The sequence below is a fragment of the Pleurodeles waltl genome, chromosome 2_2 (assembly GCF_031143425.1).
Source record: "Pleurodeles waltl isolate 20211129_DDA chromosome 2_2, aPleWal1.hap1.20221129, whole genome shotgun sequence".
NCBI lineage: Eukaryota > Metazoa > Chordata > Amphibia > Caudata > Salamandridae > Pleurodeles > Pleurodeles waltl.
The window spans coordinates 1,165,358,722-1,165,502,900 of NC_090439.1; the positions used below are offsets into that span (position 1 = coordinate 1,165,358,722).

Consider the following 144,179-nt stretch of genomic DNA (forward strand, 5'->3'; position numbering starts at 1 on the left):
CTTCAGGTCCAATTTGCGACCTCCTGGTCGCTACTGGGCCCCAGCAGCGTCCAAAAACGCCAAACGCACGATTTGCGCCTAGCAAGGCTTGTTGGCGTCCTTCCGGCGGGAAAACACTTCTGCACGACTCTCCAAGGCGAGAGGGATCCGTCCACCAAAGGGGAAGTCTCTAGCCCTTTTCGTTCCTGCAGAAACCTCAGCTTCTTCTGTCCAGTCGAAGCTTCTTTGCACCCGCAGCTGGCATTTCATGGGCATCTGCCCATCTCCGACTTGCTTGTGACTTTTGGACTTGGTCCCCTTGTTCCACAGGTACCCTAGATTGGAAATCCACAGTTGTTGCATTGCTGGTTTGTGTCTTTCCTGCATTATTCCTCTAACACGACTCTTTTGTCCTTAGGGGAACTTTAGTGCACTTTGCACTCACTTTTCAGGGTCTTGGGGAGGGTTATTTTTCTAACTCTCACTATTTTCTAATAGTCCCAGCGACCCTCTACAAGGTCACATAGGTTTGGGGTCCATTCGTGGTTCGCATTCCACTTTTGGAGTATATGGTTTGTGTTGCCCCTATCCCTATGTTTCCCCATTGCATCCTATTGTAACTATACATTGTTTGCACTGTTTTCTAAGACTATACTGCATATTTTTGCTATTGTGTATATATATCTTGTGTATATTTCCTATCCTCTCACTGAGGGTACACTCTAAGATACTTTGGCATATTGTCATAAAAATAAAGTACCTTTATTTTTAGTGTACCTTTATTTTTAGTATAACTGTGTATTGTGTTTTCTTATGATATTGTGCATATGACACTAAGTGGTACTGTAGTAGCTTCACACGTCTCCTAGTTCAGCCTAAGCTGCTCTGCTAAGCTACCATTATCTATCAGCCTAAGCTGCTAGACACCCTATACACTAATAAGGGATAACTGGGCCTGGTGCAAGGTGCAAGTACCCCTTGGTACTCACTACAAGCCAGTCCAGCCTCCTACATCCAGGGACCCATGGGGGTCCGCGAAGCCTCCTCAGGGGGTCGGCGACTGCTTAGAAAATTAAATAATATTACCAGATTAGGTCCCCAGCTTTCAGTAATGACTCTGTGGGGGGTCCCTCAGTTCCAGTAATGATAAAGTGGGGTCCACAGAAGTAAGAGGTTGGGAACCACTGCATTAGATGTTGGGAGAGCTGGTGGTATGAAATATACTAATCGACCAGGGGATGGCAGTATCACACCTGAAAACTGTTGCAATTAATTGTCGACTATTTCTAAACATTGCCAAAGTAAAGATGTCTAGTGTTTGCTGTCGACATTTTGCTTTGCTGCTGTTTGTAAATGTATTTTGTATTCTGTGGTGGGTGGATCCAAAATTTGAATGACCCACTAACAGACCAATGGATGTACAGAGTGGGCTGACCACCCTATACATATATTACATATAACATTACTTAGAACATATGAATGTTGGGAGCTCCATTAAAAACAATGCAGTGCTCTGGGCTGCTAATGGCTAGTAGAAGCCCGGAGCCCCAACACTCCAATGTTTTTGTTCACAGCTATTGCTGTGAACAAAAGCCTCACAAGCCAGAGGGGATTTGAATCACTTCAGGCTCCGTGAGGCCTTTGTTTTAATTATTAGAACATTTTGCCCTCTGGTGGCAAAATGTTCTAATAGTCTTATAGCCCTTCGTAGCTGGGCTATATCGGCATTAAAGTCCCGCTCCCTTGTTAATGGCCCTAGCCTTTGGCTCAGGCCTTTAACGCTGGAGCTGGCCTTTAATGGCCGGTATAGCCCACTACAGCGGTATAGTGTTGACATTTGTTTGTGTTAACACACTGTAATTAATTTAATGTATATCGTAGTTTTGCACTTAATTGGTTTTACCCATGCTTTTTGTTGTAGAGTTTTGTGAGTTCTTATTTGGAACTACGACCCCACTGAACACTGCATGGTCCTGGGACCCCAGGCAGAGATCTGTTGCCTGCTGTCTCCCGAGTCTGCTGGTACTGGTGTGGTCCTTTTCCATCAATAAATCTACTAGTCTAAGAAGAAGATAAACGCGCGTCCCAGAAGTTATTTTATTTGAAGCTACATCTTGTGTTCTGCATGAGTTGCCGTGCTGCATATTATGGTACCAGGAGTGAGGTTGCTGCTATGCCGGGCTCTGCCAAGGTCCCCTCGAACCCACTGCCAGTTCTCCAGCACGTATGTGAATTGGATCTCCTATTCTTGCTGTTGGTTCATGCTATTTTTATTTATATTGTGTTGGCCGTTGGATCTGCTGAAGCGGTAACTTAGAAATGTAAGAGTGTAAACGCCTGTTACCAGTTGATTTGCTCTCAATGTTCCACTTGTCACGCGATCCCGGTTGCTGCAGCTGTGCTGGATCCTCACAGCGACGTCTTCCTGTGAAGATCGTGATTTCCTGGCTTGTGCTCTCTGTTCTACGTCAGCACGCCACGTCAAGTCATGCAGCGGTGGCTATATTGTGAATGGCATCGTCCTTCCATCTGGATTTCTAGTTTGATATGATCGCATTGCAATGTCAGTCAGATGGCTAGAGTTTATTATTTAATGTTTTGCTGCACTAAAATGCCTGTTGTACGTCTGGAGGAAATATTTTACTTTTAGTAAGTACTTTTTAAGTTATGATTTTTCAAAGTTTAGAAAATGTCTTGCTTTTGTGCGTAATTACGCACCATATAAATCAATGGAAGACAACCTTAAAACTTAAAAAAGCATACAAAATCAGGCAATGCGTTTACCAGTGTCTCCTTTTGTTTTTAGGTCGAGGTTGTCAAGAGGTCCTGTTGACCAGCTGGAGAAGTTAGGGCGGTTCCTGGTTTTGGCAGGAGCAGCTGCTGAAAGTCTTGAGCTGGTGCAGGACCACTGCGGGGGACCACTGGGAAAAGCAATGCACAGGTGAAATGAAGGGTGAATCTGTTGGGTCCCCTAAGAGTGTAGAGGTCACAAGGGGTAGGGGACCCTTAGCGCACAGCTGGTTCTCTGGTGCAGGGCACAGGGAGGCCAGGTGCAGAGCAGATAGATGAGCCAAGAGCTATGCCAAAGGTGCCCTTCGAAGCAAGTGGTAGGTAACTTTGAGGGTGGTTTGCAGGTCAGCAGGGCAACTCTGGGGGGGTGATTCTTATGTGTCCTGAATTCCCTTGATTGGGGCTTGCTTTTGGTCCTCTGGGAGTCTGAACTGGACTTTTCTTCTTGGTGTCAGAATTGGAGGTTTGGTGCCACTGGCTATTGCACGGTTCAGCCAATGGAAGCTGCAGTGACACCAAACTTGGCACACTTGGAGGGTTTGTCCCCCTAGTCCGTGGGGTAGAAGTTGGTCCAGCTGCTGTGTCTGGTTCCTTGGTCAGCAGCCAATCAGGGAATTGGACTTCACTGGTCTTTGCTTCCTTGTTGTAGGGAGTGATGTCTTAACTCTGGAAGGAGATACTTGGTGATTTTCAGAAGGGTGGAAGTCCTCTGGGTTTTTTTTAGAGTCTGTCCAGGGGGTCGAGTTTCAAGGGTGGAAAGCCCTTTGAAGCTCACAGGCAGAGCTGTGCACCCTCCTGGGTCAGGAGGTATAACACCTCTGCCCAGGAAGGGCTTTGTTTTCTGAACCCAGAGAGCAAAGGCTCTCACCCCAGGGTTCCAGAATCTTGTATGGTGGAGGCGGGCTGGTTGTGACTTCTATGGTGGTCCCTGGGTATATTTTGCAATAAATCAATACTGGTACCAGTTTGGATTTATTGTTCTGAGTTGTTTGCTACCAAAGAACCCAGGTTTCAGAGTGGCCACTATGTAGTTGAAAAACTTGTGTTCACCAGTGTCCAGCACATACATTAAAATGGCTGCTCTCTTCACTCACTATGTCCCAGGTTTGGCAAGGACACAGCAGGTACATATTGCTCATGCATCTATGCCCTCACATATAGGCCCTCATCATGAACCTGGCGGTAATGACTGCCCCGCCGGCGGTGGCGGTAACTACCGCCAACAATCCAGCAGTGCAAACCGCCAAAGAATGAAGCACAGGAGAAACAGTCAGTGGCCCCTCCACTAACCGCCAGTCTGGAACCTCCTCCTCCGACAGTAGAGACCACCAACAGGCGGGCAGAAAGGCCCAACTCAATCAGGAGATAATGAACACAGCACCGCCATAATTTCCGGGGCGGGAACTACCGCCACGTAAAGCCTGGCGGAAACCAACCAACTAAAAGGACACCCTCCCCGGAGGCATCCAGAACACGCCGACACCAACATGGAGCAGGAGTTGGAAATCATGCCAGTGCTCCTCCTTGCCATATTCCTCCAGGACCGTGACCGACGACGAAGACGACGACGGTAAGTACCCAGCCTAGCACACAAGGGAGGAAAGGGCACAATTATACAGCCACCCACTCCACCCACACCGCGACACACACCCAACCCCTCCCTCCACCCCAAGCCATACATACCCTAGCAAAATGTACTTACCTCACACAACCCAACAAATGCCTGAACCAATGCACATACCAGTGCACCCCACACCTCCACAGTGAAACGCGGCACAATGGCTCAATTTGGCACCAGCAGGTCTGCTGGGCAGTAAAATTTAATAATAAATAAATCAACAATATACAATAGGCCATAGGCCAGTCCATTGTCCATGAAGGGCAAACATAGCCCAAACTTGACTCCTACGATGGAAATGGAACTCCACTCAGAAGGGGCATCAATGGGGCAGACAGGCACTTCATGGGGCAGGGGCACGGGGTGGTGAGGGAGGGAACCTATGCTTGGAAGGGGGGGCTTGGGCTTAGGTTTGGGAGGTGGAGGGGGTTTGGGCATGCCCTTGGATGGAGGGGGAGTGGGCTTGGACGGGGGTGGCAGAGGGACCAGGGGCAACACGGGGCTTCTTCTTCTCCGGGGAAGGGGCACGGGAACGAGAAGGGGTGACTGGAGCGGACTTGGAGGTGGAAGGAATGGACTGGGCAAGGATATAGGCACGTTTAGGGACAAGATGGGGGGCCAGTGGGTTCAAACAGGTCAACACGGGAGAGGAAAAGCTTTCTAGTTGCAGTAGGAGCGGTACTGGAGACAGGTGTGGGAGTGGAGGTTGAGGGAGTGGTAGAAGGAGATGGAGGTGTGCTGGATGTGGATGCAGGTGCCTGTACAGTATGCTGAGGTGTGGTGGATGTGTGTGGAGTGGATGAGTGTGAGCGTTTGTATATTTTGGGAGGAGGGGGGTGGACACAGTTGGAGAAGACAGGCTGCCAGTGTATATGGATGTTGTGTGGGTGTTTGCAGGTCTGGTGAGTAGAATATGCGACTGAACCACTACTGCCTAAACAACGACTGCCTAAACCACTACTGCCCAACACCGAGAACGCCTAAACAATGAATTTTTTTACAACGAAGTCTAAACAACGAAAAAAACGATTAAATAGAAATATGCCTAAACAACGACCTCCTATATAACGAATATGGGACCCACTACAGTACTATGCTGAAAAACCAGCGAAAACAAAAACAACAATATTTTGCCTACAGAAAACAATGAAAACATCACCACAAATTGAAAACATATAAACACAGTTTTAATGTGAAATAAATTGTTTTAAAACAAAAAGGGTAGAACAGTAACGAAAATAACACTATAGTAAACGTTAGTCCTACAACAGTTTCTACATCACCCAGGAAGTATTTCTTCTCCTCAAGAAACGACAACTAAAAGGGAAAAGAAATGCAAACTACGCTATAACTATACTTGTAAATTAAATATAAGTTCTGTCAGAAACGAGTACAGAATTAAAAAAAACGTCCAAAACATATTTTATTTACAATTATAGCATTACTCATAAAAATACATATATACAGACGACCTCCATTTTGTGTTCAGTATTACACCGAACAGCTTACAGAGAGGACATGTAAAACACTACGGAGAGAAAGTTATCTATATTTCATCCAACAGCGCCATCTACTGACATTGCATGGTAACATATACTTAAAATAGATATAAATGTATATACAAAGCTATAAAATAGCTGAAAAAAATGAATAAATAAGGTAATTTTACACTTTTGTATTACAGACGTATATTTCAGGAAAGTGACCAAAAAAATAACAGGACATCTGTGTTATAAAAGGTAAACAATTTCCATTTCTCAGAAACAGTTTGATTAAAGCGTTACAAATTGTGTTAAAATAATATGTTAAAAAATGAGTATGATAAGATTACTAAAAAAAATTATGATACAAATAAAATGTATCTATAAAACAATTCATGTGCGAAATAGTAAAAAAAAAATGATTTCACCTAGTAAATTTAATTCAAAGGCAAGATATTACTCACCTCAAAATTGAAGGCTAGAAAAAAAAGTACTTTCTAAATTAAGCTAAGTACATACCTGAATGAAGTAGAACAAATGAACTTCCAAAATATTAGTAGTGTCATTTGAAAATCTACTTACCTCACAGAATATGATAAATAAGAACCAGTACAAGTAAATTATTAATAAAACTCTACTGACTACTTACCTTACTACAAGTCCAAAATGGCAACTAAACGTAGCATAAATCTTTCCAGAAAGATAAGAATTAACCTCATAGAAAATAAATACTTACATGGGGACCTGTTCTCCCCACTGAGAAAACATGAAATGTACTATTCCAAGTCTACAAGGAACTTACCTCTGGGCAGCTAATACACAGTGACTAAAATCTAACTATACTACTGCAACGCCACTGCATACTTACATGACAGCATGTGGTAGACAATGATTATAGAGACAACTTACTATTCCAAGTCCACAATGTACTTACCAGACAGCAGCACCTGGTCACAAAGTAGGGGCAAATTTACTAGTAGAACTCCACCAACTACTTACATTTGACAAGTGGTAGAGTCTAAATAAAACAAAATTTACTGTTGCAAATCCACAAACTACTTACCTCAGAACAGATGATGAACAGTAAATAAATGCCAAATTAGCTAATCCAAGTCCACCAACTACTTACGTCACGGCAAGTAATAAACAATCAGTAAATGACAAATTTACTATTCAAACTCCACCAGATACTTAGATAAGGGACGTGCTGCACATATATTATAAAATAAATACTATTAAAACTCCAACAAGTACTTACCTAAGGGCAGGCGCTAAACACTAAATAACACCAAATTTACTATTCTAACTCAACCAACTACTTACCTTAAAACAAATACTGGACAGTGAGTACGCTCAAATTAACTTTTCCCAATCCACAAAGTACTTACCTGAGGGTATCTTAAAAACAACCAGTAAAGGCCAATTAACTATTCAAACACCACCTAATACTTACTTGAGAGCAGATGGAATACAATAACAATAAGCCCAAAAATATTAGTATAACTGCACTCAGTACTTACAGAATCACAAGTATTCAAAGTAAAAACATTAATAATACAAAATAAAAAACTAAATAATACACTCTTTATTATTTCTTTTAGACTCCAAGGAACAAAAAAAACACCAGAAGATGTGAAAAAATTGAAAAAAATTCAACTACGTGTGGACTCTACATAAAAGGTAAGATGTACTATTAAACCTCCATCCAAGTAGTCACCTTAAAGCAGATACTGCACAATACATACACTCAACTTTACTAATACAACTGCAGCGGATACTTATGTAAGGACAGCTGCTGGACAGTGAGTATACAATAAATTAACTGTTACAACTCCAGAAACTACTTACGTCAGGACAGATGGTGCACTCTAAATAGAACCAAAGTTACTATTGAAATCCACCAAATACTTACCTCAGAGCAAATGAAAGAGTAAATAAATACAAAAATTACTATTCCAACTTCTCCACATACTTACATAGGGGTAGGTGCTGGACAGTGAGTATAAGAGAAAAGTACTATTACAATTCCACCAAGTACTTACCTCAGAGCAAGTGCTGGACACTAAATAGAACTAGAATTAGTATTCCAACTCCACCAAGTACTTACCTCAGGGCAGATGATAGACATTCAGTAAAATCCAAATTTACCATTCCAAATTCCCCACATACTTGCATGAGGGTAGGTGCTGGACAGTGACTTAAAAACAAACAAATTTACTATTACAGCTCCACCAAGCACTTATCCCAGGGCAGCTAAAAGACAGTTAATAAAGGCCAAATTTAGTACTCCACCTCCACTGCATATTCACATCAGCTCAGGAAATGGGCAGTGAACATACATGAAATTTACTATCACAACTCCAAAAAGTACTTACCTCAGAACAGATACTGGTCACAGACTAGACCCACATTTACAATTCTAAATCCACAAATGACTTACCTCAGCACTGGTGATACACAATCAACAAATGTAAAATGTAATATTCCAGCTACACTGAACACTTAGAAAGAGCATGCACTATATGTTAACTAACTTACTATTTTATAAAGTAATTCCACCACATAATTAAAATTAAAAACTAAAAAGTTCTTATAATATATTTTTTTGTATTATTTACAGATATTTTATGAATGGCATCACAAGGTGAAGCAAGTTACATGACCTCACGAACAGGACACCAGCTACTAAAGTATGAAGGGTATCTTTATTGAAGAGATGAGGTTGTCAACCTCAGGAGTCATTGGAGGTGTGTACAATTCTACTCTTCACATTGCAGAGGCAGAGCTGTTACTCTGGAAGACACCGTTGTTAGGACAACAGAGCACAACCACTCTGCCTCTGCAATGGAAATAGATTAGAGAAAATGTACAAAAAATAAAACATATTGCACACACCTCCAATGACTCCTGCGGACAGGTTCTAAGGGAGGTAGTACAAAGTATTCCCGTACAGATTGCAGGTAGCATACCTTCTATACCAAACCTTAGGCGAATGTTTCAACGAGAAAAACTGGCAAGTAACCCCCAACATGTAACACAGCGATCCTATGAAGACATTAACATCCCCCGGAACTAAAAATTGCCTTTTCCAAAGAAACTTTTCTCATGCATGACAACGAAAACCCTCAAAAAATTAATTTTAATATTTAGCACAACCTGCAACTTACTAATCCTAGAAAATAGTGAATTTTGGATGATGGATGGAACATTTAAATCTACACCCCATCCGTTCACTCAAATTTACACTATACATGCAACAAAAAATAACACTACAGTCCCCCTAGTGTATGCATTATTGCCTGACAAACATTCCTCTACTTATACTGAATTGTTATCAGCAATCAGAAACAAAACACTGAATAAAAGACCTAGAAAAGTGATACTGGATTTCAAATTATCAGTGATAAACACAATACTGAAAATATATCCAGAAACCCAAATTCAAGGATGCTTTTTCTACTTTTCACAGGCATATTGGCGTAGAATTAAAAAATCATCCTTAAGTAGAGAATATTTCTCAGACTGCATACTGCAATTTGAATTAAGGAAACTAACAGCATTATGCTTTGTACCACCTGAAAAAGTAGATGAGTATTACACAACAATAACAGATTCTAACTATTATACGGTAAATGAAGACAAATTGGCACCCTTACTAAATTATTTCGAAGAAACCTGGATTGGACACCTAAGCAGATCTGGTCGCAGAAGAAAGCCAAGATTTCCAATAGAATGGTGGAACTGCTACCAGACCTGTTTAGAAGGTGGTGCAAAGACTAATAATGCCATAGAGGGATGGCACAACTCCTTTAACGGAGCAATAGGAAAACCCCACCCAAACCTGTATCATTTCATGGAAATTTTGAAGAAGGAGCAAGGTTTCCAAGAAATGAGACTTGCTCAGTCACTCTCAGGTAGCCTGAACCCACGCCAAAGTCAAAAAAGCAAAGAAATGGCATAAAGAATTTTGGCAAAAATACAAGAATTTCATACAATGACGGCTTCAGACTATCTTGACAGTCTAGCATATATTCTACATTACTAACAACCACTAGGCTACTCAGAAATGACTTGCCAGTTTTAAAAAAAGACCATTAATTAAATTGCCATTTTTTAAATTATTTTTACACTAAATTAATCCAACCAAAACAGATCCTACCTTTGAAGTTTTCATGTCTTTATGCAAATACGTGTTGCTGAAGAAATCCTCTTCATTAATATAGAAGAAGCATTTTATACTGCAGAATTAAAAAAAAAAAATAATCATCCTGAAAAAAATGTAATTGGTGATACCAAATGGATGATGAAAAAAACAACTCTGTATACAATAAAAAGTTGAAGAAAAAAAAAATATATAACATTTTACCAAACCACAAATTTGAAAAAAAAACAATATTAAAAGCACCCCAAGAACATTTTATACCCAAGAAAATAAAAAATGTGAATCAGATACTTACCAAAGCAACAGCATTAAAGAACAAAATAATAATCAACAAAAATACATGAAAACGAAATAAAGGACACTACTAATACAAAAAAATAAATAATTACGAAGGCTGTTACAATTAACAAAATATTCTTTTTAAAAACCGGACAATTGCCTTGTTTATCGAGCCCTAAAATAAAATAATCACAGGCAAAAAAACAATTGTTCGTATTTATTAGAAAAGCAGTACAATTATTTTAAAGGTAAAACACTGCTACACATTTTTATTTTTTTATCGATACCACTATCATATGCAAACCTGTACGGGAAGAAAAAAGTAAACATTCCAAACATCGAAAATCTACTCCCTACCTTAGAATTACCTCCGACAACTATATCTGCAGTAAAAATACCCTAAAACATACTGTAAAAAGAATTATAATTCCACTTACCCGAACGAGGTCTCTGCTTCCGTCCTGTCTTGACCAGGAGGAGCACTAAAATTAGAAAACTGACTATTTCACTCATAGGGTATAATAGGAAAAAGAAGGAAATACCAGAAAAAAAAGGTTAAATAAATGTAAATAAATTTGTAAAAAATTTACAAAAATCTGTAAATATTAAATAATAAATAAAAAAATATTTAGCATTTTTAAAACTATATTATTTTCAAAATAAAAATAAACATTTTTAAAAATAAAATATGTTTTTATTATTTAAAAATTATGTTTGCATATAAAAAAAAAAATTGTGGATGAAAAAAACCCTAAAACCAAAAATAATAAAAAAATAATATTTATATATTTTCTGGGATTTTTTAATTAAATAATAAAACTAAAAAAAAGTAATAATAATTCAATTTAATATATATTTATTATTATACTTCCAAAAATATAATTTTAAATAAATTCATATTAATTTTATATTACCAGAAAAAAATCTAACATTTTCCAAATAAAATAAAAAATGTTTTAACAATTTTTAAAAATGAAAAAAACAAAGTACAATTAATAATTAAAAAAAATATTCACAAACAATATTCTACTCTACAAAATATTATTATAATACATATTTAAATATAAAATTAATACATATCTATTTTGAATTTAAACAAATAAACATCTTTAACACTGAAAAGCAAAAAAAAAAAAAAAAAAAAAAAAAATGAATTCACCATTATTAAAAATAAAATGTCAGTATCAATACACTCCCAACTCATTATCCCTCAATAAACACTATCACTTCCCTAAAAGAAGAATTACACCAATATAAAAAATACCCAAGGATATAAATAAATACCTGAGTATTAATACACTTCCCCACCCATAACCCCTGCATCCCCCATATCCCGCCCCTAATTCAACTCATGTTTAAAAAAAAATAATAATAAAAAGTACCCAAGTGTATAAAATAATACCTGAGTATTAATATACTTCCCACCCATAATCCATACATCCCATCCGTTATCCTGCAGCTTGTTTTTAAAAAACAAATAAAAAATTACCCAAGTGTACAAATTAATACCCAAGTACTAATACACTTCCCCACCCATAACCCCTGCATCCCATATATCCCACCCCTTATCCTGCAACATAAAAAAAAAATGAATACAAAATTACTCAACTGTATAAATTAATACTTCAGTATTAATACACTTCCCCACCCATAACCCCTGTATCCCACATAACCAGCCCCTAACTACACAGCATGTATTAAAATTTTTTTTAAAAAATCCCAATTGAATGAATTAATACCTCAGTATTAATAAACTTCCCTACCGATAACTCCTGCAACCGGAATATCCCATCCCTTACCACATAGCATATTTTTTAAAAAGGAATAAAAATGTACCAAAGTATATAAAATAATACCTGAGTATTAATACACTTCCCCACCCATAACCCCTCCATCCCATCTATCCCGTCCCTTATCCCACAGTTTGTTTTTAAAAAAGAAATACAAAATTACCCAACTGTATAAATTAATACCTAACTACTAATACACTTCCCCACCCATAAAAAGCTGCATCCCATATATCCCACCCCTTACCCGCATCGATTTTTAAAATTGGAATAAAAAAATTACCCCAGCGTATAAATTAACACCTGGGTATTAATACACTTCCCCACTCATAACCCCTGCATTTCATATATCCCGCCCCTAAATCCACAGCATAAATTCCAAAACTTTAAAAAAAACAGTGTATAAATTAATACCTAACTATTAATACACTTCCCCACCCATAACGTCTACATCCCATACACCCCATTCCTTAATCCACAGCATATCCTTAATTTTTTTTAAAAAAATACTCAAAGTCCTTATGAAATACCCAAGTATTAATGCACTCCCCACCCATATTTCACAATTACTAATACACTTCCCCACCCATAACCCCTACATCCCACATATACCGCCCCTTAACCCACATCATGCCACCCCATAAAAAAAAACCTCAAAGACATAATTTAATACCCGAGTAATAATAGCATCCCTACTCATAACCCCTGCATCCCATATATCCTACCCCTAAATCCACAGAATGATTAAAAAAAAAAAATACCCAAGTATATACATTAATACCTAATACCTAAAAAAAAAAAAAAAAAAAAAAAAAACTCAACCATTCAAATTACTAGCACAATATTAAGACACTTTCCCACCCATAAAACCAAAATCCCATAAAAACCGCACATAATTGCGCTACATCTCTCCAAAAAACGACACAAAAACAATGCAGTTTAAAATCCATACTTCAGTATCAATACCCATACCAAAACATAACCCCTGCATACCAAATATGTAAAATATATATATTTATTTATATATCTATATATATATATATATATATAAAATACATATATATATAAATAAATATATATAGAAAAAATATATATATTATAAAATATGTATAAAATATATATATACATAATAATACAATAATTATACATATGTACATTAATATATACAAACAAAAACATTAATAAATACAACATATCCAATAATATAAATATTAAAAATACATGCATATATATATAAACAAATAATAATTCAAATTTAAACAAATAAAAAACAAAAAACAAAACTTACCTTAAATTTGTTGTTAAAAAACAAAACTTACCTTAAAATTTGTTGTTCTGGTATTCGTTGTTAAGGCAAAATCGTTGGTAAGGCAGTAGTTGTTCTGAACTTCGTTGTAAAGACCTAGTAGGTGTTCAGGATTCGTTGTTCAGGCAAGTAGTTGTTCCAACGTAGTTGTTCAGGTTGTTTCCCCCACTGGAACAGAGCATCTCTGGCAGGTGAGGTGTGCCACTGGGAATATTCTGTTAAGGGGGGAGGGGTTGAGGTACCCACTATGGAGAAGCACTTATTGGTTATTCTTTAAGCATGCTTTATGTGTTATCATCTTATGTGATTCCAGGGCGCTGGCCCATTCAGAATCATGCCTAAGTTGCATCAGGGATGTGTCGACGTGTTCCAATGGCTTTACAAAGCCAAGTGATAAGATCTCACCTGTGTCCCCTTTGATATATTGTACGTACAACTTTGTGTCTAGTTTTTTCTGTAAGGGTTTACCATAGGAAGTTCATTGAGGCAGTAGGCATCAGTATGTGATGAATTGTCCTGGGAGATGGCATAGTCCTCGTCAAAAGTTAAAAGCTGGCCATCCCGGAAGAGGTCTTCCACTGTGTCAAATGAGTGTGCCTGCCAGTCTGGTAGCTGCTCTCTTGTCAATGAGACCTACACGCTGGTGAGGCCCTGTATTGCAATGTTAGGGGCATATGGAGCAATCTGGTTTGTTTGTTAGGCGAAAGTTTCTGGTTAGAGATTTCCATGGCAACCATCCAGGAAGGGAGCAGGGCATCATCAGTGGAGATCTTGAATGTGTTTTTGCCCGCCAGCCATCGAGCCACCCACTCAAGCTGTGCCACAGGTAGTAAGACTCGAAACAGGGGGCCCCTCAAACCTCCCTGAACCACTGGCAACCCATCATCTTCCATCATTCCAGAATGTATCCCCCACCACGTGATCTAGATCACAGAAGAAGTGGCATGGTGGAAAGCCTGGTACGTTGACAAAATAATACTGCAATTGGGGAAGGATTATCATCTTTGACAATGCAATCATGCCGGTGAGGGCTCTGGGGAGCTGCTGCCAGAGTTGCCCTCAAATTAGTCTTCCTGCAAGTGGTGAAGTGGAACCCCAGGTAACGGGAGGCTGTGGACTTCCAAGCTTAGGGTGTAGGGGCAATGCTGGTGGTGTGGGGTTTCACCTCGGAACAAGAAAGTATAGAATTTTCCCCAGTTAACTTGGAGCCCAGTCACCGCTTCGAAGTCCTGAAAGGCAGATGTCAAACAGGAGGTGTCGATTTGTGTGTCTCGGATGTAAAGTAGAACATAATCTGTGTAAAGGGACACTATATGCGTGTCTCCGTGCAGCTGTATCCCCCCAAACGGGGCTTTTCCAACTGAGGCAGTGCGCCATTGGCTACATGGATATGGAGAACAGGATTGGGGAGATGGGACAACCCTGTCGTGCGCCACGATCAACAGGAAAGGGGAGCAATATTAGGCAGCCCACTTGGACCCTTGAAGAGGGGTTTATGTTTAGTAGTTTGGTGTAGGTTAGGAGGCATGGACCTAGAACGAAGGATGATAGGGTCCCAAACAGGTACTCCAGGAGAGGCAATCAATACAGACTATTAGGCTGATCTAGTATATAGTGGGGAGGCCTGGTTTATTACGTTGAATAGTCGACAGATATTATAGGGGTGGCCAGTTAGCTGTGTAGGTCAGAGTGATACATACTGAAGAATGGCAGATTGCAAATGTAATGTCCGGCCTGTAGGCAGGGTGATTTCTGTTATTGTAGGGGACCGCCACACCAGCAGTTAGCCAGGTTTGTCCCCTTATGAGTGGATTCGAGCTGTGTATTTGCTAGAGTTGGGCTGGCAATCTGAGAGATACTGCAGTATGGTGCCTCAGGAAGCCCTAGTTAATAGCGTGGAGCAGACTGATTAAAAAGCCGCCTACAGTGTTGAAGAAAGGAGTGGATGGGCCCCAGACCCGTGGTCTTTGGTTTTTACAGGTAGTCTGCCAATGGCAGGGTCATAACCTGGTCAGGAGTTCCATTGGCATGCTTCACTTGGCTTTAGCCTGGCATGACTCAGCACGTACCTAACTAGTGCACTTTGTCCAGAAGGTCTTGGGTGGTCTGTTTTTGGATCTTCAGCTGTGGTGCCATCTCTGTGATATTACGTTCCGTGTTGGTGAACCGGGAAGCCAGTTTTCGCAGGTCCTTCCGAAGGAGACCAAATTCCACACATATCTCCTTTATGTGCGCTTCTACTGATGAGCAAGAGGATTTATTGGTAAGTAGGTAAATAGGATGGTGGCCAGTTTTTCACCTAAGTCCTGTGGAGAACTGGAGGTCTTTGCCCCATGTCAAGGCTCCTCCCCATGATGGAGTGTGGGATAGGGTAGACAGGGGTGAGGTTTTGGTGATTTCGGTTTACCCATGGTGTGTTCCCAATCTACCACACCAATACGTTACTGGATCACTGTATGCAGGATGACTCCAACCATGGTCCATGGGTAAAAGTCTGCGAGTGTCAGCTGTGGTCTTTGTAGCCAGCCCCCCTACACCCTCCCCCCACCTGTGCCGGGTATGCCCCGGTGTGGTATGCAGGGTTGGGTCTGGCCAGTCGACAACCAGATGCAGCACTGTCTTAGTCCGGGGGGGAGGGTTTGCACACCCTGGGGTGAGCATGGACGGAAGTTGATAGCCCTTGATTCGGGTCCCCACAGTCTGTTTAGGAGCAGAGGGTGTCGTGCTGCAATCGTGCACTGGATGATCCTGATTCCTATGCACTCCCTCTGCCCCTAGCCCTCTCCTGAAGACTGCCTTTTGGGGGGCCGGTGAGATGAGTGCGTTTACTCGTTGGGGAAGCTTGGATGTCACCTGACTCATCACCTCTAAGTCCACAGTGCCATCAAGCAGGGCCACCCGGTCCCACAGCTGCATCATCAAGGAAGGTGAGGTGATGTTGAAGAGCAGGCACGACTCCCTCCATGAGTCTCTCCCAGTGCCGGCATCCTCTGGAGTTGCTCCACAGAGGGGGTACCTCAGGGTTGGCCCGCCGTCAATAGTCGTGTTCCATTACTTCCTTTCACTAGTCTAAACTCCAGGGCAAGTCCACCGTCCGGGTATGGAATCAGGCCTCCCTAGGACCCCAGGCCTGCATGTCAGGGTTGCACTGAAGCAGTGGGGTACCTCACCTCTGTCTGGGGATGACATGGGTCCTTCTGTAAATTCTTGTTGTATTCAGTCCCACTGGGGCCTGTCATTTTTGTGTGACCCCCCACACTGGGGTCGGGTGCTGAGCGGGGAAGTGGCCGACAAGTTGTAGGAAAGTACCATCTTGCCTGGCATGTTACCCCCATTTTTCACTGTATATATGTTGTTTTAGTTGTATGTGTCACTGGGACCCTGGTAACCCAGGGCCCCAGTGCTCATAAGTGTGCCTGAATGTGTTACCTGTGTAGTGACTAACTGTCTCACTGAGGCTCTGCTAATCAGAACCTCAGTGGTTATGCTCTCTCATTTCTTTCCAAATTGTCACTGACAGGCTAGTGACCATTTTTACCAATTTACATTGGCTTACTGGAACACCCTTATAATTCCCTAGTATATGGTACTGAGGTACCCAGGGTATTGGGGTTCCAGGAGATCCCTATGGGCTGCAGCATTTCTTTTGCCACCCATAGGGAGCTCTGACAATTCTTACACAGGCCTGCCACTGCAGCCTGAGTGAAATAACGTCCACGTTATTTCACAGCCATTTTACACTGCACTTAAGTAACTTATAAGTCACCTATATGTCTAACCTTTACCTGGTAAAGGTGGGTGCAAAGTTACTTAGTGTGAGGGCACCCTGGCACTAGCCAAGGTGCCCCCACATTGTTCAGAGCCAATTCACTGAACTTTGTGAGTGCGGGGACACCATTACACGCGTGCACTACATATAGGTCACTACCTATATGTAGCTTCACCATGGTAACTCCGAATATGGCCATGTAACATGTCTATGATCATGGAATTGCCCCCTCTATGCCATCCTGGCATTGTTGGTACAATTCCATGATCCCAGTGGTCTGTAGCACAGACCCTGGTACTGCCAGACTGCCCTTCCTGGGGTTTCACTGCAGCTGCTGCTGCTGCCAACCCCTCAGACAGGCAGCTGCCCTCCTGGGGTCCAGCCAGGCCTGGCCCAGGATGGCAGAACAAAGAACTTCCTCTGAGAGAGGGTGTGACACCCTCTCCCTTTGGAAAATGGTGTGAAGGCAGGGGAGGAGTAGCCTCCCCCAGCCTCTGGAAATGCTTTGTTGGGCACAGATGTGCCCAATTCTGCATAAGCCAGTCTACACCGGTTCAGGGACCCCTTAGCCCCTGCTCTGGCGCGAAACTGGACAAAGGAAAGGGGAGTGACCACTCCCCTGACCTGCACCTCCCCTGGGAGGTGTCCAGAGCTCCTCCAGTGTGCTCCAGACCTCTGCCATCTTGGAAACAGAGGTGCTGCTGGCACACTGGACTGCTCTGAGTGGCCAGTGCCACCAGGTGACGTCAGAGACTCCTGCTGATAGGCTCCTTCAGGTGTTAGTAGCCTTTCCTCTCTCCTAGGTAGCCAAACCCTCTTTTCTGGCTATTTAGGGTCTCTGTCTCTGGGGAAACTTTAGATAACGAATGCATGAGCTCAGCCGAGTTCCTCTGCATCTCTCTCTTCACCTTCTGATAAGGAATCGACTGCTGACCGCGCTGGAAGCCTGCAAACCTGCAACATAGTAGCAAAGACGACTACTGCAACTCTGTAACGCTGATCCTGCCGCCTTCTCGACTGTTTTCCTGCTTGTGCATGCTGTGGGGGTAGCCTGCCTCCTCTCTGCACCAGAAGCTCCGAAGAAATCTCCCGTGGGTCGACGGAATCTTCCCCCTGCAACCGCAGGCACCAAAAAGCTGCATCACCGGTCCCTTGGGTCTCCTCTCAGCACGACGAGCGAGGTCCCTCGAATCCAGCGACGCTGTCCAAGTGACCCCCATAGTCCAGTGACTCTTCAGCCCAAGTTTGGTGGAGGTAAGTCCTTGCCTCACCTCGCTGGGCTGCATTGCTGGGAACCGCGACTTTGCAGCTACTCCGGCCCCTGTGCACTTCCGGCGGAAATCCTTTGTGCACAGCCAAGCCTGGGTCCACGGCACTCTAACCTGCATTGCACGACTTTCTAAGTTGGTCTCCGGCGACGTGGGACTCCTTTGTGCAACTTCGGCGAGCACCGTTTCACGCATCCTCGTAGTGCTGTTTCTGGCACTTCTCCGGGTGCTACCTGCTTCAGTGAGGGCTCTTTGTCTTGCTCGACGTCCCCTCTCTCTGCAGGTCCAATTTGCGACCTCCTGGTCCCTCCTGGGCCCCAGCAGCGTCCAAAAACGCCAAACGCACGATTTCCGTGTAGCAAGGCTTGTTGGCGTTCTTCCGGCGGGAAAACACTTCTGCACGACTCTCCAAGGCGAGAGGGATCCGTCCACCAAAGGGGAAGTCTCTAGCCCTTTTCGTTCCTGCAGAAACCTCAGCTTCTTCTGTCCAGTCGAAGCTTCTTTGCAACCGCAGCTGGCATTTCCTGGGCATCTGCCCATCTCCGACTTGCTTGTGACCTTTGGACTTGGTCCCCTTGTTCCACAGGTACCCTAGATTGGAAATCCACAGTTGTTGCATTGTTGATTTGTGTCTTTCCTGCATTATTCCTCTAACACGACTTCTTTGTCCTTAGGGGAACTTTAGTGCACTTTGCACTCACTTTTCAGGGTCTTGGGGAGGGTTATTTTGCTAACTCTCACTATTTTCTAATAGTCCCAGCGACCCTCTACAAGGTCACATAGATTTGGGGTCCATTCGTGGTTCGCATTCCACTTTTGGAGTATATGGTTTGTGTTGCCCCTATCCCTATGTTTCCCCATTGCATCCTATTGTAACTATACATTGTTTGCACTGTTTTCTAAGACTATACTGCATATTTTTGCTATTGTGTATATATATCTTGTGTATATTTCCTATCCTCTCACTGAGGGTACACTCTAAGATACTTTGGCATATTGTCATAAAAATAAAGTACCTTTATTTTTAGTATAACTGTGTATTGTGTTTTCTTATGATATTGTGCATATGACACTAGGTGGTACTGTAGTAGCTTCACACGTCTCCTAGTTCAGCCTAAGCTGCTCTGCTAAGCTACCATTATCTATCAGCCTAAGCTGCTAGACACCCTATACACTAATAAGGGATAACTGGGCCTGGTGCAAGGTGCAAGTACCCCTTGGTACTCACTACAAGCCAGTCCAGCCTCCTACACAAGTGTGAGGCTGTCTTCATACACAGTGCAACAGTGCCAGTCTCTCTCACCTCCACTGTCCAGCAAAGCCCCGCAGTCAGCCCAGTTGATGACCACTCTCCGTGGATCACTGCAATGAGGCGTCCCCTCTCAATGGGCAGGTGCGGAGAGGGGACGTGCGATAGGCCAGCTCATGTTGTTGCAGGCTGGATAGCCATAATCAGTTGGTGGGAGGGTCACCTCCCCAGCCCCGCAGCTCCTTTATATGCAGATGTTTTGGGGAAAGAGGTGAGGGAGCCTCCTGGGCACCTGATTATGGCAGGATTAATGTTGACTGCGGCATTCAGGTCCTGGAGCAAAGTTACTCCACGGCTGCCATCTTTGGCTCCATGGCAACCCCATAAGCACCCTCTCATACACACACTGTATATAATGGGTTGAGGTTGTAGACTTGTCATCTGGTTTGTTTGTGCACTAGCATACACCACACACAGCCTGTTAAATGTAGCCCTTAGGGAGTGGGGCTTGGGTGGCGAGTTGACTAGGAAAGACTGGAAAAAATACGTACATACCACAGGATGATGCGGAATACCAAGTTCAGTACATCCAGCATAATATATTGCATATAGCTTACCTCACTCCCGCAACTCTGTCCCAAATGTTTGGGTCCTCCTCTGGTTGTCCGAGATGCCAACATGCAGGTGCTGACACGATGCACATGTTCTGGAGCTGCTCAGAGTCTGTAACCTTATGGGCGGCAGTGTCCAACTTGCTGAGAGGTGACTGGATGTGTTTCCAATGGAAGTTGCATTGTTGGGATTGTTGAGGTGCTCAAAAACAGATAAAGCTGCTAACCGGTTTATAAACCAAGCATTGCTGATAGCACGCAGACTAATTGCCATGCATTGGAAAGCCCAGGTATTGCTAGATATAGTCCACTGGTGTGCGGCAATACTGAAGTGGGGACAGGGAGAGGAGCTCAGGAGGCAAGAAACATGAGGACTATGCAAATACCCCAGAACTGTGGAATGGGAAGCACTATTACTTGACTTGCACACATACAAACAAGATTTGGTGGCCAGTCACTTAAACCTACCCTGGCGGGGACATAACCTCCCCCCAAGTCCCCTTTCATCCCCATTCCCACTCCTCCGTCATAACCCCTTCCAGCCTGTCCATGGGTGAGTGACAACACCCTTCTGTTACACCCTTTGATGTCCCCAAATAGCTTCCCAGTGGACATTATAGCTCCATGGATGTCACTGTTGATTTTCAATGTTGGCAGTACTTGCTTGAGATGGGAAGATTGAATAGCACTTATGGTAATGGCAGAATGTGAGTTAACATTAACACATGACTTGTTTTTTCCAATGTTGCTGTCTTTAAGGACTGAACCAAGGACTCCTGCTGATACTGATGTGATACTATTTTATTAATGACGATGTAGCTGGATTGCTGATTTTACTAATGATAATGTAACTCACTGATATTAAAAATGTAATTAAAATTGGTTAAAAAAAGTTATTGGAGATGCAGTTGGGTAGTTAGCTTTCACTACAAAATACTAAAGGTAGGTCAACACCAATGAGGGACACATTAGCAAAGCACATTTACTTTCGATAATTATTGAAATTATGAACTATGATTCAATCTCAGGCCCTAGCCATGGATTATGCATTTCCTTTGTCCACTTTATTAATCAGCAGCCTTTACAATCAGAAAAAGCTTTATTTCACAGAAATCTTAGGGAAGGTGTATTCCACATAACCAATCAAACTCTAAATTCATGACATAGTCCATGTTTATGTCCCCTCTCTCTTCATGCGATAAGAATGGTCAGTTCCTTAGTGTTCATGCCTGTTTGGAGCCGTCATTCCCTATAAGAGAAAATACACCTTGTAACTATTCCATGCAGAACCAATATGACGTTCAAGTGGAGGGCAAGCAAATAGCCTTAAATCTCGAATACAGTATTCAAAAGCCTGATAATGGCATAATTGTCATACTACTACCATAGGAAAGTCCCAATTGTATCCTGCCTCAACTTTGTCACGGGACAGCAGAAACCTCTTGCTAAAGCGGGTGTTGATGATCCTTGCCTTCAGGTCCTTAACCCCTTCACAGCCATGGACATAATGCTATATTAATTAGGCCGATCTGCCCCCAGGGAGGGAAGAAGCCATTAGGCACCAGGGATGGTATTTACATTTTTTTTATTTATATTGCTAAGGGAAGCGACCCTTTAGGCAAGGGTCGTTCCCCTGTGAGGGGGGAAAGGGAGGAAACAATTTTTTTTATTAGACCTTTTCTGCCCCTTTTGGCGTGGGGGAGGGGTGCAGGAGCCACTAGAAACCAGGGATTGTCTTTTTTTTGTAACCTTTATATTGATAAGGGGAGCGACCCCTTACGCAAGCTCCCAAATGGCCTAAAGTACAAGTTACTTACCTTCGGTAACAAAATATCTGGTAGAGACATATTCTAGTTGCAGATTCCTTACCTTAGAATTTTCCCCCAGGCGTCAGACTGGATCTGGAGATTTTTCTTCGAGCAGTACCCTTGCGCGTCAGTAGGTGGTGTCGGTCGACTCCGCAGGCGTCGTGGTCGCCGTGATGACGTCGGGAGTAGTACATAGACACCGCCCTTGCGCAGTGATGTCAGTTCTTTTCTTTCTGCACTACGTGCTGATCCGGAGAGAGCTACCCTGGCTATTTTTTGGCCAAATTCAACCGTTTTGTTGACATTTTTGTGTACGACTTTGGTGCGTCAAGATGACCCCGAAGACCGGATTCCAGCCTTGTGAGGACTGCCATCGGACAATGTCGGTGATGGATCCTCATCGCATTTGTCTGTGGTGCCTCGAGCGCGACCACGACCCGAAGTCGTGCTTCAAGTGTCGGGCCATGCACCCGAAAGCCATGAGGGAGCGGTCCCTAAAGCTAATGGCAGCCCGGCACTCGACTCCGCGTAGGTCCTGTTCTCGCTCGAGAGGAAGGTCTTGAGATCGGTCGCGGAGTCATCACCACTCTTCGAAATCCTCAGGTCAATGTAAGAAGAAGAAGTCATCACAGCGTCCACGGCGCCACCTACTGACGCGCAAGGGTATTGGTCGAAGAAAAATCTCTGGATCCAGTTTGACTCCTGAGGGAAAATTCTAAGGTAAGCAATCTTCAACTAGAAGTCTCTATCAGATATTATTTTCGGGCCATTTCTGCCTATTTTGTGAAGGCCCATCTGCCCCCAAGAAGGGGCAGAAAGCCCACCAGGGAAGATTTTTTTCTAAAATAAGAGGGTGGGGGTATGTCCGTACCCCTGCCCCAAATAAATGGGGCCAAAGTTGTTCTGCCCACCAGTGGGCAGATGGGGCAATTACCCTCAATCCACACCCATGGGGGTGGTTTGGTGAGCAGCAAAACTACTAAATGCCAGGGAGTTTAAAAAAAAAACAAGAGTGGTGGTGGCTACCAACCAGTATGGGCACGGTTATGCCCCCACCCCAACTGAAGGGGGTAACAGAATTTCAGCTGTTACCCTTCACACTAAAACATCTTAAGCCACGGCAAGCAAGAGGACATTTGATTATTTGGTGTTTTGGTTTTACATTTGGGCCATGAGAGCTTGGCTAACTCTCAAAATCATCCCACTTGGAAGGGTGAGGGCTGCACTTTAAGGACTGTGGGACGCTGCCACATAGAAAAATCCACAAGACCTAGACACATTTCAAAAGTAAACATCTGGGTGAGTCCAGGGTGGTGTGCTTCACATGCATCCTGCACCATTTTCTTACCCACAATGCCCTTTAAACTGCCAACTTTGCTAGAAATCACACATATTTCCCCATGTTTATGAGGGAACCTTCTGGAATCTGCAGGAATACACAAAATTACCACCCAGCATTGTCTCATCTATGCCGATAAAAATTCTGCCCCACTTGTCAGCCTACATTTTTTTTTTTTTAAACTGCCCTTTTGGACCTGCTTTGGTTTCCCCTTTAACATGTTTTTGGGTGGTAGGAAATTGGCCCTGGTGGGGTGATCCCACACAGAAATGTGGGAAAAATGTGATTTTTGTTTTTTAGCTAAATTTGAGGTTTGCTGAGGACTCTGGGTAAGGAAACACTGGGGGATCCATGCAAGTCACACCTCCCTGGACTCCTTCGGGTGTCTAGTTTTCAGAAAGTTCTGGGTTTGGTAGGTTTCTCAGTATGGCTGCTGAGCCCAGGACCAAAAACGCAGGTGCCCGCCACCACAAAAACAGGCAGTTTTGAATTTGATAATTTTGATGTATCCAGATAGAGTTTTGGGGCATTTCCTTTCGCGTGCACTAGGCCTACCCACACAAGTGAGGTACCATTTTTATCGTGAGACTTGGGGGAGTGCTGGGTGGAAGGAAATTGGTGGCTCCTCTGACATTCCAGAACCTGGTCACCGAAATGTGAGGATAAAGTGTTTTTTGGCCAAATTTTGAGGTTTGCAAAGGATTCGGGGTAACAGAACCTGGTGAGAGTCCTACAAGTTATCCCACTCGGGATACCCCTAAGTTTCTAGTTTTCAAAAATGCACAGGTTTGGTAGGTTTCCCTAGGTGCCGGCTGAGCTAGAGGCCAAAATCCACAGCTTGGCACTTTGCAAAAAACAGCTGTTTTATTTGAGAAAACGTGTTGTGTCCATGTTGTGTTTTGAGGCATTTCCTGTCGCGAGCAATAGGCCTACCCACGCAAGTGAGGTATCATTCTTATTGGGAGCCTTGGGGGAACGCTGGGTCGAATGACATTTGTGGCTCTTCTCAGATTCAGGAACTTTCTGTAACCAAAATGTGAGGAAAAATTGTTTTTTTGGCCAAAGTTTGAGGTTTGCAAAGGATTCGGGGTAACAGAACCTCGGGAGAGCCCCACAAGTCACCCCATCTTGGATTCCCCTAGGTGTCTAGTTTTAAAAAATGCACAGGTTTGGTAGGTTTCCCTAGGTGCCGGCTGAGCTAGAGATCAAAATACACTACTAGGCTCCTTCCAAAAAAAACGTCAGATTTCAATGTAAAAATGTGATGTGTCCATGTTGCATTTACTGTCGTGTATTTTAGGACTACGCACACAAGTGAGGTATTATTTTTATCGGAAGACTTGGGGGAACACAGAATAGGAGAACAAGTGTTATTTCCCCTTGTCTTTCTCTACGTTTTTTACTTCGTAAATGTAAGACAGTGTGTAACAAAGACGTCTATTAGAGAAATGCCCACTAATTCACATGCTAGTATGGGGAACCCAGAATTCATAGGTGTGAAAATAACCACTGCTTCTCAACACCTTATCTTGTGCCCATTTTGGAAATACAAAGGTTTCTTTGATACCTTGTAGGAGGCTGGACTGGCTTGTAGTGAGTACCAAGGGGTACTTGCACCTTGCACCAGGCCCAGTTATCTCTTATTAGTGTATAGGGTGTCTAGCAGCTTAGGCTGATAGATAATGGTAGCTTAGCAGAGCAGCTTAGGCTGAACTAGGAGACGTGTGAAGCTACTACAGTACCACCTAGTGTCATATGCACAATATCATAAGAAAACACAATACACAGTTATACTAAAAATAAAGGTACTTTATTTTTATGACAATATGCCAAAGTATCTTAGAGTGTACCCTCAGTGAGAGGATAGGAAATATACACAAGATATATATACACAATAGCAAAAATATGCAGTATAGTCTTAGAAAACAGTGCAAACAATGTATAGTTACAATAGGATGCAATGGGGAAACATAGGGATAGGGGCAACACAAACCATATACTCCAAAAGTGGAATGCGAACCACGAATGGACCCCAAACCTATGTGACCTTGTAGAGGGTCGCTGGGACTATTAGAAAATAGTGAGAGTTAGAAAAATAACCCTCCCCAAGACCCTGAAAAGTGAGTGCAAAGTGCACTAAAGTTCCCCTAAGGACAAAGTAGTCGTGTTAGAGGAATAATGCAGGAAAGACACAAACCAGCAATGCAACAACTGTGGATTTCCAATCTAGGGTACCTGTGGAACAAGGGGACCAAGTCCAAAAGTCACAAGCAAGTCGGAGATGGGCAGATGCCCAGGAAATGCCAGCTGCGGGTGCAAAGAAGCTTCGACTGGACAGAAGAAGCTGAGGTTTCTGCAGGAACGAAAAGGGCTAGAGACTTCCCCTTTGGTGGACGGATCTCCCTCGCCTTGGAGAGTCGTGCAGAAGTGTTTTCCCGCCGGAAGGACGCCAACAAGCCTTGTTACACGCAAATCGTGCGTTTGGCGTTTTTGGACGCTGCTGGGGCCCAGGAGGGACCAGGAGGTCGCAAATTGGACCTGCAGAGAGAGGGGACATCGAGCAAGACAAACAGCCCTCACTGAAGCAGGTAGCACCCGGAGAAGTGCCAGAAACAGGCACTACGAGGATGCATGAAAACGGTGCTCCCCGAAGTTGCACAAAGGAGTCCCACGTCGCCGGAGACCAACTTAGAAAGTCGTGCAATGCAGGTTAGAGTGCCGTGGACCCAGGCTTGGCTGTGCACGAAGGATTTCCGCCGGAAGTGCACAGGGGCCGGAGTAGCTGCAAAGTCGCGGTTCCCAGCAATGCAGCCCAGCGAGGTGAGGCAAGGACTTACCTCCACCAAACTTGGGCTGAAGAGTCACTGGACTGTGTGGGTCACTTGGACAGCGTCGCTGGATTCGAGGGACCTCGCTCGTCGTGCTGAGAGGAGACCCAAGGGACCGGTAATGCAGCTTTTTGGTGCCTGCGGTTGCAGGGGGAAGATTCCGTCGACCCACGGGAGATTTCTTCGGAGCTTCTGGTGCAGAGAGGAGGCAGGCTACCCCCACAGCATGCACAAGCAGGAAAACAGTCGAGAAGGCGGCAGGATCAGCGTTACAGAGTTGCAGTAGTCATCTTGGCTACTATGTTGCAGGTTTGCAGGCTTCCAGCGCGGTCAGCGGTCGATTCCTTATCAGAAGGTGAAGAGAGAGATGCAGAGGAACTCGGCTGAGCTCATGCATTAGTTATCTAAAGTTTCCCCAGAGACAGAGACCCTAAATAGCCAGAAAAGAGGGTTTGGCTACCTAGGAGAGAGGAAAGGCTACTAACACCTGAAGGAGCCTATCAGCAGGAGTCTCTGACGTCACCTGGTGGCACTGGCCACTCAGAGCAGCCCAGTGTGCCAGCAGCACCTCTGTTTCCAAGATGGCAGAGGTCTGGAGCACACTGGAGGAGCTCTGGACACCTCCCAGGGGAGGTGCAGGTCAGGGGAGTGGTCACTCCCCTTTCCTTTGTCCAGTTTCGCGCCAGAGCAGGGGCTAAGGGGTCCCTGAACCGGTGTAGACTGGCTTATGCAGAATTGGGCACATCTGTGCCCAACAAAGCATTTCCAGAGGCTGGGGGAGGCTACTCCTCCCCTGCCTTCACACCATTTTCCAAAGGGAGAGGGTGTCACACCCTCTCTCAGAGGAAGTTCTTTGTTCTGCCATCCTGGGCCAGGCCTGGCTGGACCCCAGGAGGTCAGCTGCCTGTCTGAGGGGTTGACAGCAGCAGCAGCTGCAGAGAAACCCCAGGAAGGGCAGTCTGGCAGTACCAGGGTCTGTGCTACAGACCACTGGGATCATGGAATTGTACCAACAATGCCAGGATGGCATAGAGGGGGCAATTCCATGATCATAGACATGTTACATGGCCATATTCGGAGTTACCATGGTGAAGCTACATATAGGTAGTGACCTATATGTAGTGCACGCGTGTAATGGTGTCCCCGCACTCACAAAGTTCAGTGAATTGGCTCTGAACAATGTGGGGGCACCTTGGCTAGTGCCAGGGTGCCCTCACACTAAGTAACTTTGCACCTAACCTTTACCAGGTAAAGGTTAGACATATAGGTGACTTATAAGTTACTTAAGTGCAGTGTAAAATGGCTGTGAAATAACGTGGACGTTATTTCACTCAGGCTGCAGTGGCAGGCCTGTGTAAGAATTGTCAGAGCTCCCTATGGGTGGCAAAAGAAATGCTGCAGCCCCTAGGGATCTCCTGGAACCCCAATATCCTGGGTACCTCAGTACCATATACTAGGGAATTATAAGGGTGTTCCAGTAAGCCAATGTAAATTGGTAAAAATGGTCACTAGCCTGTCAGTGACAATTTGGAAAGAAATGAGAGAGCATAACCACTGAGGTTCTGATTAGCAGAGCCTCAGTGAGACAGTTAGTCACTACACAGGTAACACATTCAGGCACACTTATGAGCACTGGGGCCCTGGGTTACCAGGGTCCCAGTGACACATACAACTAAAACAACATATATACAGTGAAAAATGGGGGTAACATGCCAGGTAAGATGGTACTTTCCTACACAACCCCCCCCCAAACGAAGGACAATAAGACTAGCCATTACCTGATGAGTCTTCATTGTCTAAGTGGAAATATCTGGAGAGTCCATCTGCATTGGAGTGGCTACTCCCAGGTCTATGTTCCACTGTATAGTCCATTCCCTGTAGGGATATGGACCACCTCAACAATTTAGGATTTTCACCTTTCATTTGTTTTAGCCAAAGTAGAGGTTTGTGGTCTGTCTGAACAATGAAGTGAGTGCCAAACAGGTATGGCCTCAACTTCTTCAGAGCCCAGACCACAGCAAAGGCCTCCCTCTCAATGGCAGACCAACGCTTTTCTCTAGGGGTCAACCTCCTACTAATAAAAGCAACAGGTTGATCCTGGCCCTCAGAATTAAGTTGTGATAGGACTGCCCCTACTCCTAATTCAGATGCATCAGTCTGGACATAGAATTTTTTAGAGTAACAAGGGCTTTTCAGGACAGGTGCAGAGCACATGGCCTGCTTCAGCTCCTCAAAAGCTTTCTGACAGCTTGCTGTCCACAATACCTTTTTAGGCATTTTCTTGGATGTGAGGTCATTAAGAGGGGCTGCAATGGAGCCATAGTTCTTAATGAACCTCCTGTAATACCCAGTGAGGCCTAGGAAGGCTCTCACCTGAGTCTGAGTGGTAGGGGGAACCCAATCAATAATAGTTTGGATTTTCCCCTGAAGTGGTGCAATCTGTTCCCCACCAACAAGGTGTCCCAGATAAACCACCTTACCCTGCCCTATCTGGCACTTTGAAGCCTTGATAGTGAGGCCTGCCTTTTGCAGAGCCTCCAAAACTTTCCATAGGTGGACCAGGTGATCATCCCAGCTGGAGCTAAAGACAGCTATATCGTCCAAATATGCTGCACTGAAAGCTTCCAGCCCTTGCAGGACTGTGTTCACCAACCTCTGAAAAGTGGCAGGTGCATTTTTCAAACCAAAAGGCATTACAGTAAACTGGTAATGTCCTCCAATGGTAGAAAATGCAGTCTTAGGTTTAGCATCTTCTGACAATTTGATCTGCCAATACCCTGCAGTCAAATCAAAAGTGCTTAGATACTTGGCAGATGCCAGTGTATCTATAAGCTCATCTGCCCTGGGTCTAGGGTGAGCATCAGTTTTGGTTACCAAGTTGAGACCTCTATAGTCTACACAAAACCTCATTTCCTTCTTTCCATCTTTAGAATTGGGTTTTGGTACCAGTACCACAGGAGAAGCCCATGGACTGTCAGAGTGCTCAACCACTCCTAGTTCCAACATTTTCTGAACTTCTTGCTTTATACAGTCCCTGACATGGTCAGGCTGCCTATAGATCTTACTTTTGACAGGTAAACTGTCTCCAGTATCTATAGTGTGCTCACACCAAGAAGTGGTGCCTGGCACAGTAGAGAAGAGTTCTGAAAATTGTCCTAGGAGATTTATGCAATTATCTTTCTGCTCAGCAGTAAGACAATCAGCCAAAACTACACCTTCCACAAGAGCATCTTGTTCTGTGGAAGAGAAGAGATCAGGTAGAGGATCACTGTCTTCTTCCTGTCCCTCATCTGTTGCCATGAGCAGGGTGAGATCAGCCCTGTCATAGTAGGGTTTCAGGCGGTTGACATGGAGCACCCTAAGGGGACTCCTGGCAGTGCCTAAGTCTACCAAGTAGGTGACTTCACCCTTCTTTTCAACAATTGTGTGGGGTCCACTCCATTTATCTTGGAGTGCTCTTGGGGCCACAGGCTCCAAGACCCACACTTTCTGCCCTGGTTGGTACTGAACCAAAACAGCCTTCTGATCATGCCATTGCTTCTGGAGCTCTTGGCTGGCCTGAGGTTTTTACTGGCCTTTTTCATGTACTCAGCCATCCTTGATCTGAGGCCAAGTACATAATCCACAATATCCTGCTTAGGAGCTTTTAAAGGTTGTTCCCAACCCTCCTTTACAAGTGTGAGTGGACCCCTAACAGGGTGTCCAAAAAGAAGTTCAAAGGGGCTGAAGCCCACTCCTTTCTGGGGTACCTCCCTGTAGGCAAAAAGGAGGCATGGTAGAAGGATATCCCATCTCCTGCGGAGTTTTTCAGGGAGACCCATAATCATGCCTTTGAGAGTTTTATTAAATCTCTCCACCAGTCCATTTGTTTGTGGATGATAGGGTGTTGTGAACTTGTAAGTTACACCACACTCCTTCCACATGGCCTTTAAGTATGCAGACATGAAATTGCTTCCTCTGTCTGATACTACTTCCTTTGGGAAGCCCACCCTGGAAAATATTCCCAGGAGGGCCTTTGCCACTGCAGGAGCTGTAGTGGTCCTTAAAGGAATTGCTTCAGGATATCTTGTGGCATGGTCCACTACCACCAAGATAAACCTATTGCCTGAAGCAGTAGGAGGGTCAAGGGGGCCAACTATGTCAACCCCTACCCTTTCAAAGGGAACCCCAACCACAGGCAGTGGGATAAGGGGTGCCTTTGGGGTGCCACCTGTTTTGCCACTGGCTTGACAGGTTTCACAGGACTTGCAAAATTCTTTTGTGTCCTCAGACATCCTAGGCCAATGAAACAGGGGAACAAGCCTGTCCCAAGTTTTCATTTGTCCTAGATGCCCAGCTAAGGGAATGTCATGTGCCAGTGTTAGGAGGAACTTTCTGTACTCCTGAGGAATCACTAATCTCCTGGCAGCTCCAGGTTTAGGATCCCTATGCTCAGTGTACAAGAGTTTGTCCTCCCAGTAAACTCTGTGAGAGTCACTGACATCCCCATTAGCCTGTTTGACAGCTTGCTGTCTGAGACCCTCTAATGTGGGACAGGTTTGCTGTGCCACACTCAGCTCCTCTCTGGCAGGCCCCCCTTCACCCAAAAGCTCAGCAGTGTCTGCTTCCAGCTCCTCTGGTGTAGGTTCTGCACAGGGAGGGAATTCCTCTTCCTCAGAAGTTGAATCCACTGTAGAGGGAGGGATAGTAGGAAGTGGTTTGCTTCTACTAGCCCTAGCTTTAGGGAGCACTTGGTCCATTGTTCCAGGATCCAAGCTTCCCTGTCCTTTTTGCTTTTTGGCCTGAGCCCTTGTCAAAGCAAAAATATGCCCTGGGATGCCCAGCATTGCTGCATGGGCCTCCAACTCCACATCTGACCAAGCTGATGTCTCCAAATCATTCCCTAATAGACAGTCTACAGGTAAATCTGAAGCTACCACAACTTTCTTTGGACCAGTTACCCCCCCCCAGTTGAGATTTACAACAGCCATGGGGTGGCTTTGTGTTATGTTGTGAGCATCGGTTACTTGGTACTGGTGTCCAAGTATGTGTTGTTCAGGGTGCACCAGTTTCTCAATCACCATTGTGACACTGGCACCTGTGTCCCTGTAGGCCTGGACCTCAACACCATTTATTAGGGTTAGTTGCTTGTACTTCTCCAAGTTATGGGGGCAAGCAACCAAAGTGGCTAAATCAATAGCCCCTTCAGAGACTAAAGTAGCCTCTGTGGTCTCCTTAATCAGACCAACCCCAACTAAATTACCAAAAGTGAGCCCAGCTACTCCCTTGGATTGGCTATTAGTAGGTTTGCTCCCACCACCACTGCTATTAGTAGGGACACTAGGTGTAGCAGTAGGGGTTGTAGTGGTAGGAGCTGTGGTGCCTTTCTTTGGACAACTGGGATCTGTTGTCCAATGGCCTTTTATTTTACATAAATAGCACCATGGTTTCTTTTCCTTGTTCTGATTAAAGGAGGATTTGGACCCACCACCCCCACCAGAGTGTTTTTGTGGGCCTGATGAAGACTCATTTTTAGATTTGTCCCCACCCTTGTCAGAAGACTTACCATCCTTCTTTTTGTTGCCATCTTTGTCACCCCCTGTATGAACTTTTCTGTTCACTCTTGTTCTGACCCATTTGTCTGCCTTCTTTCCCAATTCTTGGGGAGAGGTCAGATCAGAGTCCACCAAGTACTGGTGCAACAAATCAGACACACAATTATTAAGAATATGCTCTCTCAGGATCAAGTTATACAGGCTGTCATAATCAGTAACTTTACTGCCATGTAACCACCCCTCCAAGGCCTTCACTGCCTGGTCAATGAAATCAACCCAGTCTTGTGAAGACTCCTTTTTGGTCTCTCTGAACTTTATCCTGTACTGTTCAGTGGTTAAGCCATAACCATCCAGGAGTGCATTCTTAAGAACTTGGAAATTATTAGCATCATTTTCTTTTACAGTAAGGAGCCTATCCCTACCTTTTCCAGTAAATGATAGCCATAGGATAGCAGCCCACTGCTTTTGAGGGACATCCTGTACAGCACAGGCCCTCTCAAGTGCAGCAAACCACTTGTTAATGTCATCCCCCTCCTTATAAGGGGGAACTATCTTGTGCAGATTCCTGGAATCATGCTCTTTTGCAGGATGACTATGGGGAATACTGCTGCTGCCACCATGGGTATCTAAACCCAACTTCTGTCTTTCCCTCTCTATTTCTAAAGACTGTCTATCCAAATCCAGCTGTTTCTTCTTGAGCTTCAGTCTGGTTTGTTCCACTCTCAATCTATTGAGCTCCCTTTCCAACAATCTGTCATCAGGGTGGGTGGGAGGGACATTTCTAGATACAGAGGTATGATGGGAATGAACAGAAGGAGACCTGTCCCTTACAGAGGGCACCCTAACAGCTTGGCTACCAGTATAATGTGAGAGCACACCATTAGTATGGTGTGATTCAACCTCTGTACCAACTATGCTAGACTGTCTAGTAATGGGCAGGCTGAGAAGTTTCTTTCCTGAACCTTTTCCTGGGGGAGTCCCTGGATCAGATTGAGAACCATTAGCTACTTTTTCTACAGATTGGTCACTTATGGCCTTATCCTGTACTCTAAGCATGTTAATTAACAGTTCTAAGGAAGGATTCTTCCCTACACTCAAACCTCTCTCTATGCAGAGACTCCTTGCTCCTTTCCAGCTAAGGTGATCATATGCAAGTTTGGACAGTTGAAATTTTTTTCCTGTGCCAGACATTTTTTAGAGAAAGTTAAAGTGATAGAAAAAGAGAAAAAAAATTTCCAGAACTTTTTGGAAAGACAGAAAAAAAACTTTTTAAACTTTTAAGAACTTTTTGAAAGTTTAGAAGTACTTTTCAGCACTTAGAAAAGAGTGAAAAGAGGAAATGCAAAACTTTTTGGCTATGTGTATATACACTGACCTTGTTTTGTATATTTTTCTCTTATGAAAAGTACAATGACAAGAGTGGTAAGTAGTCTCAAGCACTTATCCCACCACTGCACAACCAATGTAGGAGGTTGGACTGGCTTGTAGTGAGTACCAAGGGGTACTTGCACCTTGCACCAGGCCCAGTTATCCCTTATTAGTGTATAGGATGTCTAGCAGCTTAGGCTGATAGATAATGGTAGCTTAGCAGAGCAGCTTAGGCTGAACTAGGAGACGTGTGAAGCTACTACAGTACCAACTAGTGTCATATGCACAATATCATAAGAAAACACAATACACAGTTATACTAAAAATAAAGGTACTTTATTTTTATGACAATATGCCAAAGTATCTTAGAGTGTACCCTCAGTGAGAGGATAGGAAATATACACAAGATATATATACACAATAGCAAAAATATGCAGTATAGTCTTAGAAAACAGTGCAAACAATGTATAGTTACAATAGGATGCAATGGGGAAACATAGGGATAGGGGCAACACAAACCATATACTCCAAAAGTGGAATGCGAACCACGAATGGACCCCAAACCTATGTGACCTTGTAGAGGGTCGCTGGGACTATTAGAAAATAGTGAGAGTTAGAAAAATAACCCTCCCCAAGACCCTGAAAAGTGAGTGCAAAGTGCACTAAAGTTCCCCTAAGGACAAAGTAGTCGTGTTAGAGGAATAATGCAGGAAAGACACAAACCAGCAATGCAACAACTGTGGATTTCCAATCTAGGGTACCTGTGGAACAAGGGGACCAAGTCCAAAAGTCACAAGCAAGTCGGAGATGGGCAGATGCCCAGGAAATGCCAGCTGCGGGTGCAAAGAAGCTTCGACTGGACAGAAGAAGCTGAGGTTTCTGCAGGAACGAAAAGGGCTAGAGACTTCCCCTTTGGTGGACGGATCCCACTCGCCTTGGAGAGTCGTGCAGAAGTGTTTTCCCGCCGGAAGGACGCCAACAAGCCTTGCTACACGCAAATCGTGCGTTTGGCGTTTTTGGACGCTGCTGGGGCCCAGGAGGGACCAGGAGGTCGCAAGTTGGACCTGCAGAGAGAGGGGACGTCGAGCAAGACAAAGAGCCCTCACTGAAGCAGGTAGCACCCGGAGAAGTGCCAGAAACAGGCACTACGAGGATGCGTGAAAACGGTGCTCGCCGAAGTTGCACAAAGGAGTCCCACGTCGCCGGAGACCAACTTAGAAAGTCGTGCAATGCAGGTTAGAGTGCCGTGGACCCAGGCTTGGCTGTGCATGAAGGATTTCCGCCGGAAGTGCACAGGGGCCGGAGTAGCTGCAAAGTCGCGGTTCCCAGCAATGCAGCCCAGCGAGGTGAGGCAAGGACTTACCTCCACCAAACTTGGGCTGAAGAGTCACTGGACTGTGGGGGTCACTTGGACAGCATCGCTGGAATCGAGGGACCTCGCTCGTCGTGCTGAGAGGAGACCCAAGGGACCGGTAATGCAGCTTTTTGGTGCCTGCGGTTGCAGGGGAAGATTCCGTCGACCCACGGGAGATTTCTTCGGAGCTTCTGGTGCAGAGAGGAGGCAGGCTACCCCCACAGCATGCACAAGCAGGAAAACAGTCGTCGAGAAGGCGGCAGGATCAGCGTTACAGAGTTGCAGTAGTCGTCTTGGCTACTATGTTGCAGGTTTGCAGGCTTCCAGCGCGGTCAGCGGTCGATTCCTTATCAGAAGGTGAAGAGAGAGATGCAGAGGAACTCGGCTGAGCTCATGCATTCGTTATCTAAAGTTTCCCCAGAGACAGAGACCCTAAATAGCCAGAAAAGAGGGTTTGGCTACCTAGGAGAGAGGAAAGGCTACTAACACCTGAAGGAGCCTATCAGCAGGAGTCTCTGACGTCACCTGGTGGCACTGGCCACTCAGAGCAGTCCAGTGTGCCAGCAGCACCTCTGTTTCCAAGATGGCAGAGGTCTGGAGCACACTGGAGGAGCTCTGGACACCTCCCAGGGGAGGTGCAGGTCAGGGGAGTGGTCACTCCCCTTTCCTTTGTCCAGTTTCGCGCCAGAGCAGGGGCTAAGGGGTCCCTGAACCGGTGTAGACTGGCTTATGCAGAATTGGGCACATCTGTGCCCAACAAAGCATTTCCAGAGGCTGGGGGAGGCTACTCCTCCCCTGCCTTCACACCATTTTCCAAAGGGAGAGGGTGTCACACCCTCTCTCAGAGGAAGTTCTTTGTTCTGCCATCCTGGGCCAGGCCTGGCTGGACCCCAGGAGGGCAGCTGCCTGTCTGAGGGGTTGGCAGCAGCAGCAGCTGCAGAGAAACCCCAGGAAGGGCAGTCTGGCAGTACCAGGGTCTGTGCTACAGACCACTGGGATCATGGAATTGTACCAACAATGCCAGGATGGCATAGAGGGGGCAATTCCATGATCATAGACATGTTACATGGCCATATTCGGAGTTACCATGGTGAAACTACATATAGGTAGTGACCTATATGTAGTGCACGCGTGTAATGGTGTCCCCGCAATCACAAAGTTCAGTGAATTGGCTCTGAACAATGTGGGGGCACCTTGGCTAGTGCCAGGGTGCCCTCACACTAAGTAACTTTGCACCTAACCTTTACCAGGTAAAGGTTAGACATATAGGTGACTTATAAGTTACTTAAGTGCAGTGTAAAATGGCTGTGAAATAACGTGGACGTTATTTCACTCAGGCTGCAGTGGCAGGCCTGTGTAAGAATTGTCAGAGCTCCCTATGGGTGGCAAAAGAAATGCTGCAGCCCCTAGGGATCTCCTGGAACCCCAATACCCTGGGTACCTCAGTACCATATACTAGGGAATTATAAGGGTGTTCCAGTAAGCCAATGTAAATTGGTAAAAATGGTCACTAGCCTGTCAGTGACAATTTGGAAAGAAATGAGAGAGCATAACCACTGAGGTTCTGATTAGCAGAGCCTCAGTGAGACAGTTAGTCACTACACAGGTAACACATTCAGGCACACTTATGAGCACTGGGGCCCTGGGTTACCAGGGTCCCAGTGACACATACAACTAAAACAACATATATACAGTGAAAAATGGGGGTAACATGCCAGGCAAGATGGTACTTTCCTACATACCTATTTGTCACTCTTTATATTTTAGCGAATTAATTGCTGTATACTCGGTACAGAATGAAAATTCAGTGCAAGGTGCAGCTCATTTATTGTCTCTGGTTACCTAGGGTTCTTGATGAACCCACAAGCCCTATATATACTCGCAACCAGAAGAGTCCAGCCGAGGTAATGGTATATTGCTTTAAAAAAAAAAATCGGACATGGCATGAAAAAGTACAGAGTAAAACGTGTAGAGAAATGGCTGTTTTTTTCACCTCAATTTCAATATTTTTTATTTTAGCTGTTATTTTCTGTAGGAAATCCTTGTAGGATCTACACAAAAAACCCATTGGTGAATTTGGAATGTTGTCTACTTTTCAGAAATGTTTAGCTTTCCAGGGTCCAGCACTGGTTTCACACCCATTTCTAACTGGAAGGAGGCCAAAGCATGAAAAATAGTAAAAATGGGGAATAAAGCAATAAAATGCCAAACTTGTGTTGAAAAATGTGATTTTCAGATTCAAGTCTGCCTGTTCCTGAAAGCTGGGAAGATGGTGAATTTAGCACTACAAACTCTTTGTTGATGCCATTTTCAGGGAAAAAAACCATAAGCCTTCTTCTGCAGCCCTTTTCCACATTGTTTTGGGAAAAAAAAGGAAATCTTGGCTGTATTTTGGATCATTTCTTGTTCTCCTCCAGGGGAACCCACAAACTATGGGTACCTCTTGAATCCCTATGATGTTGGGAAAAAAAAAGACGCAAATCTGGCATGGGTAGCTTATGTGGACAAAAAGTAATGAAAGCCTAAGCGCGAACTGCCCCGAATAGCCAAAAAAAGGCCTGGCACCTGAGGGGGAAAGGCCTGGCAGCGAAGCGGTTAATAAAATGTTAACTTTCTGTTATTAAAGCTGGGAAATGTTATATTGTGTCAGGACCAGAGGTGAGGATCATGCTAGCCGCAGACACCTAACCTTGGAATCGATACCCAAGCCATGCCATCCCCGGTGGTGTGTTTGCAGACCAATTTCAAAGGAGGAAGTCCTGATGGGCTAAAGGGGCAAAATTCTCATTCTTACGGACCTGGCCTACCAGGCAGTAGAGTCTGATAAACGTGTGCAGGAATCCAGTAACAGAACTCTTCATGCCAATGCAGGGGTCGCTTCTTGAGATCTGTTGACATGAGCTTGCAAACCTTCACATGCATCACAAATTCATAAAAATCTAACCCGGCCTGCAGATCGAGTAAACGGAATAATCTACTTGACCTATCTGTAATATACTTGACCCTCACACTGTTGTTAAGTTATATGATCCGAGGCAATATTTTATTTAGCTGTCATTTTTTCATTATCATATATGAGAGCACCTTCAAAAATGAAAGTTCAGCATTTTTACAAATTTAGCCCACATTAGGCTACACATGACCTCTGACTTGCCTCTTAGTTCACTAATATCATTGTCATCAGGGTGGGGGCAGAAATATTTACTAATTCATGCTAAAGATCTCACTTAAAAAAATATATTGCTAAAAAGTGATGTGGTTGTGCACTGTCATTTTCAAACATATATTCCATTGACATGATAATAAACTTTCTGAATAACGAACAAGTTACTTACCTTCGGTAATAATTTATCTGGTAGAGATTCTAATAGCAAATTCCTTACCTTAGAATTTCTCCCAGGCGTCAGACTGGATCCAGAGACTTTTATCATAGCAGTACCCTTGTGCACAGTCAAGTGGCGGCAGTCGACTCCGCGTCTGTCGTTGGTGTCGTGGTCACCGTGATGACATAGGGGTCGTATATAGGCGCCACCTCGGCGTAGTGATGTCAAGTTTCTTTTCACTACTTTGACGCCAAAGCGCAGAGCCATGAAGAACACCAAGAATGGTGAGCCAAAACTAAGGCCCTGTAATGGTTATCCCTGTCCAATAAAATCAGTTCGCAAGCAGGAAGGATGGGTGGGTTGGTAAGGAATCTGCAACTAGAATGTCTCTACCAGATACATTATTATCGAAGATAAGTAACTAGTTCATCTGATAGAGACTTCTAGTTGCAGATTCTTTTCTTAGAATAGATACCCAAGCAATACCATCCTCTGAGGTGGGCTGAGAACATAAGCTCATACTAGAAAGTCCTGAAGGACCGAATGACCAAAGCAGCTGTCTCTGCGGACCTGACTGTCCAGAGAGTAATACTTTTTAAATGTGTGCAGAGATGCCCACGTTGCTACTTGACAGATATCAATGACAGGAACTCAAGGTGCTAACGCTGTGGTAGCAGCATTAGCTCTTGTAGAGTGAGCGCGCAAACCCTCAGGGGCTTGCTTCTTAGCTAAAGCTTAGCACATTGTGAGATGTTACACTTCTGCACCGCCTTCCCTTTCTTCATACCCACATACACCAAAAAAAGAGTTGATCATCCAAACCAGAAATCTTTGGTACGATTGAGGTAGTATGCCAATGCTCTTTTTGCATCCAGACGGTGGAGTCTCTCCTCTTCGTGAGAAGAATGTGGGAGTGAATGAAAGAAGGAAAAGTGATGGATTGGGCTTCATGAAAGGGCGTGACCACTTTTGGATGGAATGAGGCCCTCGTATGGAGCCCCACCTTGTCAGGGAAAACAGACAACAATGGGGATTTAGAAGAAAGAGCCTGAAGCAACATTAAGGTCTTACTGAGGCAAGATAAAGTGGAGTGGGGGGAAAACAAATAGGTAAGACCCTTACGTAATCTACCCACAAGAGGAGACTTAAAAAGATAATGTTGGTCCGGCAACTTTAGGAAGGCTGAGATAGCCGCCAAGTAACCTTTAACAGGGCCAATGCAGAGCCTACTGGGCGAAAGATATGATGAACAGAAGAACTGCAGGGAAAGAAGCAGGGAGGGGATCAAGAGACTTGTTTGTACACCATGCACAAATTGATGCTGACAAGCGTATACCATTTTGGTGGAGGGACTCCTGGTTGCCAAGATAACCTCACAGACTTCGGGTGGAAGGTCAAAAGCCGTCAACTGCCGCCACTCTATCTCCACGTGGAAGGTGAAGATTGGACAGCTTGAGATGGAGAACCATCCCCTGCTGCTGCGCCAAAAGTGCCTCCCGAATATGCAGTCTGACTGGAAGATCGGTGGCCATGCTCAATAGCTCTGGATACCGTACTCTCCGTGCCCAGTCTGGAGCCACAAGGATTACTTGGGCCCGGTCGTTCTTGATCTTCTTCAGAACTCTGACCAGAAGTGGTATTGGCGGGAAGGCATAAAGGAGGCCTGAGATCCACTCAAGACGAAAAGCTTTGCAGAGCGAGTGCCGTCATGAAAACTCCAACATGCAAAACCGCTGACATTGAGTGTTCTTTACAAAGCCGAACAGATCTAACCAAGGCTCTCCCCATTTGTGAAAGAGACCTTGCACCTTTTCTGGATGTAGACGCCATTCGTGATCGACTGACTCAACGGCTGCGTTTGTCTGCTCTGGTGCTTAGGGATCCCACCAGATGTTGAACCACCAGTGATATGCCCTGATGTGCCAGCCATGTCCAGAATCACAGAGCCTCTTTATGAAGGGTCCAGGACCCTACTCCGCCCCGTTTGTTGCAGTACCACATGGCAGTAGTGTTGTCCGTGAACACCTGCACTACTTTCCCTTTGAGAGAGGGAAGGAATGCTTTCAATGCAAGCCTGATTCCCAAGAGCTCCAGAAGGTTGATGTGGGGCCCAAAATCCGCATGAGACCAGAGGCCTATGATCTTCGCCTCTCCTATATGGCCGCCCCATCCCAGGAGTCTGGCATCTGTCACTACTGAGATATCTAGTTGGGGAAGTGAGAGGGATCTTCCGTTGATCCGATCCAGATTCTAAAGCCACCACAGCAGATTTTTTGCAGTCCCCTTCGACATCTGGACCATGTCGGAGAGATTCCACTGATGCTGTGCCCACTGGAACTTCAAGTCCCACTGAAGAGCCCGCATATGCCATCTAGCATGTGTCACTAGCAGGATGCAGGACGCCATGAGGCCCGGCAGCCTCAGAGTTGTTTTCACCGAAAGCCAGGATAGAGGCTGAAACATCAGAATCATAGCATGAATATCCTTGATTCGCTTTTCGGGAGGATAGGCCCGAAACTGCACTGTGTCCTGAACAGACCCGATGAAACGGAGCATCTGGGAGGAAGTCAGGTGAGGCTTTGGCATGTTTATAGTGAACCTCAATGTGTGCAGGAGGTTCGCCTTAGTCTGAAGGTGGGAGACGACTTTCTGGGGCGTGTCTGCCTTCAACAGCCAGTCGTCGAGATAGGGGAAGACTGAAACCCCTAACCTGCGCAGATGAGCTGCAACCACCGCCATCACTTTACTAGATAGTACCCGTGGGCAGGCAGGACGGGAATATGGAAACAAGCACCCTGCAAGTGTAACGCTACCATCCAGTCTCCTGGGTCTAAGGCAGACAAGACATGAGCCAGTGTGAGCATTTTGAACTTCTCCTTCTTGCGGAAGAGAATGACGGCCCGAAGGTCTAGGATAGGACATAAGTCTTTGCCTTTTTTGGGCAGCAGAAAGTAGCAGGAATAACAACTACAACCTACTTCTGGCACAGGGACCCTCTCTGTGGCCCCTTTGGTGAAGACAGCCGTGACTTCCTAGCAGAGAATTGCCAAATGATCCTCCGGTAAGGGGCCGTAAGATGGAGGCATGGCCGGTGGGGATTACCCCCTTTGAACGATCTGCAAAACCCACCTGTCTGTTGTGATGGTCTCCTAGTGGGGCAGGTGATGGCGAATCCTGCCACCAACTGGTATATGAGGGTGGTTACGGACTAGGAAGGTTTGGAGGCTGCATCAGGGACAGCGGTGGAGTGGGCAAACCTCTGTTTTCCTGTCCCAGGAGCCCGCAGGATTCCACATCCACGGTGGCTGTAAAAGGGACACAATAGGGAGCCTGTTCCATGGCCACGAAAGGGGCAAAAGATAGACTGTTGGGGGTGAGGTGCAACCGAGAGGCCAAGGGATCGAGCCACAGCCTGGCACTCCTTAAACCTCTCATGCGCTGAGTCCGCCTTGTCGCCAAAGAGACAGGTGCCATCAAAGGGCATGTCCATGATTCCTGGAAAAATAGATGTCCTCAGCCAGGCGTGGCTCCTCAAGGCCGCCGTCAACGCAACCGATTTACCTGGAGAATTGGTTGTGTCCATTTCAAAGGGAATGGTGAACTTAGCTGCATCTCTCCCATCAGCAACGGCTTGGGAGATGTTAGCCCGGGCCTTCTCCGGGATCTGCGGCAGAACTTGCACGACCGTATCCCACAAGCAGTGGTTAAAGCAGCACAAAAGGCATGCAGTGCTCACCGACCGCAACACCAGAATGGAGGAAGAAAACATCTTCTTACCAAGTTGGTCTTTGATTCTCTATCCGGGGGAGCGGAAAGTAATGCACCAGATGACAAGGATGCCTGGATGAAAAGGCTCTCAGGTGAGGGGTGTTGGGGCAGGAATTTAGGGTCATTTGGAGCGGGCCGATGGTGGCGAGAGATTCTACTGTTTACAGGAGCCCATGTGCTGGGTCTGGACCAAGTACCCGGAAGGACATCAATGAGGGCTTCATTGAAGGGGAGGAGAGGCTCTAAGGTAGAAGGCCCAGCTTGAGGCACCTCCGTCAGGAGATTCGTCCTGACCGCTACAGTGGACAGCTCCATGCCAAGGACCTCAGCCGCCCTACTGACCACCACAGAATAAGAGGTTCCCTCCGCCGTAGCCACGGTAGGAGGAGAATGCATGCCAGCATCTTTATCTAGACCATTAGCCTCGTCCTATTCCTGTTCCCAGTCCAAATCAGGGTTATCTAGCTGGTATTCTAAAAGGCCCAGTGTCCCCTCCAATCCTTCCTTGTATTTGTACCCATAGTAATAAGGGTCCGACCCCAATCTGGGGTGAGAACCGCATCGAAGTCAGAAGCAGCGTTGGCCGACGCCGTTCTTTCTGCGGGTCATCGTGGGTAAGAATTGGGTCGACGCCGATCGTGTGCACCACCAATGTCGGGAGCACTGATGACCTAGTTGGTGTCGAGGAAGGTCGCGATGGTACGACCAGCGTCAGCACGAATCAGGAGGGACCACTGGGGGCCGAGGCCAAAGACGCTGGTGTGGAAACCTTAAGGACCCTCATCTGAGCCCCCAGGCCCCGAAGGTGTCAAAGAAGGGTCAGAATGCTCAAATATGAGGCGCATGGCCTCATAAAACTCCTTGAGTTGGGCAAGGGTCGCCCTGGCTCACGGAAAATTGGGGAGGTGCAGAGCACAGCAAGGACACTCCTCCCACGTCGCATTGGCTGAGCGATGCGATGTAGTTGGAAAATGCCTGGCCTTCTTCAACTACTTCTTTCTCTTACCTGAATGACACGAAGAATTTGATGACGAGTGGTGGTGACTCCGCAAACAGTCTCAAGACATTCCTCATGAGTGACACCGTGAACGATGCCGAGTCAAGCATCAGGCCATCATGAGCTTTAGGGACCTCTCCCTCAAAGCCTTCGGGTGCATGGTCTGGCACTCAAAGCACAACTTTGGGTTGTGGTCGCACTCCTAACAACACAAACGGACCTGATGCCGATCTGTCCCTGACATCATATGGTGACAGGCCTCGCAAGGCTTGAACCCGTTCTTCAGGGACATAATGATGCGCCAAGGGTCAACACAAAAACCCTACAAAAGGGTCCAATATGCTTAAAAAATTACCAGGGTTTCTCTTCTCCAGATCAGCGTGTGGCACAGAAAATAACGGACGTCACTACGTCGAGGCGGCGCCTGTATACGACCCCGACGCCATCCCAGAGGCCACTAAGCCAATGACAGCTGTGGAGATGACTGACGCCACCTGAAGGCGCACAAGGGTACTGCTGGAAGAAAAAATCTCCAAATCCAGCTTGAGACACAGGGGAAATTCTAAGATAAGGAATCTAATGTAAGGAATATGCAACTAGAAGTCTATCAGATATGCAGTTTTACTGATAAAACCACATAGCGCATACAATTTATTTATTTTCAGAAATTAGGTTTGTGCAAAAAAGTTTAACAGACAATGGGCCAGATGTAGGAAAAATAAAAATAGCGAGTCGCATTTTGCGAGTCAATGCGACTCGCAATTTGGTATGCCAGGAAAGAAACCGGTCCGATTTTGCGACTCGCATCCGGACTCGCAACGCTGTGTGCGAGTCCGCAGATTGCGAGGTCGCTGTTTGCGAGTGTGCAAAAAACGAACTTGCAATTAGCGAGTTGGTGTCGCAAATTGCGAGTTTCCTCAAAATTGCTTGCAGGTGCAGCAGAACACTCCAGAAAGCACACAAAAACACTCTGGAAACACTTCCTGGCACATGATGATGACATCACAGCCAGGAAGTTAACAAATACACCTGGGAGGAGGCTGGACCACACCCTTTTACAACTGCCAGTCTGCACACTGAGCTAGCTGCAGCAGCCATGGAGGGAACCCTCCGAAAAAGGAAAATTAAATTCTCAGAGAGGGAGCTTGAGGTGCTGACCGAAGAATGTTGTCAGCACCATGATGAGCTCTTTGGGAGAGCTGCCCTCACTGTTCCAGAGGCCACCAAAAAGAAAATCTGGCAGGAAATGCAGGAGAAAATCAATGCCCTGGGGGTGAGCCACAGGACAATTGAGGACATAAGGAAGAGGTGGTATGACCTCCGCTCCCGGACCAAGGAGAGGGTGGCAGAAAGGCTCCGGGAGATGAGAGGCACTGGAGGGGGACCATCATCTGTGCCACCACCCACACCCCTTGAAGACAGGATTGAGCAAACCTTTGAGCCAGAGGCAGTGTGTGGATTTGGGGACCTGGACACTTCAGAGCCCAGCACATCAACCGGTGAGTACCATGTGATAAGCCTGTACCCCTATCAATGTCATACACCACCCACCATGTACACAGGTGCATGCACAACCAAATTAGCTCCATTTCAGGGTAGAAAAAGCCAGAATGATGCATTATGGGAAATGTAGTCCAATAGGCAGTGCATAGGCAAATGTTTATTAGGAATTGTGCAAAAGATACTAGACACTGACAGTGTGTTCCCCATGTCCCACAGGTCTCCAGCAAGACACCCCCTACACCCCAAGCACCCAGGCCCAGGAGGACACCCCAGGACCCTCCAGCACCCCCACATGCACAGTCAGCAGCATTCCTGCAGTTGTAACGCCTGCTGCAACAGCAACGCCAGGAGGTGCCCCAGCAACAGCCAGGGAGGATACAGGTGCGAGGACAGGGCAGCCACCACTGCGCAGGCGTCGCAGGGCAAGAGCGTCTGATTTCCGGATTCCTCCTCCAACCAGCAGTGAGGCACATCTGCTGCGGGGTCAGCGCCTGCAGAACACAACATTGGGCAGGATCAGTGGGGTGCTGCACCGCATTGAAAGACAAAACCAGTCAAGCATGCAGCACCTCAACAGGCGGATGGACCTGATGTGCCAGAACACTGGGGACATTGCCTCTGCCATCAGGGAACTGGCGGCCGGACTGCTGGGTCAGGCAGAGGCTGGCCGGCGCAGGGATCGGCAGATTATGTCAAGACTGGACAGGATGGCCACATCAATCGGCAGGCTAGCCATCAACACAACATGCCTGTCGAGGAGGACAGTTGGCCTGCAAATTGAGATGGGCCATTTTGCTGGGGATGTTGCCAGGGGCCTGGGACGTCTCACACATATCATTGAACTAATGGAGACACGTGAGATGTCGAGGGCCACCGGGGAAACACCCCAAGATAGTGAAGAGGGCTCCACAGTGAGCAGTGTATCTGCCACTGACAGTAGGGTGCTAAGGAGTGGGAGGCAGAGCACCATAGATGCGGCTGGGACCAGCAAGGCTGGCAGGAGGGGCAGGAGAAGTTAGCCAACAGCCCGGACAAACAAATGTGGCACATGGCTTTAATGTGCCACATGAGTGGTTGGCAGTTCCCTGCCCATGGACAATTGAATCTTGTATATAGTTATTGCATGACATTATTAAAACAGTTATTTTTCTTCCACTTAACAAAAGGAGTGTTTGGTTAATGGGTGAGTATGGTGGGAGTTTACACGTACCGTCCAAAATATTGCGTAGCAATGTGTTCCCGTCTCAGTCTGCCTTGATTAGCTAGACTCCTATCCCCATGATGGCGGTGTGGTTGTTCTTGCTCTTCCTCATCAGGATCTGGGTCTGCAGGGGTGAGAGGTAGCCCACGTCTGGTGGCTATGTTGTGGAGGATGGCGCATGCGACCACAATTTTGAAGGCGGTAATGGGGGTGTATTGGAGGGCGCCTCCGCTGCGGTGGAGGCATCGGAATCTTGCCTTCAGGAGTCCGAAGGTGCACTCGATGAGGTTCCTGGTCCTCTTATGCGCACTGTTGTATTGCCTCTCTGAATCATTGCTGGGTGTTAAAAATGGAGTCATGATCCATGGCCTTAGAGCATATGCACTGTCACCTGTTGGGCACAAAAGTACACTGTTAGTAAGTCCAGATAGTCGTGCACAGTGACCTGTGTGTATGTCTGCAAGGTGTATGCAGCTCTACCTAGGAGGTATCCATCTCCAAACTCCCCACGTTCCAGGCGTTGATGTATCCCACTATGTCTAAAAATGTATGAGTCATGGGTACTGCCTGGAAACTTAGCTACAATGTCCGTGATGACGTAATGGGCATCACAAACAACCTGTATGTTGAGTGAGTGGGTACACTTTCTGTTGCGGAATATATGTTCCAGATTGGCGGGGGGCATATTTGAATGTGTGTCCCATCTACACATCCAATGACCTGGGGGAAGTGGGCAATGCGGTAAAAGTCCAGCTTGGTGCTGTTAATTTCTGCCTCATTCCTTGGTAAGTATATGAACTGAGACCTGTGCGCTACTAAGGCATCTAGGAATGCCCTGAGGAACCTTGACACTGCACTTTGGGATACCCCACCTGCCACGGCAATGACCCCCTGATAGCTCCCTGATGCCAAGAGGTGCAGTGCGCATAGTACTTGCACATGCGTAGGGATGGCGCAGCCACGCAGAGTCTTGTGTTCTAGCTGTGGTTTTAGTAAATCTATTAATTCTAGAATGGCAGCGCTGCTAAGGCGGTATTTATCATAGATCTCCTCTTCAGTTTGCTGGAAAAGGGTCTGCCTTGTTCTATATATCTTCTCCTGTCTGTGGCCCCTCCTCCTCCTCTGCTGGGCTGCGTAGACTCTCCTCCTCACTGCTATCAGGTATATGTCCGCCATCTTGAGTGACCCAGATGCCTTCTGGGTCTCCTTTTATACTTTGGTAATGGTTACCACCTGCTCTGAGTTAGTGGTAAATGCGACTTGCAAACTGGGTTTTTTGCGACTAGTCGCAATTTGCGAGTTGCAATTGCATATGGGTTGCGACTCGCAAATTGCGACTCGCACATTGCGGGTCGCAAAAGGGGGTCGCAACGGGTGCGACTCGCAAACGGGGCACATCGCTTTTTGCGATTCGGAAATGGGCTTATTGCATCCCATTTCCGATTTTGCACTGTCGCAAATTGCGATTCGGCCCGTTTGCGAGTCGCAAACGTTTGCTACATCTTGCCCAATATTTAGTATTTGCACATCACCAAGCAGTGTTTGGATTTGTTTTAAACCTCTAAAAATATTTTATTCACCACACAAAATTAAAACAATGTGCCTGTCTGAAGACTGAAATATATTCTGAAATCTGTGTAAGGTTCACTTATTTGTTATTTCAATGTTGTGTTAGAAAAAAAGCCTGACATCTTACAAACTTTAATTTCACACGCGTTGCACAGCATGATTTTCACACAGTTCACTTCCTTGAATTTCACTGAGAAAAAGAAAAGTAAATGTTTCAAGACAAACTGACTTTTGACCTCTGTCTCTGAATGCAGAGTAAACGTTGACAAGATGAATACAAGATTTAGAGGCATCTATATTGCTTGCCAGAACGGGTGAGTAGGCTGTAAAAATAATTGTTCATGATGAAATCTCATTTGCCATAGTCAGTGGGCAAGTAGATATCTTGAGGCCTGCTTCAGGGGGTTGCTTCTTGGGAAAGGCATTAAGGGCCATATGTACGAACACTTTTTCCCATAGACACAGAATGGGTAAAAACCTTTGCTACATCTGGCCCTAAAGATCTTAATGCAAAGCCTGGCCCATTTAGAATAGGTCTGCTTCTGCACTGCTCTACATTTCTTCGTACCAAGAAACCCCAGAAAAAATTGGTCGTCCACAAGGAACTCATATGTGCGGTCAAGGTAGAACACAACGCTCTTTTTGGATCCAAGCGGTGGAGTCGCTCCTCTTCTTTAGAGGGATGTGGAGGAGTGTAAAAGGTAAGCAGTGTGATGGATTGGCCTACGTGAAATAGAGTGACCAGTTTTGTGAGAAAGGAGGATCTTGTACGAAGCACCACTTTGTCAGGATAGATCGAGAGGTAAGGCGGCTTCGATGACGAGGCCTGCAGCTCACTCACTCTTCGAGGAGATGGAATTGCCTGAGAAAAGCTATTTTATTTGTAGGGAGACTGAATGGACAGTTGTGGAAAGGCTGGAACGGAGCACACACTAAGAATGTTAAGAGCAGATTGAAGTCCCACTGAGGAATAATGAATTTGGAAGTAGGGAAAAGATGGACAAGAGCTTTTTGGAACATATTTACATTAAGGGACTTGGAAAGGGATGTGGCAGAAAGAGCCAAAAGATATACTTTAATAGTGCCCAGAGCAGAGTCCTGCTGGGAAAGGGAGAGAATGAAGAGGAGGACTGTAGAAAGGGGAGCAGAGAGGGGATCAATGTCTTTTTCTAGACATTATGCCACCAATTTTGTACAACAGCACGCATACACTGTCTTGGAGTGAAGCCTGGCTGCCATGATCACGTAGCAGACTTTGGGAGGAAGGTTGAAATCTCAACTTTAAGCCTCCGTCTCCATGCAAGGAGGCAAAGACTGGCTGCTGCAACAGAGGATACTCCTGAATTGGCAGCATGATCAGACGACCAGTTGCCATGGTCAATATAACAGACACTCTGTGCCCAGCCTGGAGCCACAAGGATGATTTGGGCCAAGTAATTCTTGAGAACTGTGGGCAGGATTGGTATGGGCAGAAATGCATACAGGAGGCCTGTGCTCCACTTGAGAAGATAAGCATCTGAGCCATAGCCATTTTGAAAACTCCAGGGTGCAGATCTGCTGACATTCTGCATTCTCGGCGAATGCTAACTGATGTAATCAAGGCTCTCACCATTGTTGAAATTGAACTTGCGCCCCCTCTAGGTAGAGATGCTGTTCACGATCCTTTAGACCTTGACAGTTGAGTTACTCGGCCCTGGCATTCAGAGAGCCCTCCACCACCTGGATGCACATGGTGTTAAGAAGGCATATTAGGAGGACTTAGAGACTGCAGCTGTCAGGGGGTTGCACACTGAACAGACTGCTGACCGCCAGACCCACGAGGTCTCTGGGTACCTCGCTCTGAGATAGAGAGGCTGGGAAGCACACACAGCGCAGGGGTTGGGAGGGAATTTGCACAGCTGGAACCCACTTCTGTAGCCACGTCAGAGGATTGAGAGCGACTTGAGGCCATAGAATGGCCCAAGGACTTGGGCTTAGCCCGACTGTCCTTAAAGCGCTCATGCTTCAAATCATCTCCCTGACACCAGCACTTCTACTTTTGCTTCGAAAGTGTGAAAACCCAATTACTAACCAAGTTATTGAAAAAGGGCATGGGACACAATATCTTGCATAATGTTTATTTTCACATCTTATAGTAAATATGTGAAACCATCACAATACAAGATAAAGTCCTGTATCCACTTTTCAAAAGTATTGGTTAAGATACAAGTTACTAATTGAGTTTGCATATTATCAAAACAATTAGAAATGTTATTGAATAGGTCCCACATGACATTTGTTTGACTTATTACACAGACTGTGGTTCTTGTGGTCAATCGGGGTTGTCCTTGTTTACTATACATATGTTCTCTAAAAAGAACTTAAAAATCAGTTCAAGTCTTTAAAGTTTTGCCACACAAGGTACTCTGTGACAACATGGCATATGTTCCATCCGCCATTATATGAACTGTGGGCACTATAATCCACTTGTCAATTGGCAAACAGCAGACCTAGCATGTTCTGACATCAGATAAAGGTGTCAAGTAGGCCATAAACAAGTCCATGACTTCCTCAAGTAGTGGAACTAAAATGTTGTGGCTGATTGCATGGCAAAGTAGTGGCCCATGGAAGATAGTTATCCATACACAGACTTTTGAAAGGTTTCCCTAATGGAAGGTAAACCTCAGTCAATTTCGAAGTACTTAACTTTTGTATGATACAAGATACAAGTAGGAAAATACAGGTCTGGCTGAGATGGGAACTGGGGACAGTAAACAGCACTCTACAGCCTTTTCCCCTGCTCAGAGCAGACTTTAGAATGACAACGTGGTTGAGCCTTTCTAGGCGTTTCAGGTATGAAATCGCAAAGTGTCCTTTTCACCCTTGCTACGTTCTCCAGAACATACGAAGTGGAGGCTGCCGCTTCTGTAACAGTAAGACTTTCAATGACAGGCAAATGAAAGTGAAGGAAAAACATGAGACCTCCTGTGGTTGTCTGATGATAAACAACATACGCAATGTATTTTACCCTCTGGATTCGGAGAATAAAGATTTCAAGTACCAAGAAGTTTTATGACTCACAATGTATGGCTGAAAAAACTGGTTCTTCTTATCCAGTCTCCCCATAGGAAATCAGGTGCTTAGAAGATGAGCTGGAATCCAAAGGCACCTAACAGTGAGCTGGAGCCTCGGAGTTCTGAGCAGTATCCACCAACTGATAGGGAGTAATAACCGCAAGTCCTTAGGATTCACAAAACCCTTGAGGTGGGAAGAAGACTTTAGTATGAGTGTGAACCTCTGGGGTCATGTGTAGGAAGTTGGCTCCATATATACTATTTCAAAGTAAGAAATAGTGTGCACAGAGTCCAAGGGTTTCCTCTTAGAGGTAAGATAGTGGCAAAAGTAGATAATTCTAATGCTCTATTTTGCGGTAGTGTGGTCGAGCAGTAGGCTTATCAGAGAGTAGTGTTAAGCATTTGCTGTACACACAAAGGCAATAAATGAGCAATACACACTCAAAGACTTACTCCAGGCAAATAGGTTTTTATATTGAAAAATATATTTTCTTAGTTTATTTTAAGAACCACAGGTTCAAGATTTACAGTTAACACTTTAAATGTAAGGTACTTCACTTAGATACTTTAGGAACTTTGAATAAAAGCAATATCATATAGTCTTTGTAAAAATGGCAGCAAGCTATTTTCAAAGTGGACACAGTGCAAAAATCAACAGTTCCTGGGGGAGGTAAGTAAAGGTTAGATTAGGAGGTAAGTAAAACACGTACAAGTCTCAGTTCTGGGGCATAGGCTGCCCACCGTTGGGGGTTCAAGGCAACCCCAAAGTTACCACACCAGCTGCTCAGGGCCGGTCAGGCGCAGAGGTCAAAGAGGTGCCCAAAGCACATAGGCGCCTATGGAGAACAGGGTTGCTCCGGTTTTAGTCTGCCAGCAGGTAAGTACCTGCGTCCTTGGGGGCAGACCGAGGGGGTGGTTTGTAGAGCACTGGGGGGGGAACACAAGTAGGCATACAAAACACACCCTCAGCGGCACAGGGGAAGCTGGGTGCAGTGTGCAAAGCAGGCGTTGGGTATTCTATTGGTTTCAATGGAGGGACCCAGGGGTCACTCTAGCGGTGCAAGCAGGCACAGAGGGGCTACTCGGGACAGCCAATGGGCAAGGCACAGGGTCGCCTGGGTGTCTCCTCCTGTGCTGAAGTTCGGTTCCTTGAGGTCCTGGGGGCTGCGGATCCAGTGTTGGTTCCAGGCGTCGGGTCCCTTGTTACAGGCAGTCGCGGTCAGGGGGCGCCTCTGGATTCTCTCTGCAGGCGTCGCTGTGGGGCCTCAGGGGGGGTTGTCTCTGGTTACTCACTGGCTCGCAGTCGCCGGGGAGTCCTCCCTGTGGTGTTTGTTCTCTGGATCTCGAGTCGGGGGCGTCGGGTGCAGAGTGTGAAGTCTCACGCTTCCGGCGGGAAAAGCGCAGTCTTTGAAAGTTGCTTCTTTGCTGCAAAGAAGTAGCTGGTTTTGAACAGGGCCGCTGTTCAAAGGAGTTTCTTGGTCCTTTAGTCCAGGGTGGTCCTCTGAGGCTTCAGAGGTCGCTGGTCCCTGTCGGCTGCGCCGCTAGTTACAGGGTTTCGAAGTTGGAGACAGGCCGGTAGGACTGGGGCCAAAGCAGTTGTCGTCGTCCGTCTTCTCTGCAGGCTTGTAGGTCAGCAGTCCTTCTAGTTTCTTCAGGTTGCAGGAATCTGATTTCCTGGGATCTGGGGTGCCTCTAAATACTGAATTAAGGGTGAGTTTAGGTCTGTGAGGGCAGTAGCCAATGGCTACTGTCCTTGAGGGTGGCTACACCCTCTTTGTGCCTCCTCCCTGTGGGGAGGGGGGCTCATCCCTAATCCTATTGTGGGAATCCTCCAAACTCAAGATGGAGGATTTCTCAAGGCAGGGGTCACCTCAGCTCAGGACACCATAGGGGCTGTCCTGAGTGGTAGGTGGCTCCTCCTTGTTTTCCTCATTATCTTCTCCAGCCTCGCCGCCAAAAGTGGGAGCAGTGGCCGGAGGGGTGGGCATCTCCACTAGCTGGGATGCCCTTTGGTGCTGTAACAAAAGGGGTGAGCCTTTGAGGCTCACCGCCAGGTGTTACAGTTCCTGCAGGGGGAGGTGTGAAGCACCTCCACCCAGTACAGGCTTTGTTCCTGGCCACATAGTGACAAAGGCACTCTCCCCATGTGGCCAGCAACTTGTCTGGTTTGCGGCAGGCTGGCAGGGACTGGTCTCACGCTTTTCACAAGTGCACACTGCTGGGATGGGGCGGCCATCCCAGATAGTTGGAGATTAGAGGACTCTGGTGTCTGGCGGAATCCAGACTCCACATCAATTTCCTGGAGCTATAGGCAATCCGGCTAGCATTTAAAGCAGATCTTCCCTCTGTAAAGGGGAAGTTAGTGCAGGTGTTCATGGACAACACAACTGCCATGTGGCACTGCAATAAGCAAGGCGGGTGGGGTCGTGGACCATTTGTCAAAAGGCCCTGCGTCTCTGAACATGGCTGGAACAGCAGGGCATAACCCTGGTGGTTGAACAATTGGCAGACAAACTCCGCCATTGATGCCTAGCGGATTACGAGTGACATCTCCATTCGGAGGTGGCGCAAAAACTCTTTCTGCAATGGGGAGGGCCATGGTTAGAGCTGTTCAACTTCCAACAGAACGTGCAATATCAACAGTATTGCGCATTGGAGTTTGCAAGACCGCAATTGTTCAGCAATGCTTTTTGATGCGAGCGGAGATCAGGCCTTCTGTATGTCTTTGTGCCCATTTCACTTCTGACCAGATGTTTCAAGAAGATCAAGGACGACGAGGCACAAGTAATCCGTGTGGCTCCAGACTGCACAGAGAGTCTGGAATCCCAATTCTGAAAATGAGCATCCATGCTCCGATCAAGCTTCCTCTATGGGAGGATCTTCTGTCTCAGCAGCAGTGGAGGGTTCTTCACCCGAACCGGTCCACTCTGCACCTTTATGTGTGGAGATGGAGTGAGGACAGTTGACAACCTTCCTCTCAAAGTCTGTAATGTTGTTTTAGCAGCCAGGCTTTCTTCCATAAAAGTGGTATATGCCTGCTGTTGGCAAAGCTTTGTAAAATATTGTACAGATAAGTTACTAGATCTTCTTTCTGCTTCCCTTTCTGATGTTCTTTTCATTCTGTCCCTTGCCCAGCAGAGCTCGGGTCTGGGCACTCTTGAGGGCTATCAGTCTGCTTTATCTACTTTTCTGCGGCCGCCTGACCAACTGTAGGCGGGTGTCGTCCACCTCGCCTACCGACGCTCTGACATGGCGCCGATCGCGCACCTCCTCCGTCCCCGTCCAGCGTCACCAAGGAGACGCGTGGGGGCGGAGCACCCTGTCGGCACCGGACTTCCGGGTTGCCGCACCAGAAGAACGCGAGGACGCCAGAATAAAGGGAGACGCCGAATGCGGTATAACGAACGCCGGTGAAGAGGAAGACGTGGAGGAAACAACAGAACAGGGAGAGAAGACGACCGGAACGAGTGACGAGGAGCAGAAACCCAGCCCAAGCAGTGGAGCAGAGGAAAAGCCTTGAGGAGGAGAGGATCCCTGCCACGACCCAGGAGGGTCGTGGCTGAACAAGGTACGGGCTATATTCAAGGGAAACCGACAGAAGGGGGATAAGGGGGGTGGAAGGAAGAAAGAAGACCAGGGAGGGCATAAAGGGAACGGGACAACTGGCGGAGGGTAAACGCCACCTCCAACTAGTGTGGGAGGCACAACAAAGGGAGGCCAGAGAAGACCGAGAGGCCCTCCAAGCCACCCTGAAAAGTCAGGCCACTATAATGGCCAATAATCAACTAGTTCATGAGACCGCCCTTCAAAAATTGACCGATACCATTGCTGCCAGCAAGGTACATCCGAATGTGCCTAGCTCGGTACTACAAAAATATCAAGAGGGTGAGGATCCCGACTCCTTTTTTACGAACTTTGAAAGAGTGGCCTCATCAGCTCAATGGCCTGAAAACCGATGGGGCCAATACATCGCTCCCCTCTTAACAGGCACCCTCCAGTCCGCCTATCAGGCTGCAAATCCCGGTGGCACCACCCCTTATTTCGACATTGAGAAGAGTATTCTTGAGAGAGTGGGGCATGATACTGAATATTATCGGATGAAGTTCCGCAAAGTTAAATGGGGTCAGAATGAAGATCCACGTACATTTTACTACCGGGTGAAGGACCTAGGACTGAAGTGGTTGGGACCCTTGGGGACTAACCGCGAAGACGTCATTAAGGCCATCATTTTAGAGCAATATCTGGATTCCCTTCCTAGAAGCACCCGGAATTGGATAAGACAGCACCCTAAAATCGACACCGAACTAGCCATCGATTTGGCTTGTGCCTATCACCAGTCGGTGGACGTTAAAAGCCAAACTTCCAGACCCCTGAACAAAATACCCATCACTCCTCCTCAATATACAACTAGACGAACCCTTGAGGAGCCCGGATCCTCCCGGAGTACAGATCGAAACCCCATGCAACAACCCCAGTGTTTCAGTTTTGGGGAGTGGGGCCACATAGCCCGAGGGTGTCCAAAGAAGCATGAGGGAGTGGAACCAATGGAGATAGGGGTTACTCGAGGGAGAGTGTTGTGCATAGGGAAGGGAGATAAGTCATTCAAACACGCCCTGCGAATAAATGGACAATTGGTCACAGCCTTGATTGACTCCGGGTGTAGTCAATCAGTTATATGCCGAGATGTAGTCAAATCTGTAAAGCCCGCCACCGACCAGTGGGTGACTATATGTTGTATCCATGGGGACCGAGCTAAGTATCCCCTTGAGTTGGTAGAAGTGGAGTGGGACACCTATCATGACTTCCTCCCCAGGGGACTCATGGATAATTTGAAAGAAGACTGCGTCATTGGGACTGATTATCTGTGATTTCATGACCTCTTAGATCAAATACGGAAATCCAACCCTATCGATGGTTGGTGGGTAGACGCTCCATTTAGTAATACTCCAATTTATGGCCCCCCAGAACGAAAAAAACTAACCCGAAAAGAAAAAAAGGCAGAAAAACGAAAATATGCATTTAATCAAAGACAGGAGAATATAGAGAAAACAGTGGCCAATATAACCAGCGCCCCAGTGTCGTTTAGAGTAAGCCAACGCGAGGATCCCACCCTCGAGCACGCCTGGAGAAGTGTCAAAAGTGACTCTACCAGAGAGGTAGGTCCACACTTTATAGTCCATAAGGACCTTCTATATAGAGTTTCCACGACAGTAAATGGCGAGAAGAAACAACTAGTAGTTTGTGAGCCTTACCGGACTCAGGTTTTGTTCCTAGCTCATAACCAGCCAGGAGGAGGCCATTATGTCCGAGAGAAAACAGAGGAATACCTATTGAGACGTTTTTACTGGCCGGGAGTCTATGCCCATATCCGAAAATACTGTACCCAATGCCCAAAGTGTCAACTAGTCGAACCAGGAGCAACTAGGAGAGCCCCGTTACATCCCCTACCAATTATCGATACTCCTTTCAGAAGAGTAGGCATGGACTTGGTCGGACCTCTTTTACCATCTACTAAGGGCCACACCCATATCCTCGTTCTGGTTGATTATGCCAGCAGATATCCTGAGGCTATCCCTCTTACTACTACCACTACCAAAGCTGTTGCACAAGCCATGATAACATTTTTTTCACGGGTTGGTTTCCCAGAAGAAATTCTTACCGATCAAGGGACACCATTCATATCTGGGCTCATGAAACAGATATGTAAAACTCTAGGAATTACCCAAATAAAAACAGCGGTATATCATCCACAAACAGATGGTTTAGTGGAGCGGTATAACCTCACCATTAAAACTCTCTTGCGGAAGATAGTAAGCGACTCGGGAAAAGACTGAGATCAGAAACTACCCCTAGTGCTCTATGCAATACGGACACATGAGCAGTCCTCTACTGGGCACAGTCCGTTTGAACTAGTATTCGGGAGACAGCCCCGTAATTTACTATACATGGCGGCAGAGTTGTGGGAGGAAGAGAACAATGAAGAGAGACCCCTCCTAGATTATATCCACAATTTAAAGACACAACTCCAGACGGTCTGGGAGGATGTAAGACACCATTTGGAAAAAGCCCAAGAAACTCAAAAAAACTATTATGATCAGGGCACCAGACTGCGGGTTCTTCAACCCAACGATCAGGTATTGATCATGCGACCTACCTCTGAACATAAGTTACTGGCAAAATGGCAAGGGCCGTATCGAGTAATAAAAGCAGTCACCCCTGTTACTTACTTGATTGAACTAAACGATCACCCCAAACGGACTCAAATCTATCACATTAATTTATTTAAAAAATGGGAAAATCCTGGGAACAATAGTGGTCTTCCTGCTAAGGGATACCTAGTAACACCGACCAACTCATTAGGGCTAGACCTATGTCCCACCCTCCAACCAGAAAAACAAATAAACCCTTGTGTCAATGATTCCCTACCGGACACTGAGAAACGTCAATTACTCGAGTTAATACAAAAACATTCTAAATTCTTTTCCGAACTCCCCGGGCAAACGTCTCTGGTTCAACATCATATTCGGACACCCGAGGGCCAAACCGTACGCCTACGGCCCTACCGAATTCCCGAAGCGAGAAAGATTCTTATAGAGGGGGAGATAACAAAAATGTTATCTTTAAACGTCATTGAACCTTCCACGAGTCCGTGGTGTTCCCCTGTCGTCTTAGTTCCGAAACCGGATGGCTCTGTCCGGTTTTGTATCGACTTCAGAAAGCTCAATGAGATATCGCTCTTCGATGCATATCCTATTCCCCGGGTAGACGAGGTACTAGAGAAGATAGGACATGCACTTTCATGTCCACCATTGATCTAACGAAAGGATATTGGCAGATTCCCTTAGCCCCAAACGACAAAGAAAAGACGGCGTTCGCAACCCCTTCTGGTTTTTATAATTTCACCGCCCTTCCCTTTGGGCTTCACGGTGTACCTGCTACATTCCAACGCTTGATGGACCGACTCCTACGGCCCTTCCAAGAGTTCACTGCAGCCTATCTGGACGATATTGTCATTTTTAGTACAACCTGGACAGAACACCTACAACACATAGAGAAAGTGTTCTCCACCCTAGCGAGAGCAGGCCTTACCGCCAATCCTACAATGTGTGTTCTAGGGCCAACCCAAATAGCATATCTCGAGTATGTAATTGGTATGGGAGTTTTGCGTCCTCAGAAAGATAAAGTAGATGCCATTAGATGGATACCCCTCCCCAGAACCAAAAAGGAACTTCGTTCTTTCCTGGGGTTGGTGGGGTATTATCGTAGATTCATTCCGCAATATTTCACCATTACTGCCCCCTTCACAGATTTGTTAAAGAAGCAATACCCTGCCACCCTTCCTTCTTTTTCTCCTTCTCAACTTCAAGGCTTTCAATTACTCAAGGAGGCCCTCTCAACCGAGCCAGTATTGAGATGTCCTGATTTTTCTAGACCCTTCCACCTTTTTACCGACGCTTCCAACGTCGGCCTGGGAGCAGTCCTAGCACAGCCCGACGATCAGGGACATGACCACCCCATCGTCTATATTAGTCGTAAGTTATTATCAAGGGAAACTCACTACCCCACTATTGAGAAGGAATGCCTTGCCATAAAATGGGCGATTGAGTGTCTACAGTATTATCTCTTGGGTCGGCCTTTCGTCCTCTATACTGATCATGCCCCATTGACTTGGTTAGCCTCTCATAAGGACACTAATTCCCGGGTGTTGCGCTGGTTCCTTGAACTCCAGCCCTTTACCTTTCAGGTCCGTCACATCCCTGGGTCCAGCCAGTGCCCCGCTGACTTTCTCTCCCGCTGCCCGGATTCTACGGTCCTATACCAGTCCCGTTCCTGGGATGGGGTGTGTAGGTGGGTTTCGTCCACCTCGCCTACCGACGCTCTGACATGGCGACGATCGCGCACCTCCTCCGTCCCCGTCCAGCGTCACCAAGGAGACGCGTGGGGGCGGAGCACCCTGTCGGCACCGGACTTCCGGGTTGCCGCACCAGAAGAACGCGAGGACGCCAGAATAAAGGGAGACGCCGAACGCGGTATAACGAACGCCGGTGAAGAGGAAGACGTGGAGGAAACAACAGAACAGGGAGAGAAGACAACCGGAACGAGTGACGAGGAGCGGAAACCCAGCCCAAGCAGTGGAGCAGAGGAAAAGCCTCGAGGAGGAGAGGAGCCCTGCCACGACCCAGGAGGGTCGTGGCTGAACAAGGTACAGGGCTATATTCAAGGGAAACCGACAGAAGGGGGATAAGGGGGCGGTGGAAGGAAGAAAGAAGACCGGGGAGGGCATAAAGGGAACGGGGCAGGTTGTTTTGGGTGCCGGGGACCGGGAAACCACTGATCACCTTCCTACCCTGTCACCAGCCTAAAATAGCCACTTGAATAGCCCGCTCCCTCCTTTGTTGCCTAATCTCAGTTAATACACTGCCTCCTGTAGGTCCTTCCCTCACACCCCCACACCTGTACTAACAGATCATAGAGATATCAAATTACCCTCCTACTTACCTGGACATATCCTCTTGTTTTTCCGAGAGCCCACGGGAACCAAGAAGAAGCTGTCTGGAGAACGCCACCTAAAAGGAAAAAGAAAGAACATTAAAGTCTCAGAAAAGCCACCCAAGCTTTCACCAGAAATCCTCCAAAGAGAAATTGGGAAGAATCACAGTCATTATAATTACAATCACCCTACTATAATAAATAAATTGTGCTTATGCCCTTATAGGGCCCTAAAATCCGCGTCTGAGTTCTCTATACCACTGAGCCCACCTCACACCAACCCTCTTGGTTAAGTCCCCTATTGTAAATAGGTTTTTAAAATGGCTTGTACAAGTTTTCCCCCTACCCCGTTCATTATGTCTCACCTTGGCTCTTAGATTTCTGATGTGTGCCCCGTTTGAGCCACTTCATAACTGTCCCCTCAGGCTGCTCACAAACAAAAGAGCATTTTGTGTGGTCATAACATCTGCCCGGAAGGTGAGTGAGCTGCAGGCCTTGCCATTGAAGCCTCCATATCTCATAGTTTTTCCTGATAAAGTGGTGCTTCGCATCCGTGCATCTTCAATTAAATGTGGCGACCCCACTGTATTTTGTACAGACTGTCACCCTGCCCACTTTCTTTGCTCCCCTGAATCCCTCTAAGGAAGAGAAGCGAGTCCACCTACTGGACCCAAAAAGAGCATTGTTCTTCAAACCTAGCTTACTATTTTTTATACTTTAAAACTATATTACTATTTATAAAGAAATAGGAAGACACCTCATCATTGTTTCATGATAACACTAATTAAATATTGGACTCTCTCTTTAATAGCCTATCACACACCAATCTTTGGGCAGGGTTTCCATAGCAACCCACTAGAACCACAAGTTAAAACATAGCCCATATATTTTACAAACTGCACATTACTGTGCAACTGAAATGCAGGAGTTGTGCTTGACTTTTTCCAATTGTAACCATATCCAATACTACATTACATTTTTTTGTTTAATGCACTATCACAGACGTAGTTACTGTAAAAAAACACAACTTAATTGTAAGTTTCCACATATTAACACCATCCAATGATATGAATTTTATTTTTTGTTCAAACAACTCATGCCCTCCATTTTAGTCTTTCAATTTAAAATATCTGCTACACCTCCAGCCTTCCACCTTGAGCTATTCATGATTGCCTAAAGAATGCTTAGAGTGTTGATTCTAGGTCACTACTTTGTGTTCAGTGCTAATGAGTGTGCTATAAAGAGTGGCACTGAGAGGGAGCTTGATTTGCCAAATGTGGACATAAGTTTGACCTGCCAGAGAGGTTTAAAGTGGCATCAATTGCTGTCTTTGGTAAAAGGAATTGGAGATTTCCAACCCCCTGACATCATGATTGTTCACTGTGGTGGTAATGTCCTGGGCATGCTTACTGGGCTAGGACTGAAAATCCTGATGAAGGATTTCTTTGCACAATTAATGGTACTTTTTTTCTCAGTCTGCCTTGGTATTTTTCAACATATGTCAAAGGCAGAAATAGAAATGGTCAACCGTATTCTGTCCAACAGAAAAACAAATCCAAGAAGCAGGTTAATCAAATTATTTCTGCATACTAAGTAAACACAACATGGGTCTGATCTACAACAAACCTTTGCATTGCCATGGATGGAATCTATAGAAGTGAAAGAGTTCACATACAGACAAAGGAAACAGGGTGTTTCTCTCCAACCTGAAAAACTGCATTTGGCATTATGTGTAATTGTCAGCCACTGCACAATAAACGCAGTCTCTTTTCAGAGCCAGCCTATTTCCCCAAACACTAGTATTTTAATTTTTTTTCAATTTAAAATTTACAAATATGTTGTGAATACGCGAAACAAAAGCAGACATTCAATGCACACCACCACATTTAAAATGCACATTAAATGATTGTTTCTTACCAAATGCTTCAATATCAGTGGTTCTGTGAGCGTGCACGAGTACCTCACTTGGTCTGTAAGTGCATGCATGAAGCTGAGTGGTTCTGTGAGTAGGTGCATGAGCCTACGAGTCGATGTGTGTGCAAAAGTTGACAAGTGTGTCTGTCAGTGCGCGCATGAGTGTTGGAGTGGGTTTGTGTGTGCATTATTCTCTGTGAGTGGGTCACTCACTCATGAGTACTGCAGTCGGTCTGTGAGGGCGTGCATGCGTAACGAAGGGATTCTATCAGTGCATGCATGAATCTGAGTGGGTGCATGAGTCTCAATAAATCAAATATTTTTAAAGTGCTACTTGTCAGCCATTGGGGTCTCAAGGCGCTGCTTGGATGGGGAGTAGGGGGGCTGGCTGAATAGTCGAACAGCCATGTCTTGAGGTCCTTCTTGAACTGATTCAGCAAGGGTGTAGGAAAGTGCCCTTGTTGGCATGGTTAACCCTCTCCCTCCCCCCACTGTTTGCCTAGTTTTGATTCCAAATTTCAATGTGATAGGATCCTGCTAACCAGGCTCCATCACCAGTGATCTTTCCCAAAATCTGTGCCTTTGTTTTCACAATTGGCACACCCCTGGCACACAGTGAAGTCCCTCGTAAAAGGTACCCATGGTACCAAGGGCCCTGTGGCCAGGGAAGGTCCCCAAGGGCTATAGCACGAATTATGTCACCCAGGAATACCGCTCACCAAGCACATGCACACTGCCTTTGCAGCTCGTGTGTGCTGGTGTGGAGAAAAATCGACATGACCCCCTTCTCAGGGTGCCTCTTCACAAACCACTGCCTGTGGCATAGGTGTTACCCCTCTAGCAGGCCTTATAGCCCAAAGGACGGGTGCACTATACCACAGGTGATGGTATAGCTGCATGAGCAATATGCCCCTACAGTCTCCAAGCCCATTCTTAGACTTTATAAGTGAAGTGTGGCCATATTAAGTATATGGTCTGGGAGTTTGTCATTATGAACTCTGCAGCTCCATAACGACTTCACTGAATACTGTGAGGTTTGTTATCAAACTTCTCAACCCTATAAACCCACACTGATGCCAGTGTGGGATTTATGGAGAAATGCACACAGAGGGAATCTTAGAGCTGCCCCCTATTTAGTTAACCAAACTACTGGTGCAGAACTGACCAGTCTGAGCCAGTCTGCCACTTTCATACACGTTTCTGACCACATGGGGTGAGAGCCTTTGTGTTCGCTGTGGCCAGAAACTAAGCCTGTCCTGGGTGGGGGTGCTTCACATTTCCCCTGTTAGGAATGGGGCCTCTAGTTGGCAGTCTGTTTGCACCCTGTCCAAGTAGGGGCCCTCACTCTACTCAGGATAAGGCAGATACCCACTCAGATAACCTCTGCTTACCCCCTTGGTAGCTTGGCACGAGCAGTCAGGCTTATCTCAGAAGCAATGTGTAAAGCATTTGCTTCTAACACACAGTAATAAGTGAAAACACTACAAAAGGACACCCCACCTGTTTTAGAAAAATAGCCAATATTTATCTATATAAAACAAGACCAAATATGATATAAATCCAACATACAGTAATAAAAATATGAATTCTGTAAGATTTACTCAAAAACAGAGTTCCTTGAAGTTGATAGCTCCACCTGGGGCTATCACGGCGTAGTGAACAACAAAACAAAGTTCAGGCCGATAGCGGCGTCGTGGGCCAGCTACGGTGTAGGGAAGACACGCAAACATGACGTTCGATTTGCAGGGCGTTGTGATCCTCGCGGTGAGTGGTGTCGCTGACGTCACGGTGTCTGTTCCAGAGTTGGTGCAAGAGTCGTCACGCCCTTGAAGTCACATGTGTTGCAGATCAAACTCCGAGCTGATGAAGTCAGGAGCGCTGGCGTGGTTGGCGTCTGGGCTGTGGTGTGAAGTGGGATGATGTGACATGTGGTGCCCACAGGGCACGGTGCAGGCAGCGGCTCTGTGACAGCATCCAGAGGCGGCGGTGAGACCACGGATAAGGTGTGAAGCAGGGCGTCACATATGCGGGCCACATATGCAGGGCGTCGTGCTGTGTTACCAGGTCACGGTACAGGCAGCGTCGTCATCGTTGCTTAAATGCAGTCACCGGTAGGCCCAAGTCAGCAGTGTGGGACTGTGCTACATGACCCTCACGAGCGTTGTCCACAGGCCACGGTGTAGGCAGGATGCTTGGTGTCGACACTGGAGTCGATGATGTTGGCATTGGTGGACCAGGGCTACGGTGGGGGACAGGACGGTGCTTTGTGTACCTCAGCAGGAGCAGCAGCGATGCGGATGACGAGGCTGTTGTGTGAGCACGCAATGCTGGAGTGCAGGGCCCACAGGCCTCAGTGTGAGCAGCGGGTCGGTGAAGTCGTCCGATCACTGCGCCGGTGGGACCAGGGTCATGGTGCCAAGCGGGGCAATGCAACTCCGTGCGGTGTTGGCAGGTCACGGTGCAGGCCAGCGGCATCGTAGTGGTTTCTCCTCTTCAGCAGCACAAAACACACAGTTCACAGTGCTGCAGGTTGAGGAAACGTAAGTCTTTGGTGTCTCTGAGACTTTCAACAGGAGGCAACCTCTACTCCAAGCCCCTGGAGAACTTTCTCAAGCAGGACTGTAGGAGGCTGGACTGGCTTGTAGTGAGTACCAAGGGGTACTTGCACCTTGCACCAGGCCCAGTTATCCCTTATTAGTGTATAGGGTGTCTAGCAGCTTAGGCTGATAGATAATGGTAGCTTAGCAGAGCAGCTTAGGCTGAACTAGGAGACGTGTGAAGCTACTACAGTACCACTTAGTGTCATATGCACAATATCATAAGAAAACACAATACACAGTTATACTAAAAATAAAGGTACTTTATTTTTATGACAATATGCCAAAGTATCTTAGAGTGTACCCTCAGTGAGAGGATAGGAAATATACACAAGATATATATACACAATAGCAAAAATATGCAGTATAGTCTTAGAAAACAGTGCAACCAATGTATAGTTACAATAGGATGCAATGGGGAAACATAGGGATAGGGGCAACACAAACCATATACTCCAAAAGTGGAATGCGAACCACGAATGGACCCCAAACCTATGTGACCTTGTAGAGGGTCGCTGGGACTATTAGAAAATAGTGAGAGTTAGAAAAATAACCCTCCCCAAGACCCTGAAAAGTGAGTGCAAAGTGCACCAAAGTTCCCCTAAGGACAAAATAGTCGTGTTAGAGGAATAATGCAGGAAAGACACAAACCAGCAATGCAACAACTGTGGATTTCCAATCTAGGGTACCTGTGGAACAAGGGGACCAAGTCCAAAAGTCACAAGCAAGTCGGAGATGGGCAGATGCCCAGGAAATGCCAGCTGCGGGTGCAAAGAAGCTTCGACTGGACAGAAGAAGCTGAGGTTTCTGCAGGAACGAAAAGGGCTAGAGACTTCCCCTTTGGTGGACGGATCCCGCTTGCCTTGGAGAGTCGTGCAGAAGTGTTTTCTCGCCGGAAGGAAGCCAACAAGCCTTGCTACACGCAAATCGTGCGTTTGGCGTTTTTGGACGCTGCTGGGGCCCAGGAGGGACCAGGAGGTCGCAAATTGGACCTGCAGAGAGAGGGGACGTCGAGCAAGACAAAGACCCCTCACTGAAGCAGATAGCACCCGGAGAAGTGCCAGAAACAGGCACTACGAGGATGCGTGAAACGGTGCTCGCCGAAGTTGCACAAAGGAGTCCCACGTCGCCGGAGACCAACTTAGAAAGTCGTGCAATGCAGGTTAGAGTGCCGTGGACCCAGGCTTGGCTGTGCACGAAGGATTTCCGCCGGAAGTGCACAGGGCCCGGAGTAGCTTGCAAAGTCGCGGTTCCCAGCAATGCAGCCCAGCGAGGTGAGGCAAGGACTTACCTCCACCAAACTTGGGCTGAAGAGTCACTGGACTGTGGGGGTCACTTGGACAGCGTCGCTGGATTTGAGGGACCTCGCTCGTCGTGTTGAGAGGAGACCCAAGGGACCGGTAATGCAGCTTTTTGGTGCCTGCGGTTGCAGGGGGAAGATTCCGTCGACCCACGGGAGATTTCTTCGGAGCTTCTGGTGCAGAGAGGAGGCAGACTACCCCCACAGCATGCACAAGCAGGAAAACAGTCGAGAAGGCGGCAGGATCAGCGTTACAGAGTTGCAGTAGTCGTCTTTGCTACTATGTTGCAGGTTTGCAGGCTTCCAGCGCGGTCAGCGGTCGATTCCTTATCAGAAGGTGAAGAGGGAGATGCAGAGGAACTCGGCTGAGCTCATGCATTCGTTATCTAAAGTTTCCCCAGAGACAGAGACCCTAAATAGCCAGAAAAGAGGGTTTGGCTACCTAGGAGAGAGGAAAGGCTACTAACACCTGAAGGAGCCTATCAGCAGGAGTCTCTGACGTCACCTGGTGGCACTGGCCACTCAGAGCAGTCCAGTGTGCCAGCAGCACCTCTGTTTCCAAGATGGCAGAGGTCTGGAGCACACTGGAGGAGCTCTGGACACCTCCCAGGGGAGGTGCAGGTCAGGGGAGTGGTCACTCCCCTTTCCTTTGTCCAGTTTCGCGCCAGAGCAGGGGCTAAGGGGTCCCTGAACCGGTGTAGACTGGCTTATGCAGAATTGGGCACATCTGTGCCCAACAAAGCATTTCCAGAGGCTGGGGGAGGCTACTCCTCCCCTGCCTTCACACCATTTTCCAAAGGGAGAGGGTGTCACACCCTCTCTCAGAGGAAGTTCTTTGTTCTGCCATCCTGGGCCAGGCCTGGCTGGACCCCAGGAGGGCAGCTGCCTGTCTGAGGGGTTGGCAGCAGCAGCAGCTGCAGTGAAACCCCAGGAAGGGCAGTCTGGCAGTACCAGGGTCTGTGCTACAGACCACTGGGATCATGGAATTGTACCAACAATGCCAGGATGGCATAGAGGGGGCAATTCCATGATCATAGACATGTTACATGGCCATATTCTGAGTTACCATGGTGAAGCTACATATAGGTAGTGACCTATATGTAGTGCACGCGTGTAATGGTGTCCCCGCACTCACAAAGTTCAGTGAATTGGCTCTGAACAATGTGGGGGCACCTTGGCTAGTGCCAGGGTGCCCTCACACTAAGTAACTTTGCACCTAACCTTTACCAGGTAGAGGTTAGACATATAGGTGACTTATAAGTTACTTAAGTGCAGTGTAAAATGGCTGTGAAATAACGTGGACGTTATTTCACTCAGGCTGCAGTGGCAGGCCTGTGTAAGAATTGTCAGAGCTCCCTATGGGTGGCAAAAGAAATGCTGCAGCCCATAGGGATCTCCTGGAACCCCAATACCCTGGGTACCTCAGTACCATATACTAGGGAATTATAAGGGTGTTCCAGTAAGCCAATGTAAATTGGTAAAAATGGTCACTAGCCTGTCAGTGACAATTTGGAAAGAAATGAGAGAGCATAACCACTGAGGTTCTGATTAGCAGAGCCTCAGTGAGACAGTTAGTCACTACACAGGTAACACATTCAGGCACACTTATGAGCACTGGGGCCCTGGGTTACCAGGGTCCCAGTGACACATACAACTAAAACAACATATATACAGTGAAAAATGGGGGTAACATGCCAGGAAAGATGGTACTTTCCTACACAACCCCCCCCCCCCCCCAAATGAAGGACAATAAGACTAGCCATGACCTGATGAGTCTTCATTGTCTAAGTGGAAATATCTGGAGAGTCCATCTGCATTGGAGTGGCTACTCCCAGGTCTATGTTCCACTGTATAGTCCATTCCCTGTAGGGATATGGACCACCTCAACAATTTAGGATTTTCACCTTTCATTTGTTTTAGCCAAAGTAGAGGTTTGTGGTCTGTCTGAACAATGAAGAGAGTGCCAAACAGGTATGGCCTCAACTTCTTCAGAGCCCAGACCACAGCAAAGGCCTCCCTCTCAATGGCAGACCAACGCTTTTCTCGTTGCTACTAATAAAAGCAACAGGTTGATCCTGGCCCTCAGAATTAAGTTGTGATAGGACTGCCCCTACTCCTAATTCAGATGCATCAGTTTGGACATAGATTTTTTTTAGAGTAACAAGGGCTTTTCAGGACAGGTGCAGAGCACATGGCCTGCTTCAGCTCCTCAAAAGCTTTCTGACAGCTTGCTGTCCATAATACCTTTTTAGGCATTTTCTTGGATGTGAGGTCATTAAGAGGGGCTGCAATGGAGCCATAGTTCTTAATGAACCTCCTGTAATACCCAGTGAGGCCTAGGAAGGCTCTCACCTGAGTCTGAGTGGTAGGGGGAACCCAATCAATAATAGTTTGGATTTTCCCCTGAAGTGGTGCAATCTGTTCCCCACCAACAAGGTGTCCCAGATAAACCACCTTACCCTGCCCTATCTGGCACTTTGAAGCCTTGATAGTGAGGCCTGCCTTTTGCAGAGCCTCCAAAACTTTCCATAGGTGGACCAGGTGATCATCCCAGCTGGAGCTAAAGACAGCTATATCGTCCAAATATGCTGCACTGAAAGCTTCCAGCCCTTGCAGGACTGTGTTCACCAACCTCTGAAAAGTGGCAGGTGCATTTTTCAAACCAAAAGGCATTACAGTAAACTGGTAATGTCCTCCAATGGCAGAAAATGCAGTCTTAGGTTTAGCATCTTCTGACAATTTGATCTGCCAATACCCTGCAGTCAAATCAAAAGTGCTTAGATACTTGGCAGATGCCAGTGTATCTATAAGCTCATCTGCCCTGGGTATAGGGTGAGCATCAGTTTTGGTTACCAAGTTGAGACCTCTATAGTCTACACAAAACCTCATTTCCTTCTTTCCATCTTTAGAATTGGGTTTTGGTACCAGTACCACAGGAGAAGCCCATGGACTGTCAGAGTGCTCAACCACTCCTAGTTCCAACATTTTCTGAACTTCTTGCTTTATGCAGTCCCTGACATGGTCAGGCTGCCTATAGATCTTACTTTTGACAGGTAAACTGTCTCCAGTATCTATAGTGTGCTCACACCAAGAAGTGGTGCCTGGCACAGTAGAGAAGAGTTCTGAAAATTGTCCCAGGAGATTTATGCAATTATCTTTCTGCTCAGCAGTAAGACAATCAGCCAAAACTACACCTTCCACAAGAGCATCTTGTTCTGTGGAAGAGAAGAGATCAGGTAGAGGATCACTGTCTTCTTCCTGTCCCTCATCTGTTGCCATGAGCAGGGTGAGATCAGCCCTGTCATAGTAGGGTTTCAGGCGGTTGACATGGAGCACCCTAAGGGGACTCCTGGCAGTGCCTAAGTCAACCAAGTAGGTGACTTCACCCTTCTTTTCAACAATTGTGTGGGGTCCACTCCATTTATCTTGGAGTGCTCTTGGGGCCACAGGCTCCAAGACCCACACTTTCTGCCCTGGTTGGTACTGAACCAAAACAGCCTTCTGATCATGCCATTGCTTCTGGAGCTCTTGGCTGGCCTGAAGGTTTTTACTGGCCTTTTTCATGTACTCAGCCATCCTTGATCTGAGGCCAAGTACATAATCCACAATATCCTGCTTAGGAGCTTTTAAAGGTTGTTCCCAACCCTCCTTTACAAGTGTGAGTGGACCCCTAACAGGGTGTCCAAAAAGAAGTTCAAAGGGGCTGAAGCCCACTCCTTTCTGGGGTACCTCCCTGTAGGCAAAAAGGAGGCATGGTAGAAGGATATCCCATCTCCTGCGGAGTTTTTCAGGGAGTCCCATAATCATGCCTTTGAGAGTTTTATTAAATCTCTCCACCAGTCCATTTGTTTGTGGATGATAGGGTGTTGTGAACTTGTAAGTTACACCACACTCCTTCCACATGGCCTTTAAGTATGCAGACATGAAATTGCTTCCTCTGTCTGATACTACTTCCTTTGGGAAGCCCACCCTGGAAAATATTCCCAGGAGGGCCTTTGCCACTGCAGGAGCTGTAGTGGTCCTTAAAGGAATAGCTTCAGGATATCTTGTGGCATGGTCCACTACCACCAAGATAAACCTATTGCCTGAAGCAGTAGGAGGGTCAAGGGGGCCAACTATGTCAACCCCTACCCTTTCAAAGGGAACCCCAACCACAGGCAGTGGGATAAGGGGTGCCTTTGGAGTGCCACCTGTCTTGCCACTGGCTTGACAGGTTTCACAGGACTTAGAAAATTCCTTTGTGTCCTCAGACATCCTAGGCCAATGAAACAATGGAACCAATCTGTCCCAAGTTTTCATTTGACCCAGGTGCCCAGCTAGGGGAATGTCATGTGCCAGTGTTAGGAGGAACTTTCTGTACTCCTGAGGAATCACTAATCTCCTGGCAGCTCCAGGTTTAGGATCCCTATGCTCAGTGTACAAGAGGTTGTCCTCCCAGTAAACTCTGTGAGAGTCACTGACATCCCCATTAGCCTGTTTGACAGCTTGCTGTCTGAGACCCTCTAATGTGGGACAGGTTTGCTGTGCCACACTCAGCTCCTCTCTGGCAGGCCCCCCTTCACCCAAAAGCTCAGCAGTGTCTGCTTCCAGCTCCTCTGGTGTAGGTTCTGCACAGGGAGGGAATTCTTCTTCCTCAGAATTAGAATCCACTGTAGAGGGAGGGATAGTAGGAAGTGGTTTGCTTCTACTAGCCCTAGATCTAGGGAGCACTTGGTCCATTGTTCCAGGATCCAAGCTTCCCTGTCCTTTTTGCTTTTTGGCCTGAACCCTTGTCAAAGCAAAAATATGCCCTGGGATGCCCAGCATTGCTGCATGGGCCTCCAACTCCACATCTGACCAAGCTGATGTCTCCAAATCATTCCCTAATAGACAGTCTACAGGTAAATCTGAAGCTACCACAACTTTCTTTGGACCAGTTACCCCCCCCCAGTTGAGATTTACAACAGCCATGGGGTGGCTTTGTGTTATGTTGTGAGCATCGGTTACTTGGTACTGGTGTCCAAGTATGTGTTGTTCAGGGTGCACCAGTTTCTCAATCACCATTGTGACACTGGCACCTGTGTCCCTGTAGGCCTGGACCTCAACACCATTTATTAGGGTTAGTTGCTTGTACTTCTCCAAGTTATGGGGGCAAGCAACCAAAGTGGCTAAATCAATAGCCCCTTCAGAGACTAAAGTAGCCTCTGTGGTCTCCCTAATCAGACCAACCCCAACTAAATTACCAAAAGTGAGCCCAGCTACTCCCTTGGATTGGCTATTAGTAGGTTTGCTCCCACCACCACTGCTATTAGTAGGGACACTAGGTGTAGCAGTAGGGGTAGTAGTGGTAGGAGCTGTGGTGCCTTTCTTTGGACAACTGGGATCTGTTGTCCAATGGCCTTTTATTTTACATAAATAGCACCATGGTTTCTTTTCCTTGTTCTGATTAAAGGAGGATTTGGACCCACCACCCCCACCAGAGTGTTTTTGTGGGCCTGATGAAGACTCATTTTTAGATTTGTCCCCACCCTTGTCAGAAGACTTACCATCCTTCTTTTTGTTGCCATCTTTGTCACCCCCTGTATGAACTTTTCTGTTCACCCTTGTTCTGACCCATTTGTCTGCCTTCTTTCCCAATTCTTGGGGAGAGGTCAGATCAGAGTCCACCAAGTACTGGTGCAACAAATCAGACACACAATTATTAAGAATATGCTCTCTCAGGATTAAGTTATATAGGCTGTCATAATCAGTAACTTTACTGCCATGTAACCACCCCTCCAAGGCCTTCACTGCCTGGTCAATGAAATCAACCCAGTCTTGTGAAGACTCCTTTTTGGTCTCTCTGAACTTTATCCTGTACTGTTCAGTGGTTAAGCCATAACCATCCAGGAGTGCATTCTTAAGAACTTGGAAATTATTAGCATCATTTTCTTTTACAGTAAGGAGCCTATCCCTACCTTTTCCAGTAAATGATAGCCATAGGATAGCAGCCCACTGCTTTTGAGGGACATCCTGTACAGCACAGGCCCTCTCAAGTGCAGCAAACCACTTGTTAATGTCATCCCCCTCCTTATAAGGGGGAACTATCTTGTGCAGATTCCTGGAATCATGCTCTTTTGCAGGATGACTATGGGGAATACTGCTGCTGCCACCATGGGTATCTAAACCCAACTTCTGTCTTTCCCTCTCTATTTCTAAAGACTGTCTATCCAAATCCAGCTGTTGCTTCTTGAGCTTCAGTCTGGTTTGTTCCACTCTCAATCTATTGAGCTCCCTTTCCAACAATCTGTCATCAGGGTGGGTGGGAGGGACATTTCTAGATACAGAGGTATGATGGGAATGAACAGAAGGAGACCTGTCCCTTACAGAGGGCTCCCTAACAGCTTGGCTACCAGCATAATGTGAGAGCACACCATCAGTATGGTGTGATTCAACCTCTGTACCAACTATGCTAGACTGTCTAGTAATGGGCAGGCTGAGAAGTTTCTTTCCTGAACCTTTTCCTGGGGGAGTCCCTGGATCAGATTGAGAACCATTAGCTACTTTTTCTACAGATTGGGCACTTATGGCCTTATCCTGTACTCTAAGCATATTAATTAACAGTTCTAAGGAAGGATTCTTCCCTACACTCAAACCTCTCTCTATGCAGAGACTCCTTGCTCCTTTCCAGCTAAGGTGATCATATGCAAGTTTGGACAGTTCAACATTTTTTCCTGTGCCAGACATTTTTTAGAGAGAGTTAAAGTGATAGAAAAAGAAAAAAGTTTTCAGAACTTTTTGGAAAGACAGAAAAAACTTTTTAAACTTTTAAGAACTTTTTTGAAAGTTTTAGAAGTACTTTTCAGCACTTAGAAAAGAGTGAAAAGAGGAAATGCAAAACTTTTTGGCTATGTGTATATACACTGACCTTGTTTTGTATATTTTTCTCTTATGAAAAGTACAATGACAAGAGTGGTAAGTAGTCTCAAGCACTTATCCCACCACTGCACAACCAATGTAGGAGGCTGGACTGGCTTGTAGTGAGTACCAAGGGGTACTTGCACCTTGCACCAGGCCCAGTTATCCCTTATTAGTGTATAGGGTGTCTAGCAGCTTAGGCTGATAGATAATGGTAGCTTAGCAGAGCAGCTTAGGCTGAACTAGGAGACGTGTGAAGCTACTACAGTACCACTTAGTGTCATATGCACAATATCATAAGAAAACACAATACACAGTTATACTAAAAATAAAGGTACTTTATTTTTATGACAATATGCCAAAGTATCTTAGAGTGTACCCTCAGTGAGAGGATAGGAAATATACACAAGATATATATACACAATAGCAAAAATATGCAGTATAGTCTTAGAAAACAGTGCAACCAATGTATAGTTACAATAGGATGCAATGGGGAAACATAGGGATAGGGGCAACACAAACCATATACTCCAAAAGTGGAATGCGAACCACGAATGGACCCCAAACCTATGTGACCTTGTAGAGGGTCGCTGGGACTATTAGAAAATAGTGAGAGTTAGAAAAATAACCCTCCCCAAGACCCTGAAAAGTGAGTGCAAAGTGCACCAAAGTTCCCCTAAGGACAAAATAGTCGTGTTAGAGGAATAATGCAGGAAAGACACAAACCAGCAATGCAACAAATGTGGATTTCCAATCTAGGGTACCTGTGGAAGAAGGGGACCAAGTCCAAAAGTCACAAGCAAGTCGGAGATGGGCAGATGCCCAGGAAATGCCAGCTGCGGGTGCAAAGAAGCTTCGACTGGACAGAAGAAGCTGAGGTTTCTGCAGGAACGAAAAGGGCTAGAGACTTCCCCTTTGGTGGACGGATCCCTCTCGCCTTGGAGAGTCGTGCAGAAGTGTTTTCCCGCCGGAAGGACGCCAACAAGCCTTGCTACACGCAAATCGTGCGTTTGGCGTTTTTGGACGCTGCTGGGGCCCAGGAGGGACCAGGAGGTCGCAAATTGGACGTGCAGAGAGAGGGGACGTCGAGCAAGACAAAGAGCCCTCACTGAAGGAGGTAGCACCAGGAGAAGTGCCAGAAACAGACACTACGAGGATGCGTGAAACGGTGCTCGCCGAAGTTGCACAAAGGAGTCCCACGTCGCCGGAGACCAACTTAGAAAGTCGTGCAATGCAGGTTAGAGTGCCGTTGACCCAGGCTTGGCTGTGCACGAAGGATTTCCGCCGGAAGTGCACAGGGGCCGGAGTAGCTTGCAAAGTCGCGGTTCCCAGCAATGCAGCCCAGCGAGGTGAGGCAAGGACTTACCTCCACCAAACTTGGGCTGAAGAGTCACTGGACTGTGGGGGTCACTTGGACAGCGTCGCTGGATTCGAGGGACCTCGCTCGTCGTGCTGAGAGGAGACCCAAGGGACCGGTAATGCAGCTTTTTGGTGCCTGCGGTTGCAGGGGGAAGATTCCGTCGACCCACGGGAGATTTTTTCAGAGCTTCTGGTGCAGAGAGGAGGCAGACTACCCCCACAGCATGCACAAGCAGGAAAACAGTCGAGAAGGCGGCAGGATCAGCGTTACAGAGTTGCAGTAGTCGTCTTTGCTACTATGTTGCAGGTTTGCAGGCTTCCAGCGCGGTCAGCGGTCGATTCCTTATCAGAAGGTGAAGAGGGAGATGCAGAGGAACTCGGCTGAGCTCATGCACTCGTTATCTAAAGTTTCCCCAGAGACAGAGACCCTAAATAGCCAGAAAAGAGGGTTTGGCTACCTAGGAGAGAGGAAAGGCTACTAACACCTGAAGGAGCCTATCACAAGGAGTCTCTGACGTCACCTGGTGGCACTGGCCACTCAGAGCAGTCCAGTGTGCCAGCAGCACCTCTGTTTCCAAGATGGCAGAGGTCTGGAGCACACTGGAGGAGCTCTGGACACCTCCCAGGGGAGGTGCAGGTCAGGGGAGTGGTCACTCCCCTTTCCTTTGTCCAGTTTCGCGCCAGAGCAGGGGCTAAGGGGTCCCTGAACCGGTGTAGACTGGCTTATGCAGAATTGGGCACATCTGTGCCCAACAAAGCATTTCCAGAGGCTGGGGGAGGCTACTCCTCCCCTGCCTTCACACCATTTTCCAAAGGGAGAGGGTGTCACACCCTCTCTCAGAGGAAGTTCTTTGTTCTGCCATCCTGGGCCAGGCCTGGCTGGACCCCAGGAGGGCAGCTGCCTGTCTGAGGGGTTGGCAGCAGCAGCAGCTGCAGTGAAACCCCAGGAAGGGCAGTCTGGCAGTACCAGGGTCTGTGCTACAGACCACTGGGATCATGGAATTGTACCAACAATGCCAGGATGGCATAGAGGGGGCAATTCCATGATCATAGACATGTTACATGGCCATATTCGGAGTTACCATGGTGAAGCTACATATAGGTAGTGACCTATATGTAGTGCACGCGTGTAATGGTGTCCCCGCACTCACAAAGTTCAGTGAATTGGCTCTGAACAATGTGGGGGCACCTTGGCTAGTGCCAGGGTGCCCTCACACTAAGTAACTTTGCACCTAACCTTTACCAGGTAAAGGTTAGACATATAGGTGACTTATAAGTTACTTAAGTGCAGTGTAAAATGGCTGTGAAATAACGTGGACGTTATTTCACTCAGGCTGCAGTGGCAGGCCTGTGTAAGAATTGTCAGAGCTCCCTATGGGTGGCAAAAGAAATGCTGCAGCCCATAGGGATCTCCTGGAACCCCAATACCCCGGGTACCTCAGTACCATATACTAGGGAATTATAAGGGTGTTCCAGTAAGCCAATGTAAATTGGTAAAAATGGTCACTAGCCTGTCAGTGACAATTTGGAAAGAAATGAGAGAGCATAACCACTGAGGTTCTGATTAGCAGAGCCTCAGTGAGACAGTTAGTCACTACACAGGTAACACATTCAGGCACACTTATGAGCACTGGGGCCCTGGGTTACCAGGGTCCCAGTGACACATACAACTAAAACAACATATATACAGTGAAAAATGGGGGTAACATGCCAGGCAAGATGGTACTTTCCTACAAGGACACACAGCAAAGTTCACCCTGTGCACTATTTAAAGGCAGAAGCAGCAACTGCAGGCCAGTCCAGCAAAGCAACACAGCAAAGGGACAGTGCTCCTCCTCCAGCTGTTCTCCTTGTCAGAGGCTCATCTTGATTCAAGAAAGATTTGAAAAGTCTGGGGGTTTTGGGTCTTCTTATACCTTGTTCTGCCTTTGAAGTTGGCAAACTTCAAAGCAAAATCTCAAGTGTTTGCAAGATCCTTCCCTGTCCTGGCCAGGCCCCAGATACACACCAGGGGGTCGGATACTACATTGTGTGAGGGCAGGCACAGCCCTTTCAGGTGCGAATGATCACTCCTCCCTCCCTTGTAGCTCAGATGGTTCATGAGGATATGCAGGCCACACCCTGCCCCATTTAGTGTCACTGTCTAGAGAAGAGGTGTTAACAGCCAAACTGTCAAACTGACCAAGATGCGGAACCCACACAGGCAGAGTCACAGAATGGTTCAAGCAAGAAAATGCCTACTTTCTTAAAGTGGCATTTTCAAACAGACAATTTAAAAACCAACTCCAATAAAAGATGTATTTTTACATGGTGAGTTCAGAGAGCCTGAACTCCACATTTGTATCCGATCTCAAGGGGAATTTGCAGTTTAAGGATATTTAAAGGCAGCCCACATGTGAGGGATAGGCCTTGCACAGTGAAAACCGACTTTGGCAGTATTTTACTGTAAAACACACCAGTACATGTCCTACCTTTTAAGTAGGCTGCACTCTGCCCATGGAGCTACCTAGGGCCTACCTTAGGGGTGTCTTACATGTACCAAAAGGAAAGGATTGGGCCTGGCAAGTGGGTACATTTGCCAGGTCGAATTGGCAGTTTAAAACTGCACACACAGACACTGCAGTGGCAGGTCTGAGCCATGTTTACAGGGCTACTAATGTGGGTGACACAACCAGTGCTGCAGGCCCACTAGTACCATTTGAGTTACAGGCCCTGGGCACCTCTAGTGCACTGTACTAGGGACTTATCAGTAAATCAGATATGCCAATCATGGATAACTCAATCACCAACACAATTTACATAGGGAGCACTTGCACTTGCACTTGAGCACTGATCAGCAGTGGTAAAGTGCGCAGAGACAATAAACCAGCATAAACGGAGTCCAGTATATCATAAAAACAGGAGGTTAGAAGGCAAAAAGACAGGGGAGACACGCCAAAATACCTGCAGGGTCTAACATATAGCGATTACTGCCTCCCTGGGTGCCGCCAAAGCCTCCCTCCAGTTCTCCTCCTCGAGTTCTCCTAAGTCCCTTTTCCAGGCCCTGCGTAACATCTCCATTAGGTCTGGCATATTCCATAAGAACATTTTGCGTATCTGAGATAGCTTATGTTATTTCATTTTTGTCAAAAGCAGTTTAGCCTTGAGGGCCGAAAACTCCAGGGTCCAAAGCCGCCAGCAGTGTTGGTAGACACTCATGGATAAACCAAACAACAGTACAAGCTAAATAGGGAGCACTTGCACTTAAGCACTGATTAGCAGTGGTAAAGTGCACAGAGACAATAAACCAGCAAAAACCGACCAGAAAAGAATAGTAGGAAGGCGGCAAAACGTTTGGGGATAACCCTGCAAAAAGAGCCAGTTCCAACATCACCGCTGCAGGAGCTGTAACATCTGGTGGTGAGCCTCAAAGGCTGAAGCCTCTTGTTACAGTGCCCAGGGGCACTCCAGCTAGTGGAGTTGTCCGCACACGGACAAAGCCGCACTTTTGGCAGCATGTCCAGCAGGAAAATTATGGAAAGCAGGGAGGAGTGACCCCCCTCCCCCAGCCTCCAAAGCTAGGGCCACCGCTAGGGTGTCCAGAGCTGAGGTGACCCCCCTTCCTGCAGAATCATCCATCTTAGTTTGGAGAACAGGAACCAATAGGGTTAGGTTTTTTGACTCTGTGCATACTATATGTCATTTTGATATAGTATATAAAGAGTCAGCTTCCTACAAAGGGGGACTGACTGAGGTGGCGAGGTAGCGTGTTCCAGGTCTGTGGGCGATGTAGGAGAAGGATCTCCCTCTGGCTGTGTTGTTACCAATTCTAGGGGTGGCGGCAAGGGCAAGTTGAGCAAAGCGGAGTTGTCGGTCTCTGACTGGGTCTGAGAGACTCAGTTGGTGCATGAGTCGCTGAGTCTGAGTGGGTCTGTGAGTGTGCGCATGAGTACCTCAGTGAGTCTGTGAGTGCTTGCGTGATTCTCCGAGTAGGTCTGTGTGAGTTCACGAGTGCCTCTGTGGGTGTATTACTGGGTGCATGAGTGTATGTGAGTATTGTAGGAAGCAGCATATATAGTGAACCCAAACGAGGTACAATGTGCAAAAAGTCCAAGCAATCATCAGAGGAATCACAGAGGAACAAATTACATCACAAATGCTCCATTTTTGGGTAGTGTGGTCAAGCGACTCCTACGGTAAGTGAGACACACACTGAAAGAAATCCCACACCAATTTATACAAATAACATGTACTTTTATATAAACTCTGATATTTTGATTTAGCACTGCATACAGGTATAGTAAAGCGACTTACGTGACCAATCTCCTGGACTTCGGCCACACGGACCGGTCACCTCGGGCAGCTGGGTGCATGGGTACAGCTCAGCGTCAGGTGCCCCATGTAAGTCTATGGGGACAGGTTTGGTCACAAAGTTGCTTGAGGGATGGATTGGGAGTCCACATCAGAGGAACCCACGTGGGTCTCGAACGTTGAGACCCTTAGGCACGTAGGGACACCACCGGTCCACTTCACCTCAGGCTGTGAGGTGCAGGTGCAGTGGTGTGTTCTCGCATCAGGTCCGGTGCTGGAGTTCGTAACGAGGCAGAGAGATGTGGGGACAGCCTTGGTCCTCTTCTCCTAGGTGTAGGAGGCTGGCTTGGCTTGTAGTGGGTACCAAAGGTACTTACACCTTGTGCCAGGTCCAGTTATCCCTTATTAGTGTAGAAGAGGTGTTTCTAGCAGCTAAGGCTGATAGAAGGTAGCTATGGTAAAGCAGCTTAGGCTGAACTAGGAGACATGTAAAGCTCCTACTATACCACTGGTGTCATATGCACTATATCATAAGAAAACACAATACACAGATATACTAAAAAATAAAGGTACTTTATTTTTATGACAATATGCCAAAAGTATCTCAGTGAGTACCCTCAGTATGAGGATGCCAAATATACACAAGATATATGTACACAATACCAAAATTATGCAGTAATAGCAAAAGGAAGTAATGCAAGCAGTGCAAAGTTACAATAGATTGCAATAGGAGCACATAGCTATAGGGGCAACACAAACCATATACTCCAAAAGTGGAATGCGAACCACGAATGGACCTCAAACCTATGTGAGCTTGTAGAGGGTCACTGGGACTGTAAGAAAACAGTGAGGGTTAGAAAAATAGCCCACCCCAAGACCTTGTAAGGTAGGTGTAAAGTGCACCTACAACCCCCAGAGAGCACAGAAGTCGTGATGGGGGATTCTGCAAGGAAAACCAACACCAGCAATGCAACAACAGTGGATTTCCGGACCTGAGTACCTGTAAGACAAGGGGACCAAGTCCAAGAGTCGCGACAGTGTCGAGAGTGGGCAGGAGCCCAGGAAATGCCAGCTGAGGGTGCAAGGAAGCTGCCACCGGATGGAAGAAGCTTGGTGTTTTGCAAGAACGAAGAGGACTAGGAACTTCCCCTTTGGAGGATGGATGTCCCACATCGTGAAGAAGCTTGCAGAGGTGTTCCCACACAGAAAGACCACAAATACGCCTTGCTAGCTGCAAGGGTTGCAGTTAGGGTTTTTGGATGCTGCTGTGGCCCAGGAGGGACCAGGATGTCGCCACTTGGATGAGGAGACAGAGGGGGCACCCAGCAAGTCAGGGAGCCCTCACAGGAGCAGGCAGCAGCCGCCGAAGTACCAGATCAGGCACTTAGAAGAGGAGTGAACCAGAGTCCATGCGAAGTCACAAAAGGGAGTCCCACGACGCCGGAGGTTGGAACTCAGAAGGTTGTGCACTGCAGGTTAGAGTGTCGGGGACCCAGGCTTGGCTGTGCACAAAGGAAATCCTGGAAGAGTGCACAGGAGCTGGAGCAGCTGCAAATCACGCGGTACCCAGCAATGCAGTCTAGCGTGGGGAGGCAAGGACTTATCTCCACCAAACTTGGACTGAAGAGTCACTGGACTGTGGGAGTCACTTGGACAGAGTTGCTGAGTTCCAGGGACACGCTCGTCGTGCTGAGAGGGGACCCAGAGGAGAAGTGATGCAGTCTTTTGTTGCCTGCAGTTGCAGGGGGAAGATTCCGTCGACCCACGGGAGATTTCTTCAGAGCTCCTGGTGCAGAAAGGAGGCAGGCTACCCCCAGAGCATGCACCACCTGGAAACAGTCGAAAAACCCGGGAGGATGAAGCGATACAAGGTTGCTAGTAGTCATCTGGCTACTTTGTTGCGGTTTTGCAGGCGTCCTGAGCAGTAAGCGGTCGATCCTTTGGCAGAAGGTGAAGAGGGAGATGCAGAGTAACTCTGGTGAGCTCTTGCATTCGGTATCTGAAGAATTCCCCAAAGCAGAGACCCTAAATAGCCAGAAAAGGAGGTTTGGCTACCCAGGAAGGAGGATTGGCTACTAAGAGAGGTAAGAGCCTATCAGAAGGAGTCTCTGACGTCACCTGCTGGCACTGGCCACTCATAGCAGTCCAGTGTGCCAGCAACACCTCTGTTTCCAAGATGGCAGAGGTCTGGGACACACTGGAGGAGCTCTGGGCACCTCCCCTGGGAGGTGCAGGTCAGAGGAGTGGTCACTCCCCTTTCCTTGGTCCAGTTTCGTGCCAGAGCAGGGCTGGGGGATCCCTAAACCGGTGTAGACTGGCTTATGCAGAGATGGGCAGCATCTGTGCCCATCAAAGCATTTCCAGAGGCTGGGGGAGGCTACTCCTCCCCAGCCATCACACCTATTTCCAAAGGGAGAGGGTCGCACACCCTCTCTCCGAGGAAATCCTTTGTTCTGCCTTCCTGGGCCAGGGCTGCCTGGACCCCAGGAGGGCAGAAACATGTCTGAGGGGTTGGCAGCAGCAACAGCTGCAGTGGAGACCCCGGAAAGGCAGTTTGGCAGTACCCGGGTTCTGTGCTAGAGACCCGGGGGATCATGGAATTGTCTCCCCAATGCCAGAATGGCATTGGGGTGACAATTCCATGATCTTAGACATGTTACATGGCCATGTTCGGAGTTACCATTGTGACGCTATACCTAGGTAGTGACCTATGTATAGTGCACGCGTGTAATGGTGTGCCCGCACTCACAAAGTCTGGGGAATTTGCCCTGAACAATGTGGGGGCACCTTGGCTAGTGCTAGGGTGCCCACACACTAAGTAACTTTGCACCCAACCTTCACCAGCTGAAGGTTAGACATATAGGTGACTTATAAGTTACTTAAATGCAGTGGTAAATGGCTGTGAAATAACGTGGACGTTATTTCACTCAGGCTGCACTGGCAGGCCTGTGTAAGAATTGTCAGATCTCCCTATGGGTGGCAAAAGAAATGCTGCAGCCCATAGGAATCTCCTGGAACCCCAATACCCTGGGTACCTCAGTACCATATACTAGGGAATTATAAGGGTGTTCCAGTATGCCAATGCGAATTGGTGAAATTGGTCACTAGCCTGTTAGTGACAATTTGTAAAGCAGAGAGTGCATAACCACTGAGGTTCTGGTTAGCAGAGCCTCAGTGAGACAGTTAGTCATCACACAGGGAACACATACAGGGCACATACTTATGAGCACTGGGGCCCTATATGGCAGGGTCCCAGTGACACATAGACTAAAACAACATATATACAGTGAAATATGGGGGTAACATGCCAGGCAAGATGGTACTTTCCTACACTAGGTCCAGGGCAGACGGGTGCAGAGGTGTCCTGAGGCATTGGGTCTTTGTCTTCAGGTCACTCACTGTTGCTAGGGTTCTGCAGAATCAGGCTGCAAATGCTGTCAGGAAGTCCACGTAGGGCAAGCTTTGGGTAGGCTGTGTCTGAGCGGCCTGGGGACCATGGTGACACCGCTGGCCCACTTCAACTCGGGCTAGGCAGCTCAGCTGCAGTGGTGTTGCCCAGTGTTGGGTTTTGGCAGTCCTGGTCCTCACAGTTCTTGCTTGGGTGCCTTGGGTGCCTTGGGTGCAGATGCAGGGCAGCATCCTGTAATCCAAAAGAGTTCTTCTTGGTGATTTGTGAAGCACAGACAGCGCTCCCTGTCGTTTGGAACCTGCAGTGGCAGGACAGGTCAGTTGCTCCTCGAGGGCCAGGTGCAGCAGGCAGGCTGGCAGGTTTGGCACCACGTCAGTCGTGCTTCTTAGGTCTCTGGTTTTGCAGTCGTGTTGCACACACCTTTTGTGTCATGGAAGAAAATCAGAGAATCTGTATAGGAAAGTGACCTTGTTGGCATGGTTGCCCCCCACTTTTTGTCTGATATTGGTGATAACTTGACAGAGCGTGATGGGATCCTGCTTTCCCAAAATTGTAGCATTGTGTCAACATTTAGCAGACCCTTGGTACACAGTTAGGTCCCTTGTAAAAAGTACCCATGGTACCAAGGGCCCTGTTCCCTGGAAAGTCCCCAAGGGCTGCAGCATGTCTTATGCCACCCTGGGGACCCCTCACCTAGCACATGCACACTGCCATTGCAGCTTGTGTGCGCTGGTGGTGAGAAAAAGGCAAATTCGACATTGCACCTTTCTCAGTAAGCCGCGCCCACAAACCACTGCCTGTGGTATACGTAAGTCAACACTCAAGCAGGCTTTTAAGCCCTAAGGGAGGGTGCACTATACTATAGGTGAGGGCATACCTGCATGAGCAATATGCCCCTAAGTGTCTAAGTCCATTCTTAGACATTGTAAGTCCAGTGGGGCCATATTAAGTATATGGGCTGGGAGTTTGTCATGAATTCCACAGATCCATAATGGCTACACTAAACTCTAGGACGTTTGGTATCAAACTTGTCAGCACAATAAACCCAAACTGATGCCAGTGTTGGTTTTATTGAAACTTGCACCCAGAGGGCATCTTAGAGATGGCCCCTGTATTTACCCAGCCCTTTAATGCAGGACTGACGGGTCTATGCCAGCCTACCACTAACAGACAAGTTTCTGACTCCATGGGGTGACAGCTTTTGTGCTCTCGTAGGCCAGAAACAAAGGCAACACTGTGTCCGTGCTTCACACCTCCACCCTGCAGGAATTGTAACACCTGGTGGTGAGCCTCAAATGCTCAGGCTTATTACCTAGAAGCAGGCCTGATTCTGAGTGCCCCCAGTCTCCATAGGTTCCCACTATAAAACCCGGCAGCAACTTTGACCTCTGCACCAAGCTGCCCCGTGTGACTGGTGAAGGGTGCTTGGGGCTAACTCGAACTCAGACCAATGGTATTATAACCCCCAGAGAATGGAACTGTAAGTCTGGTACTTACCTCCAAAACTGTACTTTCTTTTATTCCCTACGGAACTGTTCCTGAAAATTGCAGTGTGCCAACTTTTAAAACAGATATTTGCTTTATTCACATAAGCCATTTATATTGCCAAATTAAAACAAATAGGTATTGATACGTATTTTGGACACTTACTTGTAAATGTACTTTCCTTGCAAATTGAATCTTGTGGTTCTAGAAATAAATGGGCAAAATATTTTTTTGATATCTAAAAAGAATTGCCCTGAAGTTAGGGCTTTGAGAGCATGCTTCATTTATTACCTGTGTGCGTACAAATAATTATTTGCACTACCCTCTGATAAGCCTAACTGCTTGACCACAGTACAAAGCAGCATTAGTATCATATATTTGTTGCCTCTTTAAACTCTGGTGAACCCCTGTACAGACTATGGCCCTCATTACAACATTGGCAGTAAATGCTGCTTACCGCCGTGCAGAAGACCGCCAACACACCGCTGAGGCGGAGGAAATCCGCTACAGCTATTATGACCCACAGGCCGGAATCCGCCAAAATCTAGACACCCACACAGGTCCGCCTCACCAAAGGTCAGTGATAAACTGGCGATAACAAAACCTCCACCGTCACACCAACAGGAATACACCCACACTATCACGACCCACAAATGCATGCGGCGGTCTTTCAACCGCGGTATTCCATTGGCAGTACACACCGCCACACTCAAAATACACACACGTTTACAAAACACAACCACATTGGACAAATCGAAATACACACACCTGATACACATACACACATCACTCAATACAATATAAAAAACACACCCACATCACCCACAAACCCCTACGACAAAAATTGAGAACAAAGCACAGAGAGAGACACCACCATCAACAAACTAGCATCCACAGGCACACAACACCATCACTCACACAACATCCACGCACCTCACACAACACACACAAACATAACCCCTCACACATCACAACACACACCACCGCACACATCACCCACACCACACCATGGCACCGCAAAGACACCCTAGGTTCTCTGAGGAGGAGCTCACGGTCATGGTGGAGGAAATCGTCCAGGTAGAGCCACAGCTATTCAGATCACAGGTGCAGCACACCTCCATTGCTAGGAAGATGGAGCTATGGCGCAGAATCGTAGACAAGGTCAACGCAGTGGGACAGCATCCAAGAACACGGGATGACATCAGGAAGAGGTGGAACGACCTACGGGGGAAGGTGCGTTCCGTGGTCTCAAGACAGCAGATTGCAGTTCAGAGTACTGGCGGTGGACCCCCACCTCCTCCCCCACAACTAACAACATAGGAGGAGCAGGTCTTGGCTATACTGCATCCTGAAGGCCTCGCAGGAGTAGCTGGAGGAATGGACTCTGGTAAGTCAAATCTTAACTATTACATCCCCCACCCTTCCTGCATGCTATCACATATCCCCACCCTCACCCTCACCCCCATCACTCCAACACCTCACATATGTCCCACTATCACAAACCACCCATCCCAACACCAAGCCCTGCATGCAACACCAAAGCATGGACACCCATCATCAAAGCATGTCCACTACAGATGCCCACACAGATCCCCAAACCAAAAATCACACAAGGTCCTAGACAAGATTGTAAGCACTGGGGTACAGGGTCACCCACCCATTGCACACAATGGCACACACAGTTGCAATAATCATGCCTTTACACCCCTGCAGGACCCCTCCCCAACTTCACCGGACAGGAGGTTCCAGACATGTCCACCCCCCCCCATACAGAAGAGGCCCACAGTGATGACAGCAGCTCTGTCCAACTGGATCTAGATGACCAGCCCGGCCCATCTGATACCTCGGGACAGTCGGTTTCCCACACACTGGCACATGCCCACACAGAGCCCCCCTCAGGAAAAAACGGCACAGCACCCACCCAGCGGGCCCATACCTCTGTCCCCAGGACAAGTCAAGCAGCAGTGTGTCCACCACTACAGGGAACCCAGGCAAACCCAAGAACATCAGGGATCTGGGGGCAGTGGGTACACGGTTCAGGGGACAGAGGAACAGGACAACAGGGGAACTGGGAGGACTGCTGTGCGACAGGGGGAGGACAGGCCCAGGGAACCGCTTCTCCACGAGGCCCTCTCCAACATCATGGGAGTGTACCATCATTCCCAGGAGACGATGGCAATGGTAGTGGCCAAGTTTCAGGAGACCCAGAAGCTGCAGGAGGAACAGTATTTGGGGATCAGGGAGGAACTCAAGTCCATCAACACCACCCTGGTCACCATTGTAGGGGTGCGGAAGGACCTTGTGAACACTAGGAGGGACACTGTGGCACAACAAGGGGTCCCTGACACTAGCCTCGATGATGAACTGCCCACCACCTCTGCCGGCGCTAGTGGACAGGAGGCACCGCCACAGGACCACAACACCAGCACCCCACCCCCTGCAGATGGAGAACCACCCCGCAAACGGTCCCTGAGATCCAGGACAAAGACAGAGAACAATGCCAACACCCTCGCCAAGAAATGAGACAAACCTGAATGTCATCCTTCTGTCCCACTTTGTCACCCTGTCCATCCATCAACTGCCCTAGCTCCACTTCCCATGCCACTTTGGACAATGCACCTGTGAGACAAATAACTGGACTCTGCCATGGACATTCCTCCACCATCACCCCTGACCATTTTCCAACCCCCTCCACTAATTTGCACTTAAATAAACACCCTTGGATCACAAAACAATCTGGAGTCAGTCTGTGCTTTCACAAATGTGTATTTGCTATAACTAAGGAAACTAGCAATGTCCATTGTATTGGCAACATACCTATGTCACACAGCTCTAGTCCATGAAGTAATATAGCAGAGGTCACACACTGGGACCCACATCTGTGAAATGGAAAGGCAAAGAGACAGGTCAGGGTCCATACACTGGGTGAAAGTGACAAACATATGATAGGTCTAACAACTGTATGAGATGTAGGAGGCAGTGATGTCTTCTTACCTGTGTCTCACTGGAAGTATTGCCCGATCACGTTGTTTCTGTTGTCGATATCCTCTTCTTCTGCCTCCTCTTCTTCACTGTCCACAGACTCCGCAGCTGCCACAAGACCTCCTTCTGGACCATCCTCCTGCAGAAAAGCCACTTGTCGTCGCAAAGCCAGGTTGTGCAGCCTACAGCAGGCCACGATGATCTGGCACACCTTCTTTGATGAGTAGTAGAGAGAACCACCTGTCATATAGAGGCACCGGAACCTGGCATTCAGGAGGCCGAAGGTCCTTTCGATCACTCTCCTAGTTCGCCCATGTGCCTCATTGTAGCATTCCTCTGCCCTTGTCCTGGGATTTCTCACTGGGGTCAGTAGCCATGACAGGTTGGGGTAACCAGAGTCACCTGCAAATGTCGAGGGACAAAAGTTAGACACACACTAACCCTTAGGGACAACCCCAGACAACTATTCACAGGGTATAGGGTCCTTGTCCTCACCTATTAGCCACACACAGTGCCTCTGGAGTTGCCCCATCACATAAGGGATCCTATTTAGGCAATACTCCAATAGTAGGTAAGTAAACATACTATACATGTACAGTAACAATCAGGAATAAGCTTAAAAAGCAATTGAAAACACTGTAAAACAGCAGACAAAACTCAAGACCAGGGGGAGTGGGAGTGGGGTTGTTGGGGTTAGATGGATGCAGGAGTTGGTCGACGGTGGAAAGAAGAGGGTCAACACTGGGGCAGATGAAAAGTTCCTGGCTGATGCGGTCGACGTCCCACGCTGGATGAAGGATTGTAGTCAGTCTGTGGACTGGAAAAACCACATACAAGACTTGGAAAAGGCAAATATCGCAGTTGCTAGAAGTGGATCTGTTAGGGACCAGGAAGGTCAGGGTGCAGGGTGACTCATCCCACAGGCGAAGTCCCTGGTGACCCTCGGCAGTGCAGAGAGCCCAAAGAAGAAGATGCAGCCCATAGAGATGACTCACAGGCAAGGAGCACAGGAGTCACGGTGAGGCCCATGCAGGACACTTAAAAAGGAATCCCACGTCACTGAATAACCATGCGAAGGGCCGAGTGTCGCAGGGAAGAGTGATGTGGACTGGAGCTACACAAAGACTGAAGTTCCCCTGGAGCAGATGCCATCAAGCCTTGTCAGTTGCAAGAGGCACTATGCATGGAGAAGGGAAGGTCCTACCTTCACCCAAGTTGGACAGCTGGGAGAGAGGATGCCAAGGACCACTCCAGACCACCATCTGTGATGCAGGATCCACACAGTTCCATAGAAGAGGAGATCCATGCAGCCGGTTGTCATTGCAGCAGAAGGCCTGCAGATGCACAGGAGCGACTCCTTCATTCCACGGGAAGTTTGCTTATTAGTGCGGACTGAAGACTCGCCGCCCTCATACAATGCACAGCCGGGGAAATGGTACAGTTGCTAGAAGAAGCCAGAGAAACAATGTTGGAGAGCAGAGGCATAGCTGTAGATGCGGATTGTAGGTCCCTGTGGAGTCCAGTTGCAGTTCGAGTGGCCAGAAGTTTCAGTAAACGATGCAGATGATTCCTGCTGGAGTCTTGCATGTCGAATCTGGGAACCCACCCAAGAGGGAGGCCCTAAATAGCCATGGAAGGGGAACTGGTCACCTAACCACGTGACCACCTATCAGGACGAGGCTGTGACATCACCTGCCTGACGTGGCCACTAAGATGCTCCCAGAGGCCTCTGCCCACCATAGTGTCAAGATGGCTGAATCAAAGGGCCATCAGGAGGAGCTCTGGGCACCACCCCTGGGGTGGTGATAGACAGGGGAGTGGTCATTCCCATTTCTCAGTTCCAGGACAGAGCAGGGATTAGGGGTCCCTCAACTGGTGCAAATTGGTTTATGCAAGGATAGCACCAAAGGTGACCATCAAAGCATACCAGTGGCTTGGCGAGGCTACCCCTCCCAAGTCATTTAACACTTTTTATAACAAAGGAAGAGGGTGTTGCCTCCCTCCCCTAAATGAAATTCTTTTATTCTGCCTTCCTGGACTACAAGTCGGACATGTTTGATAACAAACATGCCCATGTTCAGAGTTACCCTTATATAGCTGGACAAAGGGTGTGACCTATGTCCAGTACACACATGAAATGGCATCCCTGCACTCATGAAGTCCAGGAAAATGGAGACGAGTTTGTGGGGGCATCTCTGCTCATGCAGGGGTGCCTTCCGACATCGGTACTTGCAGCAGGCCCTCTGGGCTAGGAGGCCCTGCCTTAGGAGTGACTTACAGGGACCTAGTGCAGTGAACTTCAGTGAAAGGATGCATGTACCTTTACATGCAGGCTGCAATGGCTGTCCTGCAAACACATTTTACATAGGTCCCCATGGGTGGAATAATATGCTGCAGCCCATGGGGAACCCCTGGCGTCTCCATGCCCAGGACACCATATACTAGAGACTTACATGGGGGCACCAGTATGCCAAATGTGGGAGGTATGAAGTCATAGCAAACAAATGTACAGGGGGAGTGCACAGTAACTGGGGTCCTGGTTATCATACTGACACGCAAAAAGTGGGGGTAACCATGCCAAAAAAAGGGTACTTTCCTACAGCTACATAACCCTGGAGTCACTACACCCTGTAGATGACCACTTTCTGTAGGGAGTGGGCAACATCATGTCCAGAGGTCCTAAATTCCCCCAGACACAAGCAGAATTTCCTAGGCTGTGTCCATTTCGAGCTGGTCACCCTAGGGGTGTGTCCAGCCTAGAAATGCAAAATGCCTCCTACATAGCTAATGTTCCTGAATATCCAGGTGCCAGATGGGCTCTGGGGGTCAGCATCTCCCTCTCAGAGACCAGATCTGTCTCGGAATGCAGATCATGCTATGGGAAGAGGTGTCCAACACCTCACCCTGAGAAGCTTTGTGACTGACCTCCAAAGAGCAAAGGCTCTCACCCCTGGATCTCAGACTCTAGTCTGTTGGTGGCAAACTGGCTAGAACTGGTCAGTTAGCTCAGAAGCAGTTGGTATGTTTTCAGGAGGCAACTCTAAGGTGCGCTCTGGATGCGTGCATTAATAAATCTATCGCCAGGGCTTATAAAACATGAGATGTTCAACACCAAACATCCCTATTTTCATTGAAGACACCATGGAGCTGGGCAACTCATATTAATCAGTGTCCAGCACATCTATTTAAAATGCAATCCCTGTTCACTTAATATATCTAAGAAACGACAGACATAGCAGGGGCATATCTGCTCTTGCAGATATGACCACGCATATAATATTATGCACCCTGCCTGAGGGCTATAAGGCCTGCTGTAGGGGTGACTTACAAATATTACATGCAGTGTTTTGGGGACATGGCACACAGTCCATAAGTCATGTTGTGTTTTCACTTTTAGGGGGCACCTTGTCACGCAGTCTGCATGAGGTCAGTGCTGGGTCCCTTAGAGAAGAACAAGTTCTGCTACAGCTCTTAGCGACCCTCTGCAGTACCCAGGCACTCTAGGTAACACTTACTATGGAACTTACAAGGGTGCTACAGAGCCTTATCACTTGGGATCAAGGGATCAGGTGTCTTGTTTTGGGGAAGGCAGACTGGCACTGGGGACCTGCTTACCAGGAAGCCGGTGCACTTCTGTTAAAGCTGCATCAAAACCTGGCAACAAGTTGGGAGGGAGCAAGGGACAGACAGCTACGTACAAGTGTGAGAATGACTGTTTTGCGATATTCATGAATTGGTTGCAATGTTACACAAGGAGGACGCACTGGGCGTTGAGCTGAATTCGTGACTATCGCACGTGGTGCCAAAAAATCTTGCCTTCGAATGTATTATGACCTTGGCCTAAGTTGTTAAATGCAGGGCTGCTCAGTTCCAAGGCAACCAAGACTTACTTGGTTTCACCTTATCCCACTTTCTTCTACCGTCCTACTCTTCCTTTCTCCTTATTTTATCCTTGCAGGTTCATTTTCTTCTCTACTTTCTCCTTGTGATTGCTTTCCTATGACCCTGTTCCCCTTCCCATTCTGCCTTTTGCTAGGTCACTGGCACACTGATATACATTCTAAAAGTTTTAACATCTAATTGTCAGGGATAGTGAGGTCTTTCCATTATTGTAACGCGGGAGCAGCTCACTACTATTAATGGAAATAATCTGTGTGACACCCTCACATTTACAATATATGAGGTTCTATTTTGATCTATGTACGAAGTTGGCTCTGTATATACTATCTCAAAATGAGAGATAGTGTGCACAGAGTCCAAAGGTTCCCCTTAGAGGTTGATAGTGGCAAAATTAGATAATTGGAATGCTCTAATTTTTGGTAGTGTAGTCGAGCAGTAGGCTTATCAGAGGATAGTGTTAAGCATTTGTTGTACACACACAGGCAATAAATGAAGAACACGCACTCAAAGACTTAAGTCAAGGCCAATAGTTTTTATATAGAAAAATATATTTTCTTAATTTATTTTAGAACCACAAGATTCAAGATTTAAGTAAATACATTAAATGCAAGGTACTCCACACAGGTAAATAAGGAACTTTGAATTAAAGCAGTAGTACAGACAGTATAGGTTAAAATGGCAATAAGCTATTTTAAAAGTGGACACTGCAAAAATCAACAGTTCCTGGGGGAGGTAAGTTTGGTTAAGTTTCTCAGGTAAGTAAAGCACTTACACAGTCAGTCTCCTGGGCATAGGCAGCCCACTGTTGGGGGGCAAAGTCACCACAGCAGCAACACAGGGCCGGTCAGTTGCAGATGTCAAAGGAGGGCCCAAAACACATAGGCGCCTATGGAGAACAGGGGTGCTCCTGTTCCGGTCTGCTGGCATGTAAATACCTGCGTACTCTGGTAGCAGACCAGGGGGGTTTTGTAGAGCACTGGCAGGGGGAGGAGGACACAAACAGGCACACGAAACACACCCTCAGTGGAAAGGGTGGGCCGAGTGCAGTGGGCAAAGTAGGCGTCGGGTTAGCTATAGGAAGCAATAGAGGGACCCGGGGGTCACTTAGGCGATGCAGGCAGGGCACAGGGGAGCTTCTCGGGCCAACCACCGACTGGGCTAGGAAGAGGGCCGCGTGCTGGTCACTTCTGCAATGGTGGGTGGTTCCTCTCGGTCCTGGGGGCTGCAGGTGCAGTGCTTGGTCCAGGCGTCGGGTTCCTGGTTACCAGGCAGTCACGGTCAGGGGTAGCCTCTGGATCCTCTATGCAGGTGTCGCTGTGGGTGTGCAGGGGGGTTTTCTCAGGTTACTCACGTTATGGCAGTCGCCTGGGAGTCCTCTCTGCGGTATTTGTTTTCTGGAGCTCGAGGTGGGGGCGTCGGGTGCAGAGTGAGAAGTCTCACACTTCCGGCGGGAAGGGAGAGTTCTTTCAAAGTTGCAAAAATTTTGCAGTTTGTGAACAGTGCTGCTGTTCTCTGGAGTTTCTTGGTCCTTCGGGTTCAGTGCAGTCCTCTGAGTCCTCAGAGGTCGCTGGTCCCTGACCATGCCCTGGGGTGTTGTAACAAAAGGCATTAGCCTTTGAGGCTCACCACCAGGTTCATCCCAGCTAGTGGAGATGCCCGCCCCTCTGGCCACTGCCCCCACTTTAGGCAGCAAGGCTGGAGGAGATGATGAGGAAAACAAGACCCATCCACCAGTCAGGACAGCCCTTAAGGTGCCCTGAGCTGAGGTGACTCCTGCCTTTAGAAATCCTCCCTCTTGAGATTGGAGGACTCCCCCAATAGGAATATGGATGTGCCCCCATCCCCTCAGGGAGAAGGCACAAAGAGGGCTTTGTTCCTGGCCACAGAGTGACAAAGGCACTCTCCCCATGTGGCCAGAAACTCGTCTGGTTGTGGCAGACTGGCAGAAACTGGTCAGCCTAGCACTAGGAGTCGGACTGGTATTCCGGGTCCCTCTCTAAGATGCCCTCTGGGTGTATTTTAAAATAAATCCCACACTGGCATCAGTGTGCATTTATTGTGCTGAGAAGTTGGATACCAAACTTCTCAGATTTCAGTGTAACCATAATGAAACTGTGGAGTTTGTGTTTGTTAAACTCCCAGACCATATACTCTTTCATGGCTACCCTGCAATTACAATGGCCAAGGTTTTGCTTGGACACTGCAGGGGCATATTCATCATGCACTTATGCACTCACCTGTGATATAGTGCACCCAGCCTTAGGGCTGTAAGGCCTGCTAGAGGGGTGACTTACCTATGCCACAGGCAGTGGGTTGTGGGCATAGCACTCTGAGGGGAGTGCCATGTCGACTTAGTATTATTTCTCCACACCAGCACACACAAGCTGTGAGGCAGTGTGCATGTGCTGAGTGAGGGGTCCCCAGAGTGGCATAAGGCATGCTGCAGCCCTTAGAGACCTTCCCTGGAAACAGGCCCTTGGTACCAGGGGTACCATTTACAATGGATCTATCTGTGTGCCAGGGCTGTGTCAATTGTGGGAACAAAGGTACAGGTTAGGGAAAGAACACAGGTGCTAGGGCCTGGTTAGCAGGGTCCCAGCACACTTTCAATCATAACTGGCATCAGCAAAAGTTAAGGGGGTAACCATGCCAAGGAAGGCATTTCCTCACCCCCCCCCCCCACCAGGCAGGTCTTATCCTCCAAACCCACCCTTGCTGCCATCCACAGAATCAGGAAGAGTACATCTGAAGGCAGATGCTTCTCTTACCTTGTAGCCCAGTCAATAAAAACACGCTTCCGCTCAAACTCAGACATGCAGCCTCACTGAACCAGCTCACAAAGGATCTAAAGACATGGATCGCCGAGTGTGCAGCACATCCACAACAGCAATTTGAGCCTCCACGGGTGATAAGCCGCCCTTTAAAACTGTCAGATTACTCGACTGACTGATGTGTGCAAAAATACATTGATTAGGAATGAAAAACTTTTTGCCTAATAATAGCTTTACAAGTATGTCTCAATAAAAACATAAAAAAAGAAAAGTAAAGTTTTACCTAAAAGTTATTTTGAAAGATTACCAATACATAACTCACCAACTGTTCAATATCAACAGTCATGTTTGGCCAATAGAAACGGCTGCCAATACTCTTTTTGGTTTTGTTAATTCCAAAGTGATCTCCAATTAGTGAAGAATGTAAATTATTAAAAATTTGTTTTGCCAATTCTTCACCAATGATAACAAGTGCCTTCTTCCCCTTTCCTACAAAGAACAAGTTTTCACCTAATTTGCCCAAAAAAAAACCATGAGAACATTTAAAGGAAGATTTCTATTTACTGCGCATGTTCCACAAAAGATACATTAAAAGCAAGTAATATATAAATATATATATATTGAAAATGTCACTTACCCAGTGTACATCTGTTCGTGGCATGTTCCGCTGCAGATTCACATGCTATGCACAGGTCCTGCCATCTAGTGTTGGGCTCGGAGTGTTACAAGTTGTTTTTCTTCGAAGAAATCTTTTCGAGTCACGGGACTGAGTGACTCCTCCTTTTCGGCTCCATTGCGCATGGGCATCGGCTCCATCTTAGATTGTTTTCCCGCAGAGGGTAAGGTAGGAGTGATAGAGTGTAAAGAAATAGATGTCCATGCAATGGAATAGAGATGTATATACAGAGTTTAAATAAAGAGGTGTCCATGCAATGGAGTAGAGATGTATATACATATGTACAAATTTTAAATGTACCTTAAACGGCTACAGGCTCCCGGGGAGGAGGGAGGGCGCATGTGAATCTGCAGCGGAACATGCCACAAACAGATGTACGCTGGGTAAGTGACATTTTCCATTCGATGGCATGTGTAGCTGCAGATACACATGCTATGCATAGACTACAAAGCAGTAATCCTCCCGTAAGCGGGGGTCAGCCTGTAGGAGTTGAAGTTGTCTGAAATAATGTTCTTAGTACAGCCTGTCCTGCTGTGGCCTGTTGTGTTGCCAACACATCTACACAGTAATGATTGGTAAATGTATGAGGTGTTGACCAAGTGGCTGCTTTACAAATTTCTGTCCTTTGGTATGTTTTCTAGAAATGCCATTGTTGCTCCTTTTTTCCTAGTGGAATGTGCCTTTGGCGTAATTAGCAGTTGTCTTTTAGCCTTTAGGTAACAAGTTTGGATACATTTCACTATCCACCTGGCTATGCCTTGTTTGGATATAGGGTTACCAGTATGGGGTTTTTGGAATGCGATGAACAATTGTTTAGTTTTACGAAATGATTTTGTTCTGTCAATGTAATACATTAAAGCTCTCTTAATATCTAATGTATGTAGTGCTCTTTCTGCCACTGAGTCTGGCTGTGAGAAGAACACTGGGAGTTCCACTGTTTGGTTTAAATGAAACCGTGAGATGACTTTAGGTAGAAATTTAGGGTTTGTGCGAAGTACAACCTTGGGTTTGTGTACTTTTATAAAGGGTTGTTCAATAGTGAATGCTTGTATTTCACTAACTCTTCGTAATGAAGTAATTGCCGCTAGAAATGCTACTTTCCAAGTTAGGAATTGAATCTGACAAGAGTGCATGGGTTCAAAGGGTGGACCCATGAGTCTTGTAAGTACAATGTTAAGATTCCATGAGGGTACTGGTGGTGTTCGTGGAGGTATGATTCGTTTGAGACCCTCCATGAAAGCTTTAATGACTGGCACTCTAAATAGAGATTTGGTTTGTTTATTTTAGAAATAAGCAGAAATTGCTGTGAGATGTATTTTGATGGATAAAAAGCTACATTTGCTTTTTGTAGGTGGAGTAAATAACCTGCAATGCCTTGTATGGTTGCATCTAAGGGTGTTATGTGTTTTGCTTGACAGTAGAAAACAAATCTTTTCCATTTGTTAGCATAACACTGCCTGGTGGTAGGTTTTCTTCCATACATTCTGGTGGAAGATTTAGATATCCAAACTCTAAGATTTCAGGAGCCAGATTGCCAGATTGAGTATTGCTGGATTGGGGTGTCTGATCTGTTGTTTGTTTTGTGTCAACAGGTCCTGTCTGTTTGGGAGTTTGATGTGTGGTACTATTGACAGGTCTAGCAATGTGGTGTAATATGGTTGACGTTCCTACGCTGGTGCTATAAGTATGAGTTTGAGTTTGTTTTGACGCAGTTTGTTGACCAGAAACGGAATGAGCGGGAGAGGGGTAAAAGCGTAAGCAAATATCCCTGACCAATTGATCCATAGAGCATTGCCCTTCGATCGAGGGTGTGGGTACCAGGACGCAAAGTTTTGGCATTTTGTGTTGTGGTTGGTGGCGAACAGATCTATGTCTGGTGTCCCCCACTGACGAAAGTATTTGTGAAGTACTTGGGGGTGAATTTCCCACTCGTGAGTTTGTTGGTGATCTCGACTGAGGTCATCTGATTGTGAATCCCTGGAATGTATTGAGCTACCAGGTGTATGTTGTTGTGAATTGCCCAATGTCAAATCTTTTGTGCTAGAAGGCAAAGTTGTGATGGGTGGGTTCTTGCCTGTTTGTTTAAGTAGTACATTGTTGTCATATTGTCTGTTCTGACAAGAATGTGTTTGTGAGCAAGAAGAGGTTGAAAGGCTCTTAGTGCTAAGGAGACTGCTAGCAGTTCTAAGTGATTTATCTGAAACTGTTTCTGTTTGTTGTCCCATTGTCCCTGAATATTGTGATTATTGAGGTGAGCCCCCCATCCAATCATTGATTCATCTGTTGTAAGAATGGCATGAGGCACAGGGTCTTGAAATGGCCGCTCTTTGTTTAAATTTGTGGGATTCCACCACGGAAGCGATACGTGTGTTTGGCGGTCTATCAACACTAGATCTTGGAGATGACCATGTGCCTGCGTCCATTGTTTTGCGAGGCACTGTTGTAAGGGCCGCATGTGTAATCTTGCCTTTGGGACAATGCATGATGCCATCATACCCAGCAGTTTCATGATAAAACGGACAGTGTAGTGTTGGTTTATCTGAATTTTTGTCAATATGTTGTGGAACAATTGCACTCTTTGTGGGCTTGGACTTGCAAGTGCCTTTTGAGTGTTTAGTGTAGCCTCTAAGTACTGCTGAATTTGTGATGGTTGCAGGTGTGATTTTTGATAATTTATTGAGAACCCTAGTGTGTGTAGGGTGTCTATTACATAACGTGTGTGATGTTGACACTGTTTTTGAGTGTTGGCTTTTATTAGCCAATCATCGAGATATGGGAATACATGCATATGCTGTCTCCTTATGTATGCTGCGACTACGGCAAGGCATTTTGTAAAGACTCTGGGGGCTGTTATCCCGAAGGGTAATACTTTGAATTGGTAATGTTTTCCTTGTATAACAAACCTGAGGTATTTTCTGTGAGCTGGATGGATGGGTATTTGAAAATACGCATCTTTTAGATCCAATGTTGCCATCAATTCTCCCTGTTGTAGCAGTGGGACTACATCTTGTAGTGTTACCATGTGAAAGTGTTCTGATGTATGTAGAGGTTGAGAGTCCTGAGATGTAATATTGGTCTTAATGTGTTGTCTTTCTTGGGAATAAGGAAGTACAGGGAGTAAACCCCTGTTCCTTTTTGATGATGCAGCACCAGTTCTATGGCTTGTTTGAGTAATAGTGCCTGTGCTTCTGTTTGCAACATTGCAAGATGTTGTGATGAAAGTTTGTGCGCTTTTGGGGGAATGTCTGGAGGAAATTGTGTGAATTCTATGCAGTAACCATTTTGGATAATGCATAGTACCCATGTGTCTATTGTGATGTTTAACCATTGGTCATATACCATTTTCAGTCTTCCTCCCACAGGGAAAGTGTGTTTAGGGAAGGTGATGATAAAGTCACTGTTTGTGTTTAGTGGCTTGTTTTGAGGATTGGTATTTTCCTCTAGATATGGGGAATTGTCCTCTGTAGGATCCCCGAAATCCCCCTCTTTGGTATTGTGTCTGCTGAGAGGGCTTGGAGTGTGAGGTAGGTGGCTCAGAAGGCTGTGGCCTGAAGCCTGCCCTATGTTGAGGATCCGAAATGAGCCTCTGTATTGGGATGAATAAAGTGCTCCCATCGCTTTGGCAGTGTCAGCGTCTTTTTTCATTTTATCTATGGCTGTGTCCACCTGTGTGCTGAAAAATTGCTGCGGATAAAAAGGCATGTTGAGGACGGCTTGTTGGATTTCAGGTTTAAGACCTGAGCCATGCATGTCGTCTAATGGTGACAGCCGTATTTATAGTCCTCGCGGCTGTATCTGCTGAGTCTAGTGCCAATCTTATTTGATTGTTCGTAATTGCCTGTCCCTCCTCTACTACCTGCTGGGCTCTCTTCTGTTGGTCCTTGGGGAGATGCTGAATAATGTCCTTCATCTCATCCCAATGAGCCCTATCGTATCTAGCTAGAAGGGCCTGCGAATTAGCTTTGCGCCACTGATTGCCTGCATCTTCAGAGGACTGTGAGTTAGCCCTTTTTCTCGCTGCGCTGACCACTACTGAATCAGGGGGCAGCTGTTGTGTGATATAAATGGGGTCTGAGGGTGGTGGCTTGTACTTTTTCTCTACCCTTGGGGTTATAGCCCGTCCTTTAACCGGTTCTTGGAATATCTGCTGTGCATGTTTGAGCATACCAGGGAGCATGGGTGTGCTTTGGTATGTGGCATGAGTTGAGGACAATGTATTGAACAAGAAGACATCCTCTAGAGGTTCTGTGTGCATGGTCACGTGCTTAAAAGCTGCTACCCTAGCTAGAACCTGTGTATACAAGGTGCTATCCTCAGGTGGCAATGGCTTAGATGGGTAGCACTCTGGGCTATTGTCTGAGACTGGGTTGTCATAGAGATCCCATGGATCTGTGTCCTGATGTGGCTGCATAGTGTGTGATGGAGACTGTGCAGTGGGTGTAGCAGGCGGGGAGACATTGTGTTGAGGAGAGAGAGGAGGAGACTGGTGAGGAGAAAACTGGGGAGGCAGAGATTTCTCTCTTGGCACTTTAACCGTTGGCTGATCAGTGTCCAAGCATCCGTGGAAGGCCAGTTTTCTTTTTATTTTGAGAGGAAGTGCTGTGAGGATTTTTCCAGTATCCTTGTGGATCTGTATCCTGGCCTGTTTGTCATCGAAATCATCCATTTGTTGTAATTCTTCCTCAAATCGATGGCTTTCTTTTAGCTGTTTCGAAAGTCCATGCTCCTGTGTATAGGAATATCTTTTCGGCTCCGAAGTCGGTTTTTTCGGCACCGACGGGCCTGGAGTAGTTGTTGGCCTCGGTTCCGAAAGTGACTTTCGGGGTCTCGACCCGATGGGTCAGTGTCGTATGCTTTCAGAGCCTGTGCCACAGCTCGAATCCGAAGGCTTTGTTACGGGCATGGCCTTTTTCGGTGCCAGAGATTTTATTTGGTCACCGGTCGCTTTTTTATGGATGGAGCCATGACCTTCTGGCAATGGCATCCCCGAGGCCTTGTTTTTGGGCTTTGTTTGGGTCGGGGCAAGCGTACTCACATGCTGGCCCACTGTTAGAGGTCTGTCGACGTCAGACTCTTGTTCGGAATCGGATCCCCGAACGGAGACGGCGGTGTGGATCATCTCCTCCTCTTCTGCGCCGAGGCATTCGGTGCTTCTGGACGCCATCTCTAACCTTCGCGCACTTCGGTCTCTTAAAGTCTTTTTCGAACAGAAGGATTTACAGACTTCACAAGTATCGAGGAAGCACCGAAAAAGGCCATGCAAACCAGATGTTGATCTGTGTAGGGATACTTGGCGTGGCACCGAGGGCAGAATCTAAACGGGGTCTGGTCCATGAGGCTTCAATGATACTTTTGGTCGGGCCGACCAGGTCCAAGTTGGGCACGGGTGCCCCGAAGGGCAATCAAAGATGTGTATCCGCCGGTACCGAGGTGTCGATGCTTGGATGAGACGCGATCGAAAACAATACCAATGATTTTAGATGGTTTCTAAGATTTTCCGACTCAAACAACCGGATTGAAGAGGAACACGTCCGAACCCGATGGCGGAAAGAAAACAATCTAAGATGGAGCCGATGCCCATGCGCAAAGGAGCCGAAAAGGAGGAGTCACTCAGTTCTGTGACTCGAAAAGACTTCTTCGAAGGAAAACAACTTGTAACACTCCAAACCCAACACTAGATGGCAGGGCCTGTGCATAGCATGTGTATCTGCAGCTACACATGCCATCAAACATACATATATATATATATATATATATATATATATATGTATATATACACACATACACACACACATGTTAACAATCATTTAAAATAATTTAATATAATTAAATGAATCAGACTAAACAATATTTGTTAACACAAAAGTAGGTAGATCAATATAATTGAAAGGATCACCAATTCATGAAGCTTCGTTCAAACAAGTACAGTACATTTTATGAATGTATAACCATTTTCTAATTCCAAAGCAATCTGAAAACTAACTTACCATCAATGGTGAATTTTTTGGAAAGTCTCCGTAATCCATTCTTCATCACTTTACTGAAATAATCAGGGTATACATTACTGCGTATATAATTCGGAATCTGGTTGTACTTTGTGACGTCCATTGTTCTTTACAATAACAAAAAAATATAAAATGAAGAAAATCTAAACATCGTAATTGTGAAAAAGTAAAACATTACATAGATGAATATACGTTAACAAAGGTAATTACTGTGTTCCTCTGATTGACAATTTACACCCACACATTCATTTTTTGAGAATTTAAATTTTCAGTTTAGATCTTCTTCCGACATTTAGCATTTACAATATCAAGATTTGGTTGATCTGTTATACAATTAACATACAAGCAAACAGTAAAACTTAACTTAGGTCTTGGTATTATACTCAGGAAGTGTTCAACTGCGGTGTCTGGGTAATAAGTCTAGCAATGTGGCTTTAGTGGCCTTGTGTTCCCCAGCTTGGTGATGCTCTTTCCCAATAATATGTGATTATTTACATTGGTGGGGGAAGCCCAGTCTAGTGTCAGTTTATGGCGCGTGGCTCTCCGGAGCTTAATGTTCCTGGTCTGGTTATTAACCCCTTTCTTGTTAGTCACCATGGGTTGCAACCGGTTGTGGTGGTGAGTGTGGGAGCGTTCTCTAATTTGATAGTTTTATAGTTTTGTCCCATCCAACTTACTTGGGGTATTGAGATTGGTTAGGTATAAGTGTGACTATCTCGGGCCTACATCTAATCCATTTCATGGCGGTCTCTCATCGTCCTTAGCCTCTAGTCTGCTTATTAAAGTTTCCCAGACTTCACTTCCTGTGTGTTGTTGGCCCTCCCTTGCTAGTTTTCGCAGTACCAGTGACTCTGCACGAGCCCACCGCAGTGTCATGCTGTGCCAGGTTTTCAGATCTGGAGCTATGGCTGCTTTCCAGTTCATAGCTATCAATCTTTTGTACATCACATATGCTAGGTCTGTGAACTTATGTAGGTGCTTATGTTTCTTTTCTCTCTGTCTCAGGCCCAGTAGGCAGGATTTAGGGTCCACTGTGAGCACCAGCCCCGTCAGTTCTGATACCCTCTCTACCACTCCACTCCACTCCCTGTTCACCTGGGCACATTCCCAGACCATGTGGTAGAAATGTGCCAGTGGGGCTTTACACCTAGGACAAGCTGGGTCCGAGCTGGGGAGCATGCGTTTGATCCTGGCTGGTGAGAGGTACGTTTGATTTGTGTAGTTGAATTGCGTATAGCGGAATCTTGGGTTTCTCGATACCCCCCGTGTATGGTGCAAAACATTTGGCCACTCCACTTGTAGTATTGGGTTTGGGAGAACTGCGTTCCACCTTCCCCGTATATTCTCCAGGTTGGGTTCGGGATATTTGTTCAGGGTTTTATATAAATTCGACACAACCTTTGTTTGATTGTCATATTGCAGCATGTGGTGCAGTACAGGGGAGATCGTTGGTTCTTGGTTACCAGCCGACCATGTCTTCTTAATTGAGTGACATATAGCATAGTATGTTATAAATTGCCCAGGATTTACTGCTGTGAGGGCCCGTACAGATTCAAAAGACATCATTGTTCCTTCCTCAAAGCAGTCTCCTGCCGTCACTATACCCACCTCTGTCCAGGCCGCTAACGAATGCTTTCTATCCCCGTTAGCCCATCCAGGGACTAGTCCCAGTGGGATAAGCGGCGAGTAGGGGAGCATGCTGCGGCCATTTTGAATATATCTCTTCCAGCATGCATGCGCCACTAGCATTAGCGGTTTATCAGATGCCCCTTTCGGAGATTTGGTTGCCAGCCATGTGTCCAAGGGTTCACCACGTAGACTCGTCAATACCCAAGCAGACTCCGCCTGTGTGGGTCTCTGTATCCAATTCAGTATCCACTGTAATTGTGCAGCCGTGTAGTAGAGTTAAAAATTGGGGGCTCCCAGGCCACCCGCGTTTACTGGGCGCTGCAATGTAGTGAGTGCGACGCATGCTCTGCCCTCCCCCCCATATGAGCTGCAGCAGGATTCCGTTCAAGTCCCGGAAGAAGCTCCTGGGGATCGAGAGTGTCAGTGGCGCAAAGTAATATAGCAGTCGGGGCAGTATCAGCATGTTTGCTATCGCCACTCTGCCCAGCGGTGACAATGGTAGTTTACTCCAGAATCTTAGCGACCCCTTCATGGAAGCCAATGCTCTCCCCAGATTACCATCTCTAAGATCTTCTGTTCTATGATATATTTGAACCCCCAGGTATTTGAACGAGTCAAAGCACCATTTCAGGTGTCCAGCCGGGGCCATTTCTTTTCTTAGCGGGGGCCATATGGTTAATGGGAACACGTACGATTTTTCCCAGTTCACCACCAGCCCGATATGTCTCAGAATTCGGTCAAGAGTGAGATTGCTAAGGGTATCATCTCGCTTCCCTTCCACAAGTATATTAGGTCATCGTCTGCGTATAATGATATTACGTGGTGTAGCCCATTCCTGAGTATACCCCAACTGGCCTCCATAGTCCGTAGGAGGGTCGCTATTGGTTCCATTGCTATTGCGAACAATAAGGGGGAAAGGGGGCATCCCTGCCTGGTGCCTCTAGCAATTGGGAAGCTATCAGATATAACTCCTCCCGTTTTCATACAAGCTTGTGGGTTTGTGTATAATGTCTGTACCCATTGTATGTAATTAGGGCCAATTCCCATTTTCCGCATGGTGGCGAATAAGAAGTCCCACCCTAGTGTGTCGAATGCTTTCTCAATATCTAGCGAGAGTACCATTTCCTCATTGGCATCTGGCGGTGTGCCCCCCAGTACACTCAGCAGTCTGCGGATATTTAAAAAGGTGTTGCGTTTGGGGATGAAGCCATTTTGGTCGTCGTGTATCAGAGTGTGTATGACGGGAGCTAACCTGTTAGCCAATATTTTACCTAGGATTTTGCAGTCAAGGTTCAGGAGTGAAAGTGGTCTATAGGATTTAACATCTGTAGGGTCACGCCCCTGCTTAGGAAGGGCCACTATCATAGCCTCCCTCTGCGTGGGGGGCCATGCCTTGTGGTTCCATGCCTCCTCGAATACTTTCAACAGGTGAGGCTTTAAGTGTTTTGAATACTTTGCGTAGTATTCTATTGGGAGGCCGTCTATTCCTGGCGCTTTATTCCTGGGCATCTGTGCTACTGCTACGTCCAATTCCTCTGCGCACAGAGGGGCCTCCAGTTTCTCACCGTCTGTCTGAGATAGATGCGCCAATTGGGATCCTGCAAGAAAGGATTCAAGTTGTACGGTTGTGCAGACCGAACGTTTGGTATAGATGTTCGTATAGTATTCCCTGAAAGCCACATTTATCTCTTCTTGCGTGGGGGCTATGTTACCGTCGTCTAGTTTTATAGCCCTTTTTGGAGACTGCTGTTGTTTCTCCCGAAGGAGCCACGCCAGCAGCCTGCCCGATCTGTCCCCCTCCGACTGTAGGTGCATTAAATGATATTTGTGGTCATGTCGACGGAGGCGAGAGTCTACTTCATTGTATTTTATGCGCGCCTCTTTTAGCGCTGTGTAGAGTATCTACTTCCGTGCCACCGCTGTTTCAAGTGTTTTCAGTTTCTTTTCTAAGTTACTAATCTCTGCGTGTAGGGTACGTCTCACTCCCCAAATGGACGATATACAATGCCCTCTGACTACCGCCTTGTGCGCTTCCCACTCTGTCGCTCTTGAGTCTGTGGAGTCTATATTGATTTCCCAGTACTGACTCAGTGCCGTGTCCAGTCCCTCTGCAAAAGCCTGATCCTGGAGCGCTTCCACCTGTAAGCGCCATGTAGGGATCGCCGAGCATCTCCGCCCCCAGTTTAATGTCATTCTAAGTGGTGAGTGGTCCGATAGTGTCTTGGCCAGGTATTCTGTCCCATTAGTCAGTGCGCATTTGTCCCAGTACCCCAGATCATATCTATTCTAGTGTGCACTTTATGGGGTATTGAGTAGAATGAGTATTCCCTCTGTTGGGGTTGTTGCATGCGCCATAAGTCGAGGAGTCTCATATCTCCCGCCCATGTCTGCAAGGGGCACTTAGCATTTCTATTTGTTATTCCTTTCTTCGAGGAGTTTGATCTGTCTAACACTGCATTTGGTAAGCTATTGAAACCGCCCCCCCCATATGGCCGGGGCTGCAGGGTTTGTTAGTAGTGCCGGGGTGAGTGTGCCCAAGAATCCCACCAACGCGTTATTGGGGGCATGGATCCCTATAACCGATAAGTGTCTCCCATCTAATTGCCCCTCTATTACTACGTATCTGCCCCCTTGATCTATCTTATGCGAAGCTCGGGCAAATGGGACGCCACCTGCTATGCATATCAATACTCCTCTAGCAAAGGCTGAGTAGGTTGTGCCTGTTATCTGCCTGTCACATTTCCCGCGGATCTCCTGTAGCTCAGGCTCCAGTAGGTGTGTTTCTTGTAGAATAGCGATGTGTACTCTCTGGCGTCTGAGACGTGCAACACCCGTGCTCTTTTGCCTGGTGTGCCCATGCCTCTCAGGTTCCACGTGACTATTTCATATTGGTGTGTATTTAGATTTGCGTGTTGGGACATGTAATGTTGTATGGTGTATCTCTATGGAACCCGCTCCGGGCTGCGATGCCAATCTGGGCCCCCACCCACCTCGCCGGGTGTACGTTTAAGACTGATGACCGCAGCAGTGCACTCAGTGCTCTGAGTTGACCTATTACATACAACTTAACTACCCCCCTCCCCTGCTCTATTTCCTTAACACAACTACTAACACGCAGTAAACCACACAACACACTACTTAATGAAACCTGTATCCTTGCGAATACCTGTGGGGGAGCCATTTTGATTACCAGATGTGGCTCTTATACGGGGCTCACATCCTTCCTCAGACATAGTCTGCGTGTATATATATGTGTATGTATGGGTGCTCCTGAAGTGTTAGCCCCCCCCCCAATCTGCGTGTACTAAAATGTTAGACAATGTTCACAGTAGGGAGGAATTAATTGTTCAAAAGTTACTCGTAGGAAGCAACCACGGCTAGCAGATCAACTCCCGCTGCAGCCACCCCTGTTTCCAGTCCGCTTGTCATCCTGTCCGGGTAGGGGGGAGCAAACTAGTTATTTACGTTCACAGTTCATCTGCAGATCTGGGGGTAACATTCAGACCCATGAGCGCCTCTGTATTTGTGGAGTCCGAGCTAGCCGAGTCCGATTCCGAGCCCGCCGCGGGGGCCACGCGGAATGCCTCAAAAGAGTTGTGTGAGCAGCGGGGTTTCTTTCAGCACTTTTGCCCTTTCCTCTGCTGCCTGTCTCTCCTTGGGTTGACCCTTGGGGCATCTCCTGGTACGCTTCCTCGATGAAAAGGTTAGCCATTCCTCTGCTTCCTTAGTTCCCTCCTGGGTTTGTGCTAAGCCTTTGGCGTGCAACCAGGTTCAGGCATCTTCGGGGGAGGTGAATATGTGAGTACATTCTTCTGATATTACTCTCAGTTTGGCAGGGAAGAGGAGAGCATATTTAATATTGTGCTCACGAAGGCGTTGTTTAATTTTTACATAGGAGTTACGTTGCTTCTGTACCTCCTGTGTGAAGTCTGGGTAAGCATGGACCACTGAGCCTTCGTGTCGGAATGGGCCTTTGCTGCGAAACTGCTGCAATATCAGGTTGCGGTCCCTATAATGAAAGAATCTCTCTATCAGTGGTCTAGGTGGCTGACCCAGGACTCTGTGCGCCCTTTCCACAGAGAAGAACTTCGATGGGGACCCACTCAGCACTTCTTTGATTAGCCATTGCTCTATGAATATTTCCGAGCTCTGTTCTGGTAAACTCTCAGGAAACCCTACGAAGCGAACATTATTGCGCCGGGATCTGCTTTCTACTTCTTCGGCACGCCGCCATAGGATCTTCACCTCTGCATCCAGACGCTGAATTTGTTTCTGGTTATCCGAGACTATAGGATTCGTCGTCTTTAGTACATCTTCCGTCGATTTCACTCTCTCCGCCAAGTTGCGATGGTCCACTGAGTTCGAAAGAGGATTTAGTGTCTATGATGGCCTGTAGCACTTTTACAAATTGTATAGAGTGGGATTGGAGTGTGCTCTCCAGTGACTGTAAAGTTGGGATTAGCTGTTGGTCGCACGGTGCCGGGCCAGGCGCATTACATTCTTAGTTTTTGGCAGATTTGGACTTCCCCAACATGTTTGTGTCTATTAGGTGGCTCTCGCAATATGGGGCAGCGTTATTATGTGTTACTTGAACGACTGAGCGCCCTGATAGCACTGGTACTCCCTGCAGCGTGTATTGCCCCGCTGCGGTCCCGTCCGGCTTGCCTGTGACCCCTCCCGAACAAGCCGGTCTGTATCACACAGGTTGGGATCAGTTGGGCGGGGGGTCCTGCTGCCAGTAGTCGAATGCTCCAGGACAGGAGTGTATATGGGTGCTCCCACGGAGTGACTAACCAGCGGTAAACAATTGGGGTTCTGGGCAGCCCGGGGGCCCCCTGTGGTCCGGCACAGACACCGCTCCTGCGCGTGTCCGTGGCCACTTACAGAGATAAAGCAGGGAGGCCGGAAGAGGAGGTCGGCATTTAAAAAAAGACGTCGGAGCTGGGGGGGACGGAGAGAGCCCGGGCCTTCCTGTCCGGTCAGCCCCTCCACCTAAATAGCACTGTTCTTATTGTTGTCCCCTCGTTTGCTGGGGGGGAAAGGAGTTCAACTTTGTGTAGATCGATGGGGGGCTGTCCCCCAAGCACTTGGGCGCTACTCCCCTGGTTCGGGTGAGCGCCCGTGTGTCCAGTGCGGCTCCTAGGCCGCGAGGCCGATACCGCCTCTGCTATTTCCTTCAAGCCGCTCCAGGTGGCAGATCAGCACGACCGGGCCGCCCCTCATGCCCAGCCGCGGCACATCAATCAATCAATCAATCATAGTATTTATAAAGCGCGCTATGTACCCGTCAGGGTTTCGAGGCGCTGAGGGGGGGGGGGGGGTAGCGCTGCTGGATTAGCAGTCGAAGAGCCAGGTCTTGAGGAGCCTTCTGAATGCGAGGAGGTCCTGGGTCTGGCGAAGAGATGTGGGGAGAGAGTTCCAGGTCTTGGCGGCGAGGAAGGAGAAGGATCTGCCGCCGGATGTCTTGCGCTGGATTCGGGGTACGATGGCGAGGGTGAGGTTGGCGGAACGGAGTTGACGTGTTGGAGTGTAGAAGTTGAGTCTGGTGTTGAGGTAGGAGGGTCCGGTGTTGTGAAGTGCCTTGTGAGCGTGGGTCAGGAGTTTGAAGGTGATCCTCTTGTCTACCGGGAGCCAGTGGAGTTCCTTTAGGTGAGGGGAGATGTGACTTCGGCGGGGTGTGTTGAGGATCAGTCGGGCGGAGGCATTTTGGATACGTTGGAGGCGTTTGATGTCTTTGGATGGGATGCCTGTGTAGAGTGTGTTGCCGTAGTCAAGTCTGCTGCTGACGAGGGCCTGGGTCACCGTCTTTCTGGTTTCTGTTGGAATCCACTTGAAGATTCTGCGGAGCATTCGAAGGGTGTTGAAACAGGAGGAGGAGACGGCGCTGACCTGTTTGGACATGGTGAGGGCGGAGTCCAGGATGAAGCCGAGGTTTCTTGCGTGGCTGGCAGGGGTGGGTGGGGGTCCGAGGACGGAGGGCCACCATGAGTCGTTCCAGGCCGAGGGAGTGCGTCCGAGGATGAGGACTTCCGTCTTGTCGGAGTTGAGTTTCAGGCGACTGTTGTTCATCCAATCGGCGATGGATTTTAGTCCCTCGTGGAGGTTTGTTTTGGCGGTGAGCGGGTCTTTGGTCAGGGAGAGGACGAGCTGGGTATCGTCGGCGTAGGAGATGATGCTGAGATGATGTTGGCGGGCCAGTTGAGCGAGGGGGGCCATGTAGACGTTGAACAACGTGGGGCTGAGGGAGGATCCTTGGGGGACGCCGCAGATGAGGTTGGTGGCTTTGGAGCGGAAAGGGGAGAGACGGACATCAGCACCTCCACTCATCCTCTCCCGCTGTAGGAGCGTCCCGCCCGGCAGGGGAGAGCTGGGCCAGCTGGGCCAGCCGCTGCTCCCGCTGCCGTCCAGTGGGGGGTAGGGGGAAGCAACGGGGGGAAGAGGGGAGAAGCCGTACCAGTATGCGGTCCCCCATCTGTGAGCACTCCCCTCCGCCACAGTCCCCCCACCTCCTACCTCCACACCTCGGCCGCCGGGGTGCGCCGATCGCCATTGTCTCCACTGGGTCAGACTTCCGAGGCGTGACAGCGCCGCGGCCTCCTTTGCCCCATGGTGCTCGCCCGTCGCTGGCTCCTCCATCACTACACTCCATCTTGTGCGGCTCCTCGGCTGCACGGCGGGCTCCGGTGCCGGGATGCAGCGCCCAGGGCTCCAATTTCCCCTCCGGGAGCGCCCTGCAGGATAATTGTTGTGGGCCCGAGTCAGAGCTCACAGATTAGGCGTCCGACACGGCCGCCATCTTGGCTCCTCCTTCTCATTTTTGGAGAATGGATACCATAAGAATATCTCTCCATAGTAGCTGCTTCCACTCTGGTGGAAGGAGCACATAAGCCATCAGAAGTCTGCTTCTTCGCCAAGGCATTGCACTTTTTAATAGAAAGAAAAAGATAGTTGGAGATGGTCCTCTTCTCTCATCAGCTCGCCTAATTTTCACAGCAATTAAGCAAATAAAAAGCTGATCATCCATTTGGCGTTGTTTAGTACGATGAATGACCGCTGTGGGTCAAATATATGTAAGAATGAGGGGGTAGAGAAAAAGTCGTCAGGCAACATTTAGACCAACGTGAAAGAGTGAACACTTTTGGAAAAAGAGAACCAGCTTGCCTCAATAGATGGTAGTTAAATGTGTGGATACAGGAGGGTTAGATGCTGATAACCCTTATGTAAGAAGTAATTGCGGGGAAAAAAGAAAAAAATTGTATCGTCAACAAACATATAGTGATTAAGCTCACATGGCGTTCATGAGAAAATCTTCATAAAGAAATGTAAGGTTTCAGTGTGCTCTAACAAAACATGTTAAGGCTGCTATAGTGAAACAAGCTGCTTGAAATAGTATTGACAGCTGGTAACTAACATGGAAGATCAGTCAGGCACCCGCAAACAGGCTGGAAACACTGAAAGATAGCCTTTGTTTGTGCTCAAAGATGACGACAGTCCCACGCCAATGAGCTGACACCACCATCATTAGTTTTGTTAAGACACGAAAGGGGAGCACAGTAAACTTAAAAAGCTACTTGCTCACTTTGAAACACAGTTAACGTGTGAAAAATTCAGAATGCAAGTGTGTGAATAAGCATTGTGAAGGTCCAGAACTACCATAAAGTATCCTGTTTGAGCACTGACAACACCTCAGCCAGGGTGTGCATTTAGAAATTGTCTTTGTGGAGGTAGCTGTTGACGGACCACAAATAAAGAGGAAAGGGCATACCTTTTTGTTTTTTTATGCACAAAGAAAGAAAAAGAACCACGACCTATCTCTGGAGGTAGGACACCCTACTCTGCCCTTGTGCACAAGAGAGATGGAAACACCCGCTGGAGCAAGGAAGATTAGCTCTCCGTCAGACACTGAATGGACATAGGAATATGTAGTGGGGCTTGTAAGAATGGAAAGCATAGCCCTGCCAAAATTATTATTTTCACCACCACATTATATTCAGGTGCTACTTTATCTAAGCCACAACAAGATGGTTGTGGGTTAAAGTTAGACTAAAGGCCTTTGGCGTCAGCAGCTGGTGGGGTGCTGAGGGGTAGGTGTTATGACGGTCCGGGTACTAGCGTGGTCTCGTAACTAGCGGCCTACACGACTACCACACCCATGTCCAAGAAAAGACTGCCGAAACAAGCGAGTGGAATAGGGCTGGGAGGGAAATAGACAGTGGCCACGAAATGAACCACAAAAGGGATGGGAGGATGAGTGAGATTAAAGCAGGCGGGCAGCGGTGTAGATGCCACAACATTGTGCTGTTGCCACTGTCCTTGATTTGCTCCAGTGTAGTATCATCCTTTAGACCCAAAAAGTTGGAGTCATAAAAAAGGCATGTGCACTACTTTTCTCTGGAACACGGGGACCATTTATTGAACAAACCACCTAGGTGGGCATCTCAAATTTGAGACGCTTATAGCGGATGTTAGCACGACTGAAGCACCATTAATCCCTAGGACCAGATGGGTTCCTGGATGCTTTTTCTAAGACATTTTACAGGACAATGACTGATTTTGACAAGACTGTTTAACTTGTCTCCGGGACAAACTTTAATGTAATCTGCAATGTCTGAAGCCTCTATCATCGTCATTCAAAAAACATAAAAAAGATAGGAAGCATTGAGGGTCCTATAAAGCCTTATCTCTCCTTAATGTCGTGCAAGGGGAGCGACCCCCTAGGCAAGGGTCGCTCCCCAGGGGGCAAATTATATTTAGGCCATTTCTGCCCCACTTGGGCAAGGGTCGCTCCCCTGGGGGGCAAATTTATTGTAGGGCATTTCTGCCCCCCTGGGTGTCAGATCAGCCTATTTTAATTAGGCCGATCTGCCCCCAAGGGGGGCAAAAACCACTAGGCACCGGGGATTTTTTTTGTTGTTGTTGTTTTACAGATGGGGAGCGACCCCTTAGGCAAGGGTCACACCCCTGGAGGGGCAAATTGTATTTAGGCCATTTCTGCCCCCTTTTGGGACAAATCGGCCGATTTTAGGTGGGGGCAGAAACCACTAGGCACCGGGGATCTTTTTTTCTCCGCCAATGTCGTGCAAGGGGAGCAACCCCCTAGGCAAGGGTCGCTCCCCAGGGGGCTACAGGGGGCAGAGGGGCAAATTTATTTTAGGCCATTTCTGCCCCAACCTCTGGGCGCCAGGGCTAATTTTTTTGTGTTTTTTTTTTGTTTGTTTATTTTTTTAGAGATGGGGAGCGACCCATTAGGCAAGGGTTGCTCCCCTGCGGGGCAAATTGTATTTAGACCATTTCTGCCCCCCTTGGGGGCAGATCGGCCGATTTTAGGTCAATCTGCCCCCAAGGGGGGCAGAAACCACTAGGCACCGGGGATCTTTTTTTTGCGCCAATGTCATGCGAGGGGAGCGACCCCTTAGGCAAGGGTCGCTCCCCGGTGAGTGGGGGGTGGCGGGGGGCAGGGTGTGTAGGAGGCTGGACTGGCTTGTAGTGAGTACCAAGGGGTACTTGCACCTTGCACCAGGCCCAGTTATCCCTTATTTGTGTATAGGGTGTCTAGCAGCATAGGCTGATAGATAATGGTAGCTTAGCAGAGCAGCTTAGGCTGAACTAGGAGACGAGTGAAGCTCCTACAGTACCACTAGTGTCACTTGCACAATATCATAAGAAAACACAATACACAGTTATACTAAAAATAAAGGTACTTTATTTTTATGACAATATGCCAAAGTATCTCAGAGTGTACCCTCAGTATGAGGATAGCAAATATACACAAGTTATATGTACACAATACCAAAAATATGCAGTATAGTCTTAGAAAACAGTGCAAACAATGTATAGTTACAATAGGATGCAATGGGGACACATAGGGATAGGGGCAACACAAACCATATACTCCAAAAGTGGAATGCGAACCACGAATGGACCCCAAACCTATGTGACCTTGTAGAGGGTCGCTGGGACTATTAGAAAATAGTGAGGGTTAGAAAAATAGCCCACCCCAAGACCCTGAAAAGTGAGTGCAAAGTGCACTGAAGTTCCCCAGAGGACAAAGAAGTCGTGATAGGGGAATAATGCAGGAAAGACACAAACCAGCAATGCAACAACAATGGATTTCCAGTCGAGGGTACCTGTGGAACAAGGGGACCAAGTCCAAAAGTCACAAGCAAGTCGGAGATGGGCAGATGCCCATGAAATGCCAGCTGTGGGTGCAAAGAAGCTTCTACTGGACAGAAGAAGCTGAGGTTTCTGCAGGAACGAAAAGGGCTAGAGACTTCCCCTTTGGAGGACGGATCCCTCTCGCCGTGGAGTCTCGTGCAGAAGGGATTTCCTGCCAAAAGACCGCCAACAAGCCTTGCTAGCTGCAAATCGTGCAGTAAGCGTTTTTGGATGCTGCTGTGGCCCAGGAGGGACCAGGATGTCGCAAAGTGCGTCAGGAGAGAGAGGGGACGTAGAGCAAGACAAGGAGCCCTCTCAGCAGCAGGTAGCACCCAAGAGAAGTGCCAGAAACAGGCACTACGAGGATGCGTGAAACGGTGCTCACCCGAAGTTACACAAAGGAGTCCCACGTCGCCGGAGACCAACTTAGAAAGTCGTGCAATGCAGGTTAGAGTGCCGTGGACCCAGGCTTGGCTGTGCAGAAAGGATTTCCGCCGGAAGTGCACAGGAGCCGGAGTAGCTGCAAAAGATGCGGTTTCCAACAATGCAGTCTGGCGTGGGGAGGCAAGGACTTACCTCCACCAAACTTGGACTGAAGAGTCACTGGACTGTGGGAGTCACTGGACAGAGTTGCTGGATTCAAGGGACCTCGCTCTTCCTGCTGAGAGGAGACCCAAGGTACCGGTAATGCAGTTCTTTGGTGCCTGCGGTAGCAGGGGGAAGATTCCGTCGACCCACAGGAGATTTCTTCGGAGCTTCTAGTGCAGAGAGGAGGCAGACTACCCCCACAGCATGCACCACCAGGAAAACAGTCGAGAAGGCGGCAGGATCAGCGTTACAGAGTTGCAGTAGTCGTCTTTGCTACTTTGTTTCAGTTTTGCAGGCTTCCAGCGCGGTCAGCAGTCGATTCCTTGGCAGAAGGTGAAGAGAGAGATGCAGAGGAACTCTGATGAGCGCTTGCATTCATTATCTAAAGTTTCCCCAGAGACAGAGACCCTAAATAGCCAGAAAAGAGGGTTCGGCTACCTAGGAGAGAGGATAGGCTAGCAACACCTGAAGGAGCCTATCAGAAGGAGTCTCTGACGTCACCTGGTGGCACTGGCCACTCAGAGCAGTCCAGTGTGCCAGCAGCACCTCTGTTTCCAAGATGGCAGAGGTCTGGAGCACACTGGAGGAGCTCTGGACACCTCCCAGGGGAGGTGCAGGTCAGGGGAGTGGTCACTCCCCTTTCCTTTGTCCAGTTTCGCGCCAGAGCAGGGCTAAGGGGTCCCCTGAACCGGTGTAGACTGGCTTATGCAGAATTGGGCACATCTGTGCCCATGAAAGCATTTCCAGAGGCTGGGGGAGGCTACCCCTCCCCTGCCTTCACACCATTTTCCAAAGGGAGAGGGTGTAACACCCTCTCTCAGAGGAAGTCCTTTGTTCTGCCATCCTGGGACAAGCCTGGCTTGACCCCAGGGGGGCAGAAACCTGTCTGAGGGGTTGGCAGCAGCAGCAGCAGCAGCTGCAGTGAAACCCCAGGAAAGGCAGTTTGGCAGTACCAGGGTCTGTGCTACAGACCACTGGGATCATGGGATTGTGCCAACTATGCCAGGATGGCATAGAGGGGGCAATTCCATGATCATAGACATGTTACATGGCCATATTCGGAGTTACCATTGTGAAGCTACATATAGGTAGTGACCTATATGTAGTGCACACGTGTAATGGTGTCCCCGCACTCACAAAGTCCGGGGAATTGGCCCTGAACAATGTGGGGGCACCTTGGCTAGTGCCAGGGTGCCCTCACACTAAGTAACTTTGCACCTAACCTTTACCAGGTAAAGGTTAGACATATAGGTGACTTTTAAGTTACTTAAGTGCAGTGTAAAATGGCTGTGAAATAACGTGGACGTTATTTCACTCAGGCTGCAGTGGCAGGCCTGTGTAAGAATTGTCAGAGCTCCCTATGGGTGGCAAAAGAAATGCTGCAGCCCATAGGGATCTCCTGGAACCCCAATACCCTGGGTACCTCAGTACCATATACTAGGGAATTATAAGGGTGTTCCAGTAAGCCAATGTAAATGGGTACAATTGGTCACTAGCCTGTTAGTGACAATTTGAAAGAAATGAGAGAGCATAACCACTGAGGTTCTGGTTAGCAGAGCCTCAGTGAGACAGTTAGGCACTACACAGGGAACACATACATATAGGCCACAAACTTATGAGCACTGGGGTCCTGACTAGCAGGGTCCCAGTGACACATAACAAACATACTGAAAACATAGGGTTTTCACTATGAGCACTGGGCCCTGGCTAGCAGGATCCCAGTGAGACAGTGAAAACACCCTGACATACACTCACAAACAGGCCAAAAGTGGGGGTAACAAGGCTAGAAAGAGGCTACTTTCTCACAGGGTGGCAAATATATTTTAGGCCATTTCTGCCCCTTGAGGGCAGATCAGCCTATTGTTATTAGGCTGATCTTCCCCCGGGGGGGCAGAAGCCTCTAGACGCCATGGATAAAAAAAATTGGGATTTATTTTTGTTTTGTTTTGTTTTTTAGAGGTGGGGAGCGACCCCTTAGGCAAGGGTCGCTACCCGGGGGAGGGGGCAAATTTATTTTAGGCCTTTCCTGCCCCCCCCCCGGGGGCAGATCGGCCTATTGCTATTAGGCCGATCTGCCCCCAGGGGGGGCAGAAACCTCTAGGCGCCAGGGCAAATTTTTTTGGGGTGTTTTTATTCAGTTTTTTTAGAGATGGGGAGCGACCCATCAGGCAAGGGTTGCTCCCCTGGGGGGCAAATTGTATTTAGACCATTTCTGCCCCCCTTGGGGGCAGATCGGCTGATTTTTGTTTGGCCAATCTGCCCCCATGGGGGCAGAAACCACTTAGGTACCAGGGATTGGTGTGTGTGTATACGTGTGTTTTGTTTAGGGGGGCAGCCCCTTGGGTAAGTGTTTGAGAAGGATAGTTACAAGGATTTTACCCCCAATGACCAGGAGAAAGATTTATTTACCCTTGTCACAAGATCAGCTGTTTACCTTTCTCTGTCGTCAGAGCCATGTGCTTAATCATTAGAGAGAAGCTTAATTGCTTCCTTATCCTCTGATTCCTTTGGAGATTTTGCCAGGGAGGTGTTGATGGCGACTTGTGGCGTGCGGTGAAAAGCTTCGGCATTGATGGAGAAAGACCCATTCAGGATAGTGTTGAAGTGTTCATCCCTTGTTGTCAACATGCAATTCCGGTTAGTGAGCATGGTGGACCAGTCGGCACTAAACAGTGATGTTGATCCAGAGGTCTGTGGCCCATAGATGATCCTCAGAGGGTCGTAGAAACTATTGGATTTGTAGCTGTCAGCGTACCCCTGGATCTCATCTGCCTCTCTTTTGAGCCAGGATTCTTGCATCTCTCTGAACTTTGCTTGTACCTTGCTTTTTATGGAGCTGTAGGCTGCCTTCTTGATGGCAGTTTTAATGTGTTGCTGGAGGGATCTGAGGTCTTCAGACTTCTCATCCAGCAGCTTCTGAATTTCTTTATCATTGCCATTGAACCCTCCTGTGTTTTTTTGTTTTCTGGTCCAAGTGAGCGATAGCGGTGTTGTAGACCACTTCTAGAAAAGCTGCCTAGTCCAAATTCTGCACCGTTTGTGCCAAAGCTGAATTGTTCAAGCTTACAGATGAGCTCCGTCCTGAGCTTCTGACGCACAAAGTGGTGTTATAACTTGCTGACATTCACTCACTTATTGTGCCTTTGGCCTTGCGGGCGCGGCATGGGCTGCATGTGCCTGTTGAGTTTTGAGAGAATGAGTCTGTGGTCTGTCCAGCAGTCTTTGCCATACATGACCTTAGTCACTGACATCCTGCCTGTCCCTTCCCCTTACTATAATGTAATCAATGAGATGCCAGTGCTTGCTGAATGGGTGCATCCAGGACTTCTTGTTAAGGTTGTGTAGGCGGAAAGCTGTTTGCGATCAACAGGTCATGAGCTGCGCAGGGTTCCAAACGTAGATGACCACTGCTGTTGCTTTTGCCAACTCCATTCCTCCAATGACTCCCTCCCATGTCTGTTAGTCAGCACAAACCTTGCCACTGAAGTCGCATAAGATAACAAGCTCGTCTTCCTTGGGCAGTAATGCTGTGAGGGAGTAAAAGTCTTCCTTAAACATGTCTTCGATCTCCTCTGCCCCCATGGTGGGATCATATGCATTGATAAAGGTGGCGCAGCGCTTTCCTTCAAGGGGAGCGGCAGAGACGAGTCGATGGTCAAATACTTCTGTGTGGCTGGCTAATTTGCTGATCAGATTAGATGTGATTGCAACCCACTCCTGCTCCAAGACGTTCTTTGGCTGCTACGGCCACCCATAAAAATGTGTTTTTTTATGGGTTTTTATGGCTTTGAAATCTGTCAGCTGGCCTTCGGATGGGACGCTGTTCTCGCTTAGGGGTGCAATCTGGCTGTTGTACCTGCTGAATTATTTTGTGACAACTGCTGTCAGTCTCCCAGGTCTGTCTGTTTTAGAGGTATCCATAAGTGTGCGAACATTCAATGTGCGAATGCTGAGCGTAGCCACTGCTATTTTCTTCTTAGTGATGCTACCACATTTTTGGGATCCCCGCATGCCGTGGCCAGCAGGCCATGTTTAGGGGACCTTTTTCTAGCGCCTTCCTCAGACCATGGAGGTGAGCAGACCAATCATAAATAGGGCTACTCAGACACCCAGGGTGCTGCCGAACTACACTGCTGCTGCGGTACAGTATAAAGCGACCCATTACCCTTGGTCACCTGTGTGCAGTGTTGTGTCTACAGCTTCCGGTGTGTCCGCACCTGCTGGTTTGTCATTCGCCCACCGACACAGGACTTGATGGATGGGAGAGGGAGGATGAACTGGATTACAGTGAGGGAGAGTTGTGTGGGTCGTCAGCCTCACTCTCTTGCACCCGCCTATCTTGATCCAGTGCCACAACATAGTCGAGACGACTGGAGATAGGTAGGGATGCAGTGGATGTCCTGCATTGTACGAATGTGTCCAACTGTTCCCTATTTGCGCTCCACAACAGTTTGCTGAGTCCGCCTTCCTGCCTATTTACCAAATCTTTTTATGATCCCTATGCAGTCTGCTGGATCCAGTCTTCGAAGCCCTAACCGACCAGAGTTTCAGCACGTTATGCTACCTTCCCCCATCGGTTTGCAAGCCAGTTGAAGTCGTTGCACGGGGTGTGTCCACTGTTGAATGCAAACTGCTACAAGGAGCAACAGGTGAGAGAAGAGTTTCAGGTGAGGACCAAGGTGGATGTACTACTTTGAAGCGCACAACATGTTCCCCCAAGAGAGGTCCTACCTCCCTCTAACACCCCATGCAGATTGTACATCTATAAAGTTTGTGTACCATGAGTGGGAGAAGTGTGATGTAGGGAGTGAGTGTTGAGGTTTGGGGGGGTTTTAGGTGGGGTGAGGTTGGGGGATTGAGGGGTTTGTTATTGTCCATATGTATGTACCAAAGCTTGACCTATATCACCCCACCAGCATCTTGTTTAAGGAGGGTTTTAAGTGTATCAACAAAAATATCCAAAATAAAATATATATATATATATATATAAAAATTAAAAAAAATACCAAGCCAAAGGCACTTTACCGTCAAGTCTGTGAAGCAGTGCGAAGGTCCACATCCAGAGCCTATCCCAAATAGCCTGCTCTTCCTTGCCAGCACCAAACGTAGCGGAGTTCGTCACACAAGCGCAGAACATTTTGATAGCTGCCTGTAGATCTTCCATGGTGTGTACAAGCTTGAATTTTCTGGTGCAGAGCCTGTGGGTGTCTAAAACTGAAACTTTATAACAGAGGGCACAAAAACACATAGACCTAAGTCAGGTTATGTTGTGACTTTAAAGATTCATATTGACTAGCAGGCTGTATGTCACCACACTAGACTGATGAATAACCTGGGTCTAATAGTGTTTGAGAAACAAAGGGAGCCCACACAAACAGTTGTAGACTACAGTTCTGAGAAAGACTATTATTTTGCACACACTATAGGGGTCATTACAACATTGGCGGTAAAAGCCGCTTACCGCCGTGCAGAAGACCGCCAATACACCGCCGCGGCCGCGGAAATCCGCCACAGCTATTATGACCCACATCTGGGAATCTGCCGAAATTCAGACACCCACACAAGTCCGCCACACCAAAGGTCAGTGATAAACTGGCGAAAACAAAACCTCCACCGTCACGGCAACAGAAACACGCCCATGCTATCACGACCCACTAATCCACACGGCGGTCTTTCAACCGCGGTATTCCATTGGAGGTACACACAGCCGCGCTCAAAATACACACACATCTCCAAAACACCGCCACATTGGACAATTCGAAATACACACACCTGATACACATACAAACACCACTCCCACACACCCAACACAATATAAAACACACACCCACATCACCCACAAACCCCTACGACCAAAAATTATTGACGAAGGCCAGAGAGACTGCACTGCATAGACAGCCCCACCACACAGAGGCACACAACACCATCACCCACACAACATCCACGCACAAAACACCACACACCACTACACATCACCACACTCATCACCACATACACCACCCCACACATCACCTACACCACCCCATGGCACGGCAGACACCCCAGGTTCTCCGAGGAGGAGCTCAGGGTCATGGTGGAGGAAATCGTAAGGGTAGAGCCACAGCTATTTGGAACACAGGTGCAGCACACCTCTATAGCTAGGAAGATGGAGCTATGGCGAAGAATAGTCGACAGGGTCAATGCAGTGGGACAGCACCCAAGAAATCGGGAGGACATCAGGAAGAGGTGGAACGACCTACGAGGAAAGGTGCGTTCCGTGGTCTCCAGGCACAACATCACGGTAGAGCGGACTGGCGGCGGACCCCCACCTCCTCCACCACAACTAACAACATGGGAGGAGCAGGTCTTGGCAATTCTGCATCCTGAGGGCCTCGGAGGAGTCAGTGGAGGAATGTACTCTGGTAAGTCAAAACTTAACTATCATATCCCCCACCCTACCTGCATGCTATCACAGACCAACCACCCTCACCCCCTCCCCTATCACTCCAACTCATCACTAATGTACTAACACAAACCACCCATCCCAACACCAAGCCCTGCATGACACAACAAAGCATGGACACCCATCACTAAAGCATGCTCACTGCACATACCCATAACACCCCCCCAACCATCATCACACAAGCCCCCACACAGGAATGCTAGCACCGGGGTACACGGTCACCCAACCATTGCACACCATGAAACACACACATGCAATAATCATGTACTTATACCCCCGCAGGAACCCGAAGGAACGTCACCGCACCAGAGGGTCCAGACAACACCACTCCACCCCCAGAAGAGGCCCACAGTGACGACAGCAGCTCTGCCCTACTGGATCTTGATGACCAGCCCGGACCATCGTGGGCCTCAGGACAGTCGGTTCCCCTTGCCCAGCCACAGCCCAACACCAAGCTTCCACCCTCTGGTAACACCAGCACAGCACCCACCCAGCGGGCCCAAACCTCCCTACCCAGGACAGGTCAATCAGCGGTGTGTCCACCACTACAGGGCACCCAGGGTAACCCAACACCCCAACAACAACAGGGACCTGGGGGCAGTGGTAGTGGGCACACGGTCCAGGGGACGGAGGCACAGGAACACAGGGGAACTGGGAGGGATGCTGTGCGACAGAGGGAGGACAGGCCAAGGGAACCAACTCTCCACGAGGCCCTATCCTCCATCATGGGAGCATACCACCACTCCCAGGAGACGATGGCGACGGTCCTGGACAAGTTGCAGGAGACCCTGCGTCTTCAGGAGGAGCAGTATTTGGGGATCAGGGAGGAGCTCAGGATCATCGGCTCCGCCCTGGGGACCATCGTAGGGGTGCTGACGGACATTCAAAAGACCTTGAGGGACATCGTGGCACTCCAAGGGGCCCCTGACACTAGTCAGGACGACGAACTGCCCACCACCTCCGCCGGCGCTAGTGGACAGGACGCCCCGCCACAGGACCACCACACAAGTACCCCATCCCCTGCAGACGGACAACCACCACGCAAGCGGGCCCTGAGATCCAGGAACAGGACAGAGCAAGATGGCAAGACCCCCGCCAGGAAATAAGAGCACCCTGATTGTCCCCCCACTGTCCCACTTTGTTACCCTGTCCAAATCGGAACTGCCCCAGCTCCACTTCCAATGGCCAGATGTGCAATGTACCTGTGAGACTAATAGACTGGACTCTGCCATGGACATTCCTCCGCCATCACCCATCCCCATTTCACAATCCCCCTTCATTTTTTAGCACTTAAATAAACACCCTTGAAACACTAAATAAAATGGAGTCAGTCTATGATTTGTAATTTTGTATTATCAATGACAGTGTCATAATGGGTTACCCATTGGAAGGCTAACATACCAATGTCACACACATCACAAGCCCTTCAAGGATGCAAGCAGTTGACACGTAGGTTACCACATTTGTGAAACTGAAATGGAAGGGGACAACTCAGTTAACAAATAGTGAGTGAAATGTCGGTACAGGATAGAGGTAGACGTGTGAAAGTTAATATAATGTTAAACCTGAAAATGTACTCACCTGTGTTTCACTGGAAATATTGCTGTATGACTGACTCCCTGTTGTCGTTTTCTTCTTCCTCAGCTTCATCCTCATCACTGTCCACAGGCTCCACAGCTGCTACAACACCGTCATCTGGATCATCCTCCTGTAGAAAAGGAACCTGGCGTCGAAATGCCAAATTATGGAGCATGGAGCAGGCGATGATGATGTCGCACACCTTCTTCGGTGAGAAGAATAGGGACCCACCTGTCATATGGAGGCACCTGAACCTGGCCTTCAGGAGGCCGAAGGTGCGTTTGATCACCCTCCTAGTCCGCCCATGTGCCTCATTTTAGCGTTCCTCTGCCCTGGTCCTGGGATTCCTCACTGGGGTCAGTAGCCAGGAAAGGTTGGGGTAACCAGAGTCCCCCAATAGCCATACACGGTGCCTCTGGAGCTGACCCATCATATCATGGATGCTGCTATTGCGCAGGATGTAGGCGTCATGCACAGAGCCAGAGAACATAGCATTTACCTGCGAGATGTTCTGGTCTGCCAAACAGACCATCTGGACATTCATCGAATGATAACTCTTCCGGTTTCTGTACACCTGTTCACTCCTGTGGGGGGGGGGGACCAGAGCTACATGGGTCCCATCAATGGCACCTATGACGTTGGGGATATGTCCAAGGGCATAGAAGTCACCTTTTTTTACTCTAGGCAAATCCTCCACCTCAGGGAAAATGATGTATCTCCTTACGTGTTTCAGCAGGGCAGACAACACTCTGGACAACACGTTGGAAAACATAGGCTAGGACATCCCTGATGCCATGGCCACAGTTGTCTGAAAAGACCCACTTGCAAGGAAATGGAGCACTGACAGCACCTGCACGTCAGGGGGGATTCCAGTCGGATGGAGGATTGGTGACATCAGGTCTGGCTCCAACTGGGTACATAGTTCATGGATAGTGGCACGGTCAAACCTTTAGGTGACGATTAAATGTCTCTCTTCCATTGTCAACAGGTCCACCAGCGGTCGGTACACCAGAGGATTCCGCCATCTCCTCACATGTCCCAGCTGACGGTGCCTAGGAAGGACAACAGCGACCACAGAGTCAAACAACTCAGAGGTATGTACCCACAGCTACACAGAACACGAAACATAATCCAAAAAGTTGTCTGTATGTGTGTTGAATCCAGGCCTAGGTATGTGTGACGCAGTTGAAAATGAAGCCATGTGGGCCCCTGAAATGGCGGCTGCCTGACCTCTAAACTGGGACAATGGGATGTGAGGTAACTGCGCTGACGTTGTACACCGTCGCGGTAGGCGGTCGAATACCGCTGCGCAATGTTGCATTGGTTAACATTGGACCCTGTGGGCCCCAGGAGCCAATGACGAAGTGTGCCAGCGGTGATGATACGCACCGCTGCGGACGTCACCCCCGCGGACGTGACCGCCATTTTCTATCTGTTCAATCACTTTATACCTGATCTTCGACAGGAGAGGACCTATACTGCAAGTGCTGCTGTGACCTCGGTCTGGAAGAGACAATGGCTCGTGCATCTGGGGAAAGGGCCCCTGCCTTCACTGCACAGGAGTTGGAGAAGCTCGTGGACGGGGTCCTCCCCCAGTACACGATACTCTACGGTCCTCCAGATCAACAGCAAGTTGTATGGGCTATGTCCGGGTGGAGAGGGCTGGTTGTAAGAAGGAAGGGGGCAGAGTTCTGCAAGCATGAAGGACTGTGAATGCATGTGCCACATGGCAAGGGTAGGGATGTGGGCCACTCACTTCGACGGTGCAGTTGGTAATGACTTCTCTTCTTCCCCTGTACATTTCATGTAGGTCAGCGCCCACCAGAAGAAGGATATTTGGTGTGCCATCGCCAAGGACGTCCGGAACCTGGGGGTCCACCAGAAACGGAGCACCCACTGCTGTAAAAGATGGGAGGACATTCGCCACTGGAGCAAGAAGACAGCGGAGGCTCAGCTGGGGATGGCCTCCCAACGTGGGAGGAGTGCCCGTCGCACCATGACCCCCCTGGATCCTGGCGGTGGCCTACCCTGAGTTGGAGGGGCACTTGAGGGCATCACAGCAGACACAAGGGGGTGAGTACACTCTCATGCAGCGGACTTTGGGCGCAGTGAAGGTGTCTGGGTGGGGGAGGAGGGCTGTGGGTTTCCCTAGGCCAGGGCGAGTTCCGTAGGCTATGCCCCTGCGCAATGCAGGCCATGTGGCACTCCACCCCACCTCTGTAGAGTGCCAAGTACAGGTATACATGCCCCTGTGTCATCTATGTGTGCTGATGTCCACCATAGCCATGTAGGCCATATCCCAGGAACTGCATCAGTAGAGCCCAACAGCGCGGCGTAGTGCAGGGGGCTGCTGTGTCTGTATTGTCCGCCAACGGTAGCGGTAAGCCATGCACTCAACCTGTCTTTCTTCTGTCCCCCCCCTTTTGTGCTCCCTCTGTTCTTTTGTGCATCAGCATCATCAGGCGGAGGTACAGTGGCACCGGAGCCCGAGGGAGCTGCATCCCACATGACCACGGACTCTGAATACACCAGTGGGACGGAGGGGCGGTCACCGGATCAGCAACCAGTAACACGGACTCAACCTCCAAAAATCTGTGCCCCCCACTTCTACAGGTACAGCCGCCACCCCCCTACCAGCACCGCCCTCCCAGCAGCCCCTCAGCCTTCGCCCCCTGCCCGCTCACCCAGGAGGGTGGGCATCACCTTCGCCCCAGGCACCTCAGCCCCTGCCCCTGTCACATCTGCTGCCCTCAGTGAGGAGGCCATTGACCTCCTCAGGTCACTCACTGTTGGGCAGTATACCATTGTGAATGCCATCCAGGGTGTAGAAAGGGAGTTGCAACACACTAATGCATTCCTGGAGGGCATTCATTCTGGTCAGGCTGCCCATAATTGAACCCTGCAATCTCTGGCCTCAGCACTGATGGCAGCCATTGTCCCTGTCTCTAGCCTCCCCCCTCCAACTTCCTCCACCCAGATCCAATCCCCTGTACCCCAGCCTATCCCAAGCACACCATCAGACCAGCCTGCACACACGTCAACACACAAGGGAAGCTCAGGCAAACATAAGCACCACACATCCCACATGCACTCAAGCAAGCATCACCCACATACAGACACAGCAACATCCACTGCCTCCACTGTGTCTCCCTCCTCCCTCCCAGTCTCGTCTACACTCTCACCTGCATGCACTACCACTACAGCCACTACGTCCCCCACCAGCACACCCACCACCACACCCCGCTCACCTGCACTCACCACCCCCACTACCATTTACACGTCCCCTGTGTCCTCTCCCAGTGTCTCTGTGACGCCCCCTCCCAAAGTACACAAACGCAGGCACACACCCACACAACATCTATCCACCTCACGACAGTCTCCAGCGCATGCACCTGCACCCAAATCAACAAAAGTTACACCTCCTACAACCACCTCCTCTTCCTCCACTCCCAGACCCCCTCCAGCTACCCGTCCCAGTGTCCGTAAGAAACTTTTCCTGAGCAACCTTGACCTCTTTCCCACTACCCCCCCCCTCCAATTCATAGGTCCCGTACTAGCACCTCAGCCAAAAAATCTCCGGTACCAGTGGTGCCTGTTAGAGGTATGTGGAGTGCACCGGGCACCAGGGCAGCCAGTGTGACACGGAGCCACAGCACAGCCAGTCAACCCCCTGTGAAGCACCAGAAGTTGGACAGTGCCCGACGGGATAGGGGGAAGACTCCAGCCGGCAAAGCCGCTCACAAGGGTCCCGGGGGGACTGTCCACTCAGCTGTGACTCCTCACAAGGTGAGGAAGGGGCAGAAGACAGCGCCAAAGTCTGGGAAGAGCAGCACAGCGGAGAAGGCCGCCATCATCCCCGCTATCCAGGAGGCCACCGCCAGCCCCATCGTCACTGGCCAGGAGGCCACCGCCAGAGTCAGTGCCCAGGAGGGCAGCCCGATCGTCACTGGCCAGGAGGCCACTGCCAGAGTCAGTGCGCAGGAGGGCCCCGGCAGCCACAGCCCTGCTGGGCAATAAGGGACCGTCATGGCAAACACCGCTACACAGGTCAGAGACAGAAAAGTCAAGCACCGCTGAACAGGGCAAACACCGCTGACCAGGGCAAAGACCGCCATGGCAAGCACCGCTGAACAGGGCAAAGACCACCATGGCATGCACTGCTGAACAGGTCAGAGACAGCAAAGTCAAGCACCAACGAACAGGGAACAGGGCAAAGACCGCCATGGCAAGCACTGCTGAACAGGGCAAGCACCGCTGAACAGGGCAAAGACCGCCATGGCAACCACCACTGAACAGGGTAAGCACCGCCAACTCAAGCACCGCTAGCCCATGTGTAGCAGGGGCAGTGACGGAACTGGGACCGTCACGGGGAGAGTGATGCACTCTGGGCACCAGTCCCCCTCCAGAACCAGTGGAGAACAGCATCCACTACCTCAGTCCTTAACAGGATGAAGCACTCTGGGCAGCAGTCCCCCTCCAGACCCAGTGGAGAACGGCATCCACTACCTCAGTCCTTATCAGGATGAAGCACTCTGGGCACCAGTCCCCCTCCAGAACCAGTGGAGAACAGCATCCACTACCTCAGTCCTTAACAGGATGAAGCATCTGGGCACCAGTCCCCCTCCAGAACCAGTGGAGAACAGCTTCCACTACCTGAGTCCTTAACAGGATGAAGCACTCTGGGCACCAGTCCCCCTCCAGAACCAGTGGAGAACAGCATCCACTTGTGAGACTGTGGCGTTGCACTCCCCAGGATGGTACAGTGGGCAACCCACCCACTGGAGAGACTTGTGAGACTGTGGCGTTGCACTCCCCAGGATGGTACAGTGGGCAACCCACCCACTGGAGAGACTTGTGAGACTGTGGCTTGCATTCCCCAGGATGGTACAGTGGGCAAGCCACCCACTGTAGAGACTTCAGAGACTGTGGCTTTGCACTCCCCAGGATACATCAATGGGCATGGAGCCCCCTCGTGGATCTGGCGTGGTGCTGTCATCCGGCTGAGGTGCCCCCCCTTCTGTTCCCCCTGAGGTGCCTGTTGTATTTCCATCTGATGCCCCTGCAGTGTTCTCTCCGTTTTGCTCAGGTATTGTGTGTGGGCATTGCCCATGCATTTTGGTCCCAGTGGTCCACGGACATTGAATGGTGCATACCTGCACTACTAATCGTGATGTATATTTTGTTGAATGTGAAATTATATCTGTATATATTTGCTTACTATATTTTGATTCATTACAATGGTTGCACTCATTTCCTTTTGTCTTTGCATTCTTCCGGGGGGTATTGGGGTTGTTACTGTTATGTTTGGATATGCATTGGTGTGTATGTTGTAGTGGGTGGGGGGGTTGCGTGTGTGTCCCCCCCCGACTTTTGCCTCCCCCCTCCCATATGTCGTAGGTGCAGTACTCACCGTTGTCTTCGGCGCCGGCGTTGACGATGATCGTACAGGAGCAGGAAGACTATCACAGGGAGTATTTTGAGTTCCGACTCCATGGTGTCCTCCTTCCTCGTGGAGTGTGTAGAGGTGAGTGTTTTCCCATTGAAATGGCTGTTTCCGCCGTGTTTTTATCCACGGTGAATCCGCCCCGGAAAAGGTGTCGGATTGGTAGGTTGTGACACTGTGGGCGGTATTTTGTCTCCCACCTGTCTGTTGGCGGTGACCGCCGCGCTGTTTGTCTGTACTGCTGTGGCGGTCGGAGTGTTAAATTAGTGGAGTTGTCTCTTGTTGCAGGAGCTCAATCAAAGAGCCTCCATAATAGTTTAAATGGAAGCTCCACATCTAAAAATCCGAAATGATACGTTGGAGAATTGATTGAGCAATCAAAAAATGCTTTTTTTTTTTAATGAAAAGGAAGGTTCCCATGCGTATGCCTTCACTTTCATAAAGTAATAGAAGAATAATGGTTTACTCATGGTGGACTGTTATGAATGACAAGAGTTTATATTGACTACAGGATAGTAGTTATACTTACAACAGATTTCAAGAGATGTAAAATTTATACTCACCACTGGTCATTGGGAAAAAACAGGAAATCCAGTTCTGAAGGTGGAACAGTCCCTGTTTAGCAGTCTTTGTGGCAAGTTGAAGGAGCTCATTAAAGAGATAGAATGTAAATCAATTTGTTCTTATGGAGTCCAAACGTAGCTAGTGTTTGAAGGTTGGGGGAAAAAAAACACAAGAAACTAAAAAGTACTATAACTTGAGTTTGACAGAGGTGATGAAGCTAATCATGTGTCGCAAAAGGGGCTTTGCTGCAACTCACCTCCTGCTCGTTTTGAGCCTTAAAATGAAAAAAAGTAAATGTTATTGTAGATTCAGCATTGCTTCCACTCTCACTTCACGTGCCGATAATGAGTTATTTAAAAGAATCTTAAAACCTTGGGTACTATGCGGAGAACAGAGTAGTAGCGATCAAATGGATGAATTGCACAATGTTAACGAGAAAACCAGGGACCGATATTTTCTTCGTCGGCTAAAAAAAAGAGGGTGTGATTCTAGGCAAATAAACTATCTTTATGAGCATGGCACTTTTTAGAAAAGTAAAAAAATCTCCCTAAATTGGAATAAACAGATAATACATAAAAATTGTCAAGTGGTGCGCTGAGAGGGGAAAAAAAAAACAACATGTTTTATGTTTGAACATTTTCAGATGTAAAATTTGTTGGCTTGCACACCTGTAATTGGAAACAAATATAGCAGTTAAAGAAGGGAAAGTTGGACAAATGAATAACGTTTTAAGTGAATTTGCTGGCGGATCTAGACACAAAAAAATAAAAATAAAAAAAGAGACCTTGATTTTTGATTTCTTACCACCCACTGTGCAAATGGAGGGTGAATAGGATGTATACCTTTGCACAGTGGCAACACAGTCTAATGAGGCTTGGCTCCTGAGCTTCCACTAGGTCCACATATGTGGCCTACTGAAGCATAAAACCTTGCAGAAAGAAATTAGCAAAATAACAACAATATAGTGCGTTAATTTCAAAATTTGAAACCAGAAAACAAGTGACCACTCCTGGCTTGAAAAGTTGATCAAATGATGTTGTCGTAGGCCAAAAAAAACATATTGACGGACCAAAGTTTTTAAGATTTATCAGATTTGACTGAGAGATCCAGATCTTGAGTTCATGGTGTGCTCTCAACAAAAATGAACTAAAATGCGAGTGTGACACCACAGCATGTAGCAGGAATTCCTATTGCTTTAATGCAAAATAAACTGTCCTTTTAAAACTCTATGTAAATTCTGGTTTTGGATGCTCGCTCCCTGGACTTTGACTGGACAACAGAATCTCAGCTACTGGCTTTATAGGTTTATGGACTGGCCACACAATCACCAATGGTGACCACTCAAATTAACATTAACTGTTAAGATACCGTAGTCCTTGGTTGGAACCGTTCCTGTTGCTGCTGTAGGCCCAGACACGCAAGTGGTGATGTTCTTTTTTGATTCCGGTGGGTGAATGCAGGGCGGTGGTAGCTCCTGACACGTTCCGGAAGGTTCAGTAATAGAAACTTGAGAAAAATATGTGATTTCATTCAGAATTTGCGGTTTATTGGAGCACTCTAGCAAAAAACAAACAAAATGATATTCATGCAAGTAATGCCATCCTTCACTTTTAACTATGTGAGTAGTTTTATAAAAAAATAATTTAAAAAAAGGTACAGTTTGGCTAGTTTCTCTGGGTACCGGTTGATCTATGGTTGCAAAATGTAGGAGGTACACACTCTATACATTTTGATGAGTTTTCACTTGAAAACTGTCCTGTGTAAAAGTAGCATTTTGTGACGTTGTCTGTCCTAGCCTCAAGGTCTACCCAGACCAAGAAACACTTTTGGTGTGAGACATGGTGGAAATTCCTAGTGCAAGGAAGTGTGTGGCTTCCCAAAGTTTCCAGCATGCTCTATAAATGTGATGATTTTTTTTTTTGCTTTTTAAAATACACCTATGAGGTGTGTATGGGATTATGGATCAAAAATATTGAGAGGGAGGTAAGTAAGCACACCATAGATAGATCTTGGTAACTATTTTTAAAACTTTTCCAGTTGGCTAGCTTTCTGTAGGTGCTGGATGGGCTACTCTACAAAATGCAAGGACACCCACAATAGAAAAAGAGGGTCAATTTTCTGAGGAACATTTGCATGAGCCAATGTTACGTTTTGGGTTGTTTACTGTTGCAGGCAGCATGTCTACCCACACAAGTGACGTACCATTTTTTAATTGATAAAATTATTGGAGCATAGAATGCAAGAACAATTGCTATTAACAATTTGATGTACATGCATTTTGGATGTTAGCTTGTGCTATGGGACGCTGGCAGTTTGCATCTTATGCTCATTCCAGAAATACATATGCTTCCTTAATACATATTTTTCATTCTGCTTGTTTTGCTTTAATAATTGTTGTAAACTCAAGACCAAATAAAAAAAAAATTGTGTTTTAGCTCAGTTTCAGAATCTGGGTACCTTGGGCTATTGGTAAACGTACAGACCCTATACATCCCCTAACTAGAAGGCTCCGACAAAACTGTCAGTGTTTTGCTATTTCCAATCAATCATTGTGACAAACAAAATTATAGTCGTGCATGTTGTCATAAATGACCGTGTAGTCATACCATTTTGTTTTCAAATAATTGATTTTATGAAGAACCTGAAACACTTGTTGCATATTGTTGACTGCTCGCCACAATTTGGATAGCAACTCTTGGTTTTCATTCGAGGATGCTATTCCATACGTTAAATCGAAACACACATTTTGAACTATAACACGATGGCAAATAGAGGCCATGGCCATCACTCTATCACATGCAATATGCATACTGCTGTCTCCTCAGCCATTCCCACATCCTTCCTCTACATACGCACTCCTGCTACCCCATATCTTGGCCCATTTTTTATGTCACCCTGTACTCAGACCACCCTTTCAGCCTCCCTGAAAACAGTCCAGGTCATCCTTGCAAGCCCCAACGCTTGGGGGCTGCCACACCCCACAGGCCCTCTCTATATTTCATTTAGCTACCATGGCCGCAAGAGACAGCCACCTACTTTTGTATTTCGTCCAGTTGTCTTCGCTGCGGATATTCAAAAATAGTAATTTCTGGTACAATGGAACTTTACCCCCAGTCACCCAGGTCATGATGCCCTTCACACCCTCCCAGTATCACTAGAATTGCCAAGCTGGACCAAAGGATGTGGTAAAAGATCACCTTCTGTTCGCATTACTTAAAAATTTGTAATACGCACAGTCGATCCTGTGCAATAACGTCGTAGAGTAGTGGGCGCTTGAAGAATTCTCAGCAGTACCAGTCTTAAAAGGGCATAAATCAGCAACTCCCTTGGAGATCTGGAGCACAACTGCCCAATCATCGTCCTCCAGTCCTCCCACATCCCCTTCCCAAGCCTCACACAAGAAAAACAATGGGCCAGCGCAATTATTCATCAGATTCATATCAATTAACCGCTTCTATGCCTTGGACGAGGTGACCTCATCCAAGGCTACAGTTCCCCCGTGCCTTGGACAAAGTCACCTCGTACAAGGCACAGGGGAACTTGGGGGAGCGCTAGCGCCGATCTGCCCCCAGGGGGGCAGAAACCTCTAGGTACCAGGGATCATTTTTTTTTTTTTGTTATGTTTTCTTTTATTTTTTTAGGTGGGGAGCGACCCCTTAGGCAAGGGTCGCTCCCCTTGGGGGAAAATTATATTTAGGCAATTCTGCCCCCCTTGTGGGCAGATTGGCCTATTTTGATGAGGCCAATCTGCCCCCAAGGGGGGCAGAAACTACTAGACACTAGACTAGAATTTCACGCAAAGGGAGCGACACCTTAGACAAGGGTCGCTCCCTGGGGGGGCAAATTTATTTTAGGCCATTTCTGCCCCCCCTGGGGGCAGAAACCTGTAGGCGCCAGGGCAAATTTTTTTGTGTGTGTTTTTTTTTTGTTTGTTTGTTTTTTTAGAGATGGGGAGCGACCCATCAGGCAAGGGTCGCTCCCCTGGGGGTCAAATTGTATTTAGACTATTTCTGCCCCCCTTGGGGGCAGATTGGCCAATTTTAGGTCAATCTGCCCACAAGGGGGAAGAAACCACTAGGCACCGGGGATTTGTTTTTTGGCGCCAATGTCACGCAGGGGGAGCGACCCCGTAGGCAAGGGTCGCTCCCAGGGGGAGGGGGGGCAGGGGTTGGGGGGGAAAATTTATTTTAGGCCATTTCTGCCCCCAGGGGGGGCAGAAACCTCTAGGCGTCAGGGCAAATTTTTTTGTGTTTTTTTTTTGTTTGTTTGTTTTTTTAGAGATGGGGAGCGACCCATCAGGCAAGGGTCGCTCCCCTGGGGGTCAAATTGTATTTAGACTATTTCTGCCCCCCTTGGGGGCAGATTGGCCGATTTTAGGTCAATCTGCCCACAAGGGGGCAGAAACCACTAGGCACCGGGGATTAGTTTTTTGGCGCCAATGTCACGGAGGGGGAGCGACCCCGTAGGCTAGGGTCGCTCCCGCGGGGGGGGTAGGTGTTGGGGGGGCAAATTTATTTTAGGCCATTTCTGCCCCCAGGGGGGCAGAAACCTCTAGGCGCCAGGGCAAAAAAAAATGTGTGTTTTTTTTTTTGTTTGTTTGTTTTTTTAGAGATGGGGAGCGACCCATCAGGCAAGGGGCGCTCCCATGGGGGGCAAATTGTATTTAGACCATTTCTGCCCCCCTTGGGGGCAGATTGGCCGATTTTAGGTCAATCTGCCCCCAAGGGGGCAGAAACCACTAGGCACGGGGGATTTGTTTTTTGGCGCCAATGTCACGCAGGGGGAGCGACCCCGTAGGCAAGGGTCGCTCCCGGGGGGTGGGTGGGGGTTGGGGGGCAAATTTATTTTAGGCCATTTCTGCCCCCCCGGGGGCAGATCAGCCTATTATTAGGCCAATCCTCCCCCAGGGGGGGCAGAAAACTCTAGGCGCCAGGGCACATTTTTTTTGTGTGTTTTCTTTTTGTTTGTTTGTTTTTTTAGAGATGGGTAGCAACCCATCAGGCAAGGGTCGCTGCCCTGGGGGGCAAATTGTATTTAGACCATTTATGCCCCCCTTGGGGGCAGATTGGCCGATTTTAGGTCAATCTGCCCCCAAGGGGGCAGAAACCACTAGGCACCGGGGATTTGTTTTTTGGCGCCAATGTCACGCAGGGGGAGCGACCCCATAGGCAAGGGTCGCTCCCAGGCCGGGGGGGATTGGCGGGGGTGGGGGGGGTCAAATTTATTTTACGGCTAGAGGCCAAACTCCACAGGTAGGCACTTTGCAAAAAACACCTCTGTTTTCTGTGAAAAAATATGTTGTGTCCACGTTGTGTTTTGGGCCATTTCCTTTCGGGGGCGCTAGGCCTACCCTCAGAAGTGAGGTACCATTTTTATCGAGAGACTTAGGGGAACGCTGGGTGGAAGGAAATTTGTGGCTCCTCTCAGATTCCAGAACTTTCTGTCACCGAAATGAGAGGAAAAAGTGTTTTTTTGGCCGAATTTTGATGTTTGCAAAGGATTCTGGGTAACATAACCAGGTCCGAGCCCCGCAAGTCACCCCATCTTGGATTCCCCTGGGTTTCTAGTTTTCAAAAATGCGCTGGTTTGCTAGGTTTCCCCAGGTGCCCGCTGAGCTACAGGCCAAAATCCACAGGTAGGCACTGTTTTCTATGAAAAAATTTGATGTGTCCACGTTGTGTTTTGGGCCATTTCCTTTCGTGGGCACTAGTCCTACCCACACAAGTGAGGTATCATTTGTATCGGGAGACTTTGGGGGAACGCTGGGTGGAAGGAAATTCGTTGCTCCTCTCAGATTCCAGAACTTTCTGCCACAGAAATGTGAGGAACATGTGTTTTTTTAGCCAAATTTTGAGGTTTGCAAAGGATTCTGGGTAACAGAACCTGGTCCGAGCCCCACAAGTCACCCCATCTTGGATTCCCCTAGGTCTCTAGTTTTCAGAAATGCACAGGTTTGGTAGGTTTTCCTAGGTGCCGGCTGAGCTAGAGGCCAAAATCTACAGGTAGGCACTTTGCAAAAAACACCTCTGTTTTCTTTCAAAAATTTGGATGTGTCCACGTTGCGCTTTGGGGCGTTTCCTGTCGCGGGCGCTAGGCCTACCCACACAAGTGAGGTATCATTTTTATCGGGAGATGTGGGGGAACGCTGGGTGGAAAAATATTTGTGGGTCCTCTCAGATTCCAGAACTTTCTGCCACAGAAATGTGAGGAACATGTGTTTTTTTAGCCAAATTTTGAGGTTTGCAAAGGATTCTGGGTAACAGAACCTGGTCCGAGCCCCACAAGTCACCCTATCTTGGATTCCCCTAGGTCTCTAGTTTTCAGAAATGCACAGGTTTGGTAGGTTTCCCTAGGTGCCGGCTGAGCTAGAGGCCAAAATCTACAGGTAGTCACTTTGCAAAAAACACCTCTGTTTTCTTTCAAAAATTTGGATGTGTCCACGTTGCGCTTTGGGGCGTTTCCTGTCACGGGCGCTAGGCCTACCTACACAAGTGAGGTATCATTTTTATCGGGAGACTTGGGGGAACGCTGGGTGGAAGGAAATTTGTGGCTCCTCTCAGATTCCAGAACTTTGTGCCACAGAAATGTGAGGAACATGTGTTTTTTTAGCCAAATTTTGAGGTTTGCAAAGGATTCTGGGTAACAGAACCTGGTGCGAGCCCCACAAGTCACCCTATCTTTGATTCCCCTAGGTCTCTAGTTTTCAGAAATGCACAGGTTTGGTAGGTTTCCCTAGGTGCCGGCTGAGCTAGAGGCCAAAATCTACAGGTAGGCACTTTCCAAAAAACACCTCTGTTTTCTTTAAAAAATTTGGATGTGTCCACGTTGCGCTTTGGGGCGTTTCCTGTCGCGGGCGCTAGGCCTACCCACACAAGTGAGGTATCATTTTTATCGGGAGACTTGGGGAAACATAGATTAGCAAAACAAGTGTTATTGCCCCTTGTCTTTCTCTACATTTTTTCCTTCCAAATATAGGAGAGTGTGTAAAAAAGACATCTATTTGAGAAATGCCCTGTAATTCACATGCTAGTATGGTCACCCCGGAATTCAGAGATGTGCAAATAACCACTGCTCCTCAACACCTTATCTTGTGCCCTTTTTGGAAATACAAAGGTTTTCTTGATAGCTATTTTTTACTCTTTATATTTCAGCAAATGAATTGCTGTACACCGGTATAGAATGAAAACGCACTGCAGGGTGCAGCTCATTTATTGGCTCTGGGTACCTAGGGTTCTTGATGAACCTACAAGCCCTATACATCCCCACAACCAGAGGAGTCCAGCAGACGTAACGGTATATTGCTTTCGATAATCTGACATTGCAGGGAAAAGTTACAGAGTAAAACTTAGAGAAAAATTTATGTTTTTTTCACCTCAATTTCTATATTTTTCTTTTTCAGTTGTTATTTTCTGTAGGAAACTCTTGTAGGATCTACACAAATGACCCCTTGCTGAATTCAGAATTTTGTCTACTTTTCAGAAATGTTTTGGTTTCTGAGATCTAGCATTGGTTCCATGCCCATTTCTGTCACTGACTGGAAGGAGACTGAAAGCACAAAAAATTGCAAAAATGGGGTATGTCCCAGTAAAATGCCACAATTGTGTTGAAAAATTGGGTTTTCTGATTCAAGTCTGCCTGTTCCTGAAAGCTGGGAAGCTGCTGAGTTTAGCACCGCAAACCCTTTGTTGATGCTATTTTCAGGGGAAAAACCACAAGCCTTCTTCTGCAGCCACTTTTTCCCATTTTTTTTAAAAAAACGAAATTGTCACTGTATTTTGGCTAATTTCTTGGCCTCCTTCAAGGGAACCCACAAAGTCTGGGTACCTCTAGAATCCCTAGGATGATGGAAAAAAAGGACGCAAATTTGGCTTGGTTAGCTTATGTGGACAAAAAGTTATGAGGGCCTAAGCGCGAACTGCCCCAAATAGGCAAAAAAAGGCCTGGCACAGGAGGGGGGAAAGGCCTGGCAGCGAAGGGGTTAAAGAGGTTGTTTTATTTTCAAATAGCTCTGTGAGGACGTTATCTTCTAATATGGTTGCCTCAGGCAGCTGTTAAGCCCCCGGATGTGAAAGCGCAGGGTATTCCCCAGCGGGAGCTGACGATAGCCCTCCAATCCAAACACACTGTATTCTAACCTATGCTCAAGTGAAATATATGACCGTTCACTCCAGACGCCAACCAGAAGTTCAATGCCTAGCAGTTCCCACTTTTGAAACTCTTTCAAACATCCCACCTCACTATGCACAGGGGTGTCGTGTCCAAGATGGTGTCTTCCTGTTCCACATAACAGGACGCACCCTTCCACATCTGTTGTACAGTGTTGGTTTTTGCAGGCCAGCCACGATCTAAAGAATGTTAATAGAGCACCCTCTCGTATGCCACGCACCCAAAGGCATCCCTGTATGCCCAAAATGCTGTGTCCTGCTGGACACACAAACACCCACGCACTGACCAGTACTAATTATGTTATCCAATAATATCTGTTAAGATCCATAGCAACAAGTCAACCCTCATATGCTCTGAGCTGCTATGTAATGAAAGCTGTAAGCGAGCCTCCCTCATTCCACAGCAGCAGTACAAGCTACTGTTTTATCTTTCGGTTCACCTAACTTGGGACATTGTGAGAGATGTTCTGAAAAACATACAATAATCGCTAAAGTGACATCAATTTGTATAGTGAGGCCCAGGAAATTCTAATGAAAGGAATCTGCAGCTAGATAGAGTCTCTACCAGATACCTCGTTACCAAAGGTTAGTAACCTGTTCATCTGATAGAGACTTCTAGCTGCAGCTTCCTTACCTTAGAATTCCCTGGCGTCAACTTCGAATCCGGTTCAAGGTGGGCCACAAGCACTTTCAGTTTACCGTGCTTCCTTTCGGTCTCACCAGTGCCCCTCGGGTGTTCACAAAGGTGATGGCAGTGGTCGCAGCTCATTTGGTCAGGGATTTCAGTCTTCCCCTACCTAGACGATTGGCTGATGAACGCTCCTACGCCCCAGGCTCTCGTCACCCACCTTCAGAAGACGGCAGACCTCTTGCATTCGCTGGGCTTCACTATAAATGTGCCGAAGTCACATCTGACTCCCTCTCAGAAGCTCTCTTTCATCGGAGCTGTTCTGGACACAGTGCAGTATCGGGCTTGTCCTCCCGATCAGCGGCTTCAGGATATTCAGGTTGTGATTCCGATGTTTCGGCCTCTATCCTGGATCTTGGTGAGACAGACTCTGAGGCTGCTGGGACTCATGGCTTCCTGCATCCTGTTGGTCAAGCATGCCAGATGGTGCATGAGGGCTCTGCAGTGGGACCGGAAGTTCCAATGGGCACAGCATCAGGGAAATCTCACCGCCGTGGTTCTGATCTCGGAGAGGACTGCGGAAGATCTGCAGTGGTGGTTAGTGAACTGCGAGTGGGTCAAGGGCAGACCCCTCTCCCTTCCCCAACCAGATCTAACGGTAGTGACAGATGCGTCACTTCTGAGATGGGGCGGCCATCTGGGGGAGGTGGAGATCAGAGGTCACTGGTCTCCGGCGGAATCCGGGCTCCACATAAACTTGTTGGAGCTTCGAGCGATCCGGCTAGCATTAAAAGCATTTCTTCCTGTTGTGAAAGGGAAGGTGGTGCAGGTGTTCACGGAAAACACTACCGCAATGTGGTACTGCAACAAGCAGGGCGGTGTGGGGTCGTGGACCCTTTGTCAAGAGGCTTTACGTCTCTGGACATGGCTGGAACAGCAGGGCATGACCCTGGTAGTTCAACACCTGGCAGGTTCTCTGAATGCCAGAGCAGACGAACTCAGCCGAAAATGCTTAGAGGATCACGAATGGTGTCTTCATCCGGAGGTGGCGCAAGGACTCTTTCAGCAGTGGGGAGAGCCTTGGTTAGATCTGTTCGCCTCTGCAGAGAACGTGCAATGTTTTGCGCGTTGGAGTTTCCAAGGGAGCTATCGCTAGGCAACGCTTTTCGTCACAAGTGGAGTTCAGGCCTCTTGTACGCCTTTCCGCCTATACCACTTCTGCCCAGAGTTCTCAAGAAAACGACCAGGCCCAAGTAATTCTAGTGGCTCCAGATTGGGCACGGAGAGTTCGGTATCCAGAGCTTCTCAAAATGAGCATCGGTCCTCCAATCAGGCTGCCTCTTCGGGAGGATCTTCTGTTGCAGCAGCAGGGGAAGATTCTCCACCCGAACCTGTCAACTCTGCACCTTCATGTGTGGAGATTGAGCGGCGACAGTTGATGGTTTATGACCTCCCTCCCGAGGTCTGTGATGTCATTCTGGCAGCCAGACGTCCCTCTACTAAGTCGTTCTACGCCTGCTGTTGGAAAGGCGTTTGTTTCATATTGTTCAGAGAGGTCTATTGATCCTCTTTCTTCTTCTCTGTCTAACATCCTTTTGTTTATTTTGTCTCTCACCCAGCAGGGTTCCTCCTTGGGGATTCTCAAGGGCTATCTTGCAGCCTTATTGGCTTTTCTTCAGCTGCCTGATCAACCATCTCTGTTTAAATCACCTATAGTTCAGAGGTTTTTTGAAAGGGCTTGTGCATCTGTTCCCGCCTGTGCCTTTCGTTATGCCCCAGTGGGATCTTAATTTGGTTCTTACCTTCCTTGTGTGTGCTCCCTTCGAGCCCTTGCATAACTGTCCTCTCCGGCTGCTCACTATTAAAAGATTTTTTGGTGGCAATTACATCTGCCAGGAGAGTGAGTGAGCTGCAGGCTTTATCTTCAAAGCCACCTTATCTCATGATATATCCTGACAAGGTAGTGTTATGAACTCGTGCCTCTTTCCTCCCCAAGGTGGGGACCCCTTTCCATCTGGGTCAAAATATCACCCTGCCCACCTTCTTGCACCACCACATCCCTCCAAGGAAGAGGAGTGTCTCCATCGGCTGGACCCAAAAAGAGCGTTATCGTTCTACCTTGACAGCACTAAAGAGTTCCGGGTGGACGACCAACTCTTTGTCGGATACGTTGGTGCAAAGAATGGTCAGGCAGTGCAGAAACGATCCATTTTGCGCTGGGTCGTTCTCTGTATAAAGATATGCTACGCTTTGGCAAAGAAGCAGCCTCCAGAGGGATTGAGAGCTCATTCTACTAGGGGGGAAGCTGCTACCACTGTGTTAGCACGTGGCGTACCAGTGGTGGACATCTGTCAGGCTGCAACATGGGGTTCTTTGCATACGTTTGCGAAACACTACTGCCTGTATAGGCAGGTGAGAAGAGAGGGGCATTTAGCCCGTTCTGTCTTGCGGGACTTCCTAGTATAAAAAAAAAAAATTCCTTCAGACCCACCGCCATGGGTTATAGCTTGGGTATCTATTCTAAGGTAAGGAAGCTGCAGCTAGAAGTCTCTATCAGATGAACAAGTTACTTACCTTCGGTAACAAGGTATCTGGTATAGACTCTATCTAGCTGCAGATTCCTTACACCTGCTCAAGCCTCCCCGCTATGGGGAAATTTTTCTCATGTAGATATGTATATATATGTATATATATGTATTTATGTGTACATATGTATATTTTTGTTCTTGGCAATTTTTGCCTTTCTTATAGGCATGAAAGTGTTTTTACTCCAAACAGTCAAAGAGGTTAAATGCATATTGGTTGGTTCTTCCATGACTCTGCGCTTCTGGCGTGGGAAGTTGTGGAAAAGAACTGACGTATGCGTGCCAAGACGGCGTCTATATAGACAACCGTGACGTCATAGCCAGCTCCAACGACGCTGACGACGCACGTTGAGCTGGTCGACGCACGCGGACCTGAACGACGCCGAACGACGAAGGGCGCTGCTCAGAAAAAACTCCGGATTCGAAGCTGACGCCAGGGGAGCACCTCATATGGAGTATTTTGCAGACAATACAGAAGCAGCAGCAGAGCCATCCTTTTAAAGAGAACCGCAGAGAGACCAAGAGACACCTCCAATGCAAGACATCTGCCTGGAGGCGCCTCAGTTGCACCAACAGGTTTTCCTCCAGGAACATGGGCACATAGCACGTGACAGAAATACCTAGGTAACAAAACTATTCGGTCGCCACTGGGGTGACACACTGCGTAGGTAGTCCAGGGGCACCCCTGTGAGCTAGTAGGACAACGATTTGTCCCAGTTGATTTGGGATCCCAAATAACTACCAAATACTTGGAAGATTGAGCAGCCTGTCTGTCACTCTTGGTCTCGCCGCATAGAGCAGAATATCATCTGCATATAAAGAGAATAGCTCCTCACATCCCTCCTTCCCTTCTATGCCACATACCAAAGAATCTTGCCGTATCAAAGCCGCTAGTGGCTCAAGCGCCAGTGCGAAAATCATAGGGGACAAGGGACATCCCTGTCTTGTCACCCTGCTGAGCACAAAAGGGCAATATATTGACCTGTTCATCTGCACCCGTGCCCGTGCCAGGGGGACCGGTATAGGAGCCACACCAATTTGCAAAACCAGGGCCAAATCCTATCCTGTCCAGTGCCGCAAATAGATATGGCCATTCTATACTGTCAAATGCCATTCTGGCATCCTACGCCAGCATTACGGCGTCCTCGTGGTCTGCTTCATTGATCATGTGCAGAACCCGATACAGGCGACAGAGGTTGAGCCTAGTCCCCTAACGGAGGCATAAAGCCTGCCTGATCAGGATGAATCAGTTTTCTAATCACCCTACACAGCCTGTTGGCCAGTATCTTTGCCAAGACCTTAAACGCTACATTTAATAACAAAATGGGACTGTACAAACCGCAAGACTCAAGGTCTTTCCCTTTCTTTGGGATTTCCACTATTGTGGCTAATCTCTGATCCCTTGGCAGAATCCTTCTATCCTTGCTGTCCTGAACATTTGCAGCATAAATTCTGCTGCCTCTTTATCTGTACACTTGTATAGTTCAGCCGGGATACCATTGGGCCCGACTGCCTTTACAGACTGTAAGTCTCGAAGGGCCTGACCAACCTCCTCCCCCTCAGCTCATCGCTGGCCTCAGTTGTGACAGTCGGCAGGGACAAATCATCCAAGAGCTCCACACATTCCCTTCCAGAGTATTCGAATATGTACTCGTATAGCCACTCATAATAGTGCGTAAAGGCGTCAGCAATGTCTACACTGGTCCTGCTCTCCTGCCCCTTAGCATCTTGGACTTTTATGACCCAATTCTTCCCCCACTCTCTTCTTTCAAGCCAGGCTATTAATTTGCTGGCCTTATCTCCCACGTCATAGAGCCGTCGTTATTATCATTAGCCTTGCCTTCTGCCACGTCCATCAACTCTTGCTGGTGAAGTCTAAGTTGGTGACATTGTTCCATACACGGCCAACCGGCCTGCACGGCTACCCTCTCGAGTGTCCTGATCTCGGCTTCCAGACCCTCTACTTTGATCTGTTGTCCCTTTTTAATTCCTCCTATTAGCACCTGCACCTGTCCCGGATCACTGTTTTGTATGCCTTCCATAGGGTGACTGTTGATGCCACTGATGTGTCATTTTCTTGAAAATACAGAGTGGTCTGCACTCTCACTTTATCCAGGAATTCCAGTTCTAGGAAGTGCCAAGAGTACAACCTTGGAGGTAGTCCCCTACCCCTCCTCGGACCCCCAAGTACCACCGTCACAGGGGAGTGATAAGAGATCCCTCTTGCAAAATGAGTCGCCCCATCGAACCGCCTAGCCTGGGAATCAAGCGCAAAAATGTAGTCTATCCGTGAAAAACTGCTGTGTGCTGCAGAAAAATACATATATTGACTACCCCCCAGAGATCCACCAGGCCCAACGCTTCCACAAACTTCCTAAGGGTACTCTATCACCCTGTCACCCTGGGCCCCGAAACCCTGTCCCCCTGCACATCCATGACATCCTTCATATCTCCACCCAGGATCAGGATGCACCTGGGCAGGCCCAGTAACTTTCCTCCCAACTCTCGGAATGTGTCCCCTTGCATACCGGGAGGCACAAAGTGAGCAAATGTTTATTGTTGGACCCTCCCAGGTGCCTGTCTGCATGACGTACCTACCTAAGGAGTCTGCACGCGTGGCACCTGGAGTATATGCCACCTTTACGCTGACAATTATTCCAACCCCCTTCAAACTAGATGTGTGACCCGTGTTTACAACCAGGGAGTACCCCATTAGATCTAGTGCCTTGTATCTGTTCCCTTTCAAATAGGTTCCCTGAATCAGGATAAGGAAAATGGCTACCTGTTGCAGTTACCACAACTTTTTGCCTAATATTGATGTTGACTTGACTGGGAAGTGTGCTGGGACCCTGCTAACCAGGCCCCAGCACCAGTGTTATTTCACAAAAAATTTACCATTGTCCCCACAATTGCAAACCCCTGGCACACAGATAAGTCCCTTGTAAAAGGTACCAGTGGTACCAAAGACCCTGTGACCAGGGAAGGTCCCTAAGGGGTGCAGCATGTGTTGTGCCACCCTAATGGACCCCTCACCTAACACAGGCACACTGCCATTGCAGATTGTGTGTGTTGGTGGGGATAAAAAGGCGAAGTCGACATGGCAAGCCCCTCAGGATGCCATGCACACCAAATACTGCTGTGGCATAGTTAAGTCACCCCTTTATCAGGCCTTAAAGCCCTAGGCAAGGTGCACTATACCACAGGTGAGGGCATACCAGCATGGGCAATAGCTACATTGAACACTGGGAAGTTTGGTATCAAACTTCACAGAATAATATACCCACACTGATGCCAAACCTGGATTTATAAAATAATATTGCACACAGGGGGCATCTTAGAGATGCCCCCTGTATTTTACCCAACGCTTCGGTGCAGGATTGACTGGTCTGTGCCAGCCTGCCACTGAGACGACTTCCTGTCCCCCTGGGATAAGAGCCTTTGTGCTCTCTGGGAGCAGAAACAAAGCCTTCACTGGGTGGAGGTGCTTCACTCCTCCCCCTGCAGGAACTGTAACACCTAGCAGTGAGCCTCAAAGGCTCAGGCTTTGTGGTACAATGACCCAGGGCACTCCAGGTAGTGGAGATGCCCACCCCCGTGGACACAGCACCCACTTTTGGTGGAAAGTCCGGAGGAGATAATGAGAGAAACAAGGAGGAGTCACCCTCCAGACAGGACAGACCTTAAGGTGCCCTAAGCTGAGGTGACCCCCAGCCTTAGGAAATACTCCATCTTGTTGTGGAGGATTCCCCCCAGTAGGATTAGGGATGCGCCCCCTCCCCACAGGGAGGAGGCACAAAGAGGGTGTAGCCATCCTCAAGGACAGTAGCCATTGGCTACTGCCCCCAGACCTGAAAACACCCCTAAATTGAGTATTTAGGGGCGACCCTGAACCCAGGAAATCAGATTCTTGCAACCAGAAACAAAAAGGACTGCTGACCTGGAAGCCTCGCAGAGATGACAACTGACTTGGCACCAGCCCTACCGGCCTGTCTCCAGACTCAAACAACCTGCACAGCGACACATCCAGCAGGACCAGCGACCTCTGAGGACTCACCTGCAACTAAAGGACCAAGAAACTCCATTGTACGGCGGATCTGTCCAAAACTACAACAAAAAAACCATCTTTAAAGAGACTCCAGCCTCACTCCGAAGCGTGAGTCTCCACACTCTGCACCCGACGCCCCCAGCTCATGTCCAGAAGAAACAACACCGCAGAGAGGACCCCAAGGCGACTATAATGACGTGGACACCCTGAGACGACGTCCCTGAACCCCCAGAGCGACGCCAGCAGAGAGGATCCAGAGGCTCCTCCTGACCATGACTGCCCGGGACCAAAAGAACCCGACGCCTGGAAGCACTGTCCCCGCAGCCAACAGGACCGAGATGAACCAACTACCAGTGCAGAAGTGACCAGCAAGCAGCCCTCATCCTAGCCCAGTTGGAGGCTGTCCCGAGAAGACCTCATGCCCTGCCTGCATCGCCAGAGTGACCCACAGGTCTCTCCATTGATTCCTATCTACAACGTGACACCTACTTTGCACACTGCACCCGGCTGGTCCTGTGCTGCTGAGGCTGTATTTTGAGTGCCTGTTCGGGATTCTCCCCTCCCCCTCCCCCCCAGTGCTCTAAAAAAACACCCTGGTCTGCTCCCCGAGGACGCAGATATTTACCTGCTAGCAGACGGGAACCGGAGCACCCCTGATCTCCATAGGCGCCTATAGTATTTGGCCCTACTTTGACTTCTGCACCTGACCGGGCCTTTGTTGCTGGGTGTTTGTGGTTGGCTTGAACCCCCAACGGTGGGCTGCCTTGCACTTACCTCCCCCAGGAACTGTTGAATTTTGCACTGTCCTATTTTAAAAAAGCTTATTGCCATTTTTGCCAAAACTGTGTTTTCATTCCAAGTTCTATATTTACTTATGCCAAGTACCTTACAATTTATGTACTTGCTTGAATTCTGAATTTTGCGGTTCTAAAATAAATTAAGCAAATAATATTTTTCTATATAAAAACCTATTGGCCTGGAGTTAAGTCTTTAAGTTTGTGTTCTCATTTATTGCCTGTGTGTGTACAATAAGCCCTTAACACTAGCCTATGATAAGCCTAGTGCTCGACCACACTACCTCAAAATAGAGCATTAGAATTATCTAATTTTGACACTTTCAACCTCTAAGGGGAACCCGTGGACTCTGTGCACACTATCTCTCACTCAGAGATAGAAAATACAGAGCTGGCTTCCTACAACTACAGTGCGCTTAATTTTATTGCCAAGGCCATTGACATTCCAGGTCATAATCTGGACCTCTGCTGTGGATTGTTGTAGCATGTCGTGTTCTTGAGTTTCGCCCCGTCCTGATCCTTGACCCTGCCTCTACCCTGTAAGTGTCTTCTTGCTGAGCTAAAACTATAGGCCTCTACTGGGACAGGAATTGTCCTGGTAAACCAACTACAACTCCCCCAACACCTCCCACCCTGCTACCATTCATTGTGGACCCAAGCTCACCCACCTCCCCAAGTTGCAGAGCACCTGTCACCATAGAACGGTCTAACTAGGAAAGGACTGGCTGGCGGCTCCAATCAGCGTTTCGAAACTGGATGCGCCAGCCCTACATCCCTTGTTCTTTTTTGTATCAAAGCATCACCTCTACTTGACTATCAAATAATCAGCTTTTCTCATGGTAGGCTGCCTGTCTCCTGGCAGTCCTCCCTCATTACATACCACCACCCCAAGTCAATTATGTCTCAAGACCATCTGCCTTGTCGTATAGTCTCTCTTCGGCCCCCGCTTGTCATGACTCCGTTTCTGACTGATCCATCTATGTGTCCTGCTGTGCCGCTCAACGATTTTCACAATCCTCCACAGTTTTCCGGTCGGATGTGGACGGAGCCGAATGCCCCCTAGTGACCCTGGCTGGTTGGTCCAAGGGACTGGATGACATCTCACTTCTCAGGGTACGGTTATCCCCCCCCCTTGCTCCAGCCTTCGATCCTGTCCAAGGCCTCCGACAGCGTGACGAAGAACCAAGATTTGCCCTCCATCACAAACCTTAGTCTGGCCGGGAAAAGCATCATGTTATTGAATGTCTTTTGGTCCCCTGAGACCAGGCAGTTTGCAGCATGGCATCTCTGTCTGTGGTTGAACACTCGAGCAATGATAGTTCTCGTAAGGTCCCCCGGCCTCAGTGGCGGCACCGGCACACTATGCGCCCACTCAATAGAGAAAAATTTGGAGGGTCTTTTCGGCCGGAGGTGGTTGGTTATCAAGTCCTCCAAAAAGAGGTCCAGAGCAGGCCCCTCTGCCCCAACCGGGACTCCCACCACACGGCTGCCATTTGAGCCTGTTGTTTCGTTATGGACTGGACCTGCCCTTCAAACTTTTTGGTTGTAGATTGCAATAGATGAACGTTGCTCAGTCGAAGAGCCAGGTCTTGAGTTCTTTCCTGAACAGTTTCAGTGATGCTGTCTGCCTGAGCTTGAGGGGAAGTGTGTTCCTTCCATATCCAGGCTGCTAGGTATGAGAAGTATGTTCCTAATCCTGTACTGTTCAGTTTCTTGGGGATAGACGCAAGTGTGAGCTGGGAGGAACGGAGACGTCTGTTTGGTACTTAGAAGGTGGGGCGGTAGTTGATATATGCTGGTACTATATTGTGCAGTGCCTTCAGTGTGATGGGCTGGTTGCCTGCGAGCCAGCGTAGGTCTCTGAGGTGGGTGGAGATTCAGCTGTGTTGGTGGAGGTTGAGGATGAATGTGGATGCTGCATTCTGGACTCTGTTGACGTAGTCCTATTTGATGGTGATGACTGTCACCCTTGTGACAGGACTGTCTTCCTTGTGTCGGGGTAATACATTTTAAAATCTTCTGTGGGAGACACAGAGGGTGTAGGAAGGCGGCTCTGTGTATACTATCTCAAAGTGAGAGACTGTGCGCAGAGTACAAGGGTTCCGCTTAGCGGTTGACAGTGGAAAAATTAGATAATACTAATGCTCTATTTGTGGTACTGTGGTCGAGCAGTAGGCTTATCAGAGGGTAGTGTTAAGCATTTGTTGTACACACAGCCCGTAAATGGGAACACATACTCAATGCCTTAACTCCAGGCCGATAGGTTTTTTATATAGAAATATTTTATTTTCTTAATTTATGTTAGAACGACAACATTTAGAATTCACGTAAGTACATAAATTGTAAGGTACTTGACATAAGAAAATATGTCAAAAATGCCAATAAGCTATTTTAAAAGAGGACACTGAAAAATTCAACAGATCCTGGGGGAGGTAAGTACAAGTTAGTCTAGCAGGTAAGTAAAGCACTTACAAGTTCAGTCTCCAGGGCACAGGCAGCCCACCGCCGGGGGGTTCGGGTCAACCACAAACACCCAGCACCAGCAACACAGGGCCGGTCAGGTGCTCAAGTCAAAGTAGGGCCTAAATAGCATAGGTGCCAATGGATAACAGCGGTGCTCCAGTTCCAGTCCACTAGCAGGTTAATACCTGCGCCCTCGGGGAGTAGACCGGGGGGTTTTGTAGAGCGCAGGGTGAACAGGCACACAAAATACAGCATCAGCCGCACAGGACCAGCCGGGTGAAGTGTGCAAACTAGGTGTCAGGTTTTGAATGGAAATCAATGGAGAGACCCGGGTGTCACTCTGGTAATTCAGGCAGGGCACGGGGTGCTTCTCTGGCCAGCCACCAACTGAGCAAAGATGAGGGCCGCCTGCTGGTCACTCCAGCACCGGTAGTTGGTTCCTCTCAGGCCTGGGGGGTGCGGGTACAATGCTTCTTCCAGGCATCGGGTTCTTTGTTACTGGGCAGTCACGGTCAGGGGGAGCCTCTATATTCTCTCTGCAGGCTTCACCGTGGGGATGCAGGAAGGTTGTCTCAGGGTGTCCACGTCTTGGGAGTCACCTGAGGATCCTCACCGCAGTGATGGTTTCTCTGGACAGGAGCCAGGGGCAGAGTTTTAGGGACTCTCGCTTCAGGAGTGAGGTGGGAGTCCCTTTAAAGATGGTTTCTTCCTTGTTGTTTGGACAGAGCCCCTGTCCACTGGAGTTTCTTGGTCCTTTGGGTTGCAGGACAGTCCACTGAGTCGGCAGAGGTCGCTGGTCCAGCTGGATGCGTCGCTGTTGCAGGTTCTTTGAGTCTGGAAACAAGCAGGTAGAGCTGGAGCAATGTCAGTTGTTGTCTTCGTCCTCTCCGCAGGGCTTTCAGGTCAGCAGTCCTTCTCGTTTAGGTCTTCAGGAAATCTGAAATCCTGGGTTCAGGGTCACCCCTAAATACTGACTTTAGGGGTGTGTTAGGGCTGGAGGTCAGTAGCCAATGGCTACTGTCCTTGAGGATGGCTACACCCTCCTTGTGTCTCCTCCCTTTGGGGAGGGTGGCACATCCCTATTCTTTTTGGGCAAATCCTC

At 47.8% G+C, this 144,179-nt stretch overlaps 1 long non-coding RNA gene across 2 annotated transcripts; it reads right to left on the reverse strand.

The window, feature by feature from the left end:
• Positions 1-21,279: 21,279 nt before the first annotated feature.
• On the reverse strand, positions 21,280-116,763 carry LOC138275000 (uncharacterized). 2 transcript variants are annotated; one of them, XR_011200402.1, is made up of 5 exons: positions 115,396-116,763; positions 97,981-98,105; positions 58,444-58,511; positions 45,332-45,713; positions 21,280-21,548 (listed from the first exon to the last, which is right to left on the reverse strand). It is a non-coding gene; the product is annotated as an uncharacterized lncRNA (long non-coding RNA). The 2 variants fall into 2 exon arrangements; XR_011200403.1 differs by lacking the exon at positions 45,332-45,713.
• Positions 116,764-144,179: the final 27,416 nt, after the last annotated feature.